This window comes from Buteo buteo, chromosome 2, assembly GCF_964188355.1.
Source record: "Buteo buteo chromosome 2, bButBut1.hap1.1, whole genome shotgun sequence".
NCBI lineage: Eukaryota > Metazoa > Chordata > Aves > Accipitriformes > Accipitridae > Buteo > Buteo buteo.
This window is the reverse complement of record NC_134172.1, coordinates 22,932,112-23,056,639: the sequence shown is the minus strand read 5'-3', so window position 1 is coordinate 23,056,639 and position 124,528 is coordinate 22,932,112. Positions and strand designations below refer to the sequence as shown.

Genomic DNA, 124,528 nt, shown 5'->3' with positions numbered 1-124,528 from the left:
GGGGCACAAAGTTTTAAATTGTCCATTGGGAAAAAAAAAAAAAAGAAAAAAAAGAAAAAAAAGACCTGGCCACTGAGGTATAATAGTCTTGGGTTAATTTATCTTAAGAATAAAAAACAGTCCTGCATAGGATCAGTATGAGCAGTGCAAGCCTGAAGAGTTTGCGTTTCATTTGAGAAAGTTGGTAAGGGAGTATCTTTAGTTTCTTTGATAGGAGGATGCCGTGTTCAGGTATTGATTGATAAAGGTGTCACTTCTAGCATATGCTTTGCATGGATAGTAATCTTTGCTTCACTGATTCTTTGATCTTTCATTGATTATGACTCCCAATGCAAAACTGTGAAGGATGTGGTGCTATAAAATGGATCTTGAGTGCAGATCTAGCCTGTCATAATTACACAGAAATACTTATTTTGTCTGAATTTCTCAGCTAAACCAGACTTGTTATCCATAGCTCACTACAGGTATTTGGTCTATTTTATTTCTTATTTCTAATACTTGTTTGTCTTGTAGAACAGAAGGGGCAGCTGTTGAAGATATCTGTGGTAAGACATTGAATATAGCAGTCAATATTTTTGGGCAATGTTGTACTTTGGAATAGCAGTGACAAGCAAGAGACCATGATGAAATGGATTTAATCTCTTCTCTTAGTACTTTGCTGCCAAATTTGTTAAACGTTGGCTTCACTTGAATTGGGTATGACATGTGGGGTAGGGTCTCAAGAACTTAAGAGTGGTGGAGAGAATGAAGGAAAAAAGCAAATTAGCACTTGAGGTGGGTGATGCAATCAGGAGAGACAAAGAAGGAAGAAGACTTTGTGCAAACAAATGAATCTTTAATAATGAAGTTTTGTTTCTAGAAGGACACGTGTGCTTTGTATAGAGAGGATTCATCCATAGAAACCCTCAACTGTCTTAAACCAAGCAGTATTTTAAGTCTGTGTAAAAAGTAACCTCTTTGTGTTATAAAAGATGTAAAGTAAGCCAGGGCTCTGAGTGAAATCAGAATTACAGCATGTTCTGTAATGTCAAGAGACTTACAGAAGTTTCCTGCTCTAGGTGCAGTAGTTAAGTACATCACCCAGGAGAATTATTAAACAAAAATTAAGTATATATATAGGCAAGTCTTTTTGGCCAGTATTCTCACTCCTGTGGCACGCGATATCCTGAGCACTTCAGTGTTGATCTTCAATTGCTTACATTTGCACTGACTAGTTTGTAGGGAAAATCAGGTTTTATGATTTAGGAAGCACTTCAGCTTTCTTTCCTCCCCAGTTTGCTGTTCGCCACTTGGGTCTCAGCTTTAAGAGCGTAAAGGAAGCATGGGATGTATATATGGAGCATGGTTTACTATATCCTGCTTCGCTGCCTGTATGACATTTGCTGATTTGGTTTCCTGTAAAAACTGATACATCAGCTCACTTCTGGTCATAGATAACAGGCAGGAAGACCTGCCAGGACTCCTAAGAATAGTCCGTATAAATCCTCCATGCAGCACAGAGCTGAAGTGAGTATTTTTATTTTAGGAAGAAAAAGCAAATAGCATGTTTTGATACTGCAGAAGGAAGCTGTTCTCAGAAAATACAGATATTTTAAGTTGTTCATGATTTCAAACCCATTGCTCTACAGAAAGCTTAGATAAGTTGACAATGTCAGTATGAATTGAAATAAGAGAGAACGAAGCTGTCGTGTCGTTGCTGTCTTGATTGCTTGGCAGCCTGCCATAACGGGTCTGCCTGAGCAGTTACACACTGTACTGGCTGAAATAACAAGTGGCACGGTTGCTGTTGTACCTTCAGGAACAGACTGTGAGGATCTCTTGTACTGAACTGAATGCTGCAGATATCTAATTTCTGGGATTGCTAGTGGAGGTAATCTAATTTGGGTTTAAAGGCAGATAACACAGCTAGCTACTAGTGAATGAAAAATCAGTATATTTTATCTAAGGACCCCCACAGTGCTTGAAATGACAGAAGTGCTTTAAATATTAAGAGTTTTCTTCCATGAAATTGTGGAGATGGCAAATTATAGAAAAGACTAGTCTTGACAAAAAGAATGCCCAATAAAGGGAAAAACCTACCCTATCACAAAACTATTCTTAACCTATCAGAGTAATTGTTGCCACTTGAATTCTTCTGATTTAACTGCCATTTAATCAGTTTTGAGACTTCAGATGTAGGATTAAACTAACAGCTAGGTTTCACATTTTCAAAGTAATTTTGATGCCTAACTCCCACCGAAATGAGGCATCTAAATAATCCAGCCACGACAGTGGCTGATCTCTTGCTTCTAGCCAAGGCACCAGGAAAGGCAAATAACTAATCCCAAACCCTGCCTGGTTTGGGATTATTATGCCTTTCCTCTAGGCACCTTTTACTGAATGTGCTTTCCCATGTGTGGTTTGGGGTTTTTGTTTTGTTTTGTTTTTTAATTTGACTTACATAAGAAATATTTGTCGATCTGTGGAAATACCTACAAAAGTTGGAGTCCAGGTCACCCATAAACAACCTGTATCTGTACCAAAACAGGACATGAAGCTCTCCTGGTAACAGGACCATGGCTCTTTGGCCAGGGAGGAGGTACAGGACTCTTCTGTAGGAAAGAAAGGGAGAATGCATGAGGCTCCTCAGCCCTACAGTGCTGCCTATGTCCACATGTGTGAGGGCTCATCCCCTCTGCTGGTGCAAAAGATATAATAATCACAGAAAATAGTACCATACTCTGAATTATTTTGTGGGGCCGGACATTTTTCAGCGAGGCCCCAGACTAGGTGCTATTGCCTATTGTTTTGGTCTTTTACGTGGTTTTCAGAACCATGTTGGAATTTGGCTCCCTGCTGTTCTGAGGAGACATTTCGTGATTGTACTTTATCACTCACTCTGAAAACAAGTTTTATCATGAGGAACATGATAATCTTGCCTATGACTGGTCATCATCTTACAGGTATTGATCGACCTACACACTACGCTACATCATCGTTGCCTTAAACTGCTGAAATGAGGCACGCAGCGACTGTGCCGCGTGCCATGAACATGCAGAAAACCTGCAGCTGAGGTTAAATTCCAGGAGCTCTGGATTTTAGTCCTGTTTGCACATCATGAGAGTGCTGTTTCCCTGGATTCAAAATCTCTTGGCGTAGCTCCCGGGAATCTGGACTACTTCCCTTTCAGATTTTACAAAGTCATTATTCATAAATATTCTCAAGGAAATGCCTGTTGAGTCTGCTACACAGTGGTACAAGACAATTCACTTAAATCTCAACATTTTAAAATATTTCTTTTAATGGGAAACCAGTTGTACAAGTAACAGTGAAATTGGCTGTTTTCCTTATGTATACAACAGGTACAGCTTGGCTTTGAGGCAGTGTGAGATCTTCTGATTCCTTGTAACTCTTCCCAGTAGGAGAGAAAAAGGTGACTCAGTCTCTTTGCTTTTTCATGCCAGGGCATTTCTGCTGAAAATGCTACCCAGTGAAGAGCTGAAGTGATGGCTTACATTAAGATACTTCTGGTCTGAGTCAATCATTTCACTACTGAGCAGTTTTCAGATGGCAGGTAGTGCTGTTCATGTGTTTAACATGTTGCTACATTTCTTAATAACTTTGGAGCTCTTGCAAAACTTCTCAAAATTCAAGGCAAGGCTGTTGAATTTCCCAGAAATGATGATTTGCAGACTTAGACTCACCCCTCATCTTATCAAAACTTTGTAAGAGGAAGAGATCAGTTTAAATTTCTGTCTTCTTTTTATCTTTCTCCCACTAAGACCTAGTGCAGGAGACACTGCACCGAGAGGAGGTGGTAAGGTGATTATCTCTCGGAGCAGCACTGCTCTGAAGTTCAGCTATGGATGAGCAGATGGAGGAAAAAGCGAGAAGGCTCGTTACTGCAACGCCGGCAGCCTCCTGAGATCCAGGTAAGGATTAAGCCCCAAGGTATGTTTTACACCAGTCCCAGCCTCCTCTTTCAGTATGGGCCTTCGCGCAGCAGCACTTGGTGTCGTCCCAGCCCCTCCTCACCCCCTGGCAGATCTGCTCCCTCCATCGGAGCTACTCCCACACACCAGGTAGTACCAGCCTCCCTCCCTCTACCCCTCTCTTGCAAGTCATCCTCCTTCAGTGCATACCTCTTCAGACTACAATCTATAAAATTGTTACATGGCTTTTATTTCATTGGAAATAGGCTGGAGGGTGGAATAGCTTTGAGACTCTCGGCCACTTTTTGGCTCATAAATTTCACTATTTGATACTCAATATACACATCACTATATTTGCTCCTCTAGTAAGTTGAGGGAGGTAGTAACTCTTTCATTTTAAGGGTAAGGAAGTGAGGGTAGGAATAAAGTGAAACACAGGCACACTAAGTTAGGTACTTAGGACTGGCTTTATGGAGAACTGTGTGTTCATCAGGATGGGCGATGTTCCTGGGTGACACTGCAGGGACAGGACACGTGCTGTGCAGATCTGAAATCCACTGTGGGAGGCATCTGTTGCCGTACACGTGTTCAGATCTAATGCACCCTGCTGTGGTCTAATGAATCATCCTGTCTTGTGAATCTAGCATGACAATCACTTTTCAAGCAAACTTGGTGAAATGCATCTGAATGCATAAACAGTTTTGGACTAATCAAACTTACATTATTTGGTGACTAAACAATGTCAAATAAAAACATCATTATCAGTCTCAGTCATTCTCAGGAGAGACAAACCTAGCACATTTATGAGCAAAACGCAGGGTGAGCTGTAGTGGGGCAGAGGGCCATGTCATGCTTCTGGTGCTGGCCTAAAGGGAAGTCACTTGGAGGGACACTCGGTCTGTTCTGGCACAGACAGAACTGAGGTGTGGAAATTTTATTCCCTTCTGCAGGAAATATTACCGAAAGAAAAATCCTGTTGTTGAAATTAGAATGAAATGTAACAATGTTCTGCAAAATAAAATTTCATTTTTCCCCTTTTATATTGAAAGTGCAATAATATGTACTCAGTGACTGTTTAGTTTATATGATAGTTCATAATACTTCAGTTTTACTGACCTCATTTTCTGATGAAAAAAAAAATTAAATTCTGCAAAAATGACGAATAAAATTCCAGACAGCACAGGCTTAAGGAGTTAATTGAATAAGACAGGAGGTTTGAATATTAAATCAAGATGTAACTGCAATTCTCAGTGCCTTTAATTAAATTAGGTATATTTCCTTCCAAAAATCTAATATTTTGCCCATGGATAAACCCTATACTACAGGTAACACTTCATAAACTTGAGGTCAGCATATGTTTAAAGTTCTGTAACAATAATCTGACTAATATTAGGGATAGTATCCATTTTTAAAAAAATAAGTGCCTTTTTTTAACTCTTATTATTGTTTAGTTTTATAGATCTTTGGGAAATTGCACTGAAACCTGTTTCCTTTTTTCAAATAAAACTCCTCTGTCACATGTGTGCAGTACTTTGCTACTGTAACCATCATGAATTAATATTCACAATGGCAGAGAACTACTGGCGTACTGATCATGGATGTAGACTTTTATTTGTAATAAATAATACTGCAAAGTTGCTCAACTGCTACCCAACAGAATAGTTGCCAAAAGAATGTTTTAAAGATTTCTCAGGTATTCCCTTAATACTTATAGGAATGCCATAGTATTCCTATTCTAGTGAGACAAGATCAAATATGTGGTTAAGGAGTAATCCAAAATTAGATTATTTGAAGTAAAGTTAAAACAAACAAACAAAGAAACCCTCAAATAACCCTCTTCTCTACAAACAAAGCCAACCCAGACTCTCTACCTGACAGTTACCTATTGATCCCATAACCTGCTCAGAAGTTTCTTCTTAAATACTGTCTCCTACTGATTTATTTCTGTCCTAAAGGATGATAGTTCTTGAAGGACCTCTGACAGCTCATGTCTCTGGTTATATTTTGAGTTGATAGTGACAATGGAGATGAAGACTGTTGTTTTTGAATTAAACTGGATTTTTTTGTGCTTGTACCATGATATGGCAAATAGAAAGGACTGGCAAACCAGCTCTGTCCCATTTATCCTTTTAGCTTTCTCTATCATGTCTCAAGTTTTGCTTTTCTTTTCTAAAAAAACCCCATTTTCTGGTAAGAAAATCTCTCCATCCTTGATTAAACACTGTTTCATCTGCAAACTGCCATATTTCTGCTGTGTCTCTTTTTAACCATGATAAATAACTAGAATTGAGTGTACAGCTCAAGGGTAGTAACTGTTATCAGTATGTTCTGGCATTACATTGATTTCAAGGTGTGCTCTGCTCGACTCCCAGTGAGTTCCAAATTTTGCTGACCTTTGACTCTGCAATAATATCCACACAGTTGGATATTATTATGCATGAAGAAAACTTTGAGACCACTGGTGTACTTGTAAAGTTATGAGGGGGATTAAAGTTGTGTATTTATTTTGTTAATTGAGAAGTACTCTATCAAAAGACTTACAGCACCTAGATAAATGAGAGGTGGCAGTCCAGAGCTTTATAATTGTGTCTTGTGCAGATAACAGTGCTGTGGGTCCCACTGCTCTGGTTGCATACAGCTCTTTGCCATGCAGAGCACTGTAATTAAAACAAAATTCCCACAGTTATAGCTTAGGAGTGCTTTATTGTTACAGAATGGGAGAGACAACTGAATAGACTGTGAAGAGCAACCAATGCTTACTGCAGTGCCACTCCCTTTCTCCCTTCTGGCTGGAGGGGATTTATTGCATGGATTTCAAGTTTGAGAGCAATTCTATTCTGGGAGTGAGCTAAGTTACTCCCAAATCTGTGGTGAGCTAGTTTCTTCCTGTACAACAGATACCTGCCATAGGTATGTAGGCAGATGATAGAGAAATGAAGTTAATCCCATTTGCTCTATGCTGGACAACTGAAAGGTAAAAAAGTTAATTAAAAAGGTTGTTTGTTTGTTTGTTTTTTAAGAAAAGCATGTAGGGCTTCATAATAAAGGCTTGAGGTGCTGCCTTGAGAAAACCAAAAAAAGTTACTCAGATTTAACATTTATTCTATTGCTCTACATAGCACAATGTTGTATGTAACTTATTCAGGAATGCAGGCCAAGGCTTAAGTTAGGTAAGACTGGACATCTGAGGTGTTCACAGAAGGGCATGAGGTCCAAATTGCTCTGCTCTTTCTCTCCACTGACAGCAAAGGAAGGTTAGAATGATTGTACTGCTGTCTTAGGAGTTGTGTAGGTGGGCTGAACACATTTGGGCATTTAGAGGAGATTTTTTTGTGGAATTTAAAGTAATTACAGAACAACGAATCTACTTTCTTGGCAGTGCTTTACTTTTTTTTTTTTTTTTCTTTACCAGTGGTCAACATTTCTTGTTGAGATATTGGTATTGTAAAACCAGTGTTGAACTGGATCCTACTTATGTTCACTGTTCCTATTAGCTGTCTAATTTCTACACACTAGCAGAAGTCAACAGGATGAGCTTAAGCCCTGCAAAGCAGGAGCTGAGATGAAAAAGTGCTGAAAGTTTTCATAACCCTTATTTCTGCCAGTTCCTGTATAGAGGAAAGGTGCCTGATTCAGCCTTATCTACATTTGAAATCAGCTCTGGTGACTGTTGGTCAGCATTCATAGGTTTGCATCTTGGCTCTTGGCAAAATAATGCTATAATTTTTCCTCAATTTGATAGTTACATTTAGTTTGTCTGTCACTGAAAATTCTTAGGGAAAATTCAAGACTTCTGTCCATTTTCTGTGATTTTCCTCTTAGCTTTTAATTCCTTTTGACCCCTGAAAGATTCTGGTTTAAATAAAGGTAAATTCTCTGACTCCCATATACTAATTAGAATGTATAGAATAGTAAAGTTCTTGAAATGATCTTCATAAATAATGTTTTAGTCTGTGTCTGCTGTGGTTTAACCCCAGCCAGCAGCTAAGCCCCATGCAGCTGGTCACTCACTCCCCTGCAGTGGGATGGGGGAGAGAATCAGAAAGGTAAAAGTGAGAAACCTTGTGGGTTGAGATAAAGACAGTTAAATAGATAAAGCAAAAAGCTGCATGCACAAGCAGAGCAAAATAAGGAATTCGTTTACAACTCCCCATCAGCAGGTAGGTGTTCAGCCATCTCCAGGAAAGCAGGGCCTTGGGAAGACAGATGCCATGACCCCCAACGTCTCCCCTTCCTCCTCCTCCTCTCCTCCCCAGCTTTTATTGCTGAGCATGACATCATACAGTGTGGAATATCCCTTTGGTCATTTGGGGTCAGCTGTCCTGTTTGTGTCTCCTCCCAACTTCTTGCCCACTCCCAACCTACTCGCTGACAGGGCAGCGTGAGAAGCAGAAAAGGCTGTGCAAGCACTGTTCAGAAATAACTAAAACATCTCTGTGTTACCCACACTGGTTTGGTCATAAATCCACAACATAGCGTGATCTGAGCTGCTATGAAGAAAACTCCATCCCAGCCAAAACCAGTACCATGTCTAACTTTAATTAGCTCTTTACAACAATACAATCTTCTAGAAAGCTCACTCTCAAGAATCATTCACTAGTGTGAGAATGTTGTTTAAATACTCTAGGATGACTAATGACATGCTGAAATGTTTCCATTATAGGTAACCTGTTGTAGCATCAAAAAACCTTCGGTTGGTTGCATATAAACTATCTCGCTGTTCGCAGACTAAGAGTGTAATGTCTGTATCAAGAGAGCAAGCATTTACAACTTGATATCTCACAAGCAAGTTGTGATGTCAAGCAAGTTGTGATGTCAGGCATTTAAAGAAAAACACAGAGAAGAATTAAGCTAGGGAGAAGTCATCAGCATCTTCCACTGCAGAACTTACAAACATTGGTGTCTTAATGCTGGAAGGCTTCATGATGCCTATGGAAGAAATCTTTCAATACAAAAATCTTTGATATCTTTGGATTCTGTTTAAACCAGGTGGTTTTTCTTGGTGGGTGGATAGAAAGTGGCCCAGTTTATGGCTACATTCCTCCCTGTCCCTAAGCAGAATATCTTTACTTGCCAGGCTATTCTCTGAAATGCATATAACTTACAAAGTTTCTCATTTTGAGATAAAAAATCATGTATATGCTAAACTGATGGCTTGTCTAAGGAGACATCCTTTCATTAAAAGAAAGAAAGTCTCAGCTGTATTCACCAAGTAGCCCCTAACATAATACGCTATTTTTAAGATGTGAACACCTTATAACTAAGGACCTCTTATCTGTATTTTATACAAAACAGTCTCCACCCCACAATCCAATATCTAGCTGTATTTCTGAGACATGACATAGTAGAATACCATAGAAAAATCAAATTAGAACTAAGAAAAGGCACATGACAGCATCTATGTAGGCACACTGGGTGTTCTACAGCCACAGATCTTCTCTCCTTTGCCACCAGGTTCTCTGGTGACAGATATTAAAGCCTTGACTGTTCTCCTTCCCAAAACACTTTATTATATTTGTTTTTAGAAATCAGAAACCTCAAAATCAATTTTTGAATAACATTTCAGAGAAATCTGATTTGCATAAAAAGGAAATATTAACTTTGCTAATTTGTATTTTTTTTCCCCTACTCAATGTCTTGTTTATGTAGCTTCTTAATATAGTATAGGTAGTGCAGTAATAGCGAGGATACAAATGATGCCCATTTTGTTCTTGAATATGTGTTTATTATATATGACTATGCAAACATTAGAAATGTATAGAAAACTACTGAATGCCATCTGAGAAGTACAGGTTCCCATGTGAAACGTCAAAAACTAGCTTGGATGCAAATGTGAAAAAATGGATAATAATCCAGTTGTTTTGCTTCAACACAAACAAAATAGGCATATAATGTTTCAGGTCTGGATATGATTTCATTTAGACTGAACTTTCCATCTTCCTGTTGACTACCAAAGTCAAGGGCCACTGTGACTTCAGGATTTCAGGGTATTTTGCCAGTGCCAGAATCAGAGAGGGTCCGACCTGTTTCAGAGGAATTTAGGCCTTTCTGTTCCAAGTGTAAATGGCAGCTGGCTTGCTACCCACGGAGAGAGTTGAAAACATATGTCTATCTAGGGCACGTATCCTGTCATTAGTTATTTAGCAGATTGGACTTCTGGTAACTATTTCCCTACAAATCACTATAGCCTTAGGCTTTGCTGAATCCTTTTGTCTCAAAAGTCAGAAAATCTTTCCCTTGGACTGTATCAGAACAGAATATATGATTCATGTATTTGCGTGACAATTCCCAAAGAGCAAGCCAGATCCAGACATAATTGTTGAGGAGTATGCTGCAGATGAGACATGGATGCTACGTGAATAAGCTCATCGAGACCTGTCCTGCTCTAGACAGGGTGTGTGTGTGTGTGTATATATATATATACACATATAATCCCCCCCCCAATGGCTTTGAAGTGGCAGTGTGTCCAATGTGTGCAAGGGAAAATGAGAAAAAGGCAGTTTTCAGATCAGGAAGGGAGCTAATTTGGTGAGGCACAGATGCCAAGAAAGGATGGAATACTCGTTTTAGAAGTTGCTCTTCTGATATCTGATTTCGGTTGGAAGGGACCTCTGGAAGTCATCTAGTATGACCCTCTCCCCAAAGCAGGGCTAACTTGAAACTTGGATCAGGTTGCTTAGCTCCTTGTCCAGTTCAAAGAATGGCCTAATGCACTTCCTTCTGTCACTTCAGAGTATAGCTCATTCCTGGTGCAGCCACCGACTGCTGAACACATATAACTCTACTCATCTACTCACTTCCATTTTTCTGCCTATTTGTGTGACACACCTATGCAATTAAGGTATGTGCAGTCCTTTGATACTTGAATTATCTCGGTTTAATCTAAAGACTTTTGTGGCAGTTGTACTTATATTGAGACAACTTCACACAGTGTCTCCCTTCTCTGTTTATCTTGGGCCAAAAGAATACCATGAATTCCCAAACTTTCAGTGGTGGTCTTACAAATAACATTATTCTGTTGGGGCAGCAGCATTATTCTCCATCTTCTGACTTGTTCCTTCTAACACTAGATGCTTTCCTGGTCTTCCAGGTGTTGCTAACTGCTAGTGAAATAAATATGTAAACAAATATTAAGGTGACTTAGGAAAATATTTTTTCTTCCATCTCTAAAAACACTTTTCATACATGCTTTGAATGTCTGAATCTTTTGAAAGTGGAAGTGCTAGAATATGGAGGAATTCTTCATTTTTGAATTATGATTGTTTGAATTAGCTATAATCTTCTCAGTGTAAGCACTCAGACCTTCTCGTTGTTTGGCATAAAGGCCATTGCAAATAGTTAGCAAATAATAAATATCTGCCATACGCTGCAGCAAGAGATAAAGTTTCCCAGATGAGAATTCATCAACATAACAATACAGAACATTGCCGATTATGGCTGAAATACTTCCCACCTCCTGTCCCTGGGCCAGGCTGTTCCTGACCTTTACACAGGTCCACAGATGTCATGAGAAATTATGAAGCACTTCCTCTTCACTCCCTGCATGTAGTCCACAGGAGGGCCCAGCACAGCTGAAGTGCCTCCTGGAATCCCTTCCGATGTTAATGGGAGTTTCATCATTGACTTCAAATGAGCTTGGACTTCATATCCATTGTTTCTTTTCCTCTAATAATATTGCCAAATTACCTTCTCACTCTGCCCTGTCTCCTTCCACACTAATCTCATGCTGGTGTTTCCCTGGATGTGCTCTACTCTTCCACCCAGACCTTCCAGCAAGGAGGCTTTTGAAGATGTTCAGTACTTACCAGAGATTTCCAAGTGCATGACAGTACAGGGATAGCTGCTGTACAACATGCTTCACACACACGGTGGGTTTGATGCTTTGCAAATTCATGTATGCTGTATCACAATGCTCAGTAAGTCCCATATGTTACAAATGCCTCTATATGTAAAACAGCAGTAAGACTGACATTTAAAATCCAGTTGGGACCCTTCAGACTGTATATTGGTAACAGCCTCTGAGGAATAACATGCTGCTCCCCACAGAAAAGCACACAGGGAGGTATCGTACCCAGCACAGCAAGAAGCCATAAAAACCTCAAGGGTCTAAAGGTGCTCTAAAGGCACCTTCCTTTTCAGAAGGACTATTTAATTCCACGTAGGTGCTTCAGTTTGTGAAAACCCAGCTAGCAAGCAAGGTTCTGTTTTTCTCACACTCTGATCCACGAGCAAGATTTGAATCCTGTTAACAGCAGATACAGCCACCACAGTCAGAAGAATAAATAAATCGGCTGAATTTCATTTACTGGAGCTCAGAAAAATGCCTCGTTAAGAGTTTTTAAGCCCGTGCGTCCCCTCAGGCTCTTCCTTTCCGCCCCCCCCCCCCCCCCGAGGGCCAGGCTGTGCCTCCCGCCCCGTCCCCGTCCCCGTCCCCGCGTTCCGCTCCCCGCCGGTCGTTGGAGCAACCTGCTCGCACGTGGGGGAGGAGTGATGGGGACGGGCGGGGGGGGGGGGTAACCCAAATCCCGGTTCCCCAAAAGTAGGTCTCTGCTACTCCCGCAGTCCTCGCTCTCCGGAGAAACCCGGTCGTTCGAGCGGGGGTTTTGTTTGAGGCTTGAGTTCACCTCAGAAAGAGAGGAGGAGGAAGGGTGTCCTGCTCCCTCGGCGCGGGTTTCGCTAATTTTCTTGGAAAACAAACCAGTGACACACATGCGACGCTGACAGGGTAGCAAAGGGGATAAAAAAAAAAACAAACCAACACCACAACAACAAAAAAACCCCAGCCCTCCTCTCAGCTATCACCACTTTATCACCTGCATGTGCCTGGAAGGAGGCTCTTCCCTCCGCTGAGGGGAAAAAAAAAAAAAAAAAAATCAGCTTAGGAAAGCAAAGTTTGAACAGCGAATTCCTGTTATTTCAAAACGCCCCATGTGACAGGATATTTCCTTATCATTTCGAGCCCAGAGCTTTCCCCTGATCCACCAGCCCTTCACAAGTGCGGAGGACCTGCCCGGCGGGAAACCCTCTCCTCACAGCAGCGGGGCGCCACGGGCGAAGCCGCGGCGATGGCTCCTTCCCCGCTCCTGCTTCTCCTCGCACTTCTCCCCCGGGTTTTTCCGCTGCTGGGTAAGTGCCCGCAGGGGCTGTGCGGGGTGAGACGTGCCGAGAAAGGAGCGGGGTCGCGGCGGGCACCGAGCCCAGCCAGACCATGGAGGGGGTTAGGTAGAAAACGTCCGCGCAGGTGGAGAAGCCCGCGGCCATTTTAACCCCCTGGGTGCTGCCTGAGGAGAGCCTCGATGCGGCGGGGCGGGCGGCTGAGGGAGGGCCCGAGGGGAGGCTACCGCCTCCCCTCGGGCCCTCCCTCAGCCGCCCACCCCAGCTGCCTCCCCTCTTCGCCGGCACCCTGAGGTACCCAGCGGGCGAAGCTGCCCGACGAGGCGGCCTTTTGGGTGGCAGTGGTGGTGTGGGTGCCAGACTGACCTGTCACCGGCGGTGCCTCGGTTTCCCTAGGCCTGGGGACCTGCTTTTGGCAGATGGCTTTCGTGGGGGGATGTTGAGGTAGCTGAGGTATTGGCACGGCTTAAGGCTGCGAAAACAGGTGAAAGCTGTGTTTCTGGGTGAAACCTGGAGCTTACACCCGCGCGCTCTGAGAATTACCGTCATTTCCAGCGCGCAGCTATTTTTCAGTGAAAGTTTTGCATCTGCCCTTCCTGAAAGCCTCTCGGCATCCTCCACGCTCCAGGTTGAGGTCTGCTGAAGCAAAACTTCATAACGCTGCCTTGTAACCATTCTTGCTTTGTGCAATTAGCAGCAATCATTGTAGGCCATCTGGTAAGCGAGAGTCTGCGTGGAGAAGACAGTCATCTTACCTGCTTGCTGCCTCATTGCTTCCCCCTCTTTTGCTTCTGGCTTTTGGTGTGCTCTTCTTGTGCTCTCCATTAGTGTTTAACACTGGTAGCACTTCACTGGCTTCACGAGTTCCTTCTTGATTTACACTTGCATAATCTGTGATAGTTTGCAAATGCTGCAGAGCGTGAAGCTACCTTGGCATACTGGAAAATTCTACTGTGGAAAAGAGACTTGGCCAGTGAGATTTTACAGTACTTGGCACAATTCTTCAGATACAAGCTGAGGACAGAGATAGACAAATAGTCACAGTGTGGTGGGTGAAGAAAAATGAAAGCCTGGGAGAAAAATTCTATTATGATCTACTTGGGACTTTTGAGGAAAAAGATGCTAGATCTCCCTGTATGGGTTATAATGGTGAGGTAAGTTGGTTCCTGTGCCTGGCATATTCCTATGCATTTTAAAGAACCTCCTTCCAGGGCTAAGTTTCAAAATATGGAGTACTCTGTTAGAAATCTGTGTAATTCAAAGTACCAACACTGTGGTACTCATGATTGTGCTGTGGTGGACCTTTAAGCGTACCACCTACGGCTCATCTATAGTGAAGAATTGCACCCTGTTAGGGGAGCTCTATAACAAATGTTGCTACAGAACAGTGAAACACAGTTAATGGTTATATAAGGAATTCTGCTCAGCCCATTTTACAGATACAACTCACCATGTTGACAGGAATGGTATCAACTGTTTACAGAGGAGAGTTGGGAGGGCATAGAAAGTGTTGCACTAATACCTGGCTTGTTTCATATTCTTCTAGACTATCTAATAACTCACACAGAAAGTGTTGTACGGGAATCTCCTTTGGTGTCCCAGCAGGCAGAGTAAACACAGAAATAAAGCTGTAAACTAGAGCAATACAGGACCGTGCTACAAATCTGCTGTATGGTCATGGATGAGACAGGAGCAACTCTGGGGGGAAGGAAATCCTGCAACTACAGTCTCAGCCACAGTTGCTCCTGCATCCTGCTGCCTCCTGTTCTGTCCTTCTGTTTTGGCGCCAACTTCAATGCCTGCTTGGCTGTGTTGGCCCTTTAGCTGCTTACCTATGTATTATTCCCTGTCAGAGCCCTGTGTGTGCTGGGGCATTTGTACAAGCAGCCATGCTGTGTTTACACACTGCTAATGATTTGTAAAGATGCAGTCAGAATAGCAGAGGGCCAAAGATTTGCCTCTCTTCCCCCCCCCCCCCCCCCCCCCCCACTGGCCAGACGTCTTTGTTCAGCTTTCTATCCTTGTTTCTGAAGCCAAAACTGTGCACCCTTTCAGGCTTGGGTGAAACAATCCAGGCTTTTGACTTTGGGGTACCTTTTTCACATATGTAGCATCCTGTCTTTAACACCATAAGCTGCATAAAATAAGGAATGTTATTTTAGGTCACAAATACAATTGTAGCAGTTTGAAAGATCAGGCAGTGTTTTCCACACATGTGAAAATGGCTGACATGTCTTTTACCCAGAAACTTTAAATAAGATTTCAGGAAAAGTAGAGTTGCAAGCATTGCATATATCAGTTTACAATAACATTGTGCTAAATGCTAGTAGAAAAGCAGAATAAAAAAATTTATCACCAGCAGTGATAATTATACATTTCCTTGTATTGTCTGTGAGTAAAACAGATTGGCAAAAGGCAACAATTTCTGTCTCCAGTGCTCATCAGTTTTACACTACTTCCCAGTGAGTTGGAAGCCAAAGGACAGGAGAAGGAAACTGAACCATGAATGAGATAAGTCTAGGTCAGCTCTTTCTCTGAGAGAGAGGTTATTTGTTCCCAGGTTGTTCTTCTGCAGAAAAGTACAATCATTTCCACATTGGAGCCTCAGCAGAGAAGGGAAAATTTTCTGTGGTTAACCTGTTTTCCTCTTAAATATTTCTCCATTATAGAATTTGTTTAATTTGGTAATCATACACTAAAATAAATAATGTTTTAATTAGCTTCAATCCCCAGAGTCACATATATTAGTATTTCTCTTTCCTAGCTTGTAGCCCAGTTAAAATATAGTTTTAAGACCTTGTGCATCCTGTTACGTTATGTGATCCAATATCAGAGAGAACTATTAAGTTACTGTGCTAAAATGTATCTCAAGGGGATCAGAGAGGAGAAATTCTCAGTCTCTGGGCAAGACCAGCTCAGAAATGTTGCACTCCATAGTACATCCAAGTGTAAGAGATGCTAAAAACTTTTCTAGTGGTTATGATTTTGAAATAAACCTTGAATACATGAAAATGCATGGTGTAAAGCACTATTTGCTAGGAGGGAGAAATAACATTGGGAGCTATGAAAAGCCTTGTAGATTTTCATGAGTCATTAAGAGACGTAACTGATGATGGCAAATATCACTGTTGTCAGTATTTTAAGAAAGGAGAAAGAAATCACTGATGACTCTAGTTGAGTGAAAAATGAATATACTGTTCTAGCCCTACAAGTAGCTTGTGTATAAAGCTTAAAAAAATAGCCTCCCCCTCAGTTAAGACTTAAAGGATCTTAGCAGAGCTTATGGGAACAGAACTCCCCGGTGTGGGGAAGTGAGGCCTGAAGAAATTAGTGGCTGTTGTCATCTCCTCACACCTGGAAGCCAGGATCAAGGAGCCAGCGCTGCTGGAGTGCTCAGTGTCAGGATCTGCAGTGTGTGGTGTGCGTGCTCCCTTGTTTCAGTAACTCCCATGGGTGCAGTTTGGAATAATAACATGAGTGTGTTTTTTCTCTTCAGTTTCAGCCATGCTATAAAGTTACAGCAGACACTAGAGCTGCATCTCTGCTGCCTTGTGCTTTTGCATGTAGATGCTTTCACTGACGCAAATAGTTGAAATGTCCTCACATCTGAACTTGTTGCATTCTACAGTCACTTTAACAGGTGTATGCCACAGGAGTACCGCACCTTCTTTTGCTGAACAGATTATGAGATTTTAACCCCAAGAATAGTGTCTAGATTAATATTTCATTTAGATAGTATCTAAGATTACTTCAAACCAAATTATTCCAGTGTTTTTTGTCTTACAGATACTAGCATCTTCTTAATATATAATGAAGATCACAAGCGCTGTGTACTGGCTCAAAGTTCTAATTCAGTGACTACTGCTCCTTGCGTTCAAGAAAATGAGTCACAAAAATTCAGGTGGGTCTCAGATCACCAGCTTATGAGCATAGGATTCAAATTGTGCTTGGGAGTGCCTTCGAAGAAAGACTGGGTTCCGATCACTCTGTATCCTTGTGACAAGGCTAGTGAACTTCAGCGATGGGAATGCAGAAATGAGACTCTCTTTGCAATCCAAGGGGAAGATTTGTTTTTCAACTATGGAAACAGACAGGAAAGGAATATTATGCTGTACAAGGGATCTGGTTTATGGAGTAGGTGGAAAGTCTACGGAACCACAGACGATCTGTGTTCTCGAGGCTATGAAGGTAAAGTTCTGTAAATTAATTTCTGTATTTCAAACTCATTTCTATGTGTCTCTAATTAAAATATTTAGAAGTGTAGGAGAATTTCCTTCATCTCATTAATGATCAGTGAGTGTGACTTCTGGTGAAATCAGGAATACTTCAGTGTGTGTTTTATGTTTTTTGAGGGGTTCATTTTGCTTTTTTGTCAAAGTTGTCTAAGTTCTGACAGATAATTAACTGTGCATGGTAGTGATTCATTTGAAGAGGGGAAAAATAGTCTATGGTTATTCAGAACATGTGTATAACTATTAGACAACAGTTAATGATAGCTTTTACTCTTTACATGTGTACAGAAAGACCTAGTGTAAGTGTATAGTCATGTTGATTATGTTTTTTTCTTTTTCTTTGGGGAGAAAATATTAATTATGCTGTAAGGATTTAGTTAACTCTTGACATCTTCAGTTCCAGTATATTGAAGATGCATTCCTAGGTGTTTGAAGTGAGTCTCAGAGTTGGTGCTGAAGTGTTAGACAAAGAAATTAGATATTTTAAATAGTTAAATTTGAAAAAGTTATGTATGATACATACATACATACAGACATATATATATATTTATGATAAGTATCTGGGAATATGTTTGGCTCCCATTTAGTATTCTTTAATAAAAAGAAATGGTCACAGAGGGAGGTATGGATGCATTTTCCATGGCTTACACAATGGCTGATTACAGTACTAGTCCTTGTTCTAAAGCCAGAATAAAAGAACTCTAGCAAAGCAAATTATGTGAAAGGAGGTGGGGGGAGATGGCGTGATGGCCTGCCATTCCATCCTCCTTTGTTTTCTAGCAGCTCTGTGAGACAGTGACCTTGGTATGTCACCTCTCTAGCAGTCCCTGTCTAGTAGTGTTCCTCTGTATGTCCTCCCATCAATGCACGTACATTATATGCGCACTCACAGAAAACTGCTTTAGTTACTTTGATAAGTGTCATCGAGTCAGGCTTCCGATGAAACAAAAATTACCTTTAGATGCCAGTGGAAATTTTATTTGGGTGTAGTATATTGGATTCACCTGTGGTATATATCTTTCAATTTTATATGTACGTGTTCTTCCCTGTGTAAAATGGTCTGCAAATGGACAGAAGAATCAGCAGTTGTTTGTGCTTAAAAAGAAAATTGCTTAACTGTGTGGATTTTATACTTTTGATTTTTAGAAATGTAAAATTTAACACAGGGATGTACTTGTCTTAGCTCAGTCAGTTCTGGTCAGTGGTCTGCTTAAGCAATAAACGTTTGTCTCATTGTGGACATGGTTGTCAACTCAGAGAGTAAAATTATCGATGTCCCATTTCTAGTACAGTTAAGCATTGCTTTCTATAATTTCCTATAATATGATCATAAAGCTGAACTGATGTATATCCCATGCTTATGACTGTTTATACATTTTCAAATTCTTATGTCTCCTTAGATACCTACACAGTGAAAGGAAATGCCAATGGAGCACCTTGTGTATTCCCTTTTAAGTTTGGTGATAAATGGTATGCTGACTGCACAGATGCTGGCAGATCAGATGGCTGGTTCTGGTGTGGAACCACTTCAGACTTCGATGTTGACAAGATGTATGGATTTTGCCCATTGAAATGTAAGTTTTGTATGTTCATGATTCTGTTGTACTGTTATCCAGCTGACTGGAAATATTGGTGTCTTCATCATGTGCTTTACTGTACAAAATACAGTCTGAAATGGTGCATTTTTCTGTCTTTACTCAGCCTGCTATCCTTTTAGGAACTACTTAAATACATAATTATAGGGCTCAGCATAAAAAAAATTGACCAACTACATCCAGGTGAAAGTGTGTTAATCATATGCTGGAATCTGTAATTACACATTTACTTAAATAGACAGTTAATTAGATGTAAAGACGCTACATTAGTATATGCAAAAGGCTGTGTAGAAATTTGTGCAGCAGAACTGGAAGCTAGAATATAGCTTAATTGAAAATTAAGACTACTTTGTAGAATGAGTTGCCTTTTAAACATGAAGGAGCTTACATGAAATTTTACTAAATCCCAGTATTTCCCAAATCTGTATGCTATGTTGTAGTTCTGTATTTAAAATCAATGAGAAGTATTTATATTCTAAATTCCCTGGTTTTAGTACAGTTAGAGTTTCAACCATAGTATTATGAATATAAAGACCTTTATTAAGAAATGTTGATATTACTTCAAGTAAATTGGAGTAATATGCCTGTATGTATTTGAATTCTTTTAAATTTGAATACAGTTTCTCTGAACTTCTGTGAAACATGTACTAAGCATTTTGTCTGCAAGCTGCTGCTTCTTCTGTCATGCTGAGAGAGGTAGCACTTCTCCCTCCCTTCTTCTTTTTTATCATGTTTTGCTGTAAAGCTCCAGCTGACCACAGTCAGAGCTAAAGAGAAAAGTATGTCTTTCCTTTGATGTGAAGAAAACAGTTTGGGTTGATCTTAACTGGTTTGGTGATGAAATATTAGTGTCCTTGCCTGATCTCCATGAATGCTGCATTCATTATTTTAGACAAATAAAAATTTCATGTTTGTTTGTTTGTTTGTTTCTATACCAGTATTATTTTCAAGATATTAAAAACATGTTGGAAATATCAATCCCATCAATACAGCACATGCAAGGTCAGCTTAAGAATGCTACCTGTCCAGTGTTCTCTGAGTATAGCAAATAGGAGGTATCATTAAATTTTGTTTAATTCTTTGGCATAATGCAAGGAAATCCATTCAGATGACTGTGATTGCTTTTGGAAAAAGCTGCTTCATGCTGATTGCCTGCATGTTTCCTTCCTGATTCTTCAGTACTGGCTATAAAATATTCAAGTTTGGGTCATGTATTTTAATGAGAGACAGGCTGTGCTAGCAGAAGTTTTAGTCAGCCCTATGAAAGAGGAATGCACTGCATGAGAGAGTGATAAGTTAATAAACTTCAACAGCACCTTTAAACATAGAATGTTTAAGTCTTTTTATGTTAAAGTTTATTTAATAAGAGTGAAATGTTTGGTTTTTCTTAAACTGGCTGAGGGAGCAAAGGTGTGGTATGAAAATATGTGGTGCGACCTATTACAGCTGTTCATACTGGGGCCTGGACATAAGTGAAATTATCATGACTGAACCAGTCACTTTTTTTCATTGTGAGCAAAACCAGCTCAAATGTTCTCCAAAATGAAGAGGGCATAAGACCATAATTATAACAGTTATTATACTCAATAGAGGTGTAGAAATTTGACCAGTGAGATAACGTAATTGTGAGTATGACCCTTTATTTGGTGCTTTAAAAAGAGATGCTGATACAGTGACAATAGAAACTTAAATGCCACAGGAAGAAGCAGAAATGTTGCTATATCAGACAATTTTTAGTAGCTTAGGAAGTACCGGTTCTTTACAGGTTACACTGTGTCTTTTTGAGCTGTATGTTGCACTGCAATATAAAAGTAGGTGCTGGGGAAGAAAACAGGTTGTACAGTGTAAGACCATCAGGAGAGTGAGTCATGAGATATGCCTATAGCTGTATTCAAGTGAGCAAAAGTCTATTGAGGCCCCTTTCTTGACAGATGAAAGAGCTAGAATTTTTGTGAAGAATTTAGAAAGCCTTATAAGTGATGCATAAAACTTGCAGCTGACTAGGAAGGAAACGAAAAATGCAGAGAATGAGGAAATATTTAAATAGTCATAGCCTGGTATGTTAATTATTGGGCAAATCTACATCTTTGTATTCATTCACAAATACTGAATTTATTTTTTTATGACAGGCTTTTTCCCCATGCTGGTGTTTCAAGATATTTTGAAGGGGTTTTCATTGTGGTTCTATGGCTGGTTCAAAATGCCTGGTGAATTGGTCAACTAAGTTATATGGGGTTAATTGTGTTGTTTCTTCTGATTTATCTGGAATTCATAACCTGACTTTGGACCTCACAATTTTTTCTAGGAAAGAGAAAGAGAGGAGCACTTTGGGAAAAGATATCTAAGTGAAGATAAGCATGTGAAGGAAGTTTAGTATAATTCAGACTTTTTTACTATTGACAGCATTGTATCTTTATATACTATGTTATAAATTCACATAAACTGTAATGTCTTTATTATGAGATTCCTTCCCTGCTATATGCTCAGAGAGGAAGTGATGGCAGTTATTTTATAGATTGTCTAACACGATTTATATTCAGTTTTTGTTTGCCGTGATTTTATTCATGTGGTTTCCAAGGATATTGGACTAAGACTCCTACTTGCTTTGGATGGATAACTAAACAAACAAGAACGCTTTATTGTTACTGCTAGTCAAAGGCCAGATTTCAGCTTGCAATTTTGAAATTAAAATCTCTCAAGATTCTTCCATTTCCTAATTCAGGAGAAAGACCGTATTTAATATGGTAATCATGTTGACTTTTTTTTAATTATAAATGTCATAAATGTCTGCATTGGTCAAGACTTTGTGCCTTTCCTGTAAGTTTGAACTTGTCTGTCAAGGGCTATAGCAGAAATTCAATGCATTTTTGGTCTGCTTTGTTTTGTTTCAAAGACTGAGAACTTTCAAAGACACAAGTGAAATTTTCCAATTTACTATATCATACTTCTGGGGTTTTGATAGTAATGAGCGGAAATAGCTAGTTCTCACTAATTTCAGTGTATACAAAAAGCATGCTGAATTCATCTGTGTAGGGATGAAGTTCAGCTTTTTAATTCTTTTTCCAGTTATGTACTAAAGACAGGTGGGGTTTAACATTAATTTAGTTTAGATGCTAAAATATATCATTCCAGAAAAGTGATTCGTCTTCTCGTTTCTTGGGATACTAAACTTTAAACAATAGCATATAGATTTTCCAAAATCCTGCTCTGTGAAGGTATTTGACCTCACAGAACTCAAAAATCTTAAAAACAAATTTGCCAAGGTTCATAAATGAACTTTATTTTTATGAAAGACAAAAGTTCTACAGGAGAGCACCATATGCAAGTCATAAATTATGAGACTGGGAGTGTGAGGCGGAAGGTTGGATGAATGCCTGAGACTTGTTTACCTCTTCCTCTGTAATAATTGTACAAGATTTATAAAACCCTTTCTATCAAGTCAGAGGCAGTTTTATTTACTGAATTATAGATTGTAGTATTTTTGCAATCTCCATTTTATCCCAGGCTTGTGCTTGTGCTTGTGCTTGTGCACAGGAATTTATGTTCTTGTAGAACACAGTGTAGCGAAGAAATTTTGCCTTCTGATAGTCATAAAATATTTTGGACAGAAGTTGGTTTGTGGATAGTGATAATGGGATGAAAGTTCCCATTTTTAGTCAAGTGTCATTATTACTGTAGGTTATATTAGATTTTTTAAAATAAAGATAATTCGAAAAGAAGCACTTCATATTATCTATAGACTTTCAGATTTAATACAGGAAAAAGTGGAACTAGTTACTGACCTGCTGACATTTAACATGTATCATCCTTTGTCTTGAGTTTTGTTTATTGTACTGTTTTCCTCTTATTTGCACACTTAAGTTTTCTGAGCTCTCTGAATTCGGAAAAGGAAAAGACCTCTTTCTCAAATTTTTCACAGCTTGCAACTTGAGAAACTCTGATACAGGCTGCAGGATTTTCAGTCATTTTCCCATTGTCAGCATACATACAGTGACCTCTGCTATACTCTGCTTTTGTCATGCAACTTTAATCTCTTTATGTGATATGTTGCTCAGTGTTGGGGGCTCCTGTAGGTTCCATTTTTGGCAAAGCAAGATCATACTTGTGGGGATTCAACTGAGACGAGCCAGGAGAGACTGCAGCAATGTAAGGAGTGTGGCACCTTCTGGGGCCACTTCTAATGTTGGGCCCTGCTGGATGATGTTTTCACTGGTTTAGCACTGCCTAAATGTGCCAAGTTCAGGTATTCAAGGAGATCACAGTCAGGTCACATGGCAGAGAAGAAAGCGTGATGGTATGTCAGATATATGTATAAGACAAATCAGGAATTGAAGGAAAATGTGAGATGGATGCTGGTAATGTAAGTTTTGCCTTCAGTGCTTGGGTCTGATTACCTCTGTCACAGTAAGAAAATACATAGTCACTTTACATAGTGCCCAAAATTAGTAAAAAATTGGGGTTACTAATCTCAGAAAAGTGGTCAGCTTGATATACACTTTAGCTAGCATAAATCTGGAATTTTTTAGTCTTTTTCTCCACAGTGACAAATCAACTCTTTTAGCATGACTTTAGCCACTCAACTTCTACCTTAAACAGCAATTTTGTTATACTGGAGAAAATGGTGACCTTGTTTCATTACCTGTGTACTGTCCAACACAGCTGGCATGGTTTAGCTCTGCTCTGGATTTACTAACACATTAGAGAGCCTCAGGGCTCCTTTCAAACTAGTTGTCTATAGCAGTGTTTAGGTTTTGTGTATTTTTGCTATGCAATTTATTATGTATTTTACCTGGCTCCGTCTTCATGATCAGTAACAGCATTTCTTTTTCTCCCTACAGTTAACAGTATTGATTTGTTGTGGAATACAGATCCTTTAACAAATGTCCAGTATCAGATAAACTCTGAGGCAGCTCTGAAATGGCACCAGGCAAGAAAAAGCTGTCAACAACAGAAGGCAGAGTTATTAAGCATCACAGAGTTGCATGAACAAACATACCTGACAGGTAGGGTAATATTATCCATCAGGCTTTTTTAAAAGGGCATTATTGTAACAGTGACACTTCTATAGCATGTTACATCTTGAAAATTGCTATTTGTTCAATTCTAGTAATTAGTAAATTTAAATTGTTATCTTGAATGATTCAGCTGGGAAAATCGGACAGAAAATGATTATTTTATCTTGATTAAATATTGCCAGAAGCTTAGAGTAATATAAAAAATACAGCAATTAAGTAATGCAAACAATGAAGAATGAATGTTGGAATGCAGAAAAATGCAAAATAGTTTGTAAACCAAAAATGTAGATACCAAGATTGCATCCTTCTTGTGCTCTACTTGTGTGCACTTGTCAGCATTTTTGGCCTATCTCATTGAAGCTGTCATATCATCAGTATGTGCTAAAATATGAAAAGAAAGAAAAAGAAGTAATAAACAAAAGGACTCACAAATAGCTTGTTTTATTTTTGATCTCCTTCAGTGTTTTTTGAAGTAATTTCCAAACTTGTCTGAGAAAATTCTCTTCTGAATTTGTACTTGAATATATTTACATTCTACGGTGAGACAGTCTCCTCTTTATTACCTTCTTAGCCTGTGTACACACAAGAAATAGTCCACTAATTCATCTATTAAATGGATTAGAAAATATTTTGAGTATGTTACATCAGTTGGAAGATAAACTATTCTATGCCATAAGCTATATGTTGTACTACGTAAGTTCACAGAATCAGAGAATTAGAGAATGGTTTGGGTTGGAAAGGATACTTAAAGGTCATCTAGTCCACCCTCCCTGCCATGGGCAGGGACATATTGCACTAGATCAGGTTGCTCAAAGCCCCATCCAACCTGGCCTTGAACACTTCCAGGGATGGAGCATCCACAACCTCTCTGGGCAACCTGTTCCAGTGTCTCACCACCCCCATCGTAAAAAATTTCTTCATTATGTCCAACCTAAATCTACGCTCTTTCATTTTAAAACTGTTACACATTGTCCTGTCACTACAGGCCCTTGTAAAAAGTCTCTCTCCATCTTTCTTATAAGTGCCCTTTAAATATTGAAAGGCTGTGATAAGGTCTCCCCAGAGCCTTCTCTTCTCCAGGCTGAACAACCCCAGCTCACTCAGCTATTCTTCATAGGAGGGGTGTTGCAGCCCTCTGATGAATTTCCATGTCCTCCTCTGGACCTGCTCTAACAGGTCCATGTCTGTCTTGTACTGGGGACCTGAGAACTGGATGCAGTACTCCAGGGGGGCGTCTCACCAGAGCAGAGTAGAGGGGCAGAATCACCTCCCTTGACCTGCTGGTCACACTTCTTTTGATGCAGCCCAGGATACAGTTGGCTTTCTGGGCTGCAAGCACACATTGCCAGGTCATGTCCAGCTTTTCATCCACCAGTACCCCCAAGTCCTTCTCCACAAGGCTGCTCTCAATCCATTCACCTCCCAGTCTGTATTGATATTGGGCATTGCCCCGACCTAGGTGCAGGGCCTTGCACTTGGTCTTGCTGAACTTTGTGAGGTTCACATGGGCCTACTCCTCGAGCCTGTCAAGGGCCCTCTGGATGCCATCCTCTCCCTCAAGTGAATCAACCACAGCACTCAGCTTGGTGTCATCTGCAAACTTGCTGAGGGTGCACTCATTCCCACTGTCTTATGTCATTGATGAAGGCATTTAACAGTATTGGTCCCAATGCAGACCTTAGAGGAATACCACTTCTTATTGGTTTCCACTTGGATATTGAGCTGTTGACTGTAACTCTTTGGATGCAGACATTCAGCCAATTCCTTATCCATCTAATAGTCCATCCATCAAATCCATATTTCTCCAATTTAGAGGAATGATAAATGTATTTTTAATGCTATGAACAGTCTGTTCTGTCTAAACTTTTGTTTTCAATTTAAGGATTTGGTCAAGACATAGGTTTTTTTTTTTTACTGAGTGTGATGAAATTATTGTTGAAATTAGTGCTCAAGGGACTAATCTGGCACTAACATATAGAAGTGAGTTATTAGTAGGTGTGTTTTAATTGCAAACTAGTAGATATGGCTGCCAAATGTATGTGAAAACCAGTTTTTCATTCTGCAGCTACCCTGGCACTACCAGGATTTCCTGTCATGCTCAGTTCTTGATTGTTTTAACCACAACTTGTTTGTATAGAGGTAGTACTGGAACGCATTAATGTGTTGGTGCCAAATCAGGCTCTGGTATGACATTCCAGTCCTTTCCAGTGCTTAACTACCCCACCTTTTAACCTTGCCATGTTTCAAGTGCTGCCCATAATCATGGTGTCAAAGACAACTAAAATACGTAGAGCAAAATTACATACTGGCATGATGCCATTGGTAGAAGCAGAAATGAATAAAATATATAGCGCAATGATTTTCTGTGAGCTATGCAGAAATACATTTAATTAAAAAAAATCAGCAGCCATCTAGCTGGGCTTCCAAGTCTTATATGAAATGCAGAGATAGACAATTGATTAAAAATGACTATAAATAATGCTAGAGAATTCAGCAGGGCCATACATAAGCATGGTATTTCTAGGTGCTTTTCAGAACTAGAGCAATAACTTGGAACTGGTTTTGGAAGCCTGACTTATCATTGGCTAAAAGAAGTGAAATCAGATGAGTCTGAAAAATGTACAAGATGTGCTGTTAAAAAGATGATGTTTGGAATGATGGCATTTTAGTGTACTTTGATAAAATGTGAACAGATTTTTTGCTTTACAATATTTTGTAAATTTGAAACTCACGCTTGTTAATTTTATTGGAAGAGAAAATCCACAATAGGAAACTATTCACGTTTCATTTTAGAATACTGATTTTTGGTTTTGTGAACTTTTGTGCAACCTTATCAATTTAATATTTTATAATTCTGGAAAAAAATTATTTGTTTAATATTTATGATCATTGGTTTACCAAGAGCATGCAGAAGTGTTTGTTTTCTATTGTCATAAAATTCTCCACACCTAAAAATGTGAAAACTCTAAAACTGAAGTGACCCATGTAAGATGACATGTTTTGCAGGTTTAGCATAGCCACCTTAACTAAAAGGTTAAAAGTTGTTAAAATTTGTACTGGGAAAAAGGAGAAGCAGACGGTTTAGCTAGAATTCAGCTGTCATGTTTTGAGAAAGTGTTTGCTCTTGCTGTGCACTTTCAGTATCTCTTTGTCTCTGTTACCTAGGTTTGACTGGCAGACTGAGTTCTGCTCTCTGGTTCGGTCTTAACAGTTTGAATTTCAACAGTGGATGGCAATGGGTTGGTGGTGCTCCTTTTCGATACTTAAACTGGGTTCCAGGTAAGGTTAAATATGTTGCTGCTCAGTTTAAAGGGCAAAAATTTTGTCGTTGTGTAACATATTTCTTTTCTAGTACTCTGTTCTCCTGCAATTATCGAGCTTGTTTTGATGTTGAAAGATTCTGACTGTAGCTATAAACCCTGTGAGTAGTGGCCCTTATGCTAGGGATACACACTGGCGTTAATTTATTATTCACAATGGAAATGGTAGCCTCAAAATCCAGAGGAAAGTTTTAAAATTAATCTATTTACAGTTCTTACGTATATCTTCTTAATTTACTTTATTTCTATATGAATACAGAATAAATCTGATGCTATGTCTTCATTTGTGAGATTAGACTGCTCAGTGTATGGTCTGGGTTTTGTTTTGTTTTGTTTTGTTTTTAAATTCTTTTCCTTTCCAGTTTGTTTTGGTTATTTACTTAAAGATTAGATTTTCATTTTCATTTGACATGAACCTACCCATGGAATTAACATGTATCAGACTGAACATGTTAGGCTAGTCTACTTTGAAGCAAACTCAGCTACTTCACACCTGTAGTTGCAATGTTGAACTCTGGTGCCATTATTAAAAAGCTAGTCTCTATGCCATCTGTACACATGGTGAAGAAGAGGTGCTTTTCTGGTTTACCACTCAGAGTGCCTATATTAAGGTGTCTTTTTGCAGGACCCTTGTACCCTTGCACTGGCTATTCAGGAAGCCTTTGGAGACTAAAGTAGATGTCTGAAGTTATGCAGTGTAAATACTCTTCTTTATCTTCATTGAGCATGTCACATGTATTTCATCTGCAGTAACTATAAATGCATGCTTCATCATATCACCTAGTGGCTTCCTTGTGTAGATAAGGCCAAAAGTACATTTTAGGTGGACAAAATTCTTGAGTAGGTAAGCTTTGAAGAGTGAATTGAACTACTTTATTGAATAAATAGCTCTCCAATGGAGTGAGTGCACAAGGCAAACAGATGGGCTGAACTGCAAGTTGCTGTGAAGGTATTTATAGGTCTGTCATCCAAGTGTACTGATGAGGATCTGCATGTAATGAAGAGTGGGGGAAAACTGATTGTGACGTAGAGCCAAAGCAGCAAGGGGAGCTGTTCATGACTGTTAAAACTACAGACAACTCTCAGTTGTCCTGTAAAGAATTGGGGGTTTGGTGTAACCAAAATGGGCTCCATTTATCTTTAACTCCTTATTTTCCTTAATTTCATTCAAAGATAATACTCTTAAATTCATATAATATATTTTATATTTGTGCTAGCTCCTTCATGACTTTGCTTTAGTCAGCCTACCTCTACCTCATCCCCATTACCCTCAATGTTCAAGAGCTGTCTGTTCTTCCACTAGTATATTTTAAAAGAATTTGTGGAAGCTTCATATTCTTCCATCTCACTAGCCCTAAATAAACAACAAAAAAACATGGGAACTAAGTTATCAACATTTAAACCAGAATTATGCTGGTTAGGCATTTGGGAGAGCTAACTCCCAAATGCCTAACAGCTGAACATTTTTGTGCATTAAAACAATTTAAATTTGTATTTTTGAAGTAAGCATATCTTTTTCTCCTATGGGAAGAAGCTATAACATGACCTCAAATATAAGACTAACTGTAATCTAAGGTAATGAAATTGTAATGTTGTAAGAAAATTTTCAGTGAACAATCTTGCATACTAAAAAATATTGTTTTGCTGTGTTTATTGCTGAGCAGTATTGACACTTGCTTGTTATGTAGTATAGTGGCATGTGTACAGAAATGAAAGAAAATCGATATGAAGTTTAATCACATTAGACCAGATCTTGAAAAGTTCATCTGGTTTATTGCAGAAATTTGTTCTCTTCTACAGGTTCTACTTTTCTTCTAGATGTTTCTGTCAGTGCTAATGCTAATCTTCAGCTGAAAACATCCAAATATCCTGCAATTGTTGTATTGTTTAGATAAGCGGACAAGAAGTTCACCTTAGCAAAATAATTACTTATTATTTTTCTGCCTTTACTGTTATACTTAGTACAGAATTTGACTAGCTTACTGAACAGTTTTTTCACCTAAAGATTTTGCTCTGGAGTTTAGACATTCTTCATTTAGAAAGGGAAAGAACTCAAACAAAATAAATAGGTGCACTGTAATACTTTCCATCAAGACTTTGAACCTGTGAAGAGGTTGTTAAATTGTGAACTGGATAAATATCTCAACTCGTGGTTGCTGTGAAAAAATATCTCTTAAGGGAATGAACTGCCCTGTTCAGTCTAAATGACTGTGGAGTATCACAATTGTCTATATGTTAATGTATTTTATAATTAAAGCATGGAGCAGGTTAGAATGTGAGAGTAATTGGGAGGGTAATCGTGATGTGCTTATACTTTGTTGTTGCTGAGGTTTTGTTTTGTTTTTTTTTTTTAAGGACACCCTTCTCCAGAACCTGGAAAAATCTGTGCAGCATTAAATCCTGGCAAAGGTGCTAAGTGGGAGAATCGGGAATGTGATCAGAAACTTGGCTATATTTGTAAACGAGGAAATGCTACTTTAGAATCTTTCATTATTCCTACAGGTAGGTTTGGTAATAAACCCTCAACAAATTAGTAATGACCAGTGTTTTTTATCTGTAATTCTAATAGGTATGTGTTATTGCACATGGTAAAACCACGCAAAGGTCTCTGCAGACTGTGGCTTGACCAAGATTCCCTGTAAAAGTGAACAGTGTGTACTTCCTTTTTGTTCTGGCCTCCCTAATTCCTCTGTAGTAATCTTTCTTCGGTAGCATTGAGTTCTAAATTGCAGAAATGGTGGAGTTCTCTTTTCCAAAACCAAGAGAACTATCAGATTTTTTTCATAAAATAAAAAGAGAAATAATTTAATGTTTTTTAAAAAAAGATGTAATTATCTAAAACCCCATGTACTCACTGAAACTAATCTATTTCTTCTTGCTGTCATTTTTACTACTTATGAAAGTAAGAAAGAAATTTTGCCAGTGCAGGTTGGTAGTGGACTAGAGGAATTTTTTAAAATTCTTTTGAGAGGGTTAAATAATTTTTATATATATATGTTTATGAATAAATAGATATAGAAATATATTAAAAATATTTAACTTTTTAATGGAATTATTTAAATTATATATATACAGACACTTTTTCAGAAGAAATGCAATTCTGGCACTTGCCTAATATATATAGGAAAGACAAAACAGGGATAAGTTTTCATAGCTTTATTTAGACTTGTTTTGTTGTTATTATCTCTCTGTGTACTATAAAAACCTTGTAACTTATTCCTTAGTTTCATCACTCCTTCTTTCTGTTCTTTCCAAGTTTCTTTCTCTTTCCAGGACATACAGGTATCTCCTAAATCCACTGACATGATTTTGTATAGGTTTTAGAAGCAGAAAGCTAAACCATTAATGGATTTCCACTCCATTTATTAATATGCATTATTGGCAAACCAGATATTTTGGAAACTCAGTGTTTGACATTTGGCTTAAAAAACATGTTTTTGAATGTTTTTCCTGCTTTTGCCAATATATAACCAGTCCATTCAAAAACACTTAGGACACAGACTTCTGCCTAATTGTTTGGCTTTATTGCTAAGAGAAAAAAACACAAGAATGAGCTAGTGTCTGGTTAATTAAATATTGAAATCAATATTTAATACTTAAATTAATTAAATTAATACTTCAGTATTGAAATCAAGCATATTTGTTGCCTTAGCTGAGGACTTCAGTGCATATTTTAATTATTTCCTAAATTAAGATGTAAAGATTTGTAAGGATTTGTATACTGCTGATAACCACATAGCTAATTTATATAGGTTGTCTTAGATTGTTCAATTGGCTACTGCTCAGCTTTTCAGGTTTCATACATCAGTTCTTAAACACTGATGCCTATAAATATACTATCAACTCAATACTGGCTGCTGTCTTATTTAGATTTAAATTCAGTTTTGGGGGGTCTAATGGCCATTTCTTTCTTATCCATTAGGCTTTTGATTCTCCCCCCTCCCCCCTCCAGCCTCCCATTTTCCTAGTAATTTGGAGGAAGAACAGAAATGAGACAAAAGTTTTCAATTGTACAGAAATTGCTGAGTAAACATGGTGACAGATTAACCAGAAATTGGCAGTGATTCTCTTCATAAAATATTTTCCAAAATGTCCCATGGGGGGAAGTCATAAAAGGAATAACCATGCAATCATGCAAGGTGTTAAGTGCCCTCAGCTTCTAATGATGTAAAGGAAAACTCATGGCAGATGATGTTTTCCTGACTAGGGCTCCTGAGTCAAGAAATAAATTAATCACAAATTCATACATACACTTAGATGTGCATTTAACATTAAACACAGAGGCAATCCTTTGAAATTTTAACCCTAGAAGTTACAATTAAGTCTAACAAGGCAGTATGCAAGGACTGTGTGACAGAAGAACACTTTACAACAGAATATAATCATGCTTGTGTCCAAAACAAAGTAGAGAAAAATCGTTACACAATATTTATTTTTGTTGCAGATGAAGATTTTCACAAAGCCAACAGCTGTACATTTTTTTGTAGCAGAAGTGTTTTTTCCAGCAGGGGGCCACATCATTGTATACATCTGAGTAATGCAGACTCTTAGGGCTTCAAAGCATTTGCCCTGTAATACAGCAAAGTGGATTAATAGGAACCTGTTACTTTCACCTGCAAAACTTGCTTATTTTTTAACTTAATTGTCGAAGGAAAGGCTGTCTGTCTGTCTATCTCCACCAAGTGACTTCCAAAATAGATTTCATTCCAATCCAACAGGGTGTAGCGACCTTAAAGTATTGTTTCTAAATGTTTCATGAAACATTCAATTAGAGGAAATAAGTGCTCTTAGCATCACTGTTGTGACTGCTGTGTGAGGTCTCTCTTATCATGCCACAGAAGATGGGTGTGAGAGGTAGAAATTTGAATCCCTGAATTACAAGACAAATTTCAGCTATTGCTTTCACCCTTTTAGACGCCCAAGGCAATCACTGTGAGATCTTCAGACTTCAGGAAGCCAAGCTTACAGTTTACAAAAGTATTTGCTCTCTATTTGCAAAATAATCATTCAATGCTTGCATACTTCATTTCTCTATCTTGATCTATTCCACAGTAAATTAATCAGCTAGACATTTGGGATAACATTTTTTACACATCAATGTGATTTCCTTTGTAACATCTTACTTGTAATTTGAATTGCTTCTTTTGCTTAAGTCAAATGAAGTTCAGGGAGTAGTACTTGTTTCCATTAGGATGAAAAAATAGATTGTATGGCTTTGCGTTCTCATGTACTGTCTTTAAAGAAAGAATAGGGAAGCACAGACTTAATTTTTGCTGACTACTGGAAATGAAGAACTGAAGACTTTCTCTTACTGAGAAATCCCCAGCTATGTCATTCAATAAGACTTGCACCAAAGAAACTAGACTGTCAGCTGCTTTTCTTGTTTTGCGGCCTGCAACAAATTCCCTGCTGTTACTGGATTTACAAACAAAAGATTCTCCCACCTTGCCATAGCTGTTTTAGTGTTTACAGTAATAGTCTCAGTCTCCTTTGGTTGGAAAAAGAAACTCTCATGGACTCACTCGGGAATAAATACCCTTGTGACTGTCTTTGTAGCTATGTCGGAACTGCTGATGTCTGTTCTATTCAGTGTTTACAGTTAGCAGAAGGGTGCACTAAGTGTGTTGGAGGTGGATATATGCCTAGATTTTTTTTCAAAGCTGTTCTCTGACTGTTACAGCAAAGTGTCATGACCCAGACTGGACAGAGCAGGGAGTCGTGTTTAATTCAAAATTCCCTCTGGCTAAATTAAGGTGAAATGACACCAAACAATCAGTTAAAGATTTTATTCATGACAGAAGCAAACTGAACTGGGGAGGCGTGGTAGTAGGTGGCAGGGTTTCTCACAACAGGAATTGGCATAAGACTACTTCTGTAAACTGTGTAACCCAGGGTAACCATATACATCAATTCAGGGAATAAGGAGATCCCGCCCGTCAAGTCATGAGGCTCAGAGCAGACCCCCTTGCTTTCTAGAGTCCTCATCAGAGAAGGGCCCAGGTGTGGCTGGATCCACTCTTAGTCTCAGACTTGGTCAACAGTTTATGTCTTGAAACGGATGAGGTGTAGGGATTGTGGAAAAGGAAAAAGAAAGAGAGAAGAAGACAGAGAGAGAAAAAGGAAGAGAGAAAGATTTCACTAGTCCTGGGTCCAGCATTGGTTCAGTCAGAGGAGGGGTCCAGTTCTGGTGGGCTTGCACACCTGGGGCTTCAGTTTGTGTCCTTTTTGATAAAAGGACATCCTTGCCCCTCCTTCGGGCAGGCAGTCGAACTTATTAGGCTAATAAGTAGTTTGTGAGCCTTTAGGCTTTGGGGTAGTTTGGGGAGTAACTTCTCCTTCCTTGCAGACGTGGCCATTGTTTGATCTTTGTATCAGAACAGCTTATCAGAACAGGGAGCTGTGCACCCTCCAGCACGCCTTCCCCCTTCTGTGAACTTGCCCCACCACAATTTTTGAGTCATTAACTCTTTCAGTCTCTCACACAAAGCACTGTAAAATGCATACGTTCAGAGCTGAGACCAGACATAGAACAAATTAGGCAGCTGTCTGAAGCATCAGACTAACCTCTTTTACCTTAACAGATGTTAAAACCTTAACAGCATTTGCCACCTCTGTCGTCTCTCATTTCTCTCAACACCACTACATCCATAGAGTTTGTTTTTCCAGGGTTCCCCCACTCACTATTCCAGTTCTTCCTCTCCTGTGGCAGGATTGACAGGGCTCTGACCAAGCACTGAGCCCCTTCTCATGGGCTGACAAAGTTCAGTTTTACTTAAACTTTGTGAGAACATGCTAGCACTTTTTTGAGGCAGGTCTGCAAACTGCAGCAGACACTGTTTGTAGCTGTGCTAGAAATCTGCGTTGTGACACCAAGTATCTACTAATCATCAACATATTCCAGTTGAAACAGGATATGTGCTTGCAATGTGGGCCTGACTGGTCATTACTTTGGATGCCTACTTAAATATTTCTACAGAATATACCCCACTGTTATACACAAACACATTGCTTCTCCTTCCCTGAAAAACACAAATTTTTTTTGCCAACAGAATTTCTGCAAAACTGCTGTCCTTGTTCTACTCTATGTATTGGTGTTTGCTAAACCCATCTGCTGATTATAAATAAAGTGCAGCAAGAATCATAATTTGTTTCTGCAACAGCAATATTCTGTTTATTGTATGTTTGGGTGGCACTCCTATCAAGGCTGAATTGTTTGCTGAACAGCAATGTGGTTGTTTGGAGTACTCTGGTGTTGTTCTGTTGAACTTTTAAAAGTGAGTTTTAAGCATAAATCATTTACTTTGACAGTATAATTTTCTCAATGAAGCTTTTAAAAAGGATTCCTAAAAGCAGTATTCTTATTCAGGTTCTCTTGTGATCTTGTAGAACCAGTTGTTTCTCCTTTGCTAGTCTAGCAAATGGGGCTAATCCGTAAAATGCCTAAGGTTTGTGGAAAAAAATTACCCTCATAAATATGTTTTGTAAGCCCAGGTTCTTAACATATAGCTATACAGCGTGGAGGAGAAAGAGTAATGCTGACATGAGTGCAGAAAAATGATAAAGCACAGCTCTGCAAACCTTACCTTTGAGTATGTATGTATGCATGCATATAAAAGTAAAAACTGTGGTTTATGGTTATTTTTAATTCTGTCTTTTCACAAGATTCAAGCACTTGTTTGCAACTGTAGTAGTGTTTAAAAATCTGAAAGTTTCAACTTTTAATCATGCATGCAGATTATTATCCCTGTACATATTTTTCCGCTGTGCTGTTCTTCATGAAGAAAATATATAATTAATTTTTGTGTTAAACCTTTCCTTATGAGCTTTTCAGTCTTTAGTTAAGAATAGAATTCTGAAACCCTTCATGGTAATTTTTCTTTTCAGAGACTAATGTGCCTATTAGATGTCCTGATCAATGGATGTCATATGCTGGTCACTGCTACATAATTCACAGGGACCCCAAAATATGGAAAGATGCTCTAACATCTTGCAGGAAAGAGGATGGGGATCTGGCGAGCATCCATAATGTTGAAGAGTACAGCTTTGTTATTTCTCAGCTTGGGTACCGTGAGTATTTTTTTACAATAACTTACATATATGTATACTAAGAAAATAAAGAGTTTTGAATATGTCTTACCTATTAGAAGAAGGAGGAGACTGTTTAAAAAAAAGAATTTTCCTGATCACAGGGTGCAGAAGGAGATAAATTTTAAATTTAAAAAATCTTTGGAAGAAAAGAAACACAATAAGAGCACAAACCCCAAACTCTACTGTCACAGAAAATCTGTGGTCAATGTTGTGAATTGCATCAACCCCAAACTCTATTTCTTAGGGTCTGCTTCTACCTCCTTTTATACAGATTAAAACAATTTTCAACCTTTTCAGAAGCTGGAAGGATTTTTTCTATTGGTCTACAAAGATAGATGAGGGGAAGCAAAGTCTGTTGGTCAAAGACAGTTTGGGAAGATCTGGGTCCTACTACCAGCACTGTCATGTCCTTATTTTTCAAGTCATGCTGCTTGGGTTTCTTTTGAAAAAGGAAGCTGTTTGTCCCAGTATGTGGATTCAGATGTGCCCCAAATTAAACATGGTACTTAGGCACTTGGTTTCTGAGCACACATTCAAGTTGTTGCAAGGCAAGTTAAGCTACAGATGCTGTGTGTTCATTAGGGGAGATGCAACCATGCTGATGCTGAGTCAATTTTGTGGTTGCTATTGCTTTACATGAACTTGATTTTGCATGTAGGATCAGTTACTGTCAGGAGGAGCATGTTCACACCTATGTATGCTTCTTTGCAGTAACTGATCCTGCATGTGCTTTTAGTGCCAGGTAAGTGTGAGTTAGTTTATCCTTCACTGAAAGTGCAGTAAGCCGCTTTGAGCTGCAGTGTAACAGCAATCTTGGTGTGGCAATCATAAAATAGCTTTAGTTTTGTATCCTAGCCAACTCCATGGCAACTTATGCTTGTCCTCACATTCCTGAAAGAGTGATTTGTTGTTCTTTCATGAACAATATGAAACTTTTACTCTTTTTCAAAGGACATTATTAGGAAAGGTGGGACCTCTTGACGAGACATTAGGACATTTGAAAGAAATTACGCTTTAAAGGAATTTTTCTGTATTTTCACCTTACTCCTTCAAAGTAGACTATTTCATAGTTTAATGCATTCTCCAGAGACCTTTCCTGAACTGACTATGCTGCACTGTTTTTGTAGAAGTGAATGTTTCTGAAAGGCAAATAGTCCTGAAGGAAACCAGGCTTCTCACATATGGCACACTCACTGCAACAGGCTATTTTGAAAGCATTCTTTTCAGAGGAGTAAAACTGGAACAAGTAAACAAGTCTTTTAAGGGAGTTTATGACAGTATCAGATCACCCTTGTTCACCACTGAGATGAGAACACCATGTATTGCAGTGCCTAGAAAATCTTGTCTGCATCAGAACTCTGCTGCAATAAGTGCTGTACAGAAAGAACAAATATCTATCTTTGTGCCAAACAATTCACAGTCCTATGATAAAACAAAGGAAGAAGCGGTACAATAAAATGAATTTTGTCATAGTAGCTGAGCTTTTGTTGGCATCACCCACAAAGAGAACTTTAGAGAGGAACATGAAGAAGAATAAAGAAGTGCATTCTGGATATTTACACAGAAGTCCAGCATGTGATATAGCACAAAAGTGGCCCAGTGCATGTCTGAGAGAGTGGGAAACAGCTTATTTACAAGTGGCTGGGAAAAAAACCTCTTGGTATTTAGTCACCCAGCTTTAGAGATGAGTGCAATACTCTATGACAGCATTTCTTCTTCAGAGGAGAAAATGTTATGCAGGAGGAAGGTCCACAGAACCAGAAATGGCTCTTGGCCATTTCTGATTTGCATGGCTTATTTAGATGACTTTGATGTAATCATTTTGTTAAAGAATGCTGTTCATATTACCATGGTGTGAGCCCACCACAGTAGGAGGTCTGGCCATGGATGAGGCCTTTGCTATGCTGGGTGCTCAATAAACTCAGTCAGAAAAATTTTAACAAATAACTAAACAAAAAAGAAATTAGAGAGCATGGATGGAGGTAGCTAAGGAGGGAATGAGAGCATGATGGACAGTGGAATTGGAACAGGTTACAATTTTGGTTGCAGAGGAGAGTTTAAAGGAGGGTACTGAGATGTGATGTTGATGAAAATGGAGCCTGACGTCCTGTGAATCTGAGCCCGTCTTATTGGGGGAGGGATGGTAAGGACAGTATAGATGACCTATGAGGGCTGATCATACTTAGGTATACTAAAGATGGGAGAGACAAGGGAGGGAAAGAGAAAGGAGAGAGAGTTGATTCCATTAAACTGACAGGCTGGGAGGGTGACTTTTGTAGCAGCTTGGTTGGTCAAAATGGGAAGCTTCCATGTTCCTGTAACTAGCAGATGGGAGAAATGTCACAAGAGTTTTAAGTTGTGGGAGTATCTAGGAAAACCTCCATCTGAAATGTGTTAATCAGAAAGGATTGCCTTGATGGCAATGACTTTTAACTGTTTTACAGTCACTTCTGTGTCTAGTGACAGCAGCAACAGAGAAGAAACAATTATAGTTCCATTGAGAGACCCACTCCTGCAGCTGATGTCTTTTCCCAGTGGGCTCACAATCCCATTTTTAATTTCCTGGGTGACTTCATTATCAGGTTGTCTGTGGTCAGTCTGGATATAGGATGTTAGAGGAAGACTTATGGAAGAAGGCAAAAACTATGACAACAAACTAAACAGGAGAAACCTCTGAGTGCTGTAGATGGGTTGTAGAAATGCAAGGTCATAAGTGGTGGAAAAATGTTAAAAAGTAAAGTAGTCTCCCTATCATTCATGAAAAATACTCATGAGTAAGATCTAGCAACCAAGTAGTTCATACTCTGCTTGGAAAGACTGCTATCTAAGGAAAGGACTGTGCATGTAGTTGGTCAGCGTGATCTGAGCCATGTGCTGTAAAAAAAAGGAAAACCTGCTGCCTTTAGCATAGGCTGGATGACAGACTATAAATAAAAAATTAAATAATAATTCAAGAAATGCCAATTGCACTGAACAAAGTCATAAAATCAGTTCTAGAGAGGAATATTCTTTGATGATGATGGAGTTCAGACTGATTATAAATGCCCAAATTTTAATCCTCCTTATTCAAATAGTCTATTCAGAACACAACTAGGTATGAACATTATAGTAGCAATAGAGTGGAGAATTTTAAGCACAGGCAAATAAACCTTTAAGAAACAGCTGCCATAAAGTAACATCTTTGATCAGTCCTGCACTTTCATTCCAGCCAAAAACCAGCAGTTAACTCCGTTAACTGTAAACTGAAAATTCCAACAACTACATGAATTTCATTTCGCTCTGAAACGAAATAAAATATAGGAACACCTGTAATAGGAAAACTTGCAGGTACTCTAGTTGTCAGCTGTAAAAGTCAACACTGGGTGTCTGAGCATTAGAAAAGAAGGCACTTCTTTCTTCACTATACTAAAGGTAGGAGGCAAAGGGGAGGTAGCATTTTATTTAAGTGTTTATTCATCTCATTACAAGAGTTGTGAACTGGAAAAAAGGAATGAACCTAGCTGTGTTGTAACATAATTCAACAAAGAGAGTATTTTTGCTGTTTTATACAAAGTTAAACACTCGTATTGCCACTATAATGAGTGGCCTTTCCTCATAACTGGAGTGGGTATATGAGGAACAGTCTGCTGTCTTTATGAAACAGGGAGCTTTAATTTCCTCTGACTGCCTTTTAAACTTCCTGAGAATAAATTATTTTCCATTCCGTGAAGATAAGGCTTCACATCGTATAAAAGGACTGTTATCAACCTTGTTAATCGTATGTTTTAGAGCCAGCTGATGAGCTGTGGATTGGGTTGAATGACCTCAAAGTTCAGATGTATTTTGAATGGAGCGATGGGACACCCGTCACCTATGCCAAGTGGCTTCGTGGAGAACCCACTCATGCAAACAACAGGCAAGAGGACTGTGTTGTTATGAAGGGAAAGGTAAAGTCATGTGGCTATTGACTTAATTATCTTATCATTTCATTTATCATTTGGGCTTTTTCCTATGCCAGAGCTGTAGCATTCGCTACATATCAAGGTGCCACGCTTAGATCACTGGTCGGCCCGGACCAGGGAAAGAGACAGATAACACACACAGTGTGAGCGCCAACTTCCCGCTTTTATTGCGCAGTTAATTCCTTTTATACTAACAAGGGGAGGTGGGGTTACAGGTACATCACAAGGCTGCGACTAACCCTCTAACTTTCCGTGACAACGCGAGATCTTCCGAACGCCGACCCCTACACAGAGCAAAAAAGTAGGGGATATTACTGTTTGAAGCAGCCTATTTTAGAGTCATACAGGTGTTACTTTTTGAGGAAGGACCCTTGTTCAAGGTCGCCAGAAAGTTGTTTTTATTGTCTTGCCTGAGAATCAGGCAAGTGGTGGCTTTCCTTGGAGGGAACTGCTCCCCAAGATCCATATTTGTGGATTTCAGTTTGTGCATGTGGGCTTTTTTGAAGAGGCTTTTAATTACACTGTGAACCACATGAACATGTAAATGCTTTTCTTCAGGAAGCTACAAAGACATTTTGGATATGTTTGGATTTTTTCTGCTTTGTCTGAGTATGGGATATACACCTACCTTAAAAAATTGCACTAGCAATTTTTAATGATGTTAGAGAGAAATACTATCTTTAGAAGAAAATAGAAGCTTTTTTTTTCTTTTTCTAGGCAAAGTTATAAATCTCAGATCTAGGTGGATTAGATGTTATATCTGCACTGCACATGAAGAGCTGTGAGAAAAGTAGTTAGCAGTGGCATTAGTGGAAGCCTTTACTGAGTGACTGTATATCTACAATTAAAAGGCTGCTTTGAAAAGGCTGCCTTTTGGAATATGGCAATGACCGATGATGTAGGTGTACTACAGGAACTGAGATAATACCTGGTATAAAAGTCAGTCTGTGTGTGATGTTGCAAAATGGTATTTTTCATCTTTCTGATAATTAAGAATATTGAACTTACCACCTCCTTCAGGGTTTACCTATTTTATCAGGAGGAAAAAAAGTATTTACCCATACCAAAGGCATTTCATTATTTTGCAGAATTAAAACTTGAGGGTTGTACTTTTGGTGAGTGCACTTATAAATTAAAAAGGAGAACTAAAAATTTTTTCCCAGTTGGCCTGAACACTATACAGAGCTTGCCTCATAGGGCAAGTCTGCACTCAAGCCCCAATAGACCTAGTTTTCTAACTTGCTTCACTTAGGTGCAATCATCAACAACAACAGTGGCATGTATGCATGCAGCTCATTCATGTGCCTCCATCATTCTGGTGCACAAACACTCAAGTTCAGAAATTAAGATTCAGTGCAGCGGGAGAGGGCTGAGCCAGCTCTGCAGCAGGAAGAAGCTGTAGAGGACATAGAGGAGTTAGCAGGTGCAGCACTAGCAGAAAAAGGGATCACGTCATCAGTTCCAGAAAGGAATGAGGAAGAGAACTAGAACAGCATCCTTAGGAGAGCAAAACCAGAGTAGTATCCATGGAAGAGGCAAGCCTGTGCAGGGTATAGCATATTAATCTCCCCAAATTGAGCAGAGCTATGTGTGTTTGTGGAGGTGTTCTCTGGCTAGGCCAAAGTTCACGTTTATAGTTTCATTGCTGTGTGAACTGAGCAGGGAGAAGAAACTTAATGTACAGTCAGATGTGTCCAGAAGGTTAGAATTTGATCTCTATTTTAGTGAAGAATTTTGCACTGGTCAGAAGCATGAGTAAGATTGTAATCTATTAAAAATTTCTCTCCATTGTATTAGTGGACACGCTCTGGTGAGAAGACCATAAATGTATACTTCTTCCATGGCAACCAGGCCACGGTACACATGGTAATTGAACAGACAGATTTTTAAGGGTGTGAGGATTTTTGTGCTCCCTTGTCTGTGCAGTGGCTATACCAGTGCTGGTTAAGGATGTAGTAGATGCTTTGCCTAACAGAAATATAGGGTCAGACAGTGGAAGGAAGCTGAATGCTCAAATGTGAGGATCAGTCAATTGAGGTTGTAAATAACAGTTGCTTCAAGGACTTGTATAATGGTCAAGGCTGGAGAACGTGCTCAGGAATGGGAGGTTTGCAAGGTAGCTAGTCTGGGTGCATGTGGGTGGTGCAAGGAACACATAGCTGAGATTTTGTCTCATCTACCATCCTGTGTCATTTAGCCACCTTCACCTGTTGGTGTGAACTTTGGAGTTTTATGGTATTGTACATGGAAGTATTGGTGCAGGAAGTATTAGAGGAGGTTAGAGGCTGACAAGCAATTCATAATTTGGCTAGTACTTTAAAAAAAGTGCTAAGATTGCTCTTGATATTCATAGTTTCTTGATGCAATTTTTTTTTAATCTTTTTTTAGTCTTTTGGAACATACAGGGCAGCTTAAATGCATTGGTAAAGCCATGATTTTTATCAGAACAACTTGACTGCCTTCAAACCAAGAGTTTCAAGAGAAAACAACAAGGGGAAGAATTTGTTTTGTGGCTCTCTGAGGATCTGGATGGTATTTTCTGGCCAAGCCAAGTGTTATAGCATTTTGGGGAACTTGGATTCAGGTTAAAAATCTCTATTTGTGTACAGAAGCTGAGATCCACTAGCTTCTAATTTTCTGCAAACCTAAGCAAATTGCTTCTTGTGATACTTTGAATTCTACCACCTGTTGCATTTCTCTAGGAAAGAGACAGCTACCTCAATTTCTGTTGCAAGAGTAGAGGAAAGGCACATCTGGTTAATTACATAAGACTTTAGGAGAAAGGTGAGGCAAGGAGAGATTGCAACTAACCCTAGCAGTATCCTCTGGTGGAGGGCAGGAACAGCATGGTCCAGAATAAATTCATGCCACTCTGCAATGCCAAGCCCTGAAAGAACCACTGTTGGTCTACCTAATGTTTCCCCCCCTCCATGTGGTCATTCATTGAAACCTACTGGATAAGGAAACGGATGGAAAAATAGGAGTCATTGCTATTTATATCCTCACCCTCACTTTGTATGGTCGTAAAGTCCTGAAGTGTCCGCCCAGACTGAACCACTGGAACACACAACCAGTTCAATTACAAAGAGGCAAGAATAGTTACAGATATATGCAGTGGCGTATGATTGCTTGTATGTGTCTAGGCAGATCTGTTGATAGAAGATGACCTAAGATTATAAAAGGGATCTAACATATGGTTGGGTATTAAAATAAAATTAATTGAATGGCCAGGGTCTCAAAGCATTAAGATTTAGATTCACTGGTCATGTCTTATGTGCCATGCTAAAAGTGGCAGCGTTCAGTGCAGTCAGATGACCCATGATCATTCCTCAGAAGTAGAGTTTCTGATGGCAGGCTGGCATGCTTAATACTATGGTCAAGAACCAGCTGAAAATACCAGTGCAGGCTGCTGGGTCTTGACTTTGGGAAGGGATGAAGCAGAAGACTCCATCCCCTGGTAGACCAAGCCTTCTCTTCCTTCACCTACCACAGTGTCTGTCAGTACAGAAGGATCTTGGAGTCCTCCAGCACTGAATATGTATTAAGTGAGACTTGTATCTAAACCCTAGAGGCCCTTTTAATTCCAACAGCAGTAGACAGTTAGATATATCTGTGGCTGTAGGTATAAATAAAAGTAGCAGCCTGCTGTTCCATTCTGGTGCTTTAGAAAAGCTGTCATCCTTTTGCTTGTATCAGCACTCTAAAGCAATACAGAAAGCATGATGTAGTTTTTGGCTGAAGAAATAAAGGGGGTTTTGATTTGTGAAAGAGAAATCTGAAAAAACAAAAGTCTTCAAGTATACACAGCTTGTTACAGAGGTTCTTCCAATTGTTTATTTAGTAAAAAAGCAGAATGAGCTACTCTAGGGTGGGTTTTTTTTGTGTGGTTAAGAACAGGTTAGCTGGAAGCCAGCAGGGGTATTAAAATTAAATTAAAATTGTCAGAAGCCACAAGCCAAGCCTAATAGACCAGCTTGCAGGGACAGTGCCTGTCCAGTCAGAGCCTGTCCCACTGTCCCCAGAAAGGGAGCAGGGCAGGTGGGCTAGGCAGCTGGTGGCAGACCAGAGCCCACATTCGGGATAATGAGGCAGGTCCAACGTCAAGCCAAGTAGCTGAGTCAGGATCAGGTCTGCAGAGAGTAACCAGGGTCAGACACAATCCAGTCATTGCTGGGCAAGTGCATAGTGAGTGACAAGGTCTGTCCAAGATCAAGCCAAGAAGACAGTCCAAAGGTCAGGATCTGGATCAACAAGGCCCATAGCCAGGTAGAGACATTGGTGCAACTGGAGACAAGTACTTCTGTTACAGCATGGACAGGGATTGAAGGCCCAGGTCTGAGCTTAAGTGGAGCCCCAGGGCTCATGGGCAGGCAGGTGGGTGGAGGCCCCAAGTGAAGATGGTGGGGGCCATTTAGGTCTATTGGTGCTCTCAGCCTGCTAATGGAAAGTTAGAAATGAATTATAAAGTAAGGCATGCAACAATGCCATCAAAAAGGACTTCTATTTATAACATGCTTGTTCATTGTGTTACGATTTTTGTCTATTTTTCATTGAATTTGGTGGTTGTAGATGCGGTTTTATTTTAACTCCTTCATTACATTGTTTTTACTTTTCATTTTAATTTGACTCTGTACCTTTTGGACAGTGATGCAAATTAATGTGTTACAAATTTGCTACGATATAAAGAAGCTACTATTGGTCCAGTTTAACATTTTGAAAGGGTAGCTGTTGACATATGCTATGCTTTAGTTTTTCCACCATTTATTTGATGGGAAGACTCTTTTGCTTTCTATACAAAGTAGTAAGTTAGACTGGTAAATGTTTCTTTCAAGGCTAAATTTTAAGGGCTTGATGCTTGCCATCAGACCAGGTTTTCCCTTGGTTCAAAAGTCAGTAACTAGAGAGCCAAAGCTTCAGGGTAAGTTTTCCTGTGTTAAAGAACTGTAAAAGTTGTGAAAGTTGTGCTGATTTCTTCCAGGCTGTGACAGTCAGAGTTTTGGGTGGTTATCTGAAGTGCCTACTAGTCTAGCGAGGCTGAGAAAGAAATGGTAGGAGATTATGAGACACCCACCAAAAGACTTGCCTTGTGGTCAGCATAGGACAGAGAAGACACAAGCATGAGCTGTGAACATCCTAGGGTTCTTCATTGTTGTAGGCAGTAGTATTGAGTTTTGGGAGTTTTTGCTGGAAGTGGGGTTTGTTTAGGTTCTTGAGGACTTGGCATATTGTGGCACAAGGGACTGTGTATTACCATGATGATCATTTTACATTTCGGTGTAGGGGAGGGGGAGAAAGAAATTGCCACCAACTGCTATGATTTTACTTTTACAAAAGTGGAGTCTTTAAGGCACAGGTGAGAAAGTGTTTTGCACAGGTGTTTCTCCTCATCTCCCAATACCTTAGTTCATCTGTTGAACCAGAATGTATGTAAAATATAGTGGGAACATGGTGTGAGGTTCCTTACTTTCAGTACAGCTCCCACTGAATGTCATTGTTTCTTCTGATAATCTGTAGTATGAGGAGTAACAATGTTAATTCTAACTTTGACAAGGAACTTTTTGCATCCTCAAAGTTTTATATAAGTATTAACTAAGGAATGTAGTCTTCTGTTTTTTTTTCTGTTGCAACTGGATTTCTGTGGGGAGAGATGACACCTTCCTTTCCTCCTGCATGCTTATTAAATCAGTAGTTGTAGAGATGGTGTATTACTGTCACCTCCAAGGGTTCACTTTTCAGAAGGCTAAATAATTGAAGAAGGTGTAAGTCAATGGTGAATCAGCCCCAGTAGAAGTGAGGTTGGAATGAGGTTGGAATTAAGTACTGAACTTAGATGTAGGTTTTGCTTCTTTTAAAGCTGCAAAAAATAATTGAATACTTAAAAGCATAAAGTGCCTTTTTTGAAGACTAAATCCCACTTGACTGTGATGTTCTGTTCTTATGTTCAGGATGGATTTTGGGCAGACCATTCTTGTGAAAAGAAAATTGGCTACATCTGTAAAAGGAAACCCATGTCAGAAGCTCCTACAGAAGAGGAAACTATTGACATGGGCTGCCAGAGAGTAAGTGAAGAAAAAGCTGTCTGATCTGAATAGGCTTCTAGGAATGATTAAGAGGAGAAAATGCCACCTAGGTGACAGATAAAACAGGAAAAATGGGTTCTGTGTTGTCATCATCAGAACAGTTGGCCTTCTCATTTCTATGGCAGACAGGATAGGTGGTACATATGAATAAATCTAGGCTCTGACTGTCATTTGGCTCTTGATGCTCCCTTTTTTTTCCCAGAACTTAAACCAAAACTCAAACCTGTAGTTCCTGCAGCAGGCCATTTTTCCTTGATTGGCATTCAAGCTGTCCTAAGGAATTTGTCTGTGCCAGCAGTTGCTCTTCAGCTCTGCCTACAATTTTCTTCAAAATTATTCACAGCAGGAAGGGTGTGCTTCTCTACATACTATTCTCAAGGCTTTGCTGTGGTCTCTGGCAGTGCTCTCTACTTTGAATAATTTGTAGGAGTGCCTGAACAAAATGAATCCATTGTGCTCCTTCTGAACTGCCAGCAGATCTATTGTTTATTTGGTAATGCTCGCCTTCTGGTAACATAACACTCAGTAATTCCGAAAAGCCTACAGTAATTTGTTATGTCATAGGGAATCTTACTGGGTTTTTGTCTTCCATGAAGAAATTGCCTCCCCTCCCCCCAAGTCTGCTTTACACAGCTGCAGAGGAAGTCTTTGATGTTTATTCCCAGTATTTGTAAAAGAGTACCTGGGAACCTTACAAGTATTCAACTGTTGCGGAAGATAAAGGGATCCTAATCCTTATGGATGTTATCCTTGCCTAGAGAACTAAGTGCATGGTTGCAGAAAAAAAGTCTCTCATAGGTGAGAAATTGAAAACCATCAGAAGAAAATTTGTTTGAATTGGGGCTGGTCACAGCAAACTCTCCCTCTGTAAGCATACTCCTGAGTTAATGGCATTTGAATCACGAAACATTAGAAGAGAGTGTTAATGTTAATTAATAATAAACAAACTTGTCTGAAGTGTCATTCCCTTTCTGAAAAGCCAAGCTGAAATTTGCTTCTCAAGACCATTCTCATGGTTGCACAATGCCTATGCGCTAGTTATAATCCTATACTGAGCACTAAAGGTGTACAGCAAAGTCTCTCATGCCTTTATAAGTGGAATGCACTGATTAAAAATTCATTATATGTGAAAAATTGTTCTATGAAACAAAATTTAAAAAGCTTTGATCCTGCCTGTTTCGTCTGGCTTTTTTTCAATTCGGTTGTTCCTTTGTCTAATGGTTAGGTGACAGTGGGATAAATCAGTTTGGTTTTGTTGGGTTTCTTTTTCCTTTCCTCTTTCCTTTCTTTCCTTTTCCTTTCCTTTCCTTTCCTTTCCTTTCCTTTCCTTTCCTTTCCTTTCTTTCCTTTCCTTTCCTTCCTTTCCTTTCCTCTTCCCTTTCCTTTCCTTTCCTTTCCTTTCCTTTCCTTTCCTTTCTTTCTTTCCTTTCCTTTCCTTCCTTTCCTTTCCTTTCCTTTCCTTTCCTTTCCTTTCCTTTCCTTTCCTTCCTTTCCTTTCCTTTCTCTTTCCTTTCCTTTCCTTTCCTTTCCTTTCCTTTCCTTTCCTTTCCTTCCTTTCCTTTCCTTTCCTTTCCTTTCCTTTCCTTTCCCTTTCCTTTCCTTTCCTTTCCTTTCCTTTCCTTTCCTTTCCTTTCCTTTCCTTTCCTTTCCTTTCCTTTCCTTTCCTTTCCTTTCCTTTCCTTTCCTTTCCTTTCCTTTCCTTTCCTTTCTTTCCTTTCCTTTCCTTTCCTTTCCTTTCCTTTCCTTTCCTTTCCTTTCCTTTCCTTTCCTTTCCTTTCCTTTCCTTTCCTTTCCTTTCCTTTCCTTTCCTTTCCTTTCCTTTCCTTTCCTTTCCTTTCCTTTCCTTTCCTTTCCTTTCCTTTCCCTGCAACATACATGATCACTTAATGTTTATTTTGACAGGGTTGGAAAAGACATGGTTTTTATTGTTACTTCATTGGAAATACATTTGTTCTTTTTCTCAAGCAAATCAAACCTGTGGAAGGCATCAGGCCTTTTTAGCAACTATTGAAGACAGGTATGTAAAAGACTACATGCATGAGGGGATCACATAAGGATTTAACATCTAGCGTCATCTGAATATCAAAAAAACACTCTGATCTGGACAAAAACCTTGCTTTAGAGGACAGCTATCTGTAGATACAGAACTTCTCACAGTTTTTGCATTATATTCAAATCCAGGAATTCAGTTTATAATAAAAGTAGGTGACGGCTGGAAATCAGTATTGATATAGATGGTTATGTCAAGGAAAAAAATAGAATTATGTTTTCTATTTCCTTAATTGTAGTGGCTTGAGGATGGGTTTTACTTGAGTGAGGGATGCAGAATCCAATTTTGATTATTAAGTGAAGAGATGCAGCTCTGAATTCCTTTCAAAGGGTACTTCAAATGAGCAAGAGCATATAATTTTCACCCACCTGGTCTTCTCAGAATTGAGCTACTTTTAAAAAAATAAATAAGAAACCAAATGATAATAGAAGTGCTTGGTATCTGAAAATCCATCACAGTTCAGCCAGGGTTCAGTGTGTGCTAAATTTCCGAACAGGTGGTGCACATTATTAAATACGGAATATTGGGAAAATGAAAGTTAGGGTTAAGAAACAAAGCTTATTTTGCTTTCAGTTGACTTGATGCTTTACACTTTCTTACTTGTTTCTATATAATCTAAATAGATATGTTCTAGTGTGAAAGCTCTAGCTGTCATGAATGGTAGCTCTCTAAATGTAGGTAGCACTGTAGCTGTCATACAAATGGTTTAACATTAATGTGGTCTTCAGACTATACCTTGTTAAGGGGAGACTTCTTTTATTTGCTTTGATTTCTTAAGAGCTGTTTGTTTAAACACCATAATGAACTATGACAGGCTTTACCTCTACATAGGTTTGTTTCCCAAACATAAGTTTTCTTGCATGATCATTGGATCTAATTTGCAGTGTTCCTTATTTGATAATTTAGTATCATACTACTTTAGCCTTTATTTTTGCATATCTCTTCCATAATGCTGAGATTCCTTTTCAGTTTTGGATTTACCTGAAACAAGAAGTCATTAAATCAAAGGATACTAGGAACTCTCAAAAAATACAGTGGTATAACACATATGTCATGTCAGGGTTATTCTTTCCCACCAATTTAATTTGAGTCCGTGATTATGTCACTTTCTTTACCGGACATCTGAAGAGAAGGCAGAATACTCTGGTACTGAAGCTTACAAAATATCTATTATGTAATGTTTTGTTATGTGCCTTGTTCAAGTAAATTCATCCAAGCTGTGCTTTCAAGAAGTTACAGTGGTAATTCTGAGAAAATAACAAGCCTTTTATAACTTTTAAAAATAAATGTAACAATATTAATGTAACAGTTGTGTTCTTTTAAACAGATATGAACAAGCCTATCTGACTAGCCTGGTTGGGCTGAGAACAGAAAGATACTTTTGGATTGGACTTTCAGATGTAGAAGAAAAGGGAACGTTCAAGTGGGCTAATGGTGAATCTGTCTTATTTACACACTGGAATTCTGAAATGCCTGGTGGGTATGGCTCTATACTGTTTAACAAGTCCAGTGCCCAGAATACTTTGCTCACTACTTTGATTTTATTTCATTCCTTAGCCCTTACTTGATCGTATAATGACTAATTGATCTCAAATATATCTGGCTGCTTTTTCAGGCATGTAGTGCTGTTGCTAACTTCCTGCTGAGTGCTGAAATGAGTTTTTAATATGAGTTTGGGAAGAAACTTTAAATTGAGATCAAGTTTCTGATTTGTGTCTGTTCTGGGAACATCTGTGTCTGTACTACTCTGGAAGAGCAATATCTGCAGGCATATTGCGCCCTGCTTGCAAGTCCTGCCTGTTCAGCCGTATGTCATTGTGCACTTGCTCACTGCATGTTCTGAGGTGTGTGAGATCACAGCATGCATGAAGCACCTCTGGTCCTAGAAAAAATGGAATTGTAGGGAAGGACAAGAGGCCCAAGGGAAGATTTGTGTTTAATCTTTTTTAGTTGATATATTTGCTAGATTAATTGTGATTTCTTTATTTACTAAATTTTGTTAATAAAAACATTGCTATTTTTTTCTGTTCTGATAAAATTATGGGGGTGCGAGGTCATTTCATCTCTGACATGATCACATCAGAAAGGGGATGGTCATCAGCCTTCAAGGTTCTGGTGTGTTGCATTTGCCTTTCAGGAGATCCTCTGATTCATTTTAGTTTCAGTGTCTAAATGTTGATTTGAATGTGTCAGGTGGAGTGGTAAGGCTATGTAGACCATAAAGCCAACACTAGGCCTATACAGAGTAAGTCCATTTTTGAAAATCATAGTCAAATTAGACAAATTTGAGAAACTAGTTCTAACCACACCTTCAGTTTTAGGGAAGAATATATTGGATCACAGGTTATGATGTTGCCAGAGTCAGCCACTGGAGGTGATTTGATGTGAAGCACAATTCAGTATCTCAGATGTGGATGAACCACAGATTTTTTTGCTTGTTTTTTTTTTTTCTTCATGAATTAAAATCATAGAATCACAGAATGGTTTGGGTTGGAAGGGACATTTAAAGATCATCTAGTCCTACCTGCCCTGCCATTGGCAGGGACATCTTGCACTAGATGAAGTGGTTCAAAGTCCCATTCAACCTGACCTCAAACATTTCCAATGATGAGGCATCCACAACTTCTCTGGGCAACCTGTTCCAGTGTCTCACCACCCTCATAGTAAAAAAAAATTCCTCATTATGTCCAATCTAAACCTACTCTCTTTCATTTTAAAACCATTGTCTCTTGTCCTGTCACTACAGGCCCTGGTAAAAAGTCTTTCTCCATCTTCCTTATAAACCCCCGTTATGTATTGAATGGACGTGATAAGGTTCTCCAGGCTGAACAACTCCACTCCCTCAGCCTTTCTTCATAGCAGAGGTGTTCCAGCCCTCTGATGATTTTTGTGGCCCTCCTCTGGACCTACTCTAACGTTAGAAATATTTTTGGCTCTGTACAAAGTCTTAATTTCCATCAGTATAGAATATGAAGTTTTCTAAATTCTTATGACCCCCTAAACATTGCTTTTGTGCATTCCTGTTTTCAACCAGGAAGAAAGCCGGGCTGCGTTGCCATGAGGACTGGAATTGCAGGTGGATTATGGGATGTAATAAAATGTGAAGAAAAGGCAAAGTTCCTATGCAAAGTGTGGGCAGAGGGAGTGACGCTTCCACCTCTTCCTACAACAACTCCTATTCCTCGGTGTCCAGAAGGTTGGGACTCAAACAATCGTATTAGCTTCTGTTTCAAAGTAAGTATGTTGCTTATTTCTGCATTAAGGTAGTTTGTATTTGCTGCACATACATGCAATAAAAATTGGTATACATATATCTTACTGTTTCATGAGCTTATTTACAGATTATATGTAGAGGTCTTGTTCCCTTCTATTGAAATGCTGATGGTTTTGTTTATTCTATTAAAGTCTGATCTTCAGGTCTGATCTTCTGAACTTAATTTCCAATTCTTTTAAGACTGAATTTCCCATTCTTTTAACATTAAAAGTGCCTTTCTCCTAGTTGTTTTGCAGCAGATACTCCTGTCAGCAATGCAGTTTGCTAACTTGGCTTAAAGACACTTATACTAGGCCTGTGTTTCACAGAGGTGAACACTCATAAACCCTGTATTCAAAGTTTCTGTAATCCTCCCAGAACAAATTAATTGTAAATAAATTGCTTTTGGATAGCGGATGTTTCTTGATCTTGTGATCAATATGGTCTATGTTGTCTGATTGCAAAATGCTCTCTTTAGCCTTTCTCAAGAGGAGAGCAAAAGAAAACATGGCTTGAATCTCAAGAGTTTTGTCGAGCTATAGGAGGAGATCTGGCATCCATTAATGGTAAAGAAGAACAGTATGTGATATGGCGTTCTATTGCGTGAGTATCTGTAGTGTGGTTGTCCATTTACTTTAATTAGCCTTTTGATCTGTCTGAAATATTTAATTTTAGGTGTAAGTTTTTACTTCAGTATAAGCCAGTCTGGATTCATTATCCGCATCTGTATCAAACACATAGCAAAAAAGTAGAGCTGATGAAATAGCAGAGTTGTATGACTAGCAGCAATCACTCCAGAAGCTAATGCTAAAATGAGATATCTAGTTGAGGCTACATTTATCATGATGTAAAAATATTTACTGTGGTTTGGGGATATTATAGAATTACCACAGATGCCAGTTGTTTTCACATAAGCACATGTACAAGATATAAATCTGGTCAATATGTTGTTTGTTTGTCATTTTTATGAACTAATCAGAAAGCAGAAGCAACTTCAGAGTAATTTTTTCCTACACAGGGAATGTAAATAAGGTTAGTAAGTCCCTGAACTGTAAAAATCAGGTGTAAGATTTCTGAATGAGATCAAATACTCTTAAAAAGGTAACACTTGCCATATGACCTGAATAGACTGTGCTCAATGAACTTGTACATCCCTGTCTAACTAGGAAGCAAGACTGAAACATAGCAGCCTTGCAAAATGCTACAACCGTACTAGAATCCCAGCTATGTACTTACAGTAAGGAAGAAGTCTCAGATGCTGCATTACCACAAATTGACTCAATAAATTCAGATAAATCAGTTAAGTGTGTCTGCTTGCAGACAAGAATTAGCTTAAGGTGCTATTCTTCCAATGTGATTCAACTGCAGCAAGTAACTTTGTGTTTGGAAACCATAAATGCCTTTACAGAGGAGATGGAGAGTTGATAAATGGAGCAACAGTAGCTATTGAACTATTATACAAAAGTATTAAGCCACTTTATTTTCAGGAGCTGGATTGGATCTGGACATTTTCTTGGTCAGTATTTCAATCTGTCTGAGTTAATGTGTGGTGATAACACCTAGAAGTGGTTGCATTTTAATTAATTTCCACCCTGGTTGTTATTGTTTCTAACAGCTTTAAGGATTATTTTTGAAGAAGCTTATTAACTGTTGTGAATGATAGATTACTAAATATTGTAATGCCCTTATTAGTTTTGGTTTTACATTTAAACTTCTTATAAATGGGACACTTCTTTTGGGGTGGTTTTTTGTGGTTTTTTTTTTAGGAACAATGGCTATTACCACCAGCATTTCTGGATGGGGTTATATTACTTGAATCCTGATGATGGCTTTGTTTGGAGTGATGGATCTCCAGTGAGTGATTCAATTTTCCACAGCTGTTATTTTGCATTCCCTGTGCTTATCAAGTGTGTGTGGTGTATGTGTTTCTGTGTAATTTTATGCTTAATCATAACCCTCTACTGTATCATGTTCTTTTTAGGAAAGCTTATGAATAGCAATTTCATGGCTTGATTTTTTTGGCTAAAACATACTGATTTTTGATAAGAAAATGTGCATTGAAACAACAAGAAAATTAAATCCATGTAGACTAAAAGGATGCCATTATAAATGCAAGGATTGTTTAAGGAAAAAAAAATCCATCTTTAGTATTTCTCTTCTTTACTAATTTGATCTTTATCTAAAATGGGCTACATTCCATAGAGCTGAAGGCAATTGTTTTATGTCAGCGTGACTTGACTGTACTTTAGACTAAGACATAAAACTAGAAAAAAAAGTGGTTTTGGAGGTGTGGGTGTATTTCATGCAAGGTTGGTCAAAATGTATTGATGGAAGTTTACCATACAGAAAACCGAAATTGGAATTTATACAGGAAAATTAGAATAGCAGGAATATTTTTCTAAGAAAAATGTCAACATTTTTGTTGTACCTCAATAATGTCCTACTATTTTACTCATACAGGATATTTACTTAAATTAATATCAACATGTAGCATGCCCCATCATTGTTATTAGATTAATTTTACAGAATTTAGGTCCTATAAAAAGTCAATATTCTTCCAAGTGTGATCAGAAACAACTGTTATCTAAGCTGCAGTCCAGTCGCAATCTGAAAAAAAGTTTGAAATGTCAGCATTTGCACAGGGAGATTCTGGTTTCCTTTTATCTAAGTTTTTAAACTGTCAGTAGGAAGAAGTTGTGGGTCTGTGGTTTAATGCTGTCTCCTCCCTCTCTCCATTGTTCTCTTTCTATATAACAGAATTTCACAAAACCTTTTCTGTCATAGGTGAGGTATGAAAACTGGGGCTTTGGAGAACCCAATAATTATCAAGGAATTGAACTTTGTGCAGAGATCAGTGGTGATTCCAGCATGCTTTGGAATGACAGGCACTGTGATTATCTATATGGATGGATTTGCCAGATAAGAAAAGGTATCACTTACTCCTGTGTATTAGTAAAATCAGAAAAGATTCTCAGTTGATTTTTTCCTTAACTTTAAGAAATAAAAAATTTCAAAACCTGTTTATCAGAATAGTTCTGGTGGAATGTGAAATATCTAAGTGGTATAAGGGTTTCCATGTGTTCGATGCATTTAAAGATACAGAGCCAGGTGCTCTGCTGGAACTTCTCACTGACCTTTCTCTATGATTTCAGAAAGGGAAATGTGATACTTGAAAAATAGGAAATGTTACTTTGAATATTCACATTCACTTTTGACTTTTCATTTAGAGAAGTTCATGCCTTCTCCAACAAATCCTATTTTGGTTTTTTTTTTCTGAGTTGAGTTTCAAGTTATTAGAAAATAGTTTGCAAATCAGTTCACATACCTGAATTTTTATGTGTGAAGACTCCCTCCTTACAGCTCAGGTACTGTTTTGTCAACTAATTGAATCTGTAGTTGCAAGATGGGGCCTGGTTTTGAGATACTTTATTTTGCTTTGGCTGGGTTTTATATTCATATGTCGGTTTCTTGCTAAATGCTTTTGAGATCTGAGTTCAGATGCTTTTTATTTTCTGAAGACATCAAGACAAAATTTATGATTCAGAGCAATCTTGAGTTCCACGCAGTGCATCTACCTAAGTTTGAGTATTTTAGAAAGTGCTTATTTAAACATTTTACCATATTCTTATATTGGGAGGGAGGGGAGCAAAATAAAGATGCTGCATTAGATTATTGACAATAATGTATCAGCTCTGCTTTATATTGGTAAAATAATTTTTTAGGCAGAGAATTTCTTATTAAATGCCGATATCTGTGAGATCATAATTTAGCACAGAGACAGCATAAAGACAGAGATCTCCTGTGTTAGAAATTGTTTTGCTGAGCTGCTATTGATGCCATCCAGGATGTTATCTCCATGATGCCATAGGAAAAACAAACTCGGCAATTCTTTAGCTTGAGGTCTTCTTTTCAGAAAGGACCAGTTAATTTCTTGGGATCTTTTCCAGTGAGATTTTATCTGGGGACTTTTTTAAGATCCAGATAGCAGTTCTTCTCAGCCAGGGAAAGATGGAAAGAACCTCACTCTGTAGTAGCTAGGGCACCACGGAAGAAGATAACCCAGCCTGCATTCCTGCTGTCTCTAGTTTAAGCCAGAATTCTTGTATAAGTGACCAGGGGAAAGGAAGGAATGGGACATGCAGGACTGTCTTAATAGAGTTAATGCTTTGGGACATAAGGTTTTCTGTATCCAGTGAATACCAAAAATAATTACTTAATTCAGGTAAATGTCAAGGTATTTTGTAATACCTTGCACATAAGGAATAGCTTCAGGGAACAAGAATATTTGTTTAAAATCAAATAGTGTACCCAAAATAAGAGATTAAGGCTATTTAGTTCCTTCTAGGTTTTGGTGTTAAATCCATTGCTAACTGTAGAATTCAATGTCAATAGAAAAACATGCCTATCAATTATGGTAAATATTTTCTCTTACAGCAGAAAGTGTACAATCATAATAAATATTTTTTTCTTACAGGGGCAAGTGTAAAGCCTGAACCAACAGAATCTCCTGCACCCAGTAAGTGTTATTGCTATTACTATATGTGCATGTGTGTTTAAAAGCATTTTTAAAATTTCACTAATGAGAATGTCTTGTATCTCAGGAACAATGTAATTAGCTTAGCATTTATCTTACAGAGTACAAGACTACTGAGGATGGATGGATTATACATGAAGAGAAACAATATTATTTCAGCACAGAGAGTGTTCCTATGGAAAAAGGTCGGGAGTTCTGCAAAAGGAACTTTGGAGACCTTGCCGTCATTGAGAATGAAAGTGAAAGAAAGTTCCTCTGGCGATATGTAAGAAAAATCATTAATACTATGGAATAAATCATCCAAAATAAGTGAGCATGGTCACAAATCCTTTTCACTCTGGTGTTCTCCCTACAAGTTTTATGGTAGTGAAATTGCAGTAGCATTAAGCCAGATTAATATGAAGAACAAACTCAAGTCTTTTTTTAGATTGTTTCATAGCTGAGATGAGGACAATTTAGTTTCGTATTTTGTATAGAAATAAGCACAGGGAACATTAAACAGATCATTATCTGCTTTTCCTGTTCAATGTGGCAGTTCTACCACGTTGAATCTATCTGCAACTGGTAATGTGCTAAGGTAAATCTTAATGCTTACTTTTAATTAATCTGTGGCTTCATTTTAGCAACGTCTTGTACTTGTGAGCTATGATTCTGTAAGGTGGGTGAGTTAACTGAAAGTAAAGTTTATCAACAGATAAGATAGCTTAAGTAGTGGATCAAAAGAGATACTGGCTTACATGCAACACTCAGAACATTGGCTTTTGATCTTGTCAGTGTATCTGGGATGTAGTCTACCTAGCAGCCTCTTTTTGGTCCTCAAGTTTGCTCCTTTGCCTCCTTCTTCTTGTGGGGAAAATATAATTATGCAGGAAGAACAACTTGAGGCATGGATTATGCCATGAGAAAGAGCTTTTAAATGATATTTCCTAGGTGGCTGGGGTTGTTTGCATGTTTATACTGTATTGAGACCAACTTCTTTCAATCAGGAATGTGCTCAAAAGTCAGATTTGAGCTACAGAGAACTTTTCCTGAGCTGGCTGAAGAGTGGCTGTGAGATGACACAAAGGCCTATATCAATTTATATCCAAATTGTAGGAAGGCTTGTCCCTTGAAAAAAATGATGATGTCCACTGCAGAGACTGTGCAAGAGGTGCTGATTTCAGTGGCTTTCAAGTAAGACTGTGAGAAGTGTTAATATAGTGACCACACCTTTTGGCCAATGGTGAAGTTTGACTGTGGACTGTCAGCTGTGAGCTGATTTAACTTAAATGTTGCGGCTAGAGAATATAGCAGTTCATATCCTCTGTCAGACATATATTACTCATTATTAACATAACAGATTTCTATGATAAAAAGAGGACATTTATACAATTTTAATCTTTACATTCTAGATCTTGAAAAATGGCAGAGAGGATTCCTATTTCATTGGTTTACAACTGAGTGTTGACCAACGGACAAGGTAGGCCAACTAGAACCATCAAGCTTGCATTGTGCTTTAAAATAAAGAAATCTACAGAGCAGAGCAAAAATAATGAAGTGCTTGAATGAAATTGTGGCCTGTCAAAACAAATGAGAATGTTTTTCCCCTGAATTCACCCAAAGCTATCAGAAAAATTACATTGCAGATAAAGTATTTTGAATTCTTATTCAGGAATTCTAGTTTCCTTTATTCCGTGTTTTATACTGAAAATATAAATAAATGCCCCAACTCAAAATATGTAAGATTTTTGATAGGTAAAAACATTCTTTTTCCCTGTCTGTTGGGAACAGACTGTAATAAAGAGAAAAATGCAACATATTTTCTTTTTGTAGAACTGAGATAGCTGTTGCCATTATATGACTTCAGGTGCACTCTGAGGATAAGCAAGTTTTCTGTAAGCCTTTCTGGATGTCAGTATGTAGCACCATGTTGATTTTTACATGTGATGTTAATTTAGGCCTGGATTCAGTTCAGTCTGGGTCTTGAAGTGCCTGGATAGATGCCTAATAATTCTTGGTTCTCCTCATAGTCTGCAGTAACAATGAGGAACCTCCAGAAGATAATTAGGATGTTAGGTGAACCAGATCACCTTCTGAAAATGAGGTGTCTGTGCTATTCCATTGTTTTTGTATGGACCCTAAGATGAATATGCTTTTAAGTGAAGTACCTTGTGTATGAGCATCTCTGTCACTTGCAGGCCAATAGGAACATGTCTCCTAATAAGTGTTTGGTTGCCTGGTTATGATTTTTTTCTTTATTGTTTAGTCTACGTGAATGTACAAGTTTTTCGATGTTTGTATTTTACCTTATGGTAAGGCACATTGTCACAGGAATTTCCTTGTAGGTGGTTTGTCATGTCCTTTTCCTCTGCATAGGGGAAAGATCAAGCATTTTGCCAGTGTCATGAATAAAATCTCTTATCTCTGTAATAGGCACAGGGAATGTATGACTTGGGGGAAGTGGTGAGCCACTGGGCTTTCTCATGCTGAAATGGTGTCTGGCTTTCACATTGGCCCTAATGGTTATTTTGAGTATTGTCCTATCAGTTGCAAAAGTGTCAGCATATTGCTTAAATGTAAACACAACTTCAACACATACACGTACATCTTTGCACAGAGAGGAAGGTTAGTGCAATTAACAAAGAGGCAAATTGGTCAAAAAACCTTGTACACCTTAAGCTATGAATGTTTATATTAAACATATTGCAAAATTATTTTTTGTAGCATGGAAGCAATTCTGTTTGTATGTTAAAGAAGTGTTTTGTTGGATTGTTTTTCTTAAGCTGGATGGATGGCACTCCAGTGAATTATTTGGCATGGGCACCACATGAACCTAACTTTGCAAATAATGATGAAAACTGTGTTGTTATGTATAAGAACTTAGGTGAGTTTTGTATGTTTGTTCCTGAATTTAGTTATTTCTGTGTTTGTGTCACAACTTTTTTTTCTTCTGAGAGGCACCCCTTCCCCCCTTTTTTTGCTCTTTTGCAAAATGTTATAGAAGTAGACCATAGTATTATTTTCAGGAGTTAACAGTTTTGCGCTCTTGTGTTTGCCTTAAGCCTAGCATGGGGAAGCTCTGATAGAGGTCTGTGGTTGTGATTGCTATACAACTGGTTTATATTTTTTATTAAAATTGGCCTAATGTGCCACTAAGAAATTGATATTTCTAGTACCTGGTTCTACACTGTTTTTAACATTCTGTAATTACAGTGTTTATAAAGTGATATATTTATCCTGGATGCTGATATAGAATGATAATAAACTGAAAGACTCTAAGGATTTGATCTTGCCTTTCAACTAAAAGCACTTTGTATAAGAATGAGTGAAACTGATTTCCATTTAACCAGCTCTGGATGTGGTGTCATACAGTTCCCTATTTGTCTTACATTCAGGATTTTGGAATGATATAAACTGTGGTTATCCAAATCCCTACATATGTGAAAGGCACAACAGTTCCATTAATTCAACTGTTCCTACAACAACATTTTCAACTCCAAGAGGATGTCATCCAACTTGGCTTTCCTTTCATAATAAGGTACTAGAACAAATACAGTGCATGTTGGATGTTTGGCAGCATTAAATAGAAAACAGGGAATTATTTAATAATATTGTTTCTTATTAAAGTAAAATATTATTATTTTTTGCAAAGAGCTGGTTTACGCCTGCATGCTTTTTTTTGTTTACCCATCCACTGTTTTGCAGGAAAGGTGCTTATTAAATGCTTCTAATGAAGTGGCAGATGAACATATTCAGTTGCAGTTGACGAAAGTAATTCTCTAGTCATCTCTTCAAACCTTTTGATATGCATTTCGTAAAGAGTTTAGACAGAGTTCCTGAAGTATTGATGCTTTGACCTTGATATTTTTTAACCAAACCATAATGCTTTGTCAGTACTGAATACATTTTGCCTTCCTTAACTTTACTAACATAGTATGCTTTGTAGAGTCAAATAAATAAACAGGCAGACTAATATCAGTCATGCATAACTTACCACTGTTAGTTGACTGTCTATAAGAAGACAGTTTTTGCTTATTTTCTAGGGATTTCAGATCAAATCTAGTATGTTTCTTGTTAAGCAAAACACTTTCTTGAGAACTTTAATTTTATATAGAACAAGGATCAGCACAAAAAGCTCATTTTAAGCTGAAAGTGGTTTTTTTCAGATAAATGCATTATTTTACTGCCTTTTCTCCATCCTGCTTTGCTTAAAGCAGTGGTTTTCAATCTGTGAGGGATATTGGAGTAAAGATAATATATAGAGAATTTGTTCATGTTTTAGTGTTACAAAATATTTGGATCTACAGAAGATGAACGTGTCACTTGGCATGCTGCACGAACAGCTTGCATGAATTTAGGAGGAAACCTGGCCACTATCCCTAATGAACAAGTGCAAGGTACTGTGTATAGTTTTGTAGCAACTAGATGAGATTACATTTAATCTTTACAGGATGGCTGTTATATTTTTGTGAATATAGACAGGATTTGACTAATGGTTCTGTGATCTGATTTTTGTTACAAAACGTATAATTTTTAGAAATTTACAACAAAGTCTTTACCTGACTGTACCAAATCTTAATATTGTAATGTTGGCTTAGATATATGTATACACATGTATATTGTCCTGGCAGCCAAAGTAATGCTTCTTCTGCTTACACATCATGCCAGCTGGACCCAGCAAGTTGCATTCCAAATAATGTAGTTTCACTAGGTGGCATTAACATGCTGCATGGCTTTCATATTAACTCAAGCAGAACACATTTAGGATGAGAACTTGCTGTCTCTGGGCAGCTTGGGACAGAGGTTTGACTGCTCATACACCTACCCACAACTCACCACATACATGTACCATTCTTTTCACTAGAGGAGCTTATTTTAATGAACCTAAGAGCTACATCCATGACTGGGGGAGATGAGCAGAGGGAAATTACCTCATGCTTGAATAAACATGGCACACATTCAAATTAAAAATTGGGGAAGGTTTTGATAGATGTTAATAACACCCTCTTTTTAGAAATACTGTTTTATACTACAGTGATGAGAAAGAGATGTTGCACAACACATACAGTTTGTGAACTCAAAAGAGCATACTGAAAAATCAACCATAGTAAAACAAGTCTGCATTGTAGTCTGAACAATTAAATAGTTTAAATTTAGACTGCTGACATGAACTTAGTACTACTTATGTTTCCACATGTGAAGAGATGAAGAATCAAACTTTCACTTTTCAAACATAGTTAAATTCTTCTCCAGCATAATTTCTGCAGTACAGATTTCAGGTGATTGGTTCATGCACAGGGCTTGAATTCTAGGTAAAAGAGATATGAGCAATAAAGTTATTAGCACAAAACTATTGTTATTGCTGGCAATGTAGGCATGAAGGCTTGGGTTCCTGCTACAGTTTCTGGCAGAACAGCAATGCTAACATTTGGCAAAGAAATCTACAGATTTCATTCCTGGAAGTGTAAGTTACATTCATTTTAAAAGACTAAAGGAAGGTGAATGGTTGGTAGAGCAGACAGAAATTCATCTATTGTTTGCAGAGAAAAGTAAACCCATAACAATGACTGTAGCAGTTGGCAAAAGCCATTATATGTTCATTTTATCACAGTGTTTGAGGTATCTTGGATTAGTGGGTTGATGAATGCCAGCTGACCTAGCCTGCTCTGTTTGTGAGCTAGCCACGCTAGCTAGGATACATAAACACCTTCCTGGACTGTGCAAAGCTGTGGTAGTTAATTTACTTGTGATGAACAGTTCTGTTGAGGCTCATTTTAAGCATGTTGCTTGCGCATTCTGCTCCCTGCTAAGACAGTGCAGGCTATTGCTCAGGTTTTCCAGGGAGAGAGGAAACACTCTTGCAATTCTATAACAGCACTACTTGTGCAGATGCACAAGTGGTAGGTGCTCAGTGGTGCTGTCTGATGCCATGGGGAGGTAACCACTCTGGTGGGATTAACAAATTGTATGTGATCTACACAGCTGTATATTTCTAAGTCAGTTGTGGGACTAGGATTTAAAAATATCTGGAGACATTTCTGTCATGCTTTTGGGAATCATCCCAGTACCAGGTTAGATATTTAGCTGAAGTATTTTGCCCAAAGCCACAGTTATATCTGGTTCCTTGTTCATTAAACTCAAAAGTCACCTCCTTTTCATCTAACCTGCTTGTGTTGTCAACAATGAAGTGTTCTGTATTTCAGAAAAAATATTTAATATCACTAATCTCAGTGAGGCCAGACATTTCAATTGTCCTTCATTAAAAGTATTTCTCTTTTTCTTTGCCTTTTTTAACTCTAGCTTTCCTCACCTTCCATATGAAAGATTTTGTTACTGATACATGGATTGGATTAAATGATATAAATCATGAACTGAGGTTCCTCTGGACAGACGGAACAGGAGTTTACTTTACAAACTGGGCCAAAGGCTTCCCATCGGGACATATGGATTTATACTCATATGATGGCCAGGTAAGTAGCAATCACAAATTGTTCACTGAAATTTGATTTTAGATTGCATTTATGGATTTGTTGGGATTTGAGACATGTTACTGCTTGACTTACTACTTTCATACTTTTATACATGTTGAATATAAATCCAAATAGAGTGAATGGTTTTGAGCCCTTGTCAGTTGTTGTATTAGCTGGTGACAGGATCTGTAGAGTGCTCATATAAAGTCTGGTTTCAGATTTCAATTCTCTGTGTCCGTGAAGGCTACACTGCCTCTGTGTTTACCCCGCGTTCTCTCATAGGCTCTAGTAAAGAGGACAGTGGGATTCCTGTCTCATGACATTTTCCCCAGAAGCACACTAAATGAGCATATCTTCCTAGTCCTCTGACCACCATTGTGCCTGAACTTAGCAGGTTTCTGTTGGCATGTAGCTTGCAAGGGCCACTTACAAACATCCACCTCAAACAGCCATGTCTTACATATAAGCAAATTCTGTCAGTCACATTTGCAGAAAGGACATGCTTCTAAAAAAGACAGCCATTCAGTTTTTATGGGGAAAAAAAAAAAGAAAAAAGAAAATCACTTCCCCTATTTATTTGTCATACAAACTGATCTGATAGGTCATGAAGTTCCTCTCTGTGATCTTACGTGTTTAGATAGTTCTGTTCTATGGAACTACAGCACATTATAGTACTTGCTCTATTTCTCTTGAATGCCATTTTTAATGTAGAAAACTCATTTGTATGTATAATGTCCTTTTTCCTGTTTTTGAAAGTAGCACCTCTCAGCTTGTTATCTCTAATGGAGGGAGAAAATTTGAGAGAGTTTAGAGTGTAAAAGAGAAAGCATCTTTAAAATGTTACTTTGGGGAGGAACAATATTTTTCTCTTTTTATGAAAAGTAGTCGGATTTCTATGAAGTCTTCTGTGAAAACTTATAAAGTCCCTATTTTATAAATTTCAGATTTATTTTTAAGTTTACTTGACCTTAGCAAAAAATAAGTTATCATAGTTAATACAAAATACCATGCAACTGTTCAGTTTGAAAGATTTAAATCTCAATGCATTTCACTCACAAATGAAGTGTTTCTCTGTGAATCTCATCCTGGACAGCAAAACCAAATAAGTAAATAGAATAAAGTAAATATGGATGCTTCATTGCCCAAAACCATTTGTACCCATGCAGTCTTTTTCTTTTATCACTGTTTGTTTAATATGTGCTAACATAGGTTCTAGCTATTGTGTCCATGTCAGAGAAGTTGAACTGTCACTGTAAGGGTGGTACTGACAGAGCAATGGCTGCCTTTGTACAGGAGCAGTTCTAATTTTGCTGTGTGTACTGTTACAGCTTACAACAATACATTTGGAGACTGATATGTCAGAAATGTTGCATTGCCCATTGAGGGTCCATGGTTTTTTCTGGGGCAAAGTTAACAGGTCTTTTCTACAATAGTTGATTTCACTTCTCTTGTGACATTGTCTGTGGCTTTCCTTCTCTCCATGCTGTATGTCTGGAGATATGACAATACTGGAATTTCTCTGGTCTGCTTATCCACCTCAATGTTGTGCAAGAGAGAGCAACATTAAGAAAGCTATGATGTGCAAGAGGAACAGAACCTCCACATCACAAAGCTTATGCTCTTAAATGTTACAGGGATATGAGACTAAAACTACAGCATTACTTGTGTCTGAAGATGTAAAAGGGGGACAAAAGTTTTGTATTTGCTTCTTCTAGCTATTTGTAACTGATTTTATATCTTTTTGCCTCGAGGCTGATTGTGTTGTCATGAGAAACAATCCTGTTAAGGAAGCAGGGAAGTGGGCTGATGAGAGTTGTGATAACAACAGAGGATATATATGCCAAATTAATGCAGGTACTTCTCTTTTTAGTTAAAACATAATCAAACATTTTGGTTTTTCAGGGAATTGCTTGTATGTGTGGATTTCAGCATCATTTCACTGCCAGTAAAGATACATCCAGAAATTGTTTTTCAGGCAGGAACACAAGGGTCATATGTGTCAGAGGTCCAGTTAGAGTCACTACTCTCAGCTGACCCTTCCCAGTAACTGCCGTGTTGCTACCTTCCTGAGCTGGAATTTGTATCTGCATCTTTGTGTTTAGTATGACCCTTGACATAATATTTATTCCATGATTTTGCCTGTCATTTTCTGAACACATTGGCTTTCAAAACATGTTCTGGAAAATACTGGCTTGTACATGTAACGTGAACTGTCTGGAGTGTGACTGTAACTCACCTGCACTGAACTTGAGCTAATTCACCTCCAAAAAGGAAATTTAAAAGCAGTGAAAACCTGGATTTAAATATCTGATTTTTAAGGACTGGTCTGTTGTGTAGTTTTTCTTTTCTCTGGCAAAAAAAATCCCTGGAAAACAACACAGTCTCTGCAAAACATTTCTTTTGATGAAAAAATATTTTATTAAAGAAATTGTGACCTAATATAACACTAATTCATTTCAGTAATACTATTCTGGAAGATTATACAGAATGGTCCTTTACTCCTTGTCAGAGGTTGCTTTAAGCAGTTCTCTTCCTTTCTACAGCTTTGTAATTGATTTTTACTACTGATGTTGGCTTAAAGAATAGCACATCTAAACCATGCTGATCAAAAGTCAGGGAATATGAAATCAAGAAAAAAGGCTTTTTGTTGAATTCTATTTACAGCCACAGTGAGGTCATAATCCCCTTTTGAACAAGTATGTGAGTCTTTTTTCATCCTTTATTTTACAGATGCTGAGTTTCTGCCTTCTATAAGTTCATCCCCATCTAGCATTATCCGTTATGGTAACAGCAGTTATTTGTTCATCCATACCAAAATGAAATGGGAGGATGCACGAAAGAACTGCAGACGTGATCAATTTGACCTTTCCAGCATCTTAGACCCCTATAGTCATTCGTTCCTGTGGCTAAAGGTGTTGAAGTATGGGGTGCCTGTGTGGATTGGTCTTAACAGTAATGTGGTAAGAACATCAAACTAATTGAACATGATGCTGTTTCTCTTATGGACAAATCAGGAACTGAAAAGTCTTACTATGTCACTTTACTTTAGCCTATTAGTTTATATCTTGGTCCTAAATACTTTTATGTGCTGTCAGACTTACAGGTAGGAAACCGTCCTCTTCCATTATTCTGATTAAATTGTATATATTACATATCTTTTTCAGACTTTTTCTGTGATATTACACTCTGTGCACTTCCAAAAAAGACATTTTAGTCTAGCATCTTGAAATATCTCTTTGCATGTATGGTGTAGTTAAGATAAAATCCACATATTTTAAGATGTACAGTGGAAAGCATTTATGCTAAATAACAATACTTAATTTTCAGAAATAGAATAAGGTGCTGTTGCTATGACTTTTTCAACATTTTTGAGGATAGTTAGCCAAATAATTAATTAGTTTACCTAATTTAATTTTATTTATCTCCCCTCTCCCAGTTCTTTGATATTTTGATACTTTCTGGATGTTAAAATACACAACCCTTTCTTCTTGGCACAGACACTTGTTCCATGTTGACTCCATTTGGCTGAGTGCATGAAAGAAATAGAAATGAGTGAACATCCCTAAAACCCAAAAGACTCCCCTAACCTAATCAACAGGATGATTCACTGAGTTCGCCAGCTTTGGTGGGAAATGATTAAGTTTTTAAATATGCTTTAAGTTAAAATAATCTACATTTCCTGAAATTCGGGTGAAACAGATAGTACAAAAGTTAGTCATCAGACTTTCATTCCTACAGATTATTTTAAATGAAATTTTTATTATTCCCAAATTAACAGTTTTCTGAAGTTCAAAATTAATTCAGTGTCACTTATTCTGCATTTCCTTTTGCTGAAAAGCATTTGTGACACTACTGTATTTCTCAATGAATAGCTGCTTGTCACAACATAAATTTAAAAGTTTGAGCCATTTGTATTTGTTACTGATTTCTAAAAAAAAAATTCTAGCACAAGGTGCTGCATAGACAGACATTTGACTGATGAAGGAATGGTTAATGCTTAGAATTTAATCATTCCTGTTGATTTGTTTTGTTCTTAGACCAATGGGCGTTATGAATGGATTGATAACTGGAGAATGAAGTATACTAAATGGGCTGAAGGGGAGCCAAAACAGAAAATAGGCTGTGTGTATCTAGACATTGCTGGAGCCTGGAAGACAGGATCCTGCAATGAAAGTTACTTCTCTGTTTGCAAAAAACCTGATGGTAAGAACTTGAATCTAACCATTGTAATTACAATGATTATCTCTTTAGAGTTCATTGTGCTGGGTAGTCTGCTGATATATACTTAGATGTGTTGAGGATTTCTTGGCTGGGCGAATGCATGTGAGCAATCCAGCCGTTAGGTGGGAACGAAGCATAAGTTTACAAAATGCTGGAGCAGACAAGGATGCTGTGTCCTTGTACGCTGGGAAAAAAGAAGATAAGAAGAGCCTGACAAACAACACCTGGATGCTGAAGAATGAGATAAGTAATTGCTGGACACCTCGTGAAGAAGCTTGCGCAGCCAATAGAGAATAAGATAGTGTCGCGTGAAACGGGGTATTGTACCAATTAGAGTATTGTATAAGGCGCGTGCACAAGCACATAAGATATATAACTGTGTCAAACGTTGTAGTAAATGGACTTCACTTGATCACATTGGTCTGTGTGTGATGTCCCCTGTGGATCCTGTGCAACATAGATGCTGTTTTTTATTTCAAGACCTAAATAGATGAAACTATTAAAATTTCCTTGGTTGAATGGGGCTGCTTTAAAATGAGGGCTAACACATACTAAGAAAGAGCGAGTATGACTGTGAATAGCCATCATATTAATAATGTTACATATATTTTGCAAAGCTTAGACTAATGTTACTCTGCTATTTATTCTGAGTTTGAGTAAGCATGCGAGACCAAAAACCTCAAAAATGAAAAGGCAGTGGATGTTAGGTAGTAGTCACATGGGTATGGTGTTGAAGGGGGAAGAGCTGAATGAGCAGGCCATAAGGTGTCACAAGGAATGTTTACCCCTAACAGCTTTCCAGGTTTTCCTTTTATAACTGAATAACAAACTACAGGTGGTATAGAAATGTTTAAGGATACTTCTTCAGGCTGCCTTCTCTTATGTTTTTGACCTGAAATTCCTGCTACTGTCATCTGATAATGCCTTCTGCATTCCATGGTATTAGAACACAGCCCACATGATCAAGTTCATATGGGCCCTAATTCAGCAAAGCAGTCAGGTGTGAAAATTATGTTTGTGAGTAAAGTGTTGAGCTGAACTTAAGAATGTGTTAAAAGATAACAGTATGCTTGGATTCTTTGCTAAATTAGGTTTCTTGAGACTAAAGTTGCAGTACTTTGTTCATAGATTTTAGGACTTTTTTGCATTACTGTGTTGTAGTAGGCAGTATAGACTACCAAGATTACATTTTTTTTTTTAAACACCTGAGTGAGTTTTCCAACATTCGGTTAGAATAACATATTCATGATAAAAGAACATATAAGAAGCTGTTTCTTTAAATTTTGTGCTTTCTTTGTTTAAATTTCTTTTTTTAAACAGTTCAAGCTCCCACAGAGCCCCCTCAGCTTCCAGGAAAGTGCCCTGAATCAGAAGGACACAAGTCTTGGATCCCTTTCCGAGGTCATTGCTACTACATTGAATCTTCATCTACAAGAAACTGGGCCCAGGCATCTTTAGAATGTCTTCGACTAGGTAAGTATCCTCCTTAAAAAACAGAGCACAACTTTCTGACTTGTTTTTCCTCTCTGTGGAAAGCTGAACATGTGCTATGTATTTTTGTGATTTCAAGGATGGTCCAAGTGTTGGACAGGACAGTTGCGTCCAACTATTGCCTTGATTTGGGAGGAGATGAAAAATAGCTGCCTACATGTCTTTCACGTGGGTGGGACCAGGCGTTAGAGGAGCTGTGTGGCCTGGAGTGGAGATCACAAAAGTGGAAACTCGGTCCTTTGATCCTGCTAGGAGGTAGTCAGCCTCATCCACAGCAGTGACTAAATCTTATTTTAATGGCATTTTATATCTTTTGTATTCCTGATCTAATTTGCCCCTTGATTATTGCAGTTTTATGTCACTGGAATGACAGTTAGAACTCTCTAGGCTGGGTATATTAATAAACTAGGGTTGTTGTGTTGTTTCATTCTTGCAACTTCCTTCTCCGGGAAAATGATGTAAGATTCATTATGCTAGAATTCATATGTCTATAGCATTGGTGTATATAGCATTGCTGGCAACGTGACTTAGGTGTCTAACCTCCCATTAGAGTATGCAGAGATCTTGCTCATGCGGTCAGTGGAACTGAATACAGATTCATCTTCACTGGAAGTATATATTGACATTTGGTTAGGTGAATTGCACCCTAAACTCCACTGACTGGGTTGATTAGGTCTCCACTGATAATAAACCTACCAGTGAAACTGATGTCAAATATAGACACCTAGAGCTGGGTAAGAAGACTCTTTCTGCTGGTACTCAGGTTCATTGTTGAGTTCTCATGAGCTAGTATGTTGTCATCTCTCATTTGAGAAACTAGTATTTCTGAGGGAAGGTTCAAGTTTGGTATATGTTGTTTAAATCTCACTATATTCTCCACATCAACGTTTGCATAACATTTGAATGAAGATACTTGATAATATACTTTTAAATATAGAAAACACTCCATAATAGAAGACTTTTGCTGTAGCTCAGTCTTTAAGACTATGACAATTGTTACAGTGTGAGCCATTTCCATACAGTCTTCTGAGTTCTTTTGTTGGCATGACAGATGCTTAATCTTTGAAAGCTGCAATGTATGTTCTTAGTTATGCATAGTCAAAAGAACCTTGGCAGCTCTGCACACAACAGCTGTTGTCTGTTATCTGCAGTTCTCTGCTTTAAGTGGAATGGTTATAACTTTGAATAAATAACATTTCTTTTCTTTGGAGGACTGAGTTTCTGAAACAGACTTTCAATAAGAAGAGTGGGGCAAATAAATGGAAGAGTTTTAAGGTGAAGTTTGAGAGGACTTGAATGATGATATTGCATGTGGTAGCAGGTGCCTCCGCTCACTGACTCAGGTTGTCCACAGCTGTCCCATATCTTTGTTGTTGGAATCTGCAGTCACCTCAGAATTGCCTTTTTCCATTGAACTAAGATTCCTGAAAAAAGGCACTGATCATTTGTTTCAGCATATGTGGTAAAAGACTGGTGTTATGTGGAATTTAAAATCTGAATGCTAGTGTACTTAAGACTTCACGTCACTGACACCCCTTTCCCTTCAGTGCTAACCTTAATCTTTCACAGTAATTGTTAGGGCAGGCTGAATCCAACAGCCCAGCAGAAGCAAAGTTGCCATGGCTCTGTGCTCCCAAGTCCGACCAGTGACGAGGCTGAAAATGTGTTCCCTGTAGGCACACACCCACATATACAACACATCTATACATATGTTCATGGCTGGCCACACAGTAGTCAATCCCTCATGGTGTCTCCCGTAGATACACACAGGGGCACACACACACAGATCTAGCTGGAACTCCCCTGTTCTCCCAGTAGCCATCCCCTCCTTGGTCTCACCCTTAGAGATGCACGCACACCAGCTGATTCAGCAAAAGAGGAACAATTAGAAAAACATAAAGACTTTAGTGAAAAAAGAGGAACGTTCCATGTTCTCTTATATTCTTCTGTCCCTGCTTGCACTCTGGGTTTTGTTTGCAGTTGGACATTTGCCAATTATATCTTACCCATAGTAGAATTCTGAACCATAGTAGAATTTATCAGTAGCTCAGCAGTGATTCAAATGATTTTTATATTTTCATTCTCTGGAGCTGTGCCTTCCTTACCTGAGAAAAAATAACTTCAAAAATTGAACAGCCAAATCAAATGCCAAACACAGCTATTGCTCTGTACCTATAGACTGAATTCCAGCCCCACGCTAAAGAGAACTGAAGAGGCACTTTCTCCAGTGTTTAATGCCCCTCCATACAAAGTCACATTGCTCGTTCTGTCTTCTGGCTCCATGCTGTGACTTCTTGACTTTGCTAGAGCATCATACAGAATGAATTATGGCAGAATGCCTAGTGTCGTATGTGGATAACTAACAGGGTATTACACTGACTGGGCAACAGATGACCAAGATGATCGTTCTTTCTCTGATGGCTACAAAGAGAATGTAGGAAAATAAACAAGACCTGGTTAAAGAGTTAAACTAAGGACTGTACTTCAGAAAGTCAGCAAAGTCTGTGCTGTACATGAGCTATAGAAAGGATCATAAAACATTTAATCATTAATGTGTGAAGTTACATTGTGCACAGACTGAAGTCGTGTACTTTTTACTAAAAACCGTTAAATTTTTTAGAGTGCTTTTGGTTTTTTTTAAATAGTAACACATCCGTAGAAATTTATGCTAGTTACCATATTAGCCTGTTGTATTTTGCCTAGAGTTGTTTTTCAGTTATGTTGCTATTTCCCAGTGGATGGGGGAACAAACAAAATGCTAGTGCAACGTCATGGAAATGATAAGAAATGCATCAGCAACAATGCTAGAGTCCTTCATAAGATATTATCTGAAGTTAGTTTCTGTTTTGAACTTCAAACTCTGTTTAGAATTTGGCACAGATAATCAGTGGCAAAAATAAGACTGACATTTGACAGGACAATGAGAATGCTTTCCACTGTGAAACTTATGTCTCTAAGAGAGTTTTTTTTCTTTGTGTCTTCCAGGTGCCTCTTTGGTATCAGTCGAAGACTCAGCTGAAGCCAACTTTCTGGCATACATCATTGAACCACTTGAAGGGAAAACATCAACTTTTTGGACAGGAATGTACAGAAATGTGGATGGTAATTTCTTTACTTTTTGACATCTTCTTGTTTGGTGAATAATTGTCACAAGCTGTTTGACAAGGGTGTTGAAAATTTCACCTTATACTTCTGTAATACATAAAAAGTGAAATTAGAAAAGGTAATATATTATCATCGTAGGGGAAGCTGGTCAATTGTAATCAAGCAATAACCAGTAATATATAACAGAAAGACCAGGCACAGAAAGTTCATTTTAAAGCAAGAAAAATGATTCACAACAAAGTAAGGAACAAAAGTGCATATAGCAGAGTACAGACAGGACCATGCTGGGAGCTGAGCCAAACTCAGATGGTTCTTGTCAAATGTGGAGACGCCCTGGGTTGATGGGCTTGAGATACTACAATTTTTGAGCTAGACAATAATATGGCTAACATTACCTCTAGTCTTTGGAGTCACCATCCTGGAATGACCAGTCACCCATCTTTAGTTACAGCTGGCCCTCAGAACAGCTTCACTTTGCAGCTGGAATTGTTTGTGTCTTTGGAATTGTGTATCACAAGGTTTTCTATTTTCTATCTCACTGTGAGGAAGGTAAGGTAAGGGAGAACAGGCAATAGGCTGCTTTAATTAAATCTTAAACTTGCTGATTATTGCTTTTTCATTAATACAATTAGTATTCAATTAAACAGATATTTCTGTTGTTGTGATAGACCTAAAAGTTACTTCAGTCTTGTGCTGTTCAGACTAAAGGGTCCAGTATAACAATTTGAGATGCAGGACTGCGAAATTGTTCAGGTGATTTGGGGTGGGGTTTTCTTGAGTTTTGGAAGGTTTTTTTCGCTTCCTGCTCAACCACTTCAATGACAAACTAGTTGGGGAGAAGACAACTGTTCAATTACAGTGCTTGAGTCTTAACCAGAAAAAGTTTTCAGTAGAGGATGAAAGAATTTGAAGAGAGTAATGATTTATAAACATAACACATAAAGAAAAACTGAAGTTTACTCCTTGTTAATTGACACATAAAATGTTTTTTAAAGTGGGTCTAGAGCAGGTGCAGAACAATACAGCTCTCAGTGATCACAAACACAAGAGCTGCTTCAGCAAGTACATGTCATTAAATTACTGGATAGTGATTATAGTGATTTCAGCATAACTGCATAACTAGATTTCATATCTTTGGAAAAGCAATTGTATCCAGATGCCATGCCCTGACACAAAGGGTGGCAGGCATTTAAAAAAAAAAAGGCAGCAAAATATAAAGACTCTTTAAGAAAACAAAACATAGCTTTCATGCTGAGTCTAAGAATTTTCTTGTTTGAGTACAATTTAAGAGTCACAAGGGGCACATTTATTCTAAATAAATAATACTATTAAAAGAAAGAAAGAAAAAAAGGAACCGGAAGGAAGAGACAGAAAGTCCCAGCATAGTTGAACAACAGTGATCACAAGATTTTTGAAGCAGATATTTAAAGAGGAAAATCGTGTGTGTAAAGTCAGTGGAAAGCAGCAGAAACTGAAAACCAAATGGAATAAAATTGGTCTTAGAAGGACTTCAGTGGGGACTTTGAAAAAAGTAATACAAAACCTCCCTACAAATTACTGAAACAAAGGACATTCTGGTGAAGATAAATTATGTTTTGACATCAGTAATTTCTATAAACTGAATAAATAATTGACACTACACCATTGCAATAAATTGTGGGAGATACTTCTTTAAACTTTCTTGCCTTTGTAACATCATAAGTCAGATTAGCCTGCCATTTTCCAAAAATTGATGTTGTATCATTTGCATAAAAACTTAAGGACAACATGATGTATCAGATCAAAAATCTAAATAGTCTAGTGGCCTGTCTCCAAGAGTGGCCACAAATAGATTTCTCAGGAAGTCAATGAATGTAGAGCAGGTGTCAACATGGAAATGAATGCTATCTTGTTTTTCCATATTCAATGTTTTTCCAATTAGGAGAATGGTTGTGGTTAGACAACACTGCAGTGAATTTTGTCAACTGGAATGTAGGAGAACCTTCCCCTCAACAAAACGAGCACTGTGTTGAAATGTACGCAAACTCGGGGTACTGGAATAATATCTATTGCTCTTCATACAAAGGCTATGTTTGTAAAAAGCCAAAAAGTAAGTGCTGCTTTTATGAATTTGTTTTGTGTATGGAGTATGCTCCTTGTGTGCTAGTATTAGTAGATGGCAGTTACACACAGTGCACTTTAACTGGGTGTTTCGAGGTTTTATAAATGCCAAGAAATGCACATTTGTATGCCAACATAAAGACAGAATAACTCTTGTCACAAAGAAGTTCTGGCCTCTGCTCAAGTCCCTTCAGAATTGTTTTAAAAAGATTGTGTTCCTATCTTAACTGTACCTAGTGTATACACTTAATAAGTTTGACTGTTCTGTATCAATAATTGTTCAGTAATCACAATGTTAGTACTGTGCCTCGCACACGCACATTTATCTCATCTATTTGAAAATATGTTCCTTAGGGTATCCCCTCTGCTCAGCCCAGGGAGTACTCTTTGCTTCTTTCCCTCTGGCAGCCTCATGTGCATGGATTTTCTGAGTATGAAGTAGTGTTCCTGTGAACTGAATATTTATGCATTGTGAATTAGTGAACAGTTTTGGACCTTCTGTCTCTGTGTTCTCCTGTTTTGAGAAGATGAATGAATGAAAAGCAAAGCAAATAGAATAGTCTGAATATGCTAAACTGAAAGTGTCCTGAAATAGTTGAATATGCGAATTTGACAGTAAGGACATCTACTGCATAGGTGTTCCTAAGAGCCATCCTAATAATTTCTTCCAGCATGTACTGCAATATCAAAATCTCTTACTAATCTTTACTGAGAAAAGTGAAATGCATGTAGTAGCTGAAATATGCCTACTTCCTCTACAAGACTGGAAATGAGAGAAATTCTGCTATTCTTTCTACAAATTTGCTGTCACGCAAAATTATTCTTACTTACTCAGATGCTTGTAATGATGACTGTATCTTCTACAGGAAATACTGCAGAACTGTCAGATGTAACCATCCGTTCAGAATCTACTTATCTGTCTTTTTACATTGTGATTGACAAAAAAAAGGCACTTTATTTTCATTCTTTGTCCAGAATAGTCATAGATGTAGGTAACAAGAGTTAAAATCAATGGCCACCCTTCCTTTTCAACCATTCTACTCACCTGTTTGTGCTCGTACCGGCATTCACCTGTTTTGATACTGAGCCATTTCAAGGAGCTGAAGCAGATGAAAGCTAGTTACTTTTTCTAGGATTAGCTTCAGCCAGTCTAGCCTCCTAAACTGGAATGCCATGGAATCTGCCAAATGCCAGTGTCAATGCAAGGACTATATAGTTGCTCACTCAAGAACAGGACACAATTGAGTCTTACAATTCTGTCACAGGAATGCAGCTTGGCTTGGCACAGTTCTGCAAAGCTGTGATAATGCTCCCTTTGCAGAATTGAAAAAAATGTATTAAATAGCTATGGGCTAATAAATGGGGTGTTAGAAGCATGATTTTACTTAGTTGCACTTGCTATGGCTTGTTATGTTTGCTGTTTTCTGAAAAGGCTGCAAAATCTGTGACTGAAATTTTCCTGTAGAATAGGTGCTATTTTCTGTTCCATTTATTGAGGTAATTTTTACCACAGTAATTTGAAATTCTGTAGCAGGTCTATTTCATGAATAATCTAACTTTATTTCGTGAGTAAGGAGGTGGTCTAAAGAACTATTCAGCAGTTCAACAGGTGCTAGTTGATTGTGCTACAAATAGTGACTAGGTATATTATGTTCATGACATCTCACTCTTCAGGAATAACAGATTCATTTCCCTAAATATACTGCTTGTTTAACATGTGGGTAGGTTTAACATGCAGTCATCTCATACCAAAACCCAACAGTGATGTGCGTAATATGCATGATCAGTGCTATACCAAAATTGGTCTGTCAGTTTTGGTGAGGAACAAGGAATAAGTGTCTATGTTATTATATTCCAAAAATTTTCCAGTCAAATGAAGCAGTGCAGCCAGAGGATTATTTTCCAAATTTGCATAATGTAAATTATTCCTCCTATTCCTTGTCACATTTCTGAGACTGTTTCTTTACACTGTGCTTTTGGACATAAGATAGCATTATCTTCACAGAATCACAGAACAATTGAGGTTGGAAGGGATGTCTGGAGGTCATCTGGTCCAATCCCCTGCTCAAGCAGGGCAACCTACAGCCAGGTGCCCAGGACCATGTCCAGATGGGTTGTGAGTATCTCCATGCATGGAGACTCCACAAGCTCCCTGGACAACCTGTGCCAATGCTTAGTCATCCTCACAGTGAAAAAGTTTCCTGATGTTCAGAGGAAACCTCCTGTGTTTCAGCTGGTGCCCCTGGTCCTGTCACTGTGCGCCACTGAGAAAACCCTGGCTCCATCATCTTTACACTCTCCTTTCAGATACTTGTATACATTGATAAGATCCCCTGTGAACCTTCTCTTCGAGGCTAAACAGTTCTAGATCTTTCAGCCTTTCCTCACATTAAGAAAAACTCAAGTCCCTTCATCATCTTATTGGCCCTTTGCTGGACTCCCTCCAGCAGCACTCTCATTCTCTTGTACTGGTGAGTCCAGAACTGGACACAACATGTCATGTAGCAAACATGCAATGCCTCCAGAAAGCACTTCATCTTAAATGATGGCCCACTTTTCCCAGCAAGCCAGATTTTGTGGTCCAGATATTAAATTTTAAATGAGCCACGAATATTTTAGTTTGGATGTGGTATGTGCTAAGACACTTTGGAGTTCAAGAGTGATTCCAATTGTCTATGTATGTAGGGAATTAGTCTTTTGAGAAACCAAATTTGTTACATTTGCTATGTTTATGTAAGATAACAAGTACTGCAAGAATTTGTAATTATATTGAGGATTGTGTTTGATCATCTCTGTCTTGAAGATGCTGTGTAGATTTTCTTGTGGTTTTACACTAATGTCAGCATCTGTCTCCATGGAGCTCTTTGATGCTTCCTCTTTTCTGCTAGGCTATGTAAATAACTACATGTGAGGCCAGAATACGATAGACCATTGTGCTATGGCTTTTGATAGGTGTATATAGCTTTGTATGGACTAAACCCAAGTGTTTTCAGTATTTAGTGGTATGTATTACAATATATTTCTCTGAATATAATTGTCAGTATGTTCCAAATATAGAAATAAATAATAAATAATATAGAAATAAATAACAGAATAATGCAATAACATAATTTTTTTTCAATGTTTTGAAATGCCAGCAACTGAAATGCCACCAGAAGCTGAAATGCCACCAGCTGAAATGCCTACAAAGGGTAAAAACATTGTCTTTCAAGTACACAAAAACTAGTCCTGTGTAAGATCTTAAACAGAACAAATCATATTCTGTATTCTCTCTCCTACATTTTCTGACATATTTGAGTACCATATCTGTTTCCTAGGAGCATATTATTTCCTAGTAGAATACAATATACTCCATTCAGTGTCCAAATGCAGTTTTAAAAAAATAATAATTTGTGATAGAGCATGCAATGTTAGCATTTTAAAATCAATTAATTTTATGTTGCTACCTTTGTTTCTCATTATTTTGAAACAAATGGAACACTTTTCCCTAAAACATCATGCTTTCTAAATAGTTTCCAGTAATCAGACAAAGAGTATGTAGCATCCTCTTCATTTCTTTGTATTTGTTTTCAGCAATGACAAAGGACGAGAAGGCTCCTACAGTGAACCATGGTAAAACAGGAGTTGTAGTTATTGTTGTCATCCTCATCCTAATGGGAAGTGGCCTTGCAGGCTATCTCTTCTACAAAAGAAGAAAGAATCGCTTGTCAACAAATGACAGCTTTGAGAACAATTTGTATTTTAATAGTGATGCAGTTCCTGGAACTAGTGACACAAAGGATCTTGTGACCAACATAGAACAGAATGAACATGCGACACTGTAATGTAATAAAATGAAATGTAATGTAATATGTAATGTAAAATGTAATGTAATAAAATGAAATGTGCCTTGTTTTAATAAAATTATGCAATTAGAATTAAGCCAAAGCTATTTTCTCGTGTGCAAATACTGTAGCAGCCAGTTTCAGTGTGTGCATAAGGCTATACACAGCAGTTATTTTTATTTTGTAACCATTGTATAATGTGTAAGATTTCAGAACTCTAACGATTTGATGACCCACACTGGTGAGTGCAGGTCTTAAGAAAAGAGGTGATATTGACTAATTATTAAATGGAACAATAGAAATGGATGCAATAAAGGAAGTAAAATGTAGATAGATCCATTTGAGAAAGCTCCCAAGATTTGAAGTTTCTGTACCAGAGTTATTTCAAACCATGCTAATGCACAGATTCTGAGGAGTGGGAGGAACATTACCTACACATGTTCTGAAAGTTTACAGGAGCACTGGATAGCTGTTATGGTGATCACATATTGGTACTGTTCTCCTACTGCCTCTCAATAAGTACCATAGGTTTGTGGGGTGTGTGCTGGAAGTCAAGAACAATTTATCTTTACCAGCCTATTAGTTAGTACTGATTTTAATTCCTTTCTAAAATGGCTAGACCAGTTAGCATTTATGGAAGTCTTAGCTTCCCCAATGTGGAGCTTATATTCCTAATTTTTGTGAATCTTGTAAAATGTAATTCATGCATGATTCCTCACTTGCATACAAAGGTTTGCAAGGTTTGGTTTCTGGTTTCAGATTTTGTTCTGTGAAATAAATAGTAACTAGCTTTGATTTTTTAAATAGTTTTTCATTTTGTAGTCTTGTATATATGAGACTCTAACAGGATAAAGTTAAAAAGGAGATGATAAAACCATGGAGACACTCCATCCAAAGTTGCGATCAAGTAATATATTGACCATATTTTCCTGAATCGGTCCCAGGATTGTCTGCTCAAAAGGAAGACAAAAATGTCAGCTGAGTGATTTATTAAAAACCTTGAATTACATATGCGTGTAGGTAAGATGGGGAAATTCATCCTGGGACTCCTTTTCTCTGACTCTGCTCCCTTTCTCCCAGTTATTTCCTTGCCTCTGTTCCTACTGCTCTTTCCATTTTTAATGCACAGTTGTTTGAGCATGTCTTTTCAAGGAGTAGTACCTCTAATGGTTCTTCATGCCACCTGATGTGGCTTATGCCAGAAACCTCCCAACTGACTGATTCGTGATGTTAAGGATGACACCGTTTCAATTATATGGAGAAGTGGTGCCAGCTAGAAAGGTATGTGAAAGGGACAATGAACTGTCAAGAGGCTGAGATTGGAATCTCAGCCTCACTGCACTGGCTGTTGTGCAAACAAGAAACAAGTGCAGTTTCTACCCAAAAGAAGTTCAGTCCTGTTCTGGGGGACTGCACAATCTTAAGGGAGTATCTGCACAGCGAGTGATTCTTCCAGATAACTTTTTATCACATGTATCACATGTGAAAATGTATGATTGGAAAGAAAAGGAAGATTGAGGGGATGTCTCATTTCTGGTGCTTTGCCATACTTATCAGGTACATCTCTACAGCTAAAAAGTGTCAGGGAGAGAATCCAGGAACTACAGCCTGGATGGTCTTGAATTCATTCACCCATTTATACTGCCTGAAATCCAGCATCAACTTTGAGTTGAAGACAATTAAAAATGCCATGCTAGTTAATAGCTGGCAGTTGATGTAGCTGCTTCTGTGAAATGCTGTGTGTGTTCTGCTCTCCTGTTCAAATGGGTACAGAAAAAATAGAGGGTCCAAATCAGAAGCTCTACTCTAAAGATGGATCTACTTGGCCTGCTCATTTTAGAAAAAGCATGAGTGAGAAAGATTTGAAAGATTTTCAGAAGAGGAGGAAATTTAAATTTACTGTCCCTCCTATTGCAATACAATGGGATTGAAGCAAATTTCCCACTAAAAAGAGCAAACATGGAAACAGTGGCATTTACAGGACAGGAAATCATTACGGTTCCATGTAGTAAGCTGAAGATGAGCACTGATACTTTATACACAAACTCTAATAGGAATTTTTGAATGGAAGGTAGAGAAACAAACAAGCTTGAACACTTTAAACAATACCTCATTAATATAAGAGTAAATTGAAGTCTTTTACCTAGGGAGTTGTAATTATAAAAAGTCAGATTTCTTTTTTTTTTGTTTTGGTGGTGTTTGCTTGGGTTTGTTTGTTTGTTTGGGTTTTTGTTGGGTTTTTTTCTTTCTTCCATTCCTCCCCCCCACCCCCCTTCCCCAGCTAGTACCTTTCAGTGATGGCAACAAATTTATTAGACTGTCTGAATACAGAGTTCAGTCCCAGGTTTTTAACATCATATTTCCTTTGGTCATACTTGTGACAATAATGATCATACAATTTCAAGAAAAATTGAAAGAATAGTTTCCAAACTAGTATTCTCTTTCCACACCCTCATGTTAATTCCATCTTCTCTGGACTGAGTTGTTGTGTAATGGTTTTACCAAACATCATTTGGTGATCTGGCATTATGTCCTCTTTTTCTGCTGCCAAGCTGCAATGCTCCTGACAAGTGATTGACTACATCAAAAAAGTTTTGAAGATTGGGCTGGGGAAATTATACATGCTGCTTTATTTGACTGAAAAAAAAGCAGTGTGTCTTCTTGGAAATGATTCATATTCATATGGATGCAATATAATTTGTTACTTAATGTATGCTGATCCTTCACCAGTTCTTTTCGCCATTTTCTACTGCTGGCTGCTATTGCTGTTGGGATCGGACAGTTGCCTTAGAACCCCTCTGTTGCTCTTGTGATCTCTTATTTTGTCTCCTGAGTAGATACCACTACTTAGGGGAGGTTTCAGGCTGTATGCTGCATAAATATACATTCACAGAGGAATTGGGATGTCGCTTTTCTGAATATTCTTGCTATAAAACCAAGGAAAATAGTTTCTTGATAAACAAGGTGAAACATAAATGATGGATAGAAAAGCAAAGGAAATTTTTAACTGATCACTAGTAATTCATATCCATAATCCTCTGATTCTGCCGAGATTTCTTACATTTGATCTTGTTGGTTTAGCTAAATGAAAGAAAAAATAACATTGATTATGTGGCATGAAAATATAGCATGAAAGCATGAGGTGTCCTATGTTGCTCTTTCAGTATGTTTTGGGCCTGTCTAAAGAAATGGAAAGTTTGTTCAGTCTGCATTTTTTTTAGGCTAGAATGTTTCTATGGAGGTTTAGACCATGTCTTTTTTTTTTTTTAAAAAAAGTTTTCAATTAGAAACTGCAATTGTGCTATATGTGGGGATTCTGGGTTGAAATCTTATATCAAGTTATTGCAGGCTAAATGATCACAAAATTCCTTTCAGATTTTAATACCAGTGGTTTTTTGAAAATGAATTATTTAACTTCTGTAGGGAAGCATCTGGCTGAACCTGGATGGACTCACCCATGCATTTCCACCGGCAGCTGAGGAATGACTTGATGGCAATATTTGATAGCGTGTAAAGGTTTGTCTCTGCACATTGCTACGTTTCTTGATGCCCTTGTGCTTAATTTTCGTTTCCCCTTTTCTCCAGAAGAGTTCAGACTTCAGAGAAAAGGTGGCGAATCTGCACACTGTGAGTGTAACTTCCTGCCCACGAGCACAGATTGCCAACGGAACAATGCTGACTCAACACAAAACCCAGCAGCCTTTCTTCCTCGCCACTTCTAAACTGTCAGGCTGTGCCTTGCCAAGTGGAAGATGCTGAAGTGCATCTTTGCAATCTTCTGATTTTCTTTCCCACTTTGTGGGCTGTGGCGGGGTCTGCTCAGACAAACATACAAACACTAAGGTGAAGCTGACCTTAGTATGTTTTGCTCTTTCTCAGCCTCTCTCAGCAAACCATCAATAACAGTCCCAATAACACCGATCTTTCTCCAGAACAGAACTAGTTTCTTTTTTCCTGTTGTAATTGTACTTGTTGCCTCCCGGTAGCTTTGGAGATGCTGAGATGTTGTATACAGCAGAATGACAAGACACTACATTCCTCCTGCCTAAATAATAAATATTTTTCCATCTGCACATCTGGAGCTCCTGAACAAGGAAGCATGGAAAGTTGGAAACGTGAGGTTGCGGAGTCAAGCATTCCTATGTTGGGGAATACCAGAACGCCTTACTTCAGACTCAGTGCAGCCATCCTTGCATATGCATCATACTTACTGAGTAATTGACCATCTGCTGCTTTGTTGAGGCAGCCCTCTCTTTTCTCCCACTTTCCTCAGGTCTCAGTGACTTTCTCAGGCTCCCATTCTTTCCATGTTTTTGGTCTAGCTGTACCTGCTGGCCTTCAGGTGCCACTATTTTCTCTTACTGTTGTAATTCTTGTTCTGCTGTAATTCCTTGTGTACCTTTTTAGACCTACTGAGTTGTCCATCTGCATCTGAGTCACAACAACAGAAGCAGGATCCCTCATCTTCATGTAGGTGTCTAGGGTTTTCATTGCCTGCAACAGCAGAAATTTTAAGTGAAAGATCCTAAAGAGTATTTGCTGCAAATACAATATTGGGGAAGTTATCCCAAACCAGCCTCTCCTGAAGATATGGGAACTGAAATTTTTCAAAAGCCATAAGCAAAAGGGATGTAAAAATTCCACAGGAGTGCCTTTTCTCTTCCCTACCCTCTCCGTTTTTCTAATTCTTTTACCTATCATGAAGGAGAAAGCTTTTTCAAAGTAAACATCAGAATTTTGTCAGAATGCCTGAAGGGTGTGCACTTTAAGGAGTGCAAACTTCTACAGACTAGTGGGATGAAAAATGTGGCAGTATTTCTTATTAGTTTAGTTTTCCTCTCTAGCAATAATTGAAAATCCACTGTTCTCCAATTACAGGTTCTCTTCTTCCTAGAATTGTGTAGTTGCTTTTCAGAATTTCTTCAACTGTTGCTGTCAGTTTGGGTACATTGCTCCTGCATATAGTCAGGAATGGAGCAAAAGAAGGGACAGGTGCCTTCTGAAGAACACAGGTCCTATTTTATGCAGCTTTTCTCTTTTCTGTGGAACTGCAGACATGGGAAACTGTGGTTCTCTCTGATTCCAAGGTCATAGTTACTTGATTTGCATGGTGTCCCAGCCAATTTTTCACAGTACTGCCTTGCACTTTGGCTTTTTTTTTAATAATTTATTCATACAGACAAATCTTCCTTTTGTTTTTTACCTTTTCCCTTTATTTCTGGTAAAGAGACATGTCACATTCTTATAAAAATAATGATCCTGATTTTTTGTAAGGTATGTCTCCAAGAATCCTCACTAAAATATTACGTCTTAGATCTCATACTTACATGAAAGAGAAAAGTTTTATTAGTAGAAAAACTAGCTTAGAAAGCAAAGTTTATTCATTAATGTATTATTTCAAAATTACTCATGTGACATGATACAGTTCCTTATTTGCAGCTCAGAACTTCCCTGTATCTGTCGGGTCTTAAAAACCAAAAAGGATTTGCTAATCCAGTTCAGTGCAGAAGAGTTTTCCTGCAAGGCACAGATTTGGTCTTCAGCATCAATTTCAGGTGAAGGGGAGAAGGGACTGAAACATTTGGCAATGGCTGCCTACCTGCTCCTGATTTTTCTCTTTTCCTTTGGTACATCTCTTCAAATGTCTGGTAAGTCTTGGTCCTCTGCTGCGTATGGAGGTTTGCAAGTTGTTTCTCATGCTTTCCTGATGTCCTCCTTGGTGGACAGTGAGTTTAGATCTAGTCAGAGCATGTAATCTGAAACAGTTTTATTCAGCTCTTAAACTTGGTGGTATCTGTATAGGCATTCTGTTTCCTTAACCTGGTTTTCAAAGTGGTGTATGAGTGAAAGAAATATGCCAACAGATGTGGGCATAACCTAGACAGTGTTGATTCTGGAAAATCAGCCAGCTGAATGCAGACAAAAGTTGATCCAAAATTACTCCATTGGAGGTTAGAACATCTCAGAAGTACAGGGCAGTGAACTCTCAGCATGCATGGAACCACTGTCTGATGTGTGCTTGGAGTTTCTTAGACAGCCCATACGGACTATGGCATACTGATCGTTGAGTATTGGAGTCCTGTTTCCAAGCTGACAGCTTTAGGAAGGGCCTTAAAAGCTTCTGTCTGTTAAATTTCAGACATTGCTACTGCTGAGAGGAAAACAAATGATGCTGTGTCTGCAGCTCTTTCCTGCAGGAAGCTCCTAACTAGAGAACTGCGGGAGACCGGTGCTATCACTTGAATGGCAGCAGGGACTAGCCAACACTGATCTAATCGACTACAGGAGAATTTCTTCTGTTCGTGTTTTTGGGCGAGACCACGCTGGCTCTGACCCAGCCTCTGCTAACCTTCTCAAGAACCACTGCAGCAGGAAAGCTGTGCCAGGGGAAATGCCATCTGGCTTGTTCAGGTCTGCAGCCTTTCAGAGAAACATCACTGAGGCTGCTTGACCACTACCTGGCAACTCTGGGATGGCAGGGGGTCATGAAGCCCCATTTAACTATCCCACCCCTGGCAAGAAACCTTGGGTGGCAGTAAAGCTCAATGGCAGAGCAGAGCTATTTGGATGATGCTGTTGCATAGCGGGGACCTAAGGGATGCAAGGCAAGCTGCAAAAATGGTCAAGGTTTGGAGCAGGCTGAAGTTGTGCCCCTTTTTTGAAGCTGGTCTTAAGAAACAAAACCCTGTTGTGCAGTGTCTCACATTTCTATTTACAAGTGTAGCTATTAATGGCACTTAGGAAACTTACTTAGCTTAACTGTGCTCAGAACTGAAGTGATGATGCTGCAAGTTGTGGCTTCCCTCCTTAGAAACTCACAAGTTGAACTCTGTGAAGAAACGACTTTTTGTACAGTTGCCAAAAATTTCCAAAATAATTAACCAGAAACAAAAAATACCCCACTTGCTTGATGAGCTGAAAACCACAATGTCATTCTTGGCCAAACACAAAAATGGTTGAATTTTGAGTATGTATGTAAACCATTTTTGATAGCTCTAAAGCAAGAAGTCCTTTTACTTGCAAAATTGAAGCTTGTTTAATATGCTGCGTGGTGGTGGAACTTTGAAGAACTCATGAAATTTAATAAAGGTCATTTTTGAATGGCATTTTGAGAACAGTGTGCTTTAAGGACGGATGTGAAGAAGAGCAATTTCTCTTGAAAGAGCTATATTTTCAGCTTCTGTGTTGCTTGCATCTTAAGAACATTTTGATGAATATCCTTCATACTGATGATTAACCTCCTCTGATTTCTTTCTCTATGGACTCCATATGTTGAATTTTTTTGTTGTAGCAGACTGTCAAATAGCAACTAACTGACTTGTCTCCTACATAATCTCTGCTCAGATGTTTGCGTTCTCATTTTATTTTCTAGATAGGGGAATATTTTCAATCTATAATGAAGACAGCAAGCTTTGCGCCCAAGCTCAAAACTCTAGCTCGGTCATAACTACCACTTGTGACGAGCACAACGAGTTTCAAAAGTTCAGGTGGGTCTCTGCCATGCAGCTGCTGAGCATGGCCCTCAAGCTGTGCCTGGGAGTGCTCACCAAGGACGACGAGGCTGCCATCACGTTGGAATCCTGTAACAGGACGAATGAACTCCAGTGGTGGGAATGTAGAAACGAGACACTCGCAACCCACAGCAAGGATTTATTTTTCAACTATGGCAAAGGGAAGGGGAAGAAAATCAGGTTGTCCAAAGGATCAGGCAAAGGGAGCAGGTGGAAAATCCATGGAACTGCAGAGAGCCTGTGCTCTCAGCGCTATGAGGGTGAGTACTGAAAATTAATCTCTATTTCTAGGTAACTTGACTGCCCCTATTTACAAAGCATTCTGCTGCCTGCTTGTCATGCAGCAACCCTTTTCTTACAGTGATGTCAGTAGGGGAGCTAACCACAAACAGGGTGTAGAAATGCAAGGCAAATATGACTACACATTTCTGTGTAACTCAGAAACTGCAATTCTTTCAAATGATAGAATAAAATGACAAAGGCCTATGATGTAATCACAAGGGATAATGGGAATTTTGTTTGTACAGCAAGAGCAGGAGGAAATCTATGACTGTTTCAAAATATGTCTGATCAATTTGTAGAATAAGTGGTGATTGTGTTGTATTTAAATATTTATTGTTGCTATTACTTGGTTTGACCATGTGCTATTTCTAAGAAGTTAATTTCTAGTTAACATAGACGTAATCCACTTTTAATAGTGTTTACCTAGTGTATCCCAGGCCCAGCAAGAAGAAAAAGTAGGAAAAAGCAAAAGGAAAAACAGTGCTTAATCATTCAGGATACAATAAGTCCTAACACCCTGACAAAGGAACACTGGAGAGTCAAATCTCCTTTTCCTGCATTATTATCCCTCTTGGATTATGTAGAGTGGGCATCCAAGCTCAAGTGCTCAACCTCCTTTCTACTGTGACACTGGTAAGGTGGGAAGTTAAATAACAAGGGATGAAATTTTTGCTGTGCCCCACAGCAGGTCCAGATGGAATGAAGTTTGTCATAATTTTGTTCAGATAGCAGCAAATTAGACTGCATAGAGGATGGGAGGGTCACTTCCCAGCAGAGTCACTTGCAAATTGAGGTTATAACTTCCCCTTATGAAGACTAATAAAAATATTCTGATACCTTCTTTCCAAGCCTCTTCAACCATATGGAAAAAAAAAAAAAAAAAAAAAGGAACCTAAACATCATCCACTGACAGGAGTATGTATGCAATGGGAGCAGCTGAGTCACGAGCACTTCTGACACATTAGTCCAGATAGAAATGAAAAGAAAAAGATAGACAGAAGTTAGTCTGAGGGCCAATTAAGGCTTGTTTGAGAGTCTTAATTCTGAATATCTTGCTATAGTCATATCTGATTGGCACAACAGCCTTGGAAGGCTTTGTGGTAATGAAGTACTGTTGTGTTGAGCTCTTGCACAGCTCAACTGTGTCCATGGGGAGCTGGCTATGAGCAGACACTGTGGTGAACATCTGATACCAACTGACCAACTGATACTGATCTATGTTTCTCTCTGTAGATATCTATACACTGGGAGGAAATGCCTTTGGTGCACCTTGTGTGTTCCCTTTTAAGCTCAAAGGTAAATGGTACGCTGAGTGCATCCCTCGGAGTGATGATGCAGGCTCTCTCTGGTGCGCAACTTCTTCAGATTTTGATAAAGACCAATTTTTTGGCAATTGTCCACTAAAAGGTAATTTATTCATAAAGATTTCAGGAAAGGCATTAAGCAATTTTTCTTCCACTCTCATGGTCAAAATTTCCTTGGGATGTGGAAGTAGCATTGGACAGCAAACTGGATTCTGGCCAGCCTAGTTCACTGGTGAACGATGCAATGATAAAATGAGGTATCTGCTCTTCACGCTCACTGTTTCTCCAGCAGAGATGAGTAGTGGTCCTACAGTCCTACATATGGGGAGTATTCTGTGGGTGGTGACTGGGACTGATGGAAAAAGGAAGAGAAAACCCCTAGCACCAGGTGAGAAGAAAGTCAGGGCAAAAGGAAGGCAGAAAGAAGTGCAATGGATGAGGAAGGTGAGACACAGGGAAGCAGGACAGTTGTGTATCATGGGATGCAGCAGAGAACAGGAGAGCTGCAGTGAATGGAAGGGCGCAGGGACACGGGCAGTGACCTTCACCTGCCTTTGGTGCTCCAGTGCTCCTTATGCCTACAAATCATCCCACACAGCTTTCCAATAACCCCAGCACAAATTCCTTACCCCTTCACCCCCACTTCACATCTGGTTGATAGGGAATGATCATTTCTGTCATGTTGAGAGGTCTGGGAGAGCGTAAGAGGGGTCCCAAGGTAAGAAACGGGTGTGGACACCAAAATTTTCTGTATGGGGAATAGAGAAATGCATGTGTACATGTAGAATATATCAGTAAGTGGGTTAATGTAGAGTAAACTGTGAGAAAAGTAGATGAGTCATAGAAATAAAAAGGAACAGTGTCAATGTAGAAAAAATCAGGTTTGTAAGGAGAAATAATTCCTTATGTCATTAATGTATTATTAATATTGAAAAAAGTGTATTTAAGTGGCGCAAACTATATGTAAAAAATTAGCAAATCATACAGTTAGTTTTAGTCTGCAATGAAGATTTTATTTCCTGTGTTAGCAAGTATGATTATCTTGTCAAGTTGCTGTTATGTTTTATAGACATCATCCACAACAAACTTTGGAAAACAAATCCTGTAACAGAAACTCACTATCAGATAAACTCAGAATCACTTTTGACATGGCACCAAGCAAGAAAAAGCTGCCAGCAGCAGAATGCAGAATTATTAAGTATCACAGACCTTCATGAAGAAATGTATTTATTAGGTAAAGTAAAAGAAAAACCAAGTTAATGCATATGTTTAAAATGTACGTCAGCTCCAAGAGCTTCAACATGGTTACTTGTATTTACCTTGTGCAAATAGGTCTTAGTGACATTCTTAAAAAAGCTTGTCCCTTTCTCACAAAAAAATTATTAAAATAGTGGAAAAAAATCTAAGTTAAGAAAAAGATATCTACTATGACAATTTTTCTTTTTCCATGCTTTAAAATTTTATTTTGAATTTTATTGAATAACTTACAAAATCAGAGGCATTTAATAACTTGACTGTTTCTTTTGACCATTTAGGGCTCACTAGTGACCTGGGTGTCAATGCAAAGCTCTGGACTGGTCTTTTCAGTGCACTTGACAGTGGCTGGCAATGGATTGGGGGCAGTCCTTTCAGATACCTAAACTGGGCTCCAGGTAAGTGCACTTTTCTGAAACAATGATCAGCATCTGGGCCAAAATTCTCTTCTCTTCCCCAAATTCCTGTTACCTAATTCCTTTGGTTTCATAGAATTTTCACAGGTTACAGGGATTATGGGGAAGGTAGGATATTACAGTAATAGGGATCACACCTGAGATGGATTATCATTAATTCTGAGTTTCCCAAAGAAAGCAGATAGCTCATCCAAGAAAACAGTTAAAACCAAATATGTACACCTCATTCTATTTTTTTTTCCATCCACAATTTTCTCATCAGACATATTATTCAATCCAAACAAAAAAAACTCATGAAAAATGATATAAAGAGAATTTAAAGAAAAGAGAAAAAAATTAAAGAGAAACATTACAGTAAAAATACTTTCAATTGTTCTCAGTTACTGCTTATGACATTTATCTGATGTACTTTATCTCAATAAGTTTCCACTCTTTTCTTAGGATCTAAGTCATCATCTTGCATGTTGCCATGTTAGGTATTTTCACAATAGTTGTTGTGACTACAGGGAATTCCGAAGGGCAAGCACTCCCATGGAATTAAATATGCATTTCATGTCCACTGTTCAACTGTAAAGGATGTTGAGTTGTTTCTAATACTACCACCCCATAAGGAATTGTCTTAGACGAACTTTTATAAAGCTTTTTTCTGCATACTGCCATACTTCAAATACACTGAATTTCTTCATAAGCAGTGCATGGGAGAAAAGGGGCAAGTCTCATGTTTGAAATCTCAGCCCTCTCGACCATCCCAGTGGTGCTCCCTTGTCACCTCTCCTGGGAATTATCACTCTGAAGAATAATATGCCGGTGGCTTTGCAGCTCCAAAAGACCTGCACCTTCCCTCCTGTGATGAGGTGAAAATTTTCAATGTTAACAGAGGGATTCTGTGCCTCTTTCCTAAAGGAAACCCATCTGTGGAATCTGGAAAAATATGTGGGACCTTCCAAGGTAGGAATGGCAAATGGGAAAACCAGGTGTGTGATCGGAAACTGGGATATATCTGCCAAAAGAGAAACTCCTCCTTAGATTCCTCCATTATTGCCTCAGGTAAGCTGGTCAAAAAATAAGGCTATTTTGCAGTGAGTGGGAAATACTGGGAGGATGCCATATATGAAATAAGAATATATTGTTAAAACAAAAGGATTACACTTGTTGACCTGGGTCAAATACTGAGAAAACTTTAATTTTCTGGCTCATTTTAAAGTTGATGTCTAGATGTTGTTCATCATTTTGAAAAGATCCCAAGGTACTAAAGAAGGCAGGATTATGTGTTTAGTCATGTTATCCAGACCACGAAATACTGAGGAATATCCTGTGCTCTGAAAAATACACTGAAGATGTGTCCTGCTAAAAGATGTGAGCCAGAGTTCATGCTCCCCTGCTCTCTCTGACCCTTTTTGTTCTATTCTGAAAGGAAAAATTCAGAATATGGGGCTGGCACCTTTTCCCAATTGAGTTCCCTCTCCACCTGAGGCAGACTAGGTCTTATCTATGTAAAGGAAAAGGTGTGCAGTTACTTCACCTGGGAATTCCCAGCATGCAACTAACTCTACAGTAACTCCCTCAACTGCATATATACTCATATTTAAGATTATTCTCTGGCTCAGGGGATGAATGGCACATCATAGCTGGTATTCTGTACTTTCTGGCAGCATCCAGACAGCTCACTGGGAATGGGTTATGATCCATGCTAACCTCCATACTATGCCTGGATGTTGTTTAAGGAAACGCAAGTTTGTGCAGGTCAAAACCACGTCCAGGGAGCATTGACCAATGTGGCTGATCACACGCCAATGCCAGGCACACATCCTGCCCTCTTCAGTTTACTGCATAGGTGCAGACCGTGTGAACCTTCAAAGCAATGGAAGATGGCTGGCCATTCTAAATTCACACCAAGAAATAGCTGCTGAACAAAGTGCCTGGCTTTTCTGTGCAGCTGGGATTTCTGACATGTCTGGTATAACATAAATGTGTCTGGGCTCTCTGTTACATGATTTGGGCTGCGCAGGAGCTCCAACTGGCTCCCAAGCACCTGGTGTTTCCAGTGAAAAAATGTACAAAATCTCCAAAATTCAGCAAGATAAAGCCCCTGTGTGGGAAAAGAGGCTCTCTTCTGTAAAACATGGCTGTACTCAGAGCCTTGCTGAGGGGGATTTAGCATGGAGTTGTGCCCTGCAAGTTTGTATACCAAATTACTTAGTATTTATTTAATCCTGTAAAGGAGGTTTTTGGTAGCTCCCAGCACAACTGGGATGGAAAAACTGTTTTGATTTGTCATGATCCTCAGACTTGTGCTTCTCTCCTCTGCCAGTATGTGCTCCAATATTTCAAATTCATGTCAGTACATGTCATTTTCTTTTTGGTTAAAAGAAAGTGCTGAACAGGACTGCTCATTAGTTGTTTGAAATATTCTTTTTAGGTGACTTAAAGCCTTTTAAGTGCCCCAGGCAATGGGTGGCCTATGCAGGTCATTGTTATAGAATTTACAGAACACCCAAAATATGGAAAGAAGCCCAGTCTTCTTGTAGGAAAGAAGATGGAGAGCTGGCGAGTATTCATAATATCGAGGAGCACAGTTTTACAGTGTCTCAGCTTGGGTACAGTGAGTATTCCTGCAGGTCACTTTTTTATCTGGAATTATACTGTTGCTATTATTCATTTAATCATTGTAACCATGATCTTAAATGTTTTTTAAAAAGTCCTTCTTCAGTCAAAAGTGGGTGTGAGATGTGGTTGTTCCATTTTAAGACATACCCATACCTACAATTACCTTTGTGTTCCCAGAGCCAGACGATGAGCTGTGGATTGGTCTAAATGACTTCAGGGTTCAAATGTATTTTGAATGGAGTGATGGGACACCCGTGACTTATACCAAATGGCATCACGGAGAGCCGACCCACACAGGGAATAAGGCAGACTGCATTGTTATGAAGGGAGAGGTAAAAATCCCTCTCCCACTCTCATCCTTTCTTCTGTCCTTTTTGCCCCCCAAAAGGAAAACATCTGTGACAAAAGTAAAATAAGAAAAAAAGAAAAACGGACAAGAGTATTAAAAGTTTTTATGAACTTGGTTTAATTCAGAATATCTTAGTGTGGAAGGAGACTGGAGACCAGATCTAGGAAGGTGGATGATGGAGCACCAGAAGCAGTGCACTGCGCTGAGGCTTGGCCTGCTCTGCGACAGCTAGGATGAATCTGTCTAAAATTGGTTGAAGTAATTCAACATCCACATTCAACATGGCTGGTCATAGCTACATAGCATGATTCTTAGGTTTCCCATAAAGCACCTAAAATACAGGTTTACTGGAGCTACTTTGGAGGCTCATATTACTGGAGGCACAAAAAATTAGGTACAAAAAATTCTATCTTGTTTTATACACAGCATAAACAAAGATAATACTATGGAAAAAGACTTAAAAATACATTTTTCATATTTTATGTTTAGTTTATCCAGCATTTCCTTGTTATTTTCATCTGGTTATATGAACATAATAAATACTATGCTGATGAGAATAGAGTGGAACAGCATGTTTCCTTCCTGCTCTCACCAGCCATTGAGTGTTTAATACATGCAACCTTCATTCTCACACCTCTGAGGAAATGTGGCCCTTACTGTTGTTATTGTGTTTCCTATTTGAGAGTTTTGGAGAAAGCAGGAAGGCAAGGAAGAGAGCTGAAACAGCCTCATCCATACAAAGAGAAAAGGGCTCTTCTCTAAAAGGGATTTTCTCTAGATTTCACTTCTCTTTGTGGTTTCTTCTTACCATGCTCAGGATGGATCCTGGGCTGACAGTGCTTGTGAAATAAAGCTCGGTTACATCTGTAAAAGGAAACCTTTGGCAGAAGAACCAGGGGCAGAAGAGGTTACTTACCCAGGCTGCCAGAAAGTAAGTGTAAAACAAAAGCAGTGAAAGGTCGTTACATCTTACTTTCACACCCATGATGGTGAGAATCACAGAAGCCAATTATTTTGACTGTTCTTGGTGGAGCCCTCGAAAACTGTTAATTTTGTATGTACTGATACTGCTTAGACTAATGGGGAAGTTTTTTCTTTATTTAACCAAAATAGATCGACTTCTTTTTTGCGTTCCCTTACACATGCACTTCACTCAACTCTCTTCTAATGCAGAACTGGTCACTGCACCCGTAAAAGCCACTCTCTGCAGAGCATGTCAGTATTTTTTCATGCTATAACTCCCTGGTCTTGGGTTGCACGCAGCCTTCTCCATTCAATCAATTCGCCACAGGAGGCATGAACATTTAAGCTGATTGGTTTGCAGATTGCTCATAGCCTTTTGCAACAGCTACACTTCCAGAAGGAGAAGGCAGAGCAGGTTTTACACAAGGAGCTGCAAAGTGCCTGTGAGTGTGCTTGCCAGCTCTGAGTCATAACCACGGCTCACGGCTCGCAAATACCCCTTGTGTGTCCTTCATCAAGGGGCAAGACGCAGAGCTGTGGTTACAAAAGCTATGCTTGATTATCCTCTTCATTTCTTCTCATGGCTTCTGAGATTAATTTTGACTTGGGGTGTGGTATTAATGTGGCGTTTGGAAGTGTACTCTGCTGCGCAACCTGACAGCCCCTCCGTGTATCTCTGCTGTTGACGCTGACAGGGCTGGATGAAGCACGGCTTTTACTGTTACTCCATCGGGCAGTTACCAGCAACATTTTCAGAAGCAAAACAGATCTGTAAAGAAAACAAAGGTTTCCTGGCTACTGTGACAGACAGGTACGGAAACATAATTCTTGTCCTTTCATACGTGCAACCGGGATGGAAGGGCCAAACAGAAATCTCTTCTTACTTTACAGTTATTCATAGCGTCTAGTGTGAAACCACTCCTTTGCTGGAAAATCTGTGGTAGAACTGAAGAAGTATTGCAAAATACATGAGGGGCTTGCATATCATCAATACAAACATTCAAGCCATTGCTACTGCACGCCTACACTGTTGCTGACCCCAGGAATTAAAAAATTGAGTCAACCGCCCAAAACCCCCAAATTGCCAGATTGTTTTAAGACTTATTGAACCAAAGATAAACAGATAAACATGAAACTATTTATTTCTTCTGCATTTGAGCTTTTCAGCAACAAGCGGATCTGGAAATTTACCCTTTTTAGAATAAAAGTAGATTTTTTTCCCCAGAGTAACAAGATTTAAAGATCTAGACCTTATAATAAAGCTCAGTAAAACACTGTAGCCCTTATTTATATGAATGAATAACATATATGCATCAACACAAGTATTGTTTGGCTTGCGTTGTTCATTGTGCAGTACAAAAGAATAGAATCACTCTGAATTCTAAACATGATTTACATTACCAAAATATAAAATAAAATTTAATTTATATGACAATTAGAACTATAGAAGTGAGACATTACCGTTGCTTCAATCCATCCTTATCTTTTCCCACGTATTAACAAATTGCCTTAACTTTACCAGATTTGCTACCATGAGCTGTTTGGAGAAATGAACAAATTAGATAAAATGTGATACATCAGTTTGGTACTTATTCTTCACAGATATGAACAAGCTTTTTTGACTTCTGTAATTGGATTCAACCCAGCAAAGTATTTCTGGATTGGTCTCTCAGACACGGAGGAGCAGGGGATGTTCAGGTGGGCCAGTGGAGATGCGGTCACCTTCACTCACTGGAACGCAGGAATGCCTGGTAGGTGCCACAGGGGCCACCGAGCTTCTGCTCTGGGGACCCAAGAAGTGAGGGTTTGAAAGCTAAAAAGTGGTTTAGAAACTCTTCTGTCATAAAGTGGCAGAAACGACAGTGCAACTTTCCACTTGTGTTAAGGAGATTAAATGAGGGATCTTGGTAACTCCTTCCAGTAGACCACCTGGGACTGGATGTGTCTGTTGGTATCATTCGCTTTTTGTTGTCTGATGGTTTTGATAAGTGATCCATAGTATCTTGTAAAAGGAATTTGATAAAATTGCTTTTTATGATTTAATTGAAATGCATGTGAGCTACTGTGAGTTATTGGCATCCAAACACAGTGGGGGCAGGTGCTCTTAAGTAGCATATACTTTGGGAAGATGCAGCCATTTATCAATAAGGTTTAAAAATTTTATGTTTCATGAAGGAAGGGAGTCAGGCTGTGTGGCCATGATAACAGGAACTTCAGCTGGATTATGGGATATTTTGAACTGTGAAGAAACAAACATGTTTCTCTGCAAGCAGCTGGTGGAAGGAGTGACCCCCCCTCCTCCTCCAGTGACGACCCCTCTCCCGTCGTGCCCAGAAGGATGGCAATCCATTCCTCAGAGCAGCTCCTGCTTCAAAGTAGGTGTTTAATTTCTGAATGCAAACGCTTGTCATTTCAAATAAGAATAACTTTCGTGTATGCATGGAAGGTGGATTTTACCCTGCCTACCTGATAGGCAGTCTGTGGTAACATGTCTGGGAAGTGCTGGAAAGTGCTGTATGTAGGTTGAACTGAAGTCTGGAGTCACAGGGACTCTGAGATGATAGGAAAAGCAAAGTTGCTTTAATAATAATTAAATAATTTAATAATAATTAAATTTGATAGATGACCACAGGCTTATGGTTGTACAATTAAATAGGAAGTGATAAAACCAGAGACCAGGAGACCAGAAGAAAGATAGAAGCCCAGAATGCTGTTTCTAAATTTCTGTAATACCCAGCACAGTATTCAATTGTTTGCTTTTTATAGATTTTTCAGGGAGGAAGGGAAAAAATGCAAACATGGTTTGGTGCACGAGATTTTTGCAGAGCCATTGGAGGAGATTTGGCATGTATCCACAGTGAAGAAGAACAAAACCTAATAGCTGGCTTGTAAGTATCTGCACAGTCCATTGTTTAAATATAGGAAAAAAAAACATTTAAAAATTACCTTTCTGAAAGACATAAGGGATTTCTGGTGATCAGTTTCTACATTGCAAAGATGGTGTATATCTTTGCAAAGTGGCAGAAGGAAACGGGTAGAAAGAGGTGAGAAAAGGCTTTTTTTGGCAGGTCTCTGGGAAGGTGGTGCTATGCATTGAAGTAGCCTGAGCATACACAAAAATGAAAGAAGGATCACCAAAATTGGTTTCAACTGAGTTTAGTTCAAAGAAATAACACTGATCTTTTTACCTCATTTGTAGTTGATCAGTAGATGAAATACTCTTGATTGAAGGAATAGTTTGTGCTGCTTTTCTTCCTTAGTTAAGGGGAAAAATTGGGAGGCTAAGGAAAACCTGACCTACTGATGTGCTTATATAAATGTTTAAATTAAGCCTATGAAGACAGACAGGTCTGAATTTGGATGCCTAAGCTATTTGGTGGAACCAAGACCTTAAAATATATTTTCATTTAACTTGGTATTTGTGGACTCATGACACCTGTGATCTTTCCCATGAAGCTCTGTGTTTCACTGCTTCCTGCCACATGCAGTGCCAGGGTGTTTTCCCCCACATGGCAATTGAATGATAACTATCTCAAATGATATTTCAAGCATCAAAACACTGAGAATAATGTAATGATATACATTCTCCTTCTCTATTTCACACTGTATCTGATTGTCTATATTTGTAATCATCCAGAAAGAGAGATTATCTTCACCTATCTTACTGGATGGGTTTAAGTGCCTTGGACTCCGACAGCGGATTTATATGGAGTGATGGCTCACCAGTGAGTAAATAGTTTATTGTTCCAGATTTCTGTCTAATTTTCCATGTATATCTTGGCAGACAGCTGTCACAAGTCCTCCTATACAAGCTGCAAGTGACCGTAAGTCTTTACTACCCGATTACACTCTAGGAATTATTTTTTATCTTTTGATAGTTCATAGTTATAGATAACAGTATGACATTTAGAGTAATGAAGTAACGCCAAAGGTGATGGAATATCTCTCTTGATCTAAGCAAATCTGGTTGTACTAATCTCTATATTCCCATTTGTCATTTACTGTTAGAAATAATTTTGTGTGTCTACACGAGCTAGGCTTTGTTGCCCTCACCATCTTAAGCAGATCAAGGTCTGCAAGGCCCAAGTCCATATGGCAGCACTGATGGATTGTCTTAGGTTGAAACATCAGAGCAGGATAACCAACCCAGGGGTCAGAGGGCAGTACTTAGATACTTCTTTCTAAAGCTTGACAGGACAACTTAATCTCTCCTGATAACAAAGAGGGCAATAACTTCTTGGCTTACTAACATGGCTTATAAATACACAGATGAATCATTATGCTCTGCAAGGGTCATGTCCTTCTCCTTACAAGGTCTGGCACCAAAGCACAAGACAGACCATGAAATCAAATGAAGTACATTCTTCTTTAACAGGATGATATAAGACAGTCATTTCACTTTAAAAGGAAAATAGTAACAAGGCTGTGTTTCCACTATAGGTAAATTTTGAAAAATGGGCAAATGGAGAACCAAACAATTATGATGGAAATGAAAAATGTGGCGTGTTTAATGGCTACAATAATATGAACTGGAATGATTTATTCTGTGAACATATGCAGGACTATGTTTGCCAAATAAAAAAAGGTAGGATTACTTTCTTCTTTGAGACAGATAAGGACATCCTTTCCAGGTCAGATCGCACTGTCTGCATGTATTAGAGCCAGCTGTGCCATCAAGCACAATGAAACACTTAATACATTTTAATTTAAATAAAAGCAGTTGAAAACTATGAATTCATCCATGGGATACACATGTAAGTTTGGGATATTGACTAAGTGAAATCCAGCAGCCTAAAGTTGTGCATAGCTTCTGTAAACTTAACTTGTGATCAGCTGTAACATTGTATTTTGCTGAGTGTAACACCTTTTTTTCAGATATTCTGAGAAATTCTGTGACAAAAATATGCATATTGAGTAACTCTTCTGATTAATTGTATTCCTTGGAATTAAAATGCTAACACCTGTATAAATATATTTAATTGAGAGATGTCTGAGAAACATAATATACTCAGATGCTGATTTACATTGCAGGAGCATCACTGAAACCAGAGCCTACTTCCACATTCAGTAAGTCTTTTACTTTCAATAACAGAAATAAATTAATATATAATGATGTTAATTTCTATTACAGACTGCTTAATGTTTTACCTTGCAGATTATGAATATATTGTTAGTGAAGATGACTGGATAATATATAATCACAAGGAATACTACTTCAGCAAGGAACCAATGCCTATGGAAAAAGCAAGGAACTTTTGCAAGAAGAATGGTGGTGATCTTGCTGTCATTGAGAGTGAAAGTGAAAAAAATTTTCTCTGGAAATATGTAAGAAACATGTTTTACTTCAAAAATGCACCGTTCTGTCCTGCACTGAGGCACCTTTTTCAGCTGGCTTGTGAAATATTAGAAAGTAGTCACCATCATAAAAACCATCAGTGCCACCTTTCATGGGCTTTTCTACTTAGGAGCGTTGCCATAATAATTATTTTCATACATTGCTACATATAGACAAACCCTCACCTTCTTTTCAAGAACACTCTCAGGGTGCAACTTTTGAAAACCTTGCTTTGTTTAGCTGAAAGCTACAGTTACTGAGTATGTTTTGTTTTCCAACTCATTCTCTTCACAGAATTCAAGAAAAGATTTTCCCTTTTTTTTTTTTGCCAAAACAGATTTCAGATTTTCAGTAAAAGGTTTAAGCCAGAATATTTTCTAATAGAAAGAGAATAACCTCATGGTGATATACTCTTTTGGAAATATTTTCATACTATTAAAACCAAATGTGATTCCATCCTTTCCTCCACATGACTAAGTACTAAACCCCACCATTTACTTGTAGCCTTTTGGCAAATTCTAACTATGCTTTCCTAAAACTCTTAAAAATATTGCTTTATTTTATAGCTAGCTTAAGAGGTTGTTCTTACCTTCTTAACATAGCTTTTTGCTCTATTTCTTTTTCATCCCATTCTATTTTTTTTTTTTGTTTTTAAATTTAAATACTGGAAATTGGAGGAAAATTTTTCATTTAGTAGTTCAGGCACATAATCCCAGCAACTCCTTGCATGTTGCATACTATGTAATTGTACAACTGCAACTAAAGTGTTTTTTGAGATCTTGCTTATTTTGTTCAAAATCTATTTTCTTACAGCTCATTGAAATTCTAATTTTTTGTGTTTTAGACTTTCTATAAAGACTGGGGAAATAACTTTTATATTGGCTTAAGTGTGAGCCTTGACAAGACATTCAGGTAAGTAAAAACAAGTTAAATTTGTCAGACTCATAAAGTAACTATGTGGCATGGCTGTCTAAGAGACTGTTGAAGTTCAATGACTAATAAAATTTGTCTACAGCCATGCCTTGACATGAAGTTTTGAAATATGATTCTGCTCCTCAGGGGAGCACTTCTCCCATAATATTTGCACTATTTATTTCTCTTCTTTTGGTTCTATACTCTGCTTTTGTATTGTGTGGCTGAGATGTTCCTTCACAATCAGTGCAGCGTCATCCCCTTTTCCTTGTTAGATGAAAGATAAATTTGGTTGGAGGTCTCTAGGATGTTCCAGATGGTACTTGCAGACATTACTGACTATTAAAATGATCAAAGAAAAAGAACCCTTAAAACCTGCAGTGAGGGGCATCATGGAGGTGAAATATCAATACTGGAGAGCCCTTGTCTAGAAGGTAATTTCCAGGTGGTTGTACCGTTAGAGGCCAGGGCAGGACAGCTTCAGGCTACATAGAGTTATTACGTTTCTACAAATGTCTTTGGAAACATAGTTCTCTGGGAATGTCCTAAACCTTCCTTGGAGCCTTAGATGAGTTACAGATATATTTCTCCTGTGGTACTCTTCTCTCCTCCCCACTTTGCTCCCCCCCCTCCCCCCACCTTTTCTAGTGTCTTCTCCTGGGATTTGAAGCTTGGTCAGATGAGTTTCAGCCTCTTCATCACAGTCTTTCTTCTCTTGCCTCTGGATGTCTTTCTTGGCCACAAGCCAGAGAGACTGGATAGTTTCATCTCCTGGAGCTTCTGCTTTCTACGTCACATCCACTGCTCAGAAAACATTGTTGGTTGTCCAGTTCTCCCTTGCTTCCTCACTAGTTTCATCCTCCTTCCTGTTGGATGATGATGTTACTATTTGTCTTTATATTATTCCTCCTGGTTTATTGTGTACTGTGTTTTCCTATTTGGCTCGGGAAGATTTGCAAGTGGGAACAGCTAGGCATCCTTTTTGAATTCCATATTTGTATTTTACTTGCAAAAACATATATACAGTTGCTTAGTCTCTAAAAGTCTAAATTGCCCTGGAGCTGATGTTGTCTGAAGGCTCTCAGTCTTGGCAGATTCTCCACTTGACCCTTCTCCTTGCAGCACTCTGAGGATTTTTCACTTTTTTCTTAGCTACTTTTTGGGAATAAATTTGTGAATCACCAAACTAGGAAATGATTGTTGCACAACTGCAAGTAATAGCTGGATAGTATTAAAGACTTTCTTTGTTTAACAAAATGGTTCCCAGTGATCCCCAGTAGGTGGTTCAAGGCTCTTTCTTACCCTATGAGATTTTATATTATTACTTTTAGACCCAGGAAATTACTAAACTAGGCTCATTTCTGTTTCTGTGCTCCAGTGAAAGCCAGGTCCAGTGTTACACTGGTCTGTTTCCTGTAGGCCATCAATGCTCAGAGATCAAGAAAAGCTGGGACCACCACTTGAGACCATTAGTTCAGATGTGGTCCAGGTCAGCAGAGTAGGCAGTTGACATAATGATATTTTTTACTAATACTGAGTGGAAGCTCTTGTTTTTCTTTTACCAGAGAACATGTGTTTGTCAGCTAGGATATAGGAACCTCTAATATGTCCCTTTCAAAGAAATATTAACTAATTAAACTGTGAATTATTATGCCCCCAAATTACTTCTTTCAGATGGATGGATGGAAGTCCAGTGAACTATGTTGCCTGGGCTCCAAACGAACCCAATTTTGCAAATAACGATGAAAACTGTGTGGTCATGTATACCCAAACAGGTGGGTGCTGTGACAACATTCAGTCTGCATGGTGTGGCATAGGCTTGGGAGGGCTGCATGTGCAAGGGTGGGTAAGTTATAATACTGAGCAGGCTGATGTTTGATAGGCTGTTTAAAAAGCATGGGAAAACAAATCATGTTGTCTTCTTCCATTTATGCACTTTTTAAAAGTTCAGATCTGTGTAGCTAACACATTGGATTACATCTGCAATTTGATTCCTAGCTTTGTCAGAAAATTTCAACGTGAACAAATTAGTTAAGTATCAGACCATCTGTAGATAGAGTCAGTATTGTTTTCCTCTAATCTCTGCCCTTTTTATAACTACCTCCCAAAGACATCAGCTGTCCGTTATTCCTTGTGCAGTTCCTAAAAATCTAGGGCTTGGGCATGGCTTTGATTATTACTACACAATGTTATACACTATTTTAATTAAAATAAATACAAATATCCTTTAATACAGTGAGTTGGAAATAACTGTGCTTACTGTAGCCAAGCATTTAGTCTCATTTGGAGCAGTTAATCTCTTCTACTTTAAACATTTTTTGTCTCAAAATCTAAAGCTGAGGTGATCTTCGTAGGGTCTGTTAGAGGTCAATGGAAGGAAGTGGACAACTTTGGGGAGTAAATACTATGTCCTGTTTTGGATATTTTCTGTAAGATAAGATGAATTGTGTCCTTAACTTCACTGAATTATAATGACAATATCTCCATTAAACAGTATTATTAGCTTTGCTGTAGATAGCTACCTTGTAACTGTCTGCAGCTAATGAAATGAATGCCATTTTCTTATTCATTCCTGATCTGTAAAATAGGGATGATGATGTTAATGTTACCTTCTTACATCACACTCCTACAGGGAGAAATATACCCAGAAGACTATAAGACTTAGGTAGTAAGGTAACAAGGCCCAAGTACCTTATATAGACAGAGTGATCCTAGAGATCTTAAAGATCTGAGAGAGGTGAATTAAGCATTTGAACTAAAACTCCCCTTTGGCAATGCTATGGGTTTTCAATATTGAAATATTTCTGTTCTCAGACAAAATATTTGTATTTTGAATTTTGCTGGAAACCTGAATATTTCCAAGGAACATACATAACAAATACTCATTATTTCTGGGGAGATAAATACAAATATTGTTATCAGTTCTACTTCCTGCAATAGATTTGCTTTAGGAAAGGAGACTTTTTATCCCAGTCTCAGTTGCATTTAGTTTTTCTTTTATTCTAATTTGCTTTCAGGTACATGGAATGATCTCAACTGTGGCAGTGTTGAGTTATTCATCTGTGAAAGGCTTAACAATACTGTTCGTCCAACAATTGCTCCCACTTCACCACCACCAAAGGGCGGGTGTCCACAAGACTGGTTCCTCTTTGATAACAAGGTGCAGTATGAAGTGTCAGTATATTGTATTTTAAGAAGAGCAGAATAACAACCATCTTTGGTTGTTTTTCACCTGTAGCAGGGTTTTCAGTTATCACAACGTATGTTCTGATTGTGTATATTTAAAGACTCTAAAAATACGATTCCTGAAATAGCAATTACAGCCTCTATTGCGATCACAGCTGTTATGCGAGAGGTCATGAGACATACCAGAAGAAAGCTTCGTCTTATATTTTTGCTAATGTTTAATGTTGCAAAAGATGGCTGAGCAATTTTCCTTGTGCGGAGATGTTATATGTTCTTGTTTACTGTGCTAGGCTTATCTGGCTGTCACATGTTGCCTGGACAATTATTCATCCCTTGCCTGCTATGCACCAGCTCTCAAGTCACTAAGGCACCTTCCCTTGAGCAAATTTATCAGGTTTTTTTATATAATCAAATACCTGTTAAGGTTGTTAAGTAATTCAATTATAAGCTTCACCACACTTTATTATGGAAGATCACTCTTTGCCTTCTCAAAAGACAAAATTTCAGGATGAGAGAGTGTATGTATTTAAAATCCATAGATTGCCATCAATGAAGCTATAAAAGCTATAAAACAAGAGTGTACACTGTTGAGAATACAGCTAGCAATGAAGATAATCTTTGATTACATTGCCTCGTCTAGCTCTGTCTCTCTTTCCTTTGGCTAAGACAAAATATGACCTCAGTTTGATAGAGCTCCTTTGTTTGAGACACACTGGCTAATGCCTCCTCTTTCCTTCCCTTTCTCAGCCCTGGGGAAAAGAGTCACAAACTCAGAGTTTGTTCCATTTCATAGTTCTCTCTCAAGCTAAAATGTCTGCCTCTTCCTCACCTCCTGGCAAAGGAGTTTCCAGAGGCTCCATCCTTGACTCCTTTCTGAGTGTTTAGACACCACTTCTGACTGTCATGGAGCTACCTCACTTTTGCTCAACTTTTTCCCCAAATTGCCTGATTAACTTTTCAGTTGCATCCTTTAATCAACACATTTATGTTGCTTGACTCTGGCAAAGCTGTCTAATGACATCTTGGTTAAATCTCATAGATCACATTACAAGAAATGGTAAATACCTGGGTTTCTCTGTAGTATCGGAATCATTCCCTTTCTGTGATTATCCTGTGATAATCAAACCTGGTATGACAAACAGGGCAACAGAAGCTGAGATGTTTAGCTTCAATAGCATGTCTTATCCTTGTTTGTTTTCTGAGGTGTTCTTAGGCATTCCTCCCACAAAGTCACACCTCAGAAGCATGCTCAGAAGCTTTAACTTGATTTCTACTGAAATCATTAGACTGACATATTCCTTCTTCTAAGAGCATGCTAAAATATTGGGGTTTATGCTAGTTTTCTAGTATAGGTCTTCTCTTTCATAAAGACCTAAAGGTAAGATAGAAAGGGTTATTATATCAGTTAATCGCCTTTTTTTCTTAAAATACCCAGTTTATCTTGTTTGGTACAAACAGAGGTGTTTTAATTGGAAATTAAAATGCCATCCAGTTACCAATTTGGCATGCTTCTCTTTTTCAGTGTTTCAAAGAATTTGGCTTTAATGAAAATGATACATTGACATGGCATGCTGCACGGAACAATTGTATCAATTTTGGAGGAAACCTGGCTACTATATCAAAAAAGGAAACACAAGGTATAAAGTATGAACATTTTGATGCTGGATGAGACATCAAGTAATTCCTGATAAACAGATTAAAAAAGATGTTATAACTTCTGCAATATATACTATTATTTATGCCATATCAATATCAAGTTACGTCGAATGAGAAATTGCACCTTTTGAGAAATGCAGAGGTTTTAGTGTCTTGATTAACTCCTTAAATCGTAGCTCTGGGTCTAATATGGGATGTACAATGGAATTCATACTGTTCAAATATTAAGATTTTGTATTAGGGGCTTGTCATATAATAAAATGTTCATATTTTGATTTTTTTAAGTGTACATGTAAAAATAGCACACAAAGGGAGTAACGCCCAAACCAAATCACCATGCACCTAGCTGCTGAGCCAAATGCTGTGGGTGTCAGTGGAGGATGCAACCTCAGGCAGCAGAAGGCTCCAGTGCTGGAGTCCCAACTTCACCCTGTTCCGTTGCTCTGCTGGACCTCAGCAGCCTGCTGGTCTTGCTGTTCAACATGTTGCAGGATTTTTAGTGAGGCCTCATGTTTGTTCAGGAAATGTAGTCGTCCTGAGGGCTGCACACAGACCATCGCCTAGCTCATACCATCAGTGCTTGTGGTTTATGCTTTTTCTATAGTAGAGCAAGGACAGTCGAAGGACAGTCTTTTAGTGGAAAGTCAGTCTAGGCAGGAGCTAAGCAAAACAGCATCTGGCCTTCCAAAAAGCTGAGGTCTCAGGATATATATACTTGGTTAATAAGTAGTTTTATTTGTGTTATGCCTGTTTAGAAACCAAGTTAGTAAGTCTGGTTAACAAAGAAGTTACCAAAGAAGAAAGTGGAGTGCACAGTCCACAGACTCATTTTCTATGTGCCAAGGTGTAGAGTACTCATGTTAATTTCTGTAATACATGTAAAATATTTTCCCCGCTTCCTCAGATGATCAACAACACAGAAGAGGGTACACATAAATTCCTTAAAAATGTTGAAAACAATTTTATGTATCAAAATTTGCCCATCTTTGTCTTTGTAAATACTTTTTCAGACTTTTAACATCAGATGACTATCTATTCTTTTTTTTTTATGAGAAGATTATCATCTTATTAAAAAGAGAAAAACAAAACTCATCATCCTGGTTCCAGGCACTCTAGAGTCTGCACTGTTGGGGAAAGGTACATTCAGTTTCCCTCCTTGTACAATTTTTTTTTTTCCTTCAGCTTTCCTCATGTCCCTCTTAAAAAATGCTGCAACTGATGCTTGGATTGGACTGAATGACATAAATCAGGAGCACACATACTTATGGACAGATGGAAGCCCAGTTTACTATACAAATTGGGCGAAAGGTTCCCGAAGTTATTATAGTAAGGTAAACATTAATTTCTGGTTATCACTCAAACATTATAACTTTGGTAGGTGATTGTATATAGCTACAACTGTATTTTCTGTCAAGTTTGCTTTATAAAGATTTTTAGTGATCTTGTTGCTTTTGAAAGTGGAGTAAATATGCGGGAGATCTACCTTCACACATTTTTTTCAACTTCTGTATTTTGTCATGAAATTTTTGTTATGAATCCAGGGAGATGTTTGGAAACATTATGCAAAACTCAGGCACACGAGCATTTCCCTCACTTTACAATGACTGACCAGGAGACTCAAATAAACCATAGCATAGCAGTAACTGTATAATTTTTGGATACAGTGAATGTTACTTAGACTTGATGAAAATACTTAGATAACTGTATATTTGCATATCTTGGCACTGAGCTTATTAAGATAAATGCATTGAACAAAATACTCAAAAGGAGGAGACTCTGGAGACTTCCTTTCTCATTTTTATCTTCTCCCTCTATACCCTCTATCAAATCTTCCTTTTGAAAGATCTCTTTTGCACACTTTGAACGTTTCAGCACTGCTGAGCTATTTTCTGTTTAATTGCAAGACAAACCTGAGTGTTATTCAATAATTGTAAAATGGCTAATGTAGAATACTGGACTTGATAGTACTACTTCAGTACTCCTGTGCAAGCTTTACCAGGTTTTTCTCTTTTTGATAAAAGAATTGCTTTAAGTCCAGCTAAAATGGGAAAAAGCTATGTGATGTCCGACCTCTGCTGCCATTGAGGCTAGAGCTGGGTTTTGGGATCTCCAGGACTTCCACATCTCACACATGCATATGCTTTCTGTAGAAGGCTATGCCAATTTCCCTGCACAAGGTGCTCCACATACACTTTCCTTCACTTGCAGCCAAGACCTGGGCTACTGCCCCTGAGGGGTTTGAAGGTAGCATGAGGTCAGGCTGGTATGAGATGGGGAGAGCTGCTGCCTCCCGCTGCAGAAAGTCAAGCGGTATCTTCTCATGCTGTGGGAGGAAAAGGCAGAAGATAAAGAGCCCACACTGCAGTGGAAAGGGTTTGGGAAGTGTCCGCCCCAAAAGGTTGTTTCTGATCTCTACCTCTATGTTACTGCACTGTGGTGACAGCTTTGGATCCTAGTGCCAGATCAGGGCGGGAGGAGGATTTCAGCTCTCCAGGCAAGCTTCAGTGCCGAGGAGAGTTTCCCTATAACCTCCAGGAAAACGGCAACAGAGCTGAAATGTCCTGTCGGCCAGACCTAGCACACGCATCTCTACCTGCACACACGCACACTCACACATGTGCGTGCACAGAGATTATGTACATACAGCTAGTCCCGCATGCTTCTTCCTGCCTCTGTGCTGTGCCTTACAACTCCGTCCATCATCCAAGTACAAACTTTCCTAGGGCTGAATTGTAAATGCGTATTGTCATATTACTGCTCCTGACATTGCTTGTATGAGTTCATATATATGACCTTCGTATTATTCATCTGTGTGTGCCTGCATGTGATAGGTGAGTCCGTATATCCAGCAGGAGCAGGAACGTTTCCTATCTATACACATTTTTCTTGTTAATCTCATTTCCCCTGTAGGATGACTGTGTCTTTATGATGAAGAACCCTATTGAACAGGCAGGGAAATGGAAAGATCAAGAATGTAAAACAAGCAAAAGCTACATATGCCAGAAAAATTCTGGTGAGTTTTCTTTCACCACTTTCTAGTACAGCTGATTTATTGTGGTTGTATCAAACTGGTGCTAAAAGTGACTTTCCCTATTTTAACTGAAATTAATCTGACAGTATCACATGCACTATGGACCATTTTAACAAAATGAGCACACATTTCATTTTTTGGAGAAAAACTCTTAACCTTTCCTATTTTAAGGACCAGACCAGTAAAAAAAAAAAATAATCTATGGATCATTACATATTTTACTATTTTTGGCAATCAGGTGGGAGAGGGAGAGAACAGTGCTTTGTCTTTATACGGGTAAATTCTTCAAAACTGAAATTCTACTGTTATACTTAAAAGCAGTGCAACTTCTTTATTTTGAAAATCTGCCCTGCTTGATTTCCTTTACAGTCTTACTCAGGCAGTTTCATCAACAGCAGTTGTATCCCTCTGCTTGCTCATGGCATGCTTACTGTACCCTGTTCCTTGTTAGAAATACAAAAGATGCCAATGTATCATGGAAAAAGTGGAGAAATTGTTCCCTTTAATGCCCTACATTGTTACAGTGTGCTTTGGAAAGGTCTAGAGCTTGCAAGGCATGTTCCTGGAGGCAATACAGATATTTATGCTAAAAGGTCATTCTGACAAGAATTAGAAAATTTTGTCACAGAACATGAAAACATGACTTTCATCACTGCAGTGATAGTTGGGACACATGCTAATTTGTTATTCCAGCCTCTCTTAATTGACTACTCCAGTACACTAGATCTTCTCTCAGTGTTATATGTCTAGCCAATATAATACATTTGACTTCTTTTTGTTTGTTTGTTACAGACCCCAAACTGCAAAACTCCCAACCCATAGTTCCGATGTTTGGCTTTAACAATTATGGTAATGACCGCTATGCAGTCATCAACTACAAAATGGTCTGGGAAGAAGCAGAGAAGAACTGCAGAGACCAGTTTGCAGAGCTTGCCAGCGTTTTGGATCCTTATGCTGAATCTTACCTGTGGTTACAAATGTTAAAGCATGGGGAGCCTGCATGGATTGGTCTTAACAGCAACACGGTGAGTCCATCAAATGCTTGTGACAATCATGCTGCTACCCTAGATTGGCATAGATGAACCATATTTCTTGCTCGGAGGTTGACAGGATCCACTGCTGTGGGCGCTGTTTGCTTCCACGTGAGTGATATTGGTCAGATCTGTGAATACGTGGCAGGCATCAAAACTTTGCTGAGGTACCTGGCTTCAGGGGTTTTACATGTCTAAATGTTTGGCCATAATGTAAGTGAGAACTGTCATAGTCCACATTCCAAAGGCCACCAAGGATGTAGCTACAGTAGACAGTGGCTTCAGCGGTAGAAATGGCTATGGAGTTTCTGCTTCCTACACCACCATCTACCGCACGCTCATGTGGGGGAGCACTGCTCTTTCTGAAGCACACCATGGAAACAACTAGGATTAGAAGGAGTTCTTTATTCATGAGGTTATTTTAAGTTTTGTTTTAATTCACAGCCTAGCACTACAAGAGCTTGTGCTGGACAACAGGGGAAATGCCAAGGTGCAGCACAGAGGCGGGAGCAGGCCTCTGGCAACGGGGACACCTTAGGCTGGTTTTTGGAGCTGAAGCCAGTGCCTTGTGAAAAACTGCCAACAAAGTCAGTCAGCAAAGCGTGTAAAGGTCTGAAAGGGGAAGCATCTATTAGAGACATGTAAAAAAACCATGTAGCTGGATGATGTAGCTGGGGATCTGTGGAACAGGAGTTGTGAGGAAATCAAGGGGAGAGAGGTAGAGTCGGAGCTTGGTGGGACACAGGACTGAGAGAGGGCACAGGTGCTGAGGTGAGAGGAGCTGGAGCTGCACTTCAGTGAGACCAGGCACTGGGAAACCGGGATTAGACGCAAAGCTGGGATGAAACGTGGTCAAGGACTTAAAAGGAAAAAGGACAGGAAAGGAACTGGCACAAAAAACTGGATGGGAGCCTGCCTCCAATGATCACAGGAAGAAGGGACTAGGCTCTGCAGGATGGGTTGACAGGAGACACGAATGTGACTAATGTTGGTCATCCTCTGCAAATAGTGGTGAAATCCACTGAAAAAATACATGCTTAGCTCTCCTCTAGTAGCTGGTCCTTGCAAGAACTAGAAACCTATCACAAGCCCTGTTAGCATGGGTGGCAGAAGTCTGTGGTGTGTGCTCCATGAAAAATGTCACCAGTATTCGTCTCTCCAGTGGAACATCTGCTTTTTCTATTTGCTTTCCGAATATATAGAGAAGCCTGTGTTAGAGGAATGCTAACAATATTTTATCTGCAATCTTTATTTGATCTGTGTGTATATGTGGACTCCTTTGATAAAGTCTTCAACTATATATTCACATTTGTTACCGCAAGGCCCTTTGCCCATTTAGTGCATGAGATAGATGATGTGAATTGAATAATGCAGGTTGCGTACCAAATAAACATCTGTAGGACCACTGCCCTAACTGTTGTGGAGAGTGGAAGTCTGGACCAGGCTGTTATGTATTCATGACAGAGGACAAATTAATTTTGTGTGAGAAACCATGATTCTGATTTTTCCTAATTTTTACTTACCTTCAAGTGCAATCTTAATGTTCTTTCAGTCTGATTCTTGTATGTGACATAATCTTTATTGTCATTTGCTTTTAGACTCGTGGCCATTACGTATGGTCAGATAGAAGGAGGAGCAGGTATCATAACTGGGCCAGTGGAGAACCAAATAAGAACACAGCCTGTGTCTATTTAGATTTGGATGGTTTTTGGAAGACAGCATCTTGCAACGAAACATTTTTTTCTCTCTGTAAACAATCTGATGGTAAGTTGTGAATGGGAGAAAAGAGATTTGGGAGGCTGGAATTTAAATCAATGGCTTTATTTTAATTTAGCTTTTCCATATATGCAAAGATTGTGATCGATGGTGTATGCCTTGTGATGAGCTATTGCTTTTGTTAAGAAAAAAATCCCAGATCCAGTCTGTCTTGAGTGATTTCCAGTCATTTCATGTCACAGGCCAGTCAACACATGCACATCATAAAGACAACTGCAATATTTCATGCCACGTGCAATAGTTCTTTTCTGCATCCTTGTTTGTCAAGAACTGCAGAATTGATCAACTTTAGCCTAACTATAAATAAATTAATGATATATTTTTACATTTAAAAGTATCTTTTGTAATATTGAGAGATAAGAAACTTCTGTCAGTGTAGCAGCTGAATTGATTAATTTATATTTGTTATAAGTATAAGATCCTGGGAAGCTTCTGCTGAGATACTTTAGAGCTCAAATATTGCACCCAATTTTCAAACATATTTTAAATCAGATATGAAATTTATGATCTCTGCATCATACTTCACAGCAAATTTTATATTCATTTAAGCTCTGCTTTGGCTTTAATCAGGTGATGCAATAGGCTACTAATTTTACTTTTACATAGTTTAAGATGTGTGTACAAGGGCAGGTACAGACAGCTTCTCTGATTGACCTTGCTACAAACTGGCTGGGCACAAGCCACTGGCTTGTGGTGGTGGTGTCAAGATCCTGTATATGTACCAACTCATTCCTCATTCTGTTTCACAAGTTTAAAGTAAAAAATTGCCTTGCCAAAGACAATTGCAGTTAGACTGGTGCAAGTCTTCTTTAGCAGATTGGAGAACCAGCTCCAACCAGTATAATTTATTACTAGCTTACCATGTTTAGTTCACTCTTTTATCATTAGTTAAGTCTATGGGATATTACTTTTCCTGAAATCACTGTCAGACTGGGAGGGCTGATGTGTGGTGCAGGAGTACACGTTTCCCTTGGCTTTCAAGACCCCACTGAAATGTGTGTGTCTTCTTAATAGAGTTAATTCCTAGTGAACCACCACAGCTTCCTGGGAAGTGTCCTGAACCGAAGCGTGGTAGGTCTTGGATTCCCTTCCGTGGTCATTGCTACTATGTTCACACCAGTTCTGAGGAAAGCTGGCCTGATGCTTCCATGACGTGTATCCAGATGGGTAACTGCCTCTTTTTATTAGGATATTTACAGGTTGTTTGTGTGTTTGGTTTTTTAATCCAGAACCAAGAGATAATGCATAGATGTGTGTGTGTATGTATATCAATTATAAGCTACACCTAATGTAAACTTATTATCAAGCATTTCTACTATATGAAAAAGCTGATCATGAAACATGTCATGATTGTTTACTGAGATAATTAATTTCTAATGGAAAATCTTGCTGAAATTATATGTAATATTTAATTGATATTTTTAGGTGCTTCTCTGGTTTCCATAGAAGATTCAGCTGAAATGAACTTTCTCTTACTTTATTTGTCTCCACTTGCAAGTGACTTCAGAAAGTTTTGGATAGGATTGTTCAAAAATATTGATGGTAATTATTTCACAATGCATACTGAGATGAAAATAAATACTAAATAAACAGAGAGAATACTAAATAACACTAACATACTAAATACTAATACTAACATACTAAATATTAAATAATCAGAGAGAAATAAACTGTTAAATGTTTAATAGCTTTTCTGCTACAAGACTTAAAACATAAACAACCAAGAGGTCTACGCTTTTTGTATCTTTACTGTAATTAGAGTATATTTCGGTCTGTAAAAGGTTTGAGCTCAGCACTGCAGCAGTTGATTAAAATGTTTCCTGTTGCTTTTTTTAACTCAAATTGCTTGACATTTAACCAGTGTTAGTCTTTTAAGAAAAATGTTGTCTTGTAATTAAAAGATGAGGCAGCCTCAAATTGAAATTTATTTCTAAACAACTCAGAGGATAGCAGCTCATATGAGCTGCCTAGCAATATTTCTTAATCTAAATTTCAGGTTTTTTTAATAAATATTTTGGTAGAACTTTTTATTTTAATCCAAAAATATTTCAGCTTTTTTTTTTTTTTTTTTTGTTAACTGCAGATTTCATCCTGTTTTCTATGTTGTTTTAATTCTGAAGCCTGTTTTTCATGGCAGACTTTGAAAGTCCATCTCCAGAGCGAGTCTAGACTGGGCTGCAGTGAGCGGTTTTGGCCATGGCTGCCCAAGTCCCTGTCCCTCACCACCAGCAATGGCAGGCACCTTGTTGCATGGTGGGCCAGGTTCATCTGTTCTAGCTGAGAAGTAACAGTACAAAAGCAGCAATTTGTTCCTGACCTGGCCCGTTACACTGCTACATGCAGTGTAAGCAGAGGCAAGAAGAAAGTGCACCTGCAGATGGGGGAACAGAGGAGGTGGCATTGAGGCAGTTGCGAGTTATATCAGGATGTGCTGCCATGAAAGCACACCCCGAGCAAAGAGAGATGGCAATTCTTCCTACTTGATGGGCCACAGCAGGACATGAGCAGGGAGTTATTATTAAAGAGACCCTATTTAGTCTGCAAAGATAATTGATTAATCTAGCTGTAATAAAGCAGCTATTCACTGATCTTGGATACACACATAAAGAAAATCTCCTGACCAGTCTGGATCCTTGAACTGCAGAGCATGGCTTACACAGGTGCTCTGTTTTTCTTAAGGCTCCCAGGCACAGGTGAGTCCTGGGCAGTTAAAGTCTTTCAGTTAAAAGTCCTTGGGTAGCCTGGGCATGTCTTCCTTACATCACTGACAGCCAAGGTCCTGAAGGCTAATGGAGTTAGTTAACTTTGTGAGCATTTATGTTTGGTACACTCCTATCTGAATACCTCTGGCTGTTAAAAGAATGAGAAATGAGCCCTCTGTGATGCTAATTTAATCAACTAATAAATTTCCTATCTGATGTCATTGTGCCCAGTAGACTAGAAATGATTCCTACTTCATTCACTCACTAGCTAATACTTTAATTTTAGGGGAATGGCTATGGACAGACAGAAGTGTGGTAGAATTTGTCAACTGGGAGAAAGGAGAGCCTACAGTAATTTTTGATGAACACTGTGTTGACATGGATGTCTCAAGTGGAACCTGGAGGAACTATTACTGCTCTGTTGACCAGAATTTTATTTGCAAAATCCCAAAAAGTAAGTTCTGAATTTCTGTGCACTAGGTTATTTTAGAAGTAGTGGTTAATATACACCAAGCCAAACTTCTTATGCCCTGGGTATACTTTATGCATTGATCCTGATGCATGTGCATCTGCATTAAAGCCGAGAGTAACTTCTGTTAAGGACAATGAGAAATAATGTTGGAGAATAACCTGAGTCACTGTTTCCTCCTCTCAGTTTAAAAGCATTGATTTCTTGGCATTGCTGTACCCTGGGGTAGGGGAGAACGTATCACCTGTTGAGAGTGCGGAGAAAATTTTCATAGTCATTATGGTTAGAGTGCAAGGGGCAGTAGATGATGAATAGATGACTAAACTAGTGCTGAGAAGAAAGGCAGACACTATCCTGATAGCTAAGCTGAGGGACAGCAGTGCGAAGTCACTGAGCTCCTGCAGAAAGAAGGTAGGTGCTGCCAGTGGGGTGGGTACCAGTGAAGTGTGCTGGGATCTTCTGGACGACCAAGCAGAAAGCATCAAGTGAAGGTGGGCAGTAGGGCCCACTTAATTTCTCTGCTGACACAGGCATAGGGAGACATTCCAAGACAACCTAACAGCATAGTACATTTCATTTTTAATGGTTCCTTGTGGCCCTGTGTTTTTTTGGATGTCAACCCATGTGAAATCTGAATGTGTCACAGGCTGGTGCGAGTCCCTCTTGTGTTCACAGCAGTGTTGCATAGAGCATGAAGGATGTAAATCCACACACATGCAGCTAGTGTGAGTCGCTGTATACACATGGATTCAGCTGTGTTGGCACACATCAACTGGGAGACAGCATGAAATAGGACAGATCTGCCGTTGGCAAACAGATCCCTTGCAAAAATTTAATAGATGCAATGTGGAACCAATTGAGTCTCCAGCTTGTGGATCTCCACAAGTTGGCAGGTTGGCAATGGAGTCATCCATGAGCTTTGTAGGGCCCAGCCAGCCAGACCTGCAAGCAATGAACTGAATCATACTCCCCAAACAATGGAAGGAGGAAAAGGAAGTTGCCTAAAAATACAGCTTAAATGCTGTTAAGTACAAATGTGTTTTTCACTTTTGCAAGTGTAAAAAATTGAGTTCCTCAGTATGAAGTGTGAAGCCTTACACTGTGGAAGTGTAAAAACTTTGAACATCTGTCTCCCTACCAAAAAAAAAGTGTTCAAAGCAATTAATAGTGAGGCAACAGTGTGGCTGTTTTTTTTTTTTTTACAAATATTTTTAACCAAAATATTTGATGGATACAGCCTGAATTGTCAGAGAAAATGTTTTCATATATTTTTCATGTCCATGTACTGTGTTCAGCCCTGGGGGCCCCAGCATAAGAAAGACATGGACCTACTCAAGTGGGTCCAGAGGAGGGCCATGAAGATGATCAGGGGGCTGGAGCACCTCTCCTATGAGGACAGGTTGAGAGAGTTGGGGTTGTTCAGCCTGCAGAAGACAAGGCTCCGGGGAGACCTTATAGCAGCCTTCCTGTACCTAAAGGGGGCCTACAGGAAAGATGGGGAGGGATTCTTTACCTGGGAGTGTAGTGATAGGACAAGGGCTAACAGTTTTAAACTGAAAGAGGGCAGATTTAGATTAGATGTAAGGAAGAAGTTCTTCGCTACGAGGGTGGTGAGACACTGGAACAGGTTGCCCAGAGAGGTTGTGGGTGCCCCATCCCTGGGAGTGTTCAAGGCCAGGTTGGATGGGGCTTTGAGCAACCTGGTCTAGTGGAAGGTGTCCCTGCCCATGGTGGGGGGCGTTGCAACTACATGATCTTTAAGGTCCCTTCCAACCCAAGCCATTCTATGATTCTATAATTATTTAAAATTTCATAGGAATGCAAAGTAAAAATTATATATGCAGTATTTATTTAATCTTTGAATGGTTGCTTGCAAACTGTCTATAATATATATATATTAATTTTATAGTTATTGAAGTTGAGCCAACTCATGATTCACCTGTCAATAAAGGTAAGTTGGTTTCTTATAAGCCTGTTCAACAGAAATTTCAGTAAGTTTATAGGCATTTATTATTTACAAGTAAAATTGCCTCCAGAAAAGTTTCATTTAAATACCCATTTAACTGTCACATATGATTTTATTTTAAAACTGCTTAAAAGGAGAGCTCTTCTCTGAAATTGGATGTCTTACTGATTTTATTTTTTTTTTTTTTGCTTTACAAATGATATACTGTAGCACAATATAATGCTTTTTAAAAGGAACATAGAAGAGATTGAGCCTCATTTTGCATTGTCCGTTCAGAACGTGCATCAATTTTAACTGCTGTTATGGTTGTTCAGTACTTTTAGAGTTCACTCTGTTTACTTAGGGAGATGATTGTTGTATGCAATAGCAGTCTGTGGCCATTTGTAGTACTTGTTCTGTTTTGTCTTTCACAGCATCAAAAAATGAAGCTGCTGCTTCGTCTGCGAATAGTTTAGGTGGGATGATTGTTATACTGATCTTCCTTCTGCTAACAGGAACTGGCCTTACATTCTATTTTTTCTATAAAAAAAGACGTGATCGACAAACAGTTACAGCCAGTTTTGACAATGCCATATACCGTGGTGATGCTGACCCTGGAACTCATGAATCAAATTGTCTTGTAGCCAATATTGAAGAAAATGAGCAGGCAACAGTTTAATAAGCAGGATAATCTTGGGCCTGATTTTGAAAGGAATTAAAGCACTGGAATACAAGAATTCTTAAGGCAAAGCGATTTTCTCCCATGGAAATTCTAGTTCATTTTGCACAGGATGCTTCTTGCTTTCTGTACTAGCAGGAACAAGCAATCTTGCAAGGCAGATCCAGAGATCTGCTCACAAACTGTAGTACCTGGGAGGACTGCTGAGCATGCACATGCTGTGTAAGTGAACACCCCGGCAGTTCCAGTTTCTGCATGGGTCCAGCATCACCTTTAGGCACAAGAAGAACCACGGTCACCACAGGCAACTGTGAGAATATGCTCCTTAGCACACTCCAAAAGTATATCCAGATCTGTAGATATCCCGAAAATGCCACCCCAATCTCCAGCACAGACTGTCAAATTGCACAGGTTGGACGGGACCTCCAAGCTCACCTGGCACAGGTACCTGCTCAAAGCAGGACCAGCTCCCTGCCTCAGCCCGGCAGCCTGCTCCAGTGCTGTGGGTCCACAACTTCCTTCTGCTGCTGAGGTACCCACAGAAACCCTTCGTGTTGCCTGTAATACCTGAATTAACACATTTTCCTCCTCTGTATATGACTGATAGAAAGGGAAGTGTAAATCGTTTTTCTTCTGCTATAATTCTGTAACATAAGCATTGAAAGATCAAGTATAATAAGAGGTTGGAATGTATTGTGAATAGAAATAGTTTATCATTTAAATAATAGAATAGCTATCTCACAGAATTCTGCAAAAAGGGGGGAATAGATGGGATGAGTTATACTTAATTCATACCTGAAAAAAACCATAAAATTTATTTTTGAAATCTCTAATACCAGTGAAGATTTCATACCTTTTTAGGCCATTTTTTCAAATCATAATGAAACTCACCATTCGAAAGCCTGTTCTAATTTCTAAACAAATCCCCCCTGTCCAAGTCTGGTTTAATTCTCTGAGTATCATTCCAGACTACCATCATGATGGAACTGATAGCACTGCATGTCATACTGGTCTACTGGTATATTCTCTGGTTTTATAAACCCTAAAAATATACAGTAGGCTCACATATAGGTGTTTGGGTTTTTTTTGTTTTTTTTTTTTTTACTTTTCCAGTGAATTTTATGCCAAATGTAAACAATCAAATGACTCAAAGCTCTTAGTCCAGAGAATGTCCTTATTTAATTTGATATTTTTTGATATTTTAATCTTTTGACAGATTTTAATTGTGTTTAAATTAAAATATTTGCGTGTGTATGAAATACATGTAAATAAGTTTTTATTCTATGTTGGTTCACTAAATGGGTATTAAAAGGCTGGTTCTAAATAAAAGTTTGTGTGTCTTTTTAAACAGAACAATTTATCATAAAAGTAAAAATAAGGGAAGGAGGGATGGGGTTTTTAAATTTCTATACACAAATGACCATCCACTTTTCCTAGTCTAGCATGTTCTTAAACAGCAGTAGCTATTTGTCTTTACCATCCTGTGAAACATGTGCCTCATTGCTTCTTTATCTCTGACATTTGAAAGTTTACCCTAATAAACATCTAATGAAAGTGGTCTAATTTAAGACTACTTATGTGCTGTACCGCTCTAGCAGTTTCTGAGACAGATTCTTATATATTTGATAGCTCTTGTTACGTCTCCTCTCCGTATTTTCTGATAGTAACACTAGTTCTTCCCTTTTTACTTCACTAGCTACATCTAGATCTGTAATCTCTGCTGTTCCCTTCTAGACCCTGCTCTATGGTACGTAGGCCCTTCTGACAGTACATTGCACCAGTGGATAAGGTGTTTCGGGTGAGATCCTAACAACACTGAGCAGATCAAAAAGATTAATCCACCATTGTAAAGCTTGCCATAAAGGACCCTTCTGTCTGAGTTGGTACTACAGGATCTATAGGCTTGGCTAGAGAAATGGTTACCAGAAAAAAATAGACCAAAGACAGGAAAGGTGCCTAATGAGAAATTAGTTTGTGAAAGTTTCCAAGGACTGATAAGCTATATAGACTAGTAGTCCTGTTGCATCTGTGAGAACTGAACCAAGAGTTTGCTGGGACTGTACAAGGCAACTAGTGCACACAAGCATCAGCAGAGGATTGTGTAATGTGGACCACATCCAGGACAGCAGTGGCTGCTATCTGATAATGAAGAGTACAACAGCCTGAGTGACTTTGCAGACGTCTCCCAAGAATCCCCTGGAGTGCCAGTATGGCTCTCTGCAACTGAGTGTACAGCTGGGATTAGTTTCCAAATATGGCTCCAACCAGGTAGCTATGAGTGATTGTCTGCGAGTGAGCTCTGCAAGTGAAGAAGTGAATGTGTTGTGTGAAGAGTTACTTGCTATTTGTGATAATAGCTTGATTCTATTAGTAATAACAGCTTAGTGAAAAAAAACCAACCAAAACTTGTTCTAAGAAATACTGGTTATGATCTGCATTTGCCCCCATCTTGATCCCCTATCAGTGAAAAGGAAAATTCACAAACTTTCACAGTGAAAAGTACAAACTTCTTTTGTACACCCTGGCATGATGTTTTTCCTTCTCAAAGTTTGTTTCCTCTCAGGTTTGTGATTCCAAATTCCCCTCCTGCAGCTAGATTTCTGAAGGAAAGCTGTGGCTGCCACTGTATTTCATACCAAATCCTAGCTAATAGACCTACTCCAAGAATGCTCCTCAGATGAGACAGATCTAGTACCTAGTTTAAAGACACTGCTTATGTAGAGGTATGAAATAGGTGCTTACTGAGGTGCTTGGACACATACCCAGAAACAGATATGGGGGAAATTTAGTGCCAAAAGCAAGCTTTTTACCAGGCCTAGGAACCTTTAGGGTTAAGCTGCTGTAAACAGAGGCTTGGGGGACCACAATTTGTCCATTTGTCCAGATTCCACATAGATTCTGGATTTGGGCTTACGTGCAACATAATAGCATTTATAAAATGCCTCTCCACAGAGACAAGATGTGGAGAGCTACTTTCTCAGTTGCTTGCCCTTTCTTTCTCTGCATTAGTGTGGTATTTTAGAGAGAAAGTCCTGCCTTTTCTCACTATTTTCATTATATCCCTAGTAAATATAACATGGCTGAAAAAGTAGTTGATTCTCAACTTGAACTTATTACAATGTAAGAAGTAGTAACTGCCTTTAGGGAAGGAAAAGCTGTGGAAGAATTCACCATTGTAACTTTCCGTAATGTCAGATGGTGACACAGCCACAGCAGACAGATGTACAAAGAAGAATGGAACATCCTCTTCTTCCAAAGGAATACCAATTTACAGAGAAACTCTTTGCTAATATTGGTACCAGTAACTTGGAACAGAAAGGAAAATATTAGCTTCAGTTCCTTGGCTAAAGCAGGAATCTAAAAAGAAGTTTATGAACTGGAACTGTTTAATTTTGTCATTTACATTTCTGAAAGTAGGAGACTGAAAAAGGAAGTGAAGAGTAATTTGGAACAAAATGTAAGAAAGATCTATAATTACAGAATAGATAGTTGTGAGATGAACTAGTGCCTTCAGGCCAGATTCCAATGGGCAAGAGCCAGATTTTCCGGGGTCAATAGGAAAGGTTTGAACTGCTCCATAAGCATAAAGTTGTCCTGATGTCACTGTATCCGGACACAGGAACAGTTAGGGTTCATTTTGTCTCTTCTCAGCTGTGTCCTTATCTAACATATCCAGCTTTCTCCCTTCTATGACATTCTGCAGGGCACAACTTTTAAATCACTATCTGTTAAATAATGATATCTAAAGCATTTTAAGGATACGGTTAGTGATTCTGGTTCCTCTAAGGAAATATTTGCTCTCATTTCGGGACAATGCACACAGTGCAACCATTATACTGCCTTTTTATCCGGACTCTTGATCTAGACAGCTAGATGAAATTAATCTCACCTGCTTTTAGAACCAGTTGACATAGTTCTCCTTTACAGTCAATAGGTAGGAATATACATGTAGGACTTGCAGTTGTTCCGTGGTCCACCAGAAGAGGCTAATGATGGCACAGACGTTCTGGAGGTGGGAGGAAATAATATTCAATAATGGGAGGAACAGGGGCTTGCGCAGTGAGAAACATAGACTGCGGTTGGTAAGCTGATGGTACAAAAACACAGTGTGAGGTGTCCAAACAAAGGGAGATCAAAGGGAAAGGCCAAAGTAGAAATGAAGGAGTTGTTTGAATTGGGCCAGAAGTGCTCACCATCCCCGGGAGAGCCAGACAAGGCTGGGCCGGTCATCAATGGCTCAGCAAAGCAGAGGTCTGGGAAATGCGGATGCTGCTGGGAGTGCAGGGGCTCTAAGGGACGGCTGGTTCCTGCAGGAAGATAGGACTCCTGGTTATGGGGAAGCAATGGGGGAGTGAGCATGCTTTGCATAGGAGAGAGCCAAGAGGAAAAGCCAGCTGAAGTGAACTGTTGCCCTAGGAGCCCAGCTGCACTGTTCAGACCGGGGAAGAGGGCGCGTGTGTGGACGGGGAGGGGGTGGAGGGTGTAAGATGTGGGTATGTTTGTTCCTGTTTGCCTGCGCACTCTGTGTTCTTTGGAAAGGCCACAGCTGGGGATCAGGGAAGAAGGCAGGCCGCCTCTCTGCCTTGCCCTGTCTCCTGATGTCTTTCACAGGGCAGAGCCATGTAGAAAGATGAGGAGATGGTTTCTTCCTTGAGAGCGGCAAGTGTGCACAGAGGGGCAGGGAGGGGGATGCTTTGGAACATCGTGCTGGAGTGCAGAGGATGGGAAGGAAACCAGGGTTTTCCCAAGACGAACAAGAAGTGGCCTTGTGGGGAAGTCTCTGGGGTGATGGAGAGGAAGGGGTTTCTCCTAGAGAGCTACAGAGGAACTGTATGGGCTGTTTTGCAACCCAAGAAGTGACTGAGAGAAAGCTTATAGGCAAGCACTTTCTCTGCAAAGATACTGTGGAGAGTGGAGACATTTGTTTTTAAACAACTTGTTAGAGAACAAAACCCCCTCTGGTGTCCTGGGACATGTTCAGTTTGAAAAAAAAGTGCAGATAATTCCACCTGCTGGATCTGGCCAGCTTGGGGTCTACTTGCAGGGGTGGGGGGCCGAGAAGCAAGAAAAACAGGAAGAAGAAAAGATATATTGGGTGTACGATGCCTGTGATCAGTGCGGGGAGTGAGGGGGATGAATCAGCTGTCAGGAGGCAGGGGGAATAGTAACAAAGCTTGATTACACATCTCCCATCCGCCCAAAGATTTCTCCTGCACCCCATGTTGCAAGAAAATAATTTTTTATTACCGGGCAGTGGGAACAGCAGCCTTTTCTCCTGGTGATAGGACTTTTAATTTCAGAGCTACCACATGAGATGGTGATGGTTGTTAGGCTGTTATCTGAAAGTAAGCTTCTGTTAAAGCACAGTTTGCTGTGTACTCTGACTTAATGATGCATTTAAAAACAAGCAAAATTTAGCATCTATTCAGAGTTAAATCTGTTTACGACAAATTTTTAACGGGAAATGGGAAAGTAGAAATGTGCAATCTCCACACATTGCAAAGATAACAAATGTCTGGGAAAGAAGAGACCATTTCACTTCTTGACTGATTATTTGTCAATGCAGCTACATTTAGAGCACATAACAGTGAAGCTGTTCATTCTTAGTTGTATTAAAAATGAGAGGGAATTGATTATGCCACTAAAAACTGGGTTCATTACAGTTACTTTACTGAAGATGTGAAATTTAATGATATGAAAACTTAGCATAGTGACACAAAATAGGGAAGGGATTTTAAATAAATAAGGAAGCTAGAAATAAGATAAAAAGGAAGGAAATCCTTAAGTTTTGCATGAAAGCTATTTGCATTCAGCTAAAGAATCACAAGAGACAAGCACATTCTATGAATTGTCTTCCTTTATTTTCCGTTGCTTCTTTTGCACTTTTATAATTTGACTGAAATTTCACTGAATACTAGAATCATTTTAGTTCCAGAAGTTTAATATTTTATTGTAACCCACTCCAAATACTCATAAGGTGTTTTTTGCTCAATTCTTCATATGGTGTTTGATAGCTCAAACAAACTGTCATTTAGAGTGAATTTTGTAAACAGTTTCTGTCTGTTCTCACACTTAGTGTGTCAATACAGATAACTTTTTCTATGGAAATGTCACTCCTGGTTGTGGAAATACTCAAAACAGCTGGAAAATGTCCTGAGTAACCTTTGAAACAGTATATAGCTTTGAGCAAGGGGTTCAACAAAATGACCTCCAGAGGTCTCTTCCAGTATAAACTATTTTATAATTCTGTGGTCGGTAGTGGCATACAGGTTTATGCGTTTAGGATGGTATACAGGATTATGCACTTTTGATGAGCTAAAGCCTGTGCTGTTGGAAAAAGTAAAGAAACTGAGCAGAAAATGTGGCAGAGGCAGGGAAGAGGCATGGCCAGCACTGTATGAAGCAGCACTGCTCTCCTGGCTGCATGACTGATGGCCCTATGGGCCAGTGCTAGCACCCACGTCAGGCTTAAGCTTTCCCCTAACATGAGATCAAAGCACAGATGCCACAAGCATCTTCCATCAGCGTCATTTTTGTGGTGTCTAATCAGGTGCTACTGGCTCGAGAACCGTGGATTATCCTTTTCACTGTCCTCATCCCTGTCTGGAAGTGGACCGATGTCACTCACTGTCCCTGCCAGCCTTGCATAGTGCAGTGGCAGGGACTGTACTGAAGGGAACAAGAAGAAGACATGCTCCAGGACTACTCAGTCACAGCCATCACGTCCCTATAGCAGCCCCTCATGCCATGCCAAATTAGAAAAGACAAAGGGATAGGGTCTCCCTCCTAGCTGTAGGTGACCACAAAATAAGCTCTTAGATCCAAGAAAATCAGCGAGGCTGTTTGGTCCTCCTTCTCAGTAGGCATCTGATAGATGGCACAAGACCTGGGCCAGAGGAGCTCCTACTGGGGTAGAGAGGCCAGCAAACAGCTGCCTGGGAGAGAGGTCAACAGCCTCCTGCCAATAACATTAGAGAAGGGATGAAAATGTATCCCTGGCTGCTCAAGACATTGTTGGGAATGGCAAGTCCCAGCAACAAGTTCAGTCTTGTGCCCTGCCCTTTGAGGATGATGGCTTCTGCCTTGGGTTTGTGAGTCTAGCTTAGCTGATGAGCTGGTTTTTGGCTAATCAAAACCCTTAAAGTTTACCTTAGGGGCTAAGTACAATGCCCAAAGCAAAGGGAACTGGTCAGTTATGACCAAAAATTTCATCTGTAGAGTGTCCTGAAGTGACAAAGAACAGCAGAAAGGGCTGATTGAAAGTGTGTATATGACCCGTCTCTGTGAGATGTTTTCTCCAGCTGTGGCAATGTGGATCCCTGTAGAGCCCTATCAGGCCTACACAACAGAATTGACAGGGATATCTACTTGAATTAAGCCAGTAAATTTGGCTTTTTTTTCACAGCTTAAGAAAACCTCTGCTGGGTCATATCAAAGGCTTGTTTAGCCTAGCATCCTGTCCCCGATGGTGTCCAAAAGTAGGTGCTAAATGAAGAGCACAAGAGTTGGCAAACATCAGGTGGTAGCTCCTTATTTGCCTCTTTTGGCCTCAACATTTTCAGCTCAGGGATTTCCTAAGCCAAAAGTGGTGGTTTTGCATTCATTTGTATATAGAAATTAGCATGCAGTTAACCTTGGATTTGAATTTTACAGTACTCTAGCAACTCCACAGTAAGCCCTCAAATAGACAAATTTTAACATGTAATTCATGTGAGGTGATTTACTCTGATTTGCAAGGAATAGGAAAAAAAAATCCACTTAGAGACTTATCAACAGGCTAGCTAATACACTCAGTGTATACTGTTACAAAATTTTCCTATATAAATAATCCCCCAGAAACCCAGAAGAGAAAAAAATTTAGTATTGCAATAATTCTTGGAAAGAAAAAAGTATTTATTACTTCTTTATCATGCTTACTTCTTTTTCCTTCCTATTGAATCCTTTTGGACATACAGATACTTCACATGTATCAAGACAATTTCTGACAGCAGTCCCCTTCACTGTGTTTTTCTTACCATTTCAAAATTTTAATTTATTTTCTGACAAATTTATCCTATCAAATGCCCCACAGAGTGAACAGCCTAGAGCAGTGTAGCATAACTTACAGAGTGTCAAAATAAGAAAAGATTTTCTAGTGATCTGTACATCAGATGGCAGAGACCTGGTGTCCTTGAAGAGACGTACTGGTTTTTTTCCTCAGAGTTAAAGACATTCTGTAATCCTGCTTAATTCCTGTTCTCATGCCAACACAGCTTGACTCATGGTTTTTCAACTGATGAGTTCTAAAAGAAAGCATCTTTGAAGAAAAATATACTTCTTTTTTTGTAAGTAGCCTGATGGTAGACTATTCTGGTTTAGTTCAGAGAACTAAAGTGTTGATTCACACCGTGAAGAAGAGTGGTAGCTGTGTGTGTGTGTATTATCCTTTACTATTGCTTTCATTAAAGGAAACTTTCTTTGGTCAGTCTTGCCTTGCATAAGAATCTTCAGTTTTGCATTTCATCTCACAAGCCAGCTACTGCATATTCTTTATGAAGTTGTTTCTGCATTTTAGTTTATGGCTGTTTCCTGCCGTCCCTCTGTGCCTCAGTGTTTGGGCTGCATCAGGAAATGTACGTGCCCAGAAAGTACAGAACTGGAACTCTTCTAAATATCGATGAAAATAGTCCTTATACATTTTCATATGTAAAAATACCTGAAATGAAACAGCCACATTCATGCCAGTGTGGATAATAAATACAGTTACTGATAAAGAATAAGAATGGCAGAAATCCGGAATCATATCTAGAAAAGCCAGCCTATTTTGTGAATTTGTCTGTAGATAACATGAGCTAAAGATTTCATACCACTGGTAATGCTTTAGGACAAGTCCTGTGATTGCTGAAAAAGGGCCAGAGATAGTAGTGAAAGAAAGTAATTCCTTATCCTATGCTTTAAAGTATCCTCATGGTTTTTGCTGTGTTTCAGGGAAAGCTGTCTGCCCGTTTAAGCCATGGTCTGCTCTTGATCAGTGGGTGCGTGACTGCTGTAGCTCTGAGTCTGCCGGTGGGACCAGGCGCGGGCACCCACGGCCCCTTCAGCTGCAGAGCGGGTGTGAGGCACGGCTCACGGGGCTCGCTGCACCTTCCTCACTCGTCAAAGCACATCGGCCTGGGCACAAGGCTTTGGCTTGCAGGCAGGAGCAAGGCGATGCTAGGGCTGCTCGGATCGCTGGCTCTGGCACGTGGAGCACAAGCAGCGTCTCTGAAGTGCTGCCAACCTTAAAAGCTGCAGCATATTTTATTTACCACTGAGTGGAGTCCTTATCAAGATTGCAGATGTGAAGGCTTGATTCCCCAGTCTGCTGCATGACATTTTGCTCAGAGCAGCTTGGCAGTGAAGCTGTGCGCGGCAACGCAGCCAGGCGGTCCAGGGCATGGGTGAGTGCGGGCTCATCAACAGGGTGCCACAAATACAGGGTTACCTTTTTGGGCACCATTGTCAAATCCATAGTTTCTACCAATGGTTTAATACAGAAATTTTTTTATTTAGCAGCTGAGAGGCCTGCTTATAAAAGAATATTAATTTAAAAATACCTGTATCTTTACTCATTATAGTTCACTGGCACTTTGAACAATGTCCTGTATCAGATACTCACCTTGGCTCTCTTCCTGTGGCTATGATTACTACATTAACCCACTTGGAAAGCTGGGTTGATGCTCCCATATATTCATCTCCTATGATCAATTAGATGAGTGCTTCCAGTAGACTGTAAAAGTTGCAGCTGCTATTCCAAATCAGGGTCCAAACCAGATGTGAGGCTCCAAGCAATTGGGCTCCCATGTCCTTAGGAAATTAATTATAGTATCAGCATGAAAATACCCCAAACAACCAAACAAACCAAAGAGATCAATTAAAGAAAGAAAGGAGGCAGGAGTTGAAAGCAATGTTTCCTCCTCTTCATATTGCTGAATGGCTGTGGGTACCTGTTGTTTGTCATCCTGCAGTCATTTATTTTCTGTCTCCCCGAATCAGATTCCATCCCAAGACTGCTATCTACCTCTCAGTCCTCTGATCCTTGTTAGTATCTTAACTCCTGCACTTTTCTTGCCAATTCCTTGTTTTCCTCAATCTCTTCATGGTGAGACTGATGTGCAGGGACCATCAGGGAGCACCCATTAGTTGCTGGTCTCTGCAAAAGCAAATTGCTGTGGAGGAGCACGCGTGGATCCAGTCTCTTCCTTCACATCGTTCCTATCTGTGCGAAGAGACAGAGGCAACAGAGGGGAGAAAAGCATAGAGGTGCTTCATCTGGTATGTGAGGAAAAGTAGGTGATGGTGCTGCACGTGGGGTGAAGCTGTTATCCAGCCATTCTAGTCTGTACACAGGAACAGCATCACTCAGAGATACTCAAAATGTGAAGTTCAGCAAGGTAATTGCAAAAATAACAATTATAATTCCTAACATACTGCATCTGTGCAAATCTGTTGTGATGCTGGAAATGTCAAGTTCTTAGCTGATAGAATTGCAGTTTACTTCAGAGTCTTATAAAAACAATTAGTATATAAACCGTCAGTACACAGACACATTGTGTTCTCGTACTGGGATGTGTCACTTCCATGTCACACTAGCTGTGTTGTGAAACAATGTGTCACTTCAGATTTGTAAGCTTCAAAAATAGCTAATTTTGTATTTAAGACGGATTTAAATCATGCTTGAATAAACACATTCTCTTTTGTTCTGGATGCCACTGAAAGAAAAGTGCGGATGGAGTTTCTTTCTTCTAATGCTAAAGTAAGCAATAGAAGGTATGACAT

General features: G+C 38.9%; 2 protein-coding genes across 2 annotated transcripts; both read left to right on the top strand.

Annotated features, from left to right (window-relative positions):
• Nucleotides 1–12,891: 12,891 nt before the first annotated feature.
• Nucleotides 12,892–77,107, top strand: LOC142040352 (macrophage mannose receptor 1-like). The gene is given in 31 exon segments (XM_075048167.1): nucleotides 12,892–13,037; nucleotides 16,812–17,213; nucleotides 18,658–18,831; nucleotides 23,691–23,855; nucleotides 27,033–27,146; nucleotides 29,543–29,689; nucleotides 35,072–35,254; nucleotides 39,044–39,201; nucleotides 45,162–45,275; nucleotides 47,199–47,244; nucleotides 47,247–47,313; nucleotides 48,674–48,822; nucleotides 50,381–50,580; nucleotides 51,078–51,202; nucleotides 52,366–52,453; nucleotides 53,384–53,528; nucleotides 55,074–55,115; nucleotides 55,235–55,398; nucleotides 56,525–56,592; nucleotides 57,896–57,996; nucleotides 58,508–58,650; nucleotides 59,395–59,509; nucleotides 61,413–61,582; nucleotides 63,334–63,436; nucleotides 64,313–64,542; nucleotides 65,620–65,785; nucleotides 67,124–67,276; nucleotides 70,280–70,396; nucleotides 72,321–72,488; nucleotides 75,637–75,690; nucleotides 76,073–77,107. Coding segments are annotated over 31 exon segments (4,383 nt in total). The 5' UTR covers nucleotides 12,892–12,976; the 3' UTR covers nucleotides 76,324–77,107.
• Nucleotides 77,108–81,810: 4,703 nt separating this feature from the next.
• LOC142040349 (macrophage mannose receptor 1-like) lies at nucleotides 81,811–115,275 on the top strand. The gene is made up of 30 exons (XM_075048151.1): nucleotides 81,811–81,971; nucleotides 83,696–84,094; nucleotides 85,350–85,523; nucleotides 86,490–86,654; nucleotides 86,956–87,072; nucleotides 87,994–88,137; nucleotides 89,510–89,692; nucleotides 89,875–90,029; nucleotides 90,864–90,977; nucleotides 91,705–91,820; nucleotides 92,612–92,760; nucleotides 93,185–93,384; nucleotides 93,776–93,897; nucleotides 94,647–94,734; nucleotides 95,450–95,594; nucleotides 96,041–96,076; nucleotides 96,165–96,334; nucleotides 97,189–97,256; nucleotides 98,931–99,031; nucleotides 100,274–100,416; nucleotides 101,965–102,079; nucleotides 103,281–103,429; nucleotides 105,009–105,111; nucleotides 105,922–106,154; nucleotides 107,759–107,924; nucleotides 108,951–109,103; nucleotides 109,362–109,478; nucleotides 110,925–111,092; nucleotides 113,017–113,058; nucleotides 113,487–115,275. The coding sequence occupies exons 1-30, from the start codon at nucleotides 81,911–81,913 to the stop codon at nucleotides 113,729–113,731; spliced, it is 4,341 nt and encodes a 1,446-aa protein (XP_074904252.1). The 5' UTR covers nucleotides 81,811–81,910; the 3' UTR covers nucleotides 113,732–115,275.
• Nucleotides 115,276–124,528: the final 9,253 nt, after the last annotated feature.

Bases quoted from the DNA above. Each gene is read 5' to 3' on its own strand.
- LOC142040349 (XM_075048151.1), top strand. From the start codon at position 81,911: ATGGCTGCCTACCTGCTCCTGATTTTTCTCTTTTCCTTTGGTACATCT. The intron at 99,032-100,273 runs GTGGGTGCTGTG...ATTTGCTTTCAG, and splicing joins GGTCATGTATACCCAAACAG to GTACATGGAATGATCTCAAC. The intron at 111,093-113,016 runs GTAAGTTCTGAA...TTAATTTTATAG, and splicing joins TATTTGCAAAATCCCAAAAA to TTATTGAAGTTGAGCCAACT.